At 40.6% G+C, this 121,182-nt stretch overlaps 1 protein-coding gene across 1 annotated transcript; it reads right to left on the minus strand.

Moving 5' to 3' along the window:
• Positions 1–24,357: 24,357 nt before the first annotated feature.
• C3H1orf94 (chromosome 3 C1orf94 homolog) lies at positions 24,358–102,866 on the minus strand. The gene is made up of 7 exons (XM_044671521.1): positions 102,553–102,866; positions 68,612–69,336; positions 62,690–62,956; positions 59,365–59,540; positions 38,577–38,651; positions 33,938–34,134; positions 24,358–24,433 (listed from the first exon to the last, which is right to left on the minus strand). The coding sequence occupies exons 1-7, from the start codon at positions 102,864–102,866 to the stop codon at positions 24,358–24,360; spliced, it is 1,830 nt and encodes a 609-aa protein (XP_044527456.1).
• Between the last annotated feature and the right edge of the window lie 18,316 nt (positions 102,867–121,182).

Here is a 121,182-nt window from a genome sequence, read left to right on the forward strand (position 1 = left end):
AAGGGGGAGAGAGAGAGAGGAAAAGAGAGGGGGAGGAAAGGAGAACAGGGAAGGGAGAGGAGGGAGAGAAGAGGGAGAAAGAGGAAGAAACAGACAAAGACAGAGAGGAAGAGAGGGAGGGAAGGATGGAGGGAGGAGAGAACTTTAACTAGTTGGGGGAATAAGGGGAAGTTTTAAAGAAGAGATGGCACATGAGCTGAGCCTTGAAAGACAAATATGCAAGAGCAAGAGTTGAAGGAATGTACTTTAGGCATGAGGTATAAATGTCCAGAGGTGGGAGGAATATTGTGTTTGGGGAATGGTCCAGAGCAGTGATGGACAAACTACGGCAGGTGGGCAAGATGCAGCCCCCTGAAATGTTCTATCTGGCCATGTGACATCATTCCTGATCTGATGAATTCAATGGGTAGGATACAATACAATGAAACTTCGAAAGAGTTGCCTTGGAGACAGACTGACAGATGAGCATTTCCTTTCCTTTGACCCCCTCTTTAAAAAGTTTGCCCAACACTGGTCCAGAGTACCCTTGGCCTGGTCTAGGGTTATGAAGTGGGATGGAATGAAATGAGACTGATAAGTTAGTTGGGAGCCAGATTGTGAAGGGCCTTAAAAGGCAACCTAAATAGTATTTTATCCCAGAAGAAACAGAGAGCCATTGAGGGTTTTTGAGTAAGGAAATGACATGGTTACTTTTAATTTTTTAGGAAGATTAATTTGGCAACTATGTGACAAATGATTCAGAGAGATGGAAAAGACTGTACATAGGGAGACTGATTTGGAGGGTATTACAATCCTCTGGACAAGGAGTGATGAGGGGCTAAATCAGGATGCTTTCTGTATGAATGGAAAGAAATGAATAGATAAAAGAGACTGTGGAAGTAGGATCCACAAGATTTGGTGACTTATGGAGATATGGAGAGATGGAGAGCATATGGAGACCACTGGAAGAGGAAGAAATGAGCACCTCTGTGAGGTTGGGTTCAAACCCAGGCAACTGGGAGGGTCATGATGGTTTCAGTAGAAATTGGAAGAAGCAGCAGATTATTTTTTAAAAGATGGAATGTCTATATTGTCTTTTCAGTGATATATGGGAGGAATAGCTCATCCTAGCCCAGAAAAGAAACTTGGAGTGAAGCATCATCAATGGAAATCCTGGAGTTGGTGTCTGACACCTTGAACTCTAGTTCTTTTCTCCCTTGCTAGCCAGGTATTCTCAGTTTATCTGTAAAATGAAGTTTAGGCTAGATGCCCTCTCCTCAAACTCTGGAATTCTACAAGTCCGTAACTGTATGAAGAGAAACAGAAAGTAGGCAATGGCGGGTCCTAGCCACTTCCTCAGGCTGGCGGACCCTATAAGTTTGTCCATGAAGCTAACCACTTAGCCCCATGGTTGCAGGGGCAGAAGGCTAGTGGCTGCAGAGAAGCAGCTGGGGAGGGGACAGGAAATGCCTCAACAGATAGGAGCCTTTCCTCCTTAAGTAGGTGACATCAATTCCATCCATACCTTCCTCTCTTCCTACCCTTCACTAATCCACAGTGACAGTCAACCTGGTGCCCCTGGCAGGGAGATGGATTTCAGGCAGCCTTCTGTGCATGGGGCCTTGCAGCAGGTACATGTCGAGATTGATAAACCCCTCCCCTCCTGGCAGTCTCCCCCCCAGCACCCGTCCATCACTGTGGGCTGACTGCTGCCAGCTCTCATAGCTCTGGAAAGCAAGCGGAGGTTAATGCAAAAAGCACCGGCTTCGGAGACTGGAGGAATTAAAGACAAGGGGAACAGGCTCCCGAATTATCAACATAAATAAATGAGCTGTTGGAGAGGAAGATGTATGGCCCTGTCTGAGGCAGCTGAGGCGACAGACAGGAGGCGATGGAAAAGTCAGCAACAGACACAGAAGGGATATGGTGATGGCAGCACCTGCCAAGACTTGCCCTCTCCGGGCACTGGCCCTCTGCCTGCAGAGGGAACCACTGAGGCATCTCACCTGGAGACAAAGCTCCTTATTCAGTTCAGTTCAATAAACTTTTATTAAATCCCACTGAATACATCAAATATGTAGTGCAATGAGCAGCCCTTCCCTTCCCCATTACCAGACAACTAGGTGAACCAAAGGTCCTAGTTTGTCCTTTGCAATTTCTTCAAACATTTTGAGTCATTTCCCTTCTTAAACTCAAGGACTCAGTGCCCTCATTCTTTATTTTTTTAAACCTTTACCTTCTGTCTTAGAATCAATACTGAGTATGGATTCCAAGGAACAAGAGTGATAAGAGCTAGGCAATGGGGGTTTAAGTGGCTTGCCTAACATCACACAGCTAGGCAGTTGTCTGGGGCAAGATTTGAACCTAGAACCTCCCATCTTCAGGCTTGGCTCTCCATCTAGCTGCCCCGGTACCCTCATCCTTCACAGTAGCTGACCATCTCTCCGCTTTGGGTTCCACCCTGGCCATGGACCCCAGCTGAAGAATTTCTCCTAACCCCACTCCAAATTTATCCCTTTTATCAGATCTTACTTAGATGATTGGCGGATGTGACAAATGCATTAATTCCAAAGTGATCACTGTGGGGAGAGCCGCTTAAATGGTTCTCACAATTCAATATATGCTTGTGATATTGCACCCAAAGAAGTTTGGAAACATCAGGCACTTTGGCAGGGATAGGGAAGAAAAAAAGTTGGAGAAACAGGCATTTTCCTGGCCACCTCACAGTCTAGCATGGAGATGTAAGCCTGGTGTAGATGATTTAAAAACGCCAATCATGTATACACTTCCATTTCTCTCTGACCTGCCATGAGCCTAATGGGATCATTCATTCACCAAATATTTATGGAGCACTTATATTGAATTGAGGCCTTGAGCACCATGGAGGATACCCAAATCAATAAGACCTGCTCTTTTAGGAGTTTAATCTTATAAGGAAGAAGAGACCTGAGCATACACTCAAGTTTTATATGTAGGTTTTAAAAGTCAGCTACACTAGTAAAAGTTGGGGAAGAGGTGGCTTGATGACAATTCATCTGGAAGAGAAAATCTAGAAGCTTAAATAGTTGACATTTATATAGCAGATTAAAGTTTGAGAGGCAGGTGCTATTTTCTCCATTTTACAGATAAGGAAATGGACTAGAAGACATTAAAACATTTGCCTTGAATCACATAACAAATAAGAGTCTGAGGGTCTGCTCACTCCACTCTGCATCAGTTTCTACAAGTCTTCTTAGGTTTCTCTGAAATAACCTCTTTCACCTTTTCTTATGACACAAAAATGTAAAAATAAACACACTTGGAAAAACGTAAGAAATCTGATCAATGAGATGAAATCCAATCCAAGAAACATTCATTAAGCACCTGCTGTGTGCCAGCCACTCTGCTAAGTGCTGAGTTGAGCATACAGTTAGTAAAAAGAAAGTCTCTGTGCTCAAGGAATTTATAGTTGAATGGCTGAAGACAACATACACAAGAACATGTCAGGATTAGGAGAAGCGAGGGAGAAACACCACCAGAGGATATCTTGTTCTAGGAGTTGAAACCAGGCAGAGCAGCAGATGCAATGTGGAGTGAGCTGGAAAAAGTTTTCTTCTTTGCCAATTCATCTTCCAGTTAAAGGAAAGAGTAGAGTGAGGGAGGTGGTGTCCATCAAGGTTTGAGTTAGTGGCAGGATGATGAGATTAGAAGAGAGGAACTTATCCTGGGAGGGGCATCTCCATGGCAGAACTTCAAATGCAAAGTGGAGCAAATGACCCAGCTATGAGTCCAGAGGACCTATGACGAATGGTACCTATCTTCTGACAAGAGAGGTGATGGATTAGATGTGCAGGATGAAACAGACATTATTCGACAGGGCCAATATGGGAATTTGTTTTGCTTGACTATGAATATTTATGAGAAGGATTTTCTCCTTTTTTCCACCGAGGGAGGGGGCAGATAAGGGAGAGAAAATAAGTGGCTGTTAATTGAAAAAAAATAAATTTAATTAAAAATTAATCAGAGGCAAGGTTCAAAGCTTGGTCTTCCTCACTCCAGGTCCAGCTTGCTAGCTCCTTCACAGCCCTTCCTCCCTCTTAGTGGGCTGAGAGCTCCACGTGAGTCAACAGTGTAACATGATAGCCCACCAAAAAGATAATTCGGGCTTAGGCCATATGAAAAGAGACAGTGCACAGTATGATCTGAACACTATTCACTGACCTGTACAGACCAAATCTTGGCTATTGTAAACGGCACTGAGAAGCTCATGTTGGGAAGGACATTGTTAAATTGGAGCATGCCCAGAAAAGTGTAATTAGCCACAATAGTGAGGGAAGTCCCAGTCATGCCATACAAGGATCAGCTGAAGAGATAAGAATGATTAATGTAGCGAAGACTTAGGATGGATTTGCTAGATAGTGCAGTGGCCAAGAGTGCTGGCCCTGGAGTCAAGAGGATCTGAGTTCAAATCCAGCCTCAGACACTTACTAGCTGTGTGGCTCTGGGCCAGTCACTTAATCCTATTTGCCTCAGTTTCCTCATCCGTAAAATGAGCCTGAGAAGAAAATGGCAAACCATTTCAGCAACTTTGCCCAGAAGACTCCTAAATAAGGGTCATCAAGAATTGAACTCAAATAATTGACTAAACAACAAGAAGAAGGATGGACATGGTAGCCTCATCCAAATAGTTGAAAGGTGGCCATACAGAAGAAGGATCAGAGTAGTTCTACTTGACTCTAGAGGGCATAATCCAGAGTTATGGAGGGCTCTTTCCTAGGGGAGATGCAGAGACACAGATTTAGGCACGGAATGACAAAAAGACCTGCCCTCTATAACAATTAGGACAATTCCAACAATTCAAAAGGTGTCTCTGCAGGTATTGGGTTCCCACCAATGAAGGAGTTCAGGTGGAGGCTGGATGATCATTTGTTGGGGATTTTGTAACCAGGAATTAAGGGTTTCTTACTGATGGGAAGTGGAATAGATGTCAGGTGTCTCCCTGGAGGATTCAATAGTCCAAGGTAGAATATGAAACCTTCCAAACAAGAAGTAAAAATAAGGTGATGTGGGAGTTCCAAGAAGCTCAATTTCTAGCCAGCAGGCAAAAAAACCCCACAAACCCATAGGTAGATAGATGGTGGAGAAAGGTATCTGTGATCCAGGTACAGGGAATCCCCCATTTTTCAATCTTCTGTGTCCCAGGAAACCACATCATAAAGCAGATGACTGTCCTCAGAAGTACAATATCATTGCTGAGCTGTATGCTCCAGGCCAAGGACTTAAGAGTCATATAAATCATAGATGTTCCCAGTGATGTATCATTATAGTGGAACACAGTGGCCATAAGCCACCCAAATCATTTAACGTTAGGGCTCACATCCTCAAAAACAGGTGGATATGCATTGATCTCACAAGGGGTTTTGATGCAATTTAGAGTAGACATAGATCAATAAATCAAACCCCCATAATTTCAGTGGTGTGGTCCACAGTTTATAGACTAATAGGAGAGATACCAAACACTCAGAGAGGTTAAGGAACTTCCTTATCACCACAGAGTTACTAAGTAACCGAGAAAGGATTAAAATCAAGGTTTTCCTGGACTCCAAAGCCAGTACCCTAACCACTTTGTGTCTGAGCTTCTGCATCTCAACTTAAGTTGTTTTGTCTACATCTATCTTACAGGATCAAATAGGATAATGGGGAAAAAAAGCACTCTATAAACCTGTGTGAACTCTGCCTTTTAAAGTGAACTCTGCCTTTTAAAGTATGGACGGCATCTTCTATGGCCAAATGACTCCCCCTGCCCCCAATCTACAGGGGCAGCAAGGTGGCACAATGGATAAGAGAGCTGGACCCAGAGTTGGGAAGATTCATTTACATTAATTCAAACCAGCCTTAGACACTTTCTACCTGCATGACCCTGGGCAGGCCCTGCAATCCTGTTGGCTTCAGTTTCCTCATCTGTAAAATGAGCTGGAGAAAGAAATGGCAAACTTCTAGAGTATCTTCACCAAGAAAACCCTAATGGGGTTTTGGAGAGTCAGATGCGACTGAAAAATGACTGAACAGCAACCCCCAATCTATACCCTACCCATAAGTCTCTCCTGAATTCCATTCCTATGTCAACAATTGCTCAATTAACATCTCCTTCTAGATGTCCCAGAGGCATCTCAAATTGTACATGTACAAAACAGAATTTATTATCTCTCCCTACACCCATCCTACTCCCTCTTTTGACTTTTCCTTCTTCTGTATCACCATCCTTGCAGCTATACAAGTTCAAAACCTCTGAATCTTCCTTGATTCTTCCCTTTCTCCAATTTGCTCACAACCACTCATTTGCCAAATTCATTCAGTTCTACTTCTACAACATTTCTTGTAGTTATCTCCTCTTCACTCACACAGCCACAATTCTTGAGTTCAGGTCCTCATCACCTCTTACTTTCCTAATTGGTCTCCCCATGTTCAGCTTCCACCAAACTGCCTTGATGAGATATTCTGAAATCACAGCCAAGACCATGTCACTCTTCTGCTCAAGAAGCTTCAGTGGCTCCCTATTGTCTCTAGGATAAAATACAAAGTCCTCTATCTGCCTTTTATAGTCATTTGCAAGGACAGCTAGCTGGCTCAGTGGATTGAGAGCCAAGCCTAGGGATGAGAAGTCCTGGGTTCAAATTTGGCCTTAGATACTTCCTAGCTGTGTGACCCTGGGCAAGTCCCTTAACTCCAATTGCCTAGTGCTTACCATTCTTCTGCCTTGGAACCAAAACTCAGTAATGATTCCAAAACAAAAGGTAAGGATTAAAAATAAATAAAGTAATTTGCCATCTGGATCTAACTTACCCTTTTCCTCCTTCATAACTTTGATCTTCCTATCATACTGGCCCATTTGTTGAGCCTCATTTTCAATGTCATCTCTCACCTCCCCACCTTTACACAGGTTTTTTTCTCCATCCCTGGGAGGCTCGTTTCCCTTTCTGACTTGAGAATTCCTAGTGGCAGCCAAAACACGGCTCAGGTTCCACTTCTTATAGGTGGACTTTCTTAGTCCCCCCCAATTGTTGGTACACTGCTCATTTTGAAATTATTTTGTAGACACTGTATGTGTTTTCAATGTAATTATTTGTACACTTAAGTTTTGTCTCCAAAGAGCTTAAGTCCCCTTGTGCCAAAGGGCAGAGACCACTTCATTTTTGCCTTTGTATCCCTAGGGCCTAGAGCCTTGTAGGTACCCAATAAATACTTGTTGAAATGAACTGAACTGAACTCTTACTCATATGTACACTTGGCATGCATTGCTAATGTTTGCAAATAGCTATGCCTGCCATCATAAATGTTGAATATGTGCTAAAGCAACAATTTTGTTTCCCTTCTTAGAATTTAAAAAGGGCTTTAGGGGAATGATTTGAATAGTCTAGATTTCTGTAAAAAAGAAACGGCCCAAGAAGTTTTGAGTCCAGTGCCTTCTCTTTTAGGACTATAGGTTAGGAAGGAACTTTAGACATCCCTTGTTCTAGACTCCTAGCAGAGATGCAGAGAGGTTAAGCAATTTACCTAAGAGCATGTCAAGAACAAGTCTCCAAGCCAGGATTTGAACTCCATTCTGACATCTTTTTCCCTAATGCACCAATTTTCTCTTAATAAATTTCCCTCTTGCAAGGACAGGTATTCAGAATCAATCAACTGACGTTCAAGCCACCTCAAAGTATTCTACCGGTTGCTCAAAGCATATTTCTTGATGATAGTAGCTGTGGTGGTGATTGTGGCACCATGATGGTGCTACATTATGGGCATCCTGGTGACACAGGGGCAGAGATGCTGGCCTATAATCAAAGAAGACCTGCCAAAATGGGAAGACCAGGTGAAAAAATGCTGTAAACAACTGCTTTAACACTGTGGCATTCAGAAACAAAGATAAGAATATTCCAGGAGTTGGAAAGGCAACTCCTAATTGCTGGTAGATAATTATTCTGGCTACAACCTTGTCCCTTATAGTTGGATTAGGTGGTTTATGAAGTGAAGGAAGATCTTTAAGATCGTGAGAAGGCTCTAGAGACATTTTACAGGTTTCTAGATGTTTCCTAGATAGATATGTCTTTGTGTATCTTTCCCCACTCCTAACATCCAGAAACAGTTGGGTCACAGAAATGATAACACTCAACACCAAATAATGGGTTTTTCATTGCTTTAGGAGGTTGGAGTTATCTTGTGGGTGTCAATTTGTTTAAATTATACCCATGTGGAGATGAAGGGATTCTGAAGTGGGTCTTAGAAAGATCAATTTACTAGGGGTCAGTAGCTGCTGCTGAAGCTTTAACCTTAGGATACTCTGTAGACCTACATCTCAAAGTGCTTCTGAGGACCCATTGTGTCTAACACTAGAAGGACCAATCTGGGAAGCTAGCCAAGGCCATCTGGTACTTCCCTTGCTTTGAATTCATTCCAGATTGTTGAAAGAATGTCTCCTTATACACCAGCAACATTGTTCTGAACCATTCCACAAAAAGGTGAGTTTTACCCTTCCTTTTTAAACAAAGGGGAAGGGTTAATGTTCTCATTGTACTGCTGGGGAGAGAGATTAGCACCAGAATTGCTCTCCTGAACCCTAGCCCTTCATTATCACTTCCTTGCTGGACAAGGATGTCCCATAGATATTTCAAATTCGATGTGCCCAGAACAGAACTGACATTTTCACCAAAGACCATCCCTTTTCCAAACTTTATTTCTTCTGGGGATACTGCCATACTCCTAATCATCCCAATTAATAACCATGGCACCTTTCTAGATTCCTCCCTCTTTTTCAGTTCCCATATCTTATCCATTACCAAGTCTTGTCATTTTTACCTAATTAACAATCTCTCTCATCCACTCCTTTCTTTGCACTCTGATAGCCTCTACCCTAGTGTAAGTCCTGTTCATCTCTCAACTGAACTATCAAAATAGCCTCTTAATTTCTATTCTAATGCACTCTCTACTCTTTCTCCTCCACTCCTATCCATGTTCTGATTCAGCTGCCAAATTATTATTCCTAAAACACACACACACACACACACACACACACACACATATATATATATCTCTGTCTCTGTCTTTCTTTTTCTCTTTCTCTCTCATCACACACACATACACACACACACACACACACTGTGTATACACAACACCCTCAAAAATACTTAACTACTCCATATTGCATCAAGAATTAAATACAAAATCTTTGTCTTGACACCTGCTATAATCTGGCACTCAGTTTCTATTCCTTTAAATTTCTTACTCCTCTTTACCCACTCTGTTCCAGGCAAAGTAGCCATCTGACTGTTCCCTATATAAGATATTCTATCTCCTACTTCCATGCCTTTGAGATTGGTTTCTCATGTCTAGAATGTACTCCTTCCTCATCTCTATCTTATCAAATCCCCAGCGTCCACCTCTTTCAGGAGGCCTTTTGTGGTTTCCCTTTCCCTTGCTCCTTTTCTTCTCATTAAAACTCCTGCCCTCTTGAAATTGCTTTTGTATTATTTTACATATATTTTTGTATTTCCTTAACTATGTGCCAATTTTATCCTTTAAGTATAATATAATCTCCTAGGAGGCAAGATTTCCTTTTTTAAAATATGTATCCCCAGACCCTAGTGCAGTGCCTTACATATAGTAGGTGATTAATGAATGTTTATTAAATTGAATTGAATGATAACCTGAAGTCAGTGGAGCAGTGAAGTGGTGGAAACTAAATTTACTGTCTTGTTACTCACGACCACACCTGATGTGACTAAAGGAATAGTTTACAGTTGCTACTATAATTGTATTAGTCTGATGAGAAATTGATATTAAAAAAACAACACCCCTAAACTCCCACCCAAATTCTTTCTTTTCCTTCCTTCACACTGTGCTAAGGTTCAGACACACACTTTCTGACCCAGAGTAATCACTCTGGATCAATGGCTTCTCTTTTGAATTAAAAAAAATCCAACATGTTCATTTTAATTTTAAAAATGCAATTTTAAATGGTAGGGAGCCTTTTAATTCTCCACTCTAGGTTATAAAAAAATAATAGATAGGCAGAAACATGTTATTAAAGCCATCTATTTTTCTTGGCGTCCTGGTAATTTAATAAACTGCTGAAGCTAGACTTCGGGACTTTATGATGCTGTAAGAAGAAAACTTGTCTGTTGATTCATCATCGTCCAACTCCCACCCTAATATCCCCTCCCTCCCAGAGTGATTTTTGAAGAACACTGGATTTCTGAAGAGACTGAAAAATATTGGGCAAATATTTGACAAAAACTTTAGATATGTGAAGATTCCAGAGGACAGAACTAGGATCAATGGATAGAAGTTATGGTAAGCCAGATTGCAGCTGAAACTAAGGAAGCTGTAAGCTTATAGTTATGACCATCTCAGACTAGGCTGCTTCATGAAGAAGTATTGAGTGTGAATACCTTATTGGCTTAGGAAGAAACAGGCTAGTCAATGAATATGTCCCCTAGACCGTAGTCTCATCTTTGACTTGGCCACTCTTCTATGTAAGATTTCTGGGGGAAAAGAGATACACGGGAAAGACTAGTACCTCTGGTGTGAGGGCTTGCAAGCCTCCTCCTTAGGTGTCCGCTGCCACCCAGTTCTCACCTGTGATTCCAAGAAGCTCTAGCATGCATAGTCACTGTCTGGGCAGGCAGGCTAAACCAGGGTGAAGATAATCAACATCAAATCCATCAGTGAGTTGGGGGGGGGTATCTACCCTATGTAGGTGAAGACTTCTCCCCACTGAAGGAAGGGGAGTATGAGAACAATTCATTCCAACAGCCAGAAAGGCAGTGGAAGCAGGTGCTGTGGAGTGCTTAGAGCTTGGACAGACATCGAAAAAGCCAAGGTCATCCACTTCATCCCAGCCCGTATCCTTTTATCGTGACTTTGTCTTGATACTGGACTTTGATGACTGTGGAAGGGTGAGGCTGAGGACTTTATACCACTCTGCCTCGTTTAAATCTAATTCACACACAAGTCAAGACATCACCCTTTGATGTCATTGGTCCTCTTTGAAAACAAAGGATGAACAACAAAAACAACAATTGGAGATGCTCAAGATCAGACTAGATGACCATCTGTCAGAAATGTAGGAAGTACTTTTGCTCAAATATGAGAAGGAAGAAGAATTCTGCCTAATTCTTTCCAGCTATAATTTTTAGAGATTTTCATGGTAGTATGGAAAGAACACTGGATTTGAAGGAAGAGGACCTGGGTTCAGATTTCATCTTAAAGAAAAGATAGAATGTCAGTAGGCTCAGGTGTGGAAGAAGAGGGTACTACAGACATTGGGAAGAAGGGGAAGCAAAGGTGCATGGGCCAAAAATGATGAGGCATGTAAGCAGGTAGTTTTCTGTTCTGGCCACAGCATGGAAGTACAAGGATTAGAAAATTACAAGATAATGTTAAAAAGTCAGAGGGACATGAGATTTTGAAGGGCACAGTTTAACCATTATTAGACAGGCCCCAGGAGGGTTTTGAGGAGTTACATAACCAGATATAAGCATAATCAAATCTGTTCAACAGGAGTGTAAAGGATATTACTAGATGGGGAAAAGAAATGAATAAAGGAAGACTAGTTCGAAGGCTATTATTGGGGAAGAAACACTACAGTTGGCTGTCTAGATTAGTGGCCTTCTAATCTAATCTCAAGAGCACATACTATAATAAACATATCTTGCACTTATATAATGCTTAAAGATTTACAAAGTACTTAACAAATATTATCTCATTTGATCTTCACAACAGTTATGGGACACAGATGTCATTATTATCCTTATTTTACAGATGAGGAAAATGAGGCACAAAGGTTAAGTGACTTACCTAGGATTACATAGTTAGTGTCAGAGGAGGAATATGAACTCAAATCTTCTTGGCTCCAGGTTCAATGCTCTATCCACTGCACCATCAACCTGCCTGAACTTGAAGGGTGTCATTGAAAATAATGAGTAGAAGACTCGATTTGAGAAATATGGGAGGAGAATTGGCAGAATTAAATCATCCAATTAGATGTTGGAGGTGAGAAAGAGACAAATATAATAATGAGATAAGGAACATGAGTGAATTATGGTGCTACTGACAGTAATGGAAAAATCATAAAGGGGAACAGGTTTTGAGGGAAAGATAATAAGTTCAGTTTCGGGACAGTGGGCAATTTATAAAGGGTCGAGGAGATGGCAGGTGGTAAGGAAGAACAAAAAACTCTTACCAAGAAGTTTCACAATGAAAGACAGGAGGCAGATGAAATGGATGGGGACTGATTATGTCAAGAGAACCCAGACCTTGACCCCTAATTCTTTAGGTTCCTGAGTATGTTTTTAGACAGAGAAGAGGTTTGAAGATGTCCAAGAGATGAGATGATGGCTTGAGCAAGGACCTGGAGAAGGTTGGAGGAGATGGACCCAGGATAGGTGGAGGGTTCCACCCTAGGGAGGAGGCCTTCTGAGATCTGAAGAAAGGAGAGAACAGTTGATGCTGCTACTGCTGCTGCTGCTGCTAAAGTCTGGAGATACAGAGTAGGGAAAATGAAGTAGCTCATGTTAATAGCCTTGATCTTTAGACACCTTCAAATGGGATTATTTTTTAGAAAAATATTTGAAGCACTCTGCTACCTTCACATAAGTACTTGAGGTAGCTTAGTGAGATTCATCTGATTTCTTTGATGGAATTGCTCAAGCTCTGAAAGTAGTTAGGTTGGAAGGCAACATGATTTTTGAATGCTTATCCTAGGAACATTTTCTTTGAAATTTCTCCAGGCCTCAGTTTGCTTAGTTGCAAAATACATGGGATAATTGATACACTTATAACAAAATAGGGTCATTCCTATATAAAGAGGGAGTTTATCACCTTCCTGTCATTAGAGTCTGCAGTTGGACCCCTTCTTCCAGGGGCAATGGAACAGCTCAACTGTGAGACCCCCTTTAGATAAAGGCAACCATACAGGTGGAGATGGACAATCAGTCAACCAGTGAGTATTTATTAAGCATCTATTAAGTGCCAGATACAGGCAATTCAAAGACAAAAAAGGAAATTATCTCCCCCCCAAAAAGTAAAAAATGCTCTCAGAGAATTTATGTTCTGTCAGAGGAACCCCTATAGAATACAAAATGCCTTTGACCCAGCAATACTACTATTAGATCTTATTCCCAAAGAGAAGTTTTTTATGATGGCAAAGAACTGGAAATTGAAGGGATGCCCATCAATTGGGGAATGTCTGAACAAATTGTGGTGTATGACTGTAATGGAATACTATTGAATCATAAGAAGTGACAGACAATATGGTCACAAAAAAATCTAGAAAGATTTATATGAAGTGATGCAAAGTGAAGTGAGCAGAACCAGTAGAATGTTGTACATAGAAACAGCAATATCGTACAATAATAAACTGTGAATGACTTAACTATTATCAGCAATGCAAGAATCCAGGACAACTCCAAAGGACTCGTGACAAAAAAGGCTATCCACTGCTATAGAAGGAACTGACCAAGTCTGAATATAGATTGAAGCATGTCATCCCTTGATTTCTTCCATGAATTTTTCTCTAGAGTAAGTAGTATATGTCTTCTTTCACAACATGATATGGAAGTATGTATTGTATGATAACACAAGTACAACTTATATCATATTTGCTGCCATCTTGGGGAAGGAGGAGAGGTGGGAGGGAGAGAGAACATGGATCACAAAATGTGAGAAAACAATTATTGAAAATTTACCAAGAAAATTTAAAACTTAAAAAATTCAAATAATTTTTTAAAAGAATAAACACAAAGTTAATAGGAAGTTATTATATAGAAGACAATTTGTTATGGAGGACTCTTGTAGTTGGGGAAGAGGATCAAAAAAGTAGAAAATATAGAAAGTAGTGCTTAAGCTGTATCTTGAAGAAAGATAGGAATTCTTCCTTCAAGAGGCAGAGCTAAGGAGGGAGTGTATTTTAGGCATGGGGGGGCAGGGAAGGGAATGAATGTTTAATGAAAGTTAGAATGTTCTACAGTGCTGTTCATTGTGTCCCCCACTCACTTCCAACTTGTCTCAGCCTTCTACCTTCCTTAGCCTGTGACTGAGGGGACCCATCTCTCCCTTCTTATTCAGCACTACAGCTGATCCCTTAGGAAATACAGCTTTGTAAAAGGAAGAGTGTGCTTCTCTCCTTAGCTGTTACTTTGGCAGTTTGGATACTTCTGATCCCCTTAATATCCCAAACCTTGATTCATGGCAATGGTTTGGGAGAGAGCTAGCAGCTTGTCTTCCCTCAACCCTTCCTAGTCCCCTATGCCTTGGCTGATGTCTAGTAAACATCCTGAGCTAGGCTGTTGAGGGAAAAAAAAACAAAAATAAAAACAAAAGACCAAGCTTAAAATGGCTTTAAAATCCAAATAAAGGAGTTAGCAGGTGGGGAAGAGTAGGAAAAAAAACAGTAGGGAGAGTGACAGATCTCAACAAAGAAGAGCCAGTCAAGGTCCAAAACTGGGAGGCAGAGAATGGAGGAACCACATAGATCAAAAGCAATTAGATTGATCTGATTTATATAGCCAGCAAAAGAAATTCAACCTACCTGAAAAGAAATTTAAAAAGTAACTTGGCAGAACAGAGTAGGCTTTGGAATCACTTTCAGCCCTTTTTGGAAAGAGAGAAGAGGGGAGGAAGAAGAGACTCTATCTCACAGTCAGATATCTATTATATATTATTATATCAAGTTACCAAATACTTCTCCTTTCTAGCCACTAGAAAAGGAGACAGCTGGGACACACTCTAGTTTCCATTCTATGACCTCCATACCTCGAAATAATCATAGCCACAACCAGCTGATCCTGTCCCTGTCCCAGAATTTAGTCCAAATCTCCCAACAAAGCGGAAGTCAATCCCACTGTTCATGCTTCTACAGTAGGAGCCCAGATCAGAGCCCTTGTTCTATTGTCTCTGTTGCTTCTAGGGCAGGAAGAAAACCATTGTCTGTCCAGGACTATGTCTCTCAGGAACTCACAGGGATAGGCTTCAAATACTTCTCCAAGCCTGCAGTCGGTCTCAAAAGCTGGTTAGGCACATCACCTTATTTGGTCCTCGCAATTAGCCTTTGAAAGAGGCAGGTCCAGGGGGCAGCTAGGTGGCTCAGTAGATTGACAGCTAGATTTAGAGACAGGAGATCATGGGTTCAAATCTGGTCTCAGATACTTCCTAGCTGTGTGATCCTGGGCAAGTCACTTGATCCCTTTTGCCTAGCCCTTACCACTCTTCTGTCTTGGAACCAATACACAGTATTGATTCTAAGATGGAAGGTGAGGGTTTAAAAAAAAATGGGACAAATTGGGAATCATTATGACTTCTTCAGAGACTCGCAGAATTTTAAGTCTGAAAGACACTTTTGAGGTTAAGTAGTCCAACACCTTTCAAAATGGAATTTTCTCCACAACCCAACTGATGAATGGTCATCCAGTCTTTCCTTGACGATCTTCCATTAGAGGAGAAAGAGACCCATCACCTCTTATAGGAAATAACTGAGATTCCAAGAGATTGACATCCAAGTTCCAATTTACATAATGACTTAATGTTTATAAAGCTTTTCCTAACAGTAGCCAAGTGAGTTAGGTAGGTAGTAAAGGAATCCTTATTTCAGAGATGAAGAAATTGAGGCCCAAGAAGACTCAGGGGCTTGTTTAAGATAAGTGGCAGAGCCAGATTTGAATTCATATTTCTTCATGATAAATCAACTCTCTTTCCACTATACAGTGCATTAGTGGTAGGGCTTGGATAGTAATATTGAATCTTCTCATTCCTATTTAATATATATATATACATATAGATATACACACATATAGGTATACACATATGCAGTATATACACACATATATCTATATATGATTTTTGTGGGGCAGCTGGCTGGACGTGAAGGTGGCTGGTGGTAATCCATAGCCAAGGAGCCCATGACTTTGGCTTTATTCATCGACGATTCTGAATAGAGGTGTGGAAGACACATGTGCTCTCATTTCTAAATGTTACGACCCTACTATGTTTCCAAGGGCTTGGGAATTCCCTGTGAGAGTCTCTCTGATCATGGTGAATGGCTTTTCTCTTTCTGGTGTCTCTCTCCTCGCTCCCTGCTTGGGTGCACAGCCTTAGCCCAAGGCCTGGGAGATGAGAATCCCAGACCAATGAGAACAGGCTTATCTTGCTACAGGAGGCTTGGCAGAGTAATCAGGGAGGGCAGGGAAGCTCAGGGCTGACATCCATTCCTTCCCAACTCTGGAATGATGATCCATCAGACCTGAAGGCTTTCCCGTGTATCTGAGCTAATGTCATTAGGAATGTGGGGAAAAGTCCAGGTGGTGAGAAAATCCAGAATGAGTCCACATTGTGATTAGAAACAAGCTAGAGGCCTTGTGGGGTGCTCAATGTGCATCATTTACTGGGGAGCTTCTAGTTAAGTGGGGAATGAGTGTGCTGAGTGGGGCTACTGAACCAGTAATCTGTGCCAGGGTCAGTGATGATAAATAAACTCCACCGACAAACCCCCAAGGAGGAATCACTTCCTATTGTGTCTGTTAACTAAGTTCTTGCATTAGTGCCTGATGATTTTTCTTGGAAAACGCTCTCGAGAGCCTTTTCTGATTCTGCCACCTGTGTCCTTGCCTTCTTCCTTCCCAACTAGCCTTTATTATGCCCTATAGGATTTCTTGCTACTAAATATTTACTGCTGCCCCAGTTATGCCCTCAGGTTACCCAGCATCAATGTCCATATCTCTCTTTTCCCACTGTTACCATCATTGTATAGATTCTCATTACCCTCTGCCAGGATAATTGCAATAATCTAAAAGGTCTTCACTCATCCAGTCTCCTTCTCTCCTAGTCATCCTTTATACCAGAGGCATCAGACATGGGGCCTGGGGACCACACTGCAGCCAGCAACAAAAGCAGATTAAAATGGAATTGGGAAATGTTTGGCAACCCAAGTAAAAATATTGTACAACATAGATAATGTTAATATGTGGTTTTCTAGGTCAATAGGCAACTCACAGGGATCCATAGATCACAGACATAGGAAATGTCTCCATTTCCATTTGGAGTTTGACACAGTACAATTGTGTCACAATTATACAATTGTCAGACTAATATTCATTTCTGACTACACCACTCATCTGCTCAACACCCTTCTGGGGCTACTTTTTTATCTACTTAGTTAATTCTTGCATTTGTGATTCAAAAAGAGGGATAATGACTAGACCTGTGATTTTGCTAATATAGGGAACTCCCAGATGAGGAAATATATTCATTATTGATGGTTGGCATCTTCTATGGGTAAATCTTAAAGCACCAAGACTTTAAATGACATCTCCTGGGATCACACAGCCAGTTCAGAGGTAGAATTTGAACTCAAGTCTTCCTGGCTCCAGAGCTAACTCTGTCCACTGTGCCATGAATCTGTCATTACCCCACATTTCCAGCCTTTCCTCCTATTATTCCCTTCAAACTACTCTCCATGCAAACTACTCTCTGTCCTTCAAAAATACAATGCCCTATCCCATCTCTACATCATGGCTCACCCTCTTCTCTAAACCTAGAGGGTCTTTCCTCTGCAATAAAGGGAGGAAATCTCATCCCTCTTTTAAAGCCTGCATCAAATGCCACTATTTTGTAAAGCTTCTCTGGATCTTCTCCCCTCTCAGGCTTCCCAAAGCCCTCTGCTTATGCATCTCCAATGGACTTATGTAACATTGTGATTTATATCTGTATATGTCTCATCCCCCTACCATAATTATAAGTTGCTTATAATTATCATAATCATTATAAGTCAGAATAACAAACTTTCTCATGATGGCAGGGTCTGTGTCTAATCTTACCTTTGCATATTAACCTGTCCCCTATCCCTGGGCTTTGCACATTTTCTTTAATATTTCAATGAATATGTGATCTCATATATGTAACCACTCCAACCCTGGTACATATCACGATCCAGCCATACCTCTTTAACTTATGCTATCTTTCCGCCAATCCTCCATGGAGGATTCACTCAAAACGACAGACACATCTTCTAATCCTTTTAACATTTTGCTGAGGCTTGTGAAACACTCAAACTGCCCATCTATTATCCCTCACTCCTGCTAGATGACCTTTTCTGTCATTCTTGTCCTTTCCTTGACGATGTCTTTTGCATCACTTCTTAAATATAATCCAGAGATAGTAATGTGCTTGGGCCCGCTCACGTACCATACATCTAGACACCATTGGCCTCTGGGGAAGCTGCCATTTTGTTCTTCTGAGATCGTGGCCTTCCATAATTTGCAGCCACATCTTGCCTTGGGAGAATCATTTGAAGAATACCAGAGTTAAAAAAGGCAGGTTCTTGTGGTAGGGAGCAGCTTGGGATCATCAAAAGTATTACACAATTCTCCAAATTCAATTAAACAATTTAATTCAACAAGCTTTTATTAAAGGCTTATTATATTCAAGACTGTTGGGCAATGGAATATATGAATGAATGGAATGTTTATCAGACACTTACTCTGTGCAAAGCATTGTGCTGGGATAGAAATAGTGCAAATAGAAAAGTAAGATAGTCCCTGATCTCTAGGGACTCACACATTGTAATGGAGGGAAACAAAACATATAGGAGATTTCAGCTGCAAGTCAGATGGACAAGTCCCATGTTACTTAGGGAGTAGCAACAAAGCTGATGATAGATGGGTATGTAGGCTTGGGAGTCATTTGCATGGAGATGAACATTGAAACTATGGCAGCAATATATACCTGTAATTGCTTGTTGTCTCCCTCATTAGAATGTAAACTTCTTGAAGGTAGAGGGACCTTATCTTCATCTTCCTCTGTAACTCCAATGCTTAGCACAGTGCCTGGCATATAGAAAGTGCTTAATAAACATGTTGTTTAGCAAGGAAATCATGTCGGCTCTGCTCTTAATCAGATCTGAACCCAGTTCATTGTCCATAAGTTGACTATCAAGGCTATGTTGACTAAGTCAATGGGTTTCCTGTATAATTGACTGTCATCATCTGGGCAATACATAATCTTCATCCAAGTGCTTTTTTTCCTGTGTGGTGGTGAGGCTTAACTTTTTTGAGTGACTGGATCTCATCAAGAAGATTTTGTAGTGTTTGGGGGCTTGTTCGGCACATCTGCTACAAACAAACATCTGAAGAAACATCTATACTTATCTCCTATAAATGGATTTCCTATAAGACATTCTCTGAGACAAAAAAAGACACTTTTTGATAGACAGGTCTTACTGATTGGTGCTTGTTTGGATGTCGATTATCAGGAAAGCACTAAAAAAAGTTCTCTCTCTAATTTCATCTATTGAATAATCTTATATGATTTTTTACATTTGCAAAGGAGACACCTACATTTTGTTCTAGCTGGTAATTTTTAAATAATCAATAAACAATAAACCCTGCTGGGTTGTTGAGTCCTCTTCACCTCTCAATCAACATAGTGACTGGAGATATGGTCAGTTATAAAAAAAAAATTACCTATGGAAGCCTTCGTATTCTTTTCTCATGTTCTCATTATGGCCTTAGAGTTTGAATGCCTGGCAGTTTGGCTTGAGAAAGGACTCAGGTGGATTGGCCATGTTGTTCGAATGCCAAAAGTGCATTTGCCTAAAAAACTACTTTATGGAGAACTCACACGAGGTACACAGAAGACAGAGGAATACCAGGACACTCGAAAGTTCTCTCTGAAGAACTTTGATATCTATTGTGAGGCATGGGAGACAATGGCACAGGACTGTCCAGCATGGTGTGCCAACCTCAAAGAAGGTACTGTGTTCTAGGAGCAAAGCAGAATTTTCAGTAGCTCAAAGGAATAGAAGATATGCAAATTTAGAGACATCACATTCCCAAATGTTCATATGGGTTTTTTTGTGCCCAACCTGTGTTAAAGCCTTCCAAGCTCATATTGTTCTGATCAGCCACTGTATATTGACACTGACATAGCAATGTCATTTTAGTCCTCTTCAAGTATGAAGGACATTCATTGACCAACATCGACTTTAAGTACATTTATTCTCATATTTTTAGAGATGAGAAAATAAACACAAGGGTCAGTCATTTCTGGTGCCTTTTGAAAAATAAACTTTTCAGACAATAATATATGGTCCACTGTTTTTTCTACTTGGGAAGAAATCTTTTTTTCTTTGAGATTTCAATTCTTTGATGCCTTTAAGATTGTGTTACCTCTAGCATGAATTTCTTCTTTATATATTTGTCAAGTGCTCTTTCCACTTCTACTTCTAATTCCTCAATTTCTCATTTCTTTTATCTTTCTTCCATAGTATATTACGAACTAAAGTAGTCAATCAAAATATGGTGGATGATTCCATTGCCATCAATAATAACAGAATACTATAGACATGTCAACAAATTTGATTTTATATGAATTTGTTGTATCTCTTCCTAAGAACTTAATCTATAAAGGCTGTCAAAATGACTTGTTTTAATGGGGTTCTATACCAAAATTTTTATAACCTCATTTTTTCTTTCCACTACTTTTTTTTTCAATTTTGGATGGCATTACTGCTTATAATCTTTCATAATCCTTCTGAATAATGTCTTACAAATTATTTTGAAAGTCGGTATTGCCCTTACATCTCTTGTATATATTCTCTTCCCTTCTCTCACATAGCCACCAAGATGGTGGCCCCTTACAGAGTCACACTTCAATAGCTTGTTAGTTCATCTTCCTGCCTCAAGTCCCTTTCCATTCCATTCCATCCTCCTCTCGGCTGCTGATGTATTCCTCTTAAAGTGCAGGACTGACTAGGCCATATCATTCAACAAACTCTAGTTGCTTCCCATTACCTCCAGGATAACATATAAAGTCCTCTGTTTAGCATGTCAAACTCATTCATAACCTGATCCATTCCTACCTTTCTAGTCTTCTTACATATGAATTCCTTCCATTCACTCAACAGTCCATTTATTCCAGTCCATCTGCTATTCCTGCACAAGAGATATCATCTTCCAACTCTTTATCTTTTCTTTGGGCTTCCCTCATGACTCCTTACTTCTGTCTCCTGGCATTCCTGCATTGGTGCACAACTTAGCTCAAATCTTTCTTTCTGCAGGAGGTCTTTCTTTCTCCATCCTACTACTAATGCTTTTCCTCTATGATTACCTTCCATTTACACTGCATTTATCATGCATGAATATAGTCATTTATATGTTTTCTCTCTCTTTAGAATTTAGCCTCCTTGAAGACAGGCACAATGTCTTCCTCTGTCTTTGTAATCCCAGGGTTTAACAGGGTGCCTAGCACATAAGAAGTACTCAATACTTATTGTTTAGCAAAGAGATAAAGTGTTTGCTGAGGTAGCCTCTGAGCTCTTTAAACTTCCTTTTTGTGTTGATTTTTTAAATCAATTCCACTCCAAGAAATAGTGGTAATTGAGTTGAAAATATTATCCATTTCTCTTTTTTTCCAGCAGCTTGTCTAAATAGAACAAGTTAGAGCTATTAAAATGATCCCTAGTATCTTTTCATCTTCATCCTTTCTTCTAACTTGGTATTTATTTTAACCTTTGCTGTAACTGATCAATGATTTCACTACATGCAAATAGATCATTCTTAAATGACTCCTTCAGGGATTTTCCGCCATTAAAATATTATTAGTTGTTTTTGTTTTTATTTTCTACAATGTTGTTTGGTCTTTGCCATATCCAGTGCCTTCCACCCTTTTTTTTCTTGAACATGTTGATGATGTATGAGGGAAGCTTTTGAATAAACTATAAGCCTTTGGCCTCTTTTATTTCTTAATCCAAACTTGTATTTTCCAACACTTTGCTATACCTTTCTTTTCTCACCTCCACATTAAATTTATCAAATGTCAAGGTTTACGTTGGCTTGATTTGGAAGATTTTGTCCAATCCTTTAACCTTTATAAGATCTGTTGGGGGCAGATCTGAAAGTGACTTCATAGTGACTCACCATGAACAACACAAGGCAAGATAACCAACTGTCTCTTGAAATGATGTTTCTTCTTGTCTTTGTATGCTGTTGAAAACAAAACTATTGACTCATTTATTCATTTTGCCATGAAACATTCTTCCATTTACTTCAGTGGATAGAATACTAGACTTGGAATCAGGAAGATCTGAGTTCAAATCTAGCTTAAGATAATATATGATCCTGGGTAAGTCAGTTAATTTTTGTGTGCCTCTGTTTCCCCATCCATAAAATGAGGATAAGGAAGGGAAAATATAAACATTTATTCAATACCTATTATGTGTCAGAAACCACGCTAAGTGCTTTACAAATAAATGATATCTCACTTGATATAACCATCATCCTGGAAGGTAGGGATTATGATTATTCCTCTTTCATAGTTGAATAAACTGAGGCAGAGATTAAATGACTTGCCCAGAGTCACACAGCTAGTAAGGATTTGGGGCTGGATTTGAACATAAGGCCAGAATACTCTCCTAGGGTCATGTAGTTGCTGTCAATAATAGTACCTATCTCCCAAGGTAGTTGTGGAGATTTCTCAAGTACTTTGTAAACTTTAAAGTGCTATCTAAATGCTAGCTACTATCATCATCAACAAAAACATTATTATTTATAGTGATAATGTCATTATGGATATGGTTGAGTTCATCTAGTAGTATCTCCTCAAATATTAATTAATCCGCAAAAAATTTAGTCAATACCTACTATGTATCCTCACTATGCTAAGCACTAGAGATACAAGAACAAGTATGAGATGGTCCCTACCTTCAGAGAGCTTACATTCTGGTAAAAGGTTTCAACATTCAAAGAGGAATGGTACTTAGGGAAGCCAGGTTTGGTCTAGGCAATGAGAGAGATTGTGAGCAAAATCATAGAACAGTCAGTGGATTTTCAATCCTTCTTCAGTCATGATAGTATTGATTCGAGTATTTTTCTCAGAACTAGAATAAAATGTAGGGTGGGGGAAAGCGAAAAGAGGCTGGATATGAATGATGCTGGAACAGTTGGAAATATGACTACAGTGCATAGACCTTGAAGTCCAGGCAGATGCCTGGGTTGTACATGAAGCATAGTCTAGAGCTAGATAGAAGGGTTAGGTGAGTTTTTAATTCCTTCACCTACCAATAATCAAAGAGATGACTTAGAAAATATACAGAGAAAAGAATATTTGTAAGCAGTCTATAGATTCTATTGTGCACTGTCGTCTTTTTCAAGGCTTACATTGTCTAAGAGTTTCTCAATTCATAGCCAACCTGTGGGGATGAGTCTTTCTGAACTTAGTGCCATTGAGCTGTTGAGCAATGGCCCTGCCCTGTTACAGAGCCCATATCCCATGATTTTCTAGCTGGGTAGAACCTGCCAGTGTTTGTGGGCAGCCGGTATAGCCTCCAAGAAACGAGAGTGCCCTTCATTCCATGATGAGACATAAGACTTTGTAGACTTCTCAAACAGTAGATGCCTAATACATGTTTGTTGAATTAAACTGAGTTAAAGTCTTTGAAGATCAATTAGTTCCCAGCTGCTCTGATAAACTTCTGTAGAACCCATCTTGGTCTTGGTTAAGAACTCAATTTCTTCTTTTGTCTTAGGAAGGGAATTAATGCTCATTGTTATCATGTCCTTATTAGGGCTTATTTTCTCATTTGAATTTGGTGATTGTCAAAGTCCTGTGGCAGGCATGGAGATGGGAAGTCCCATTCCTCAGATAGGTAGACTGAGGCAGTAAATGTTTGAACACTGGAAATTTACAACCAAAACCAGAGGAGTTCCATGACATTCGCTAGATCACACAATTGGTAAGTGACACAGACAGAATTGTAAATCAGGTCTTTCTCTAGATTCAACATGAACAAAGCCAGAGAGGAGACTGTGCCTCAGGATCATGATAACCGAGGGGCACCTAGGTTGATGTCCAGAAGGGTCTCCATCCTTTCTGCTCTCTCCCCACCCCCACCCCCAGTGCATGCCTTAAAATCAAGTGATTTTCATAAATGGAGAGAGAAGTGGGCAGGGAGTTGGGGCACTTCAAAACAAGCAGTCAGGAAGAGAGCAGAATCCCATTTCAAGCAGTTCAGAGTTTTATTATAAATACAAACTTTTTTCTTATTATACGCCTTACTCCTATTTTACCAACAACAACAACAAAAACCATTCATGTCAGCTAAATACAACTCTGTATGTGCATAGGTGTAGGTGGGTGTGTATGTGTGGTATGGGTGTGTATGTATGTGTATGTGTGTGTGCATGTGTGTGTGCATGTGTGTGGGTGTGTTTGCATGGGTCTGTGTGTATTGGGGAGAGGGCCTGCCTGGCCAGAACATTGGTTTTCCAAACCTGAAACCAGACGATCCCGGAGGCCAGGATTGCAGAACACTTAGCTCTGGCCCTATGGGAGGGGAGGTGACAGAGAAGAAAGGGAGAAGGACAGCTAAAAATTGATGCCATTCCCACTGGAAGAAAAGTAGGGGCTGTTCACCAGGGGTCCACTGGATGTTGAGCTAAACCTGCAAGAAAGAACAGTTGATCTAATGAGATTTGCTCCTGCCATCATCAGCCCAGCGCTTTTTAAGTTTCTCATTTGAATTGGGTGGTTGTCAAAATCCTGTGACAGGCATGGAGATGGGAATCCTCAGGAGAGGCCATATTTGAGCTCCAGCAAAAGCCCAGAATTTTATTCTGATCAAAGTAAAATAATTAAAAGGAGCCTAGTATTTCCTTTATTGGAGAGCCCCCACCTTCCCAACCAGGTCTTCCCATGTCCATTTTTGGGGGCCTGAGCCATTAGGAAATCATTAGCTTGGCCCACATAATAGAAGAGCTAGAAGGAACCTTGGATATCCTTTCATCCACCCCAATTTTTAACAATGAATAACCTGAGGTTTGGGGAGGCAAATGACTTGTCCAGAGGGACATGGAATGTTAGTGCTAGAATCTGGTTCTCTGGACTCTCAGCTCAGTGCTCTTTGCACTATCCTTCATGCTACCTCTCCATATAAAATATTTTATTAAATGAGTCTTGCCCTAATATTTAGGTAGGGTTTCTGGGCTAGCAAATATCATAGTTCTGGGCCAAGTTCCTGAACCTATGAACCTCCCACCATCCCCAGAAGGCAGCTTACTAGGCAGACCAGTAAAGTTCCTGGGCTACTGCTGTTTCTATAAACAGCAAACACCCTCACGGAATCCCAAATCAATGGGAGACTCAGTGCCAGATTTGGACAAAGGGATAGATGGGCATTTGAAGTCACATTCCCTAACATTTTTGCTTCCTTTCCTTTATCCCTAGAAAATGGAATCCCTTATTTCATTTCTAGGGCAATAAGTATGTAGCAAATATCTGCTCTGTGCTAAGCCTTAGGTGCTATGGAGATGACAAGAGAAGGAACGAATCAGTCCCTGCTCTCAAGGAGTTCCAAGTCTAGTAGGAGTGATGTGACTTAAGCATGGAAAACAATTAGGCAGTATGACAAGACTGGGTGGGATCTAATGTCAAATTTTCTATTAGAAGTGGTACAGGTGTAAAGCATTGAGGAGTCAGGGAGAAGAGAGAATGGAGTTGGCTGAAGTCACTAACAAAGGCTTCCTGGAAGAGGCAGGCACATCAAATAGGCCTTGATGGATGGTTGGATTTGAATAGAAGAAAAAGAGCATTCCAAGTAGAGTAGGACAGACATACAACAAATATTAGCAAAAGATTATAGTAACTGTATTGGATAAAAGCATAAATCCAGTTTTTGGGGATAAGAAATGGCTAATTGGTAAAAATGGTTGGGACAATTCGAAAGTAGTTTGGCAGAAACTAGATATCGAACAATCTTATACCATTCACTAAGATAAGATTCAAAATGGATAAATGATCGAGATGTAAAAGGAGATATAAGTAAATTAGAAGAACAGGAAACATGTATCAAATTTATGAAGAGGAAAGGAATTTGTGAGTCAATAAGAGTTGGAGAGCAATTGAAAAGGTTTTGTACAAATAAAACAAATGTTGCAAAGATTAGAAGGAAAGAAGAAAATTGCAGAAAAAATGTTATAGACAGCTTCTCAGGTAGACGTCTCATATCTAAAGTATATAGAGGACTCTGACAGCTTTATAAGAATATGAGCCATCCCCCAATTATAAGTAGGCCAAAGATATGAACAGACAATAGGTGAAGAAATCAAAGTAAAAATGCTCTAAATCATTACTAAAAATCAATTCTCTACTGATTAGAGAAATGCAAACCAAAACAATTCTTAGATATCATCTCATACCCATCAGATTGGCTAAAATGACAAAAGAGCAAAATGACTAATGTTCAAGGGGATGTGGAAAAATGGGGACACTAAGAGCAACTTGGAATTATAGCCAGAGAGCTTTAAAAACTATGTATACCCTTAGACTCTGCTGGGTCTGTTTTCCAAGGAGATGGGGAGAAAAGAAAAAGAACCTCAATGTTCCAAAATATTTATAGCCTCTCTCTTTTTGGTGGCAAATTGGAAAATTGAGGGGATGCCCATCAACTGCTGAATGGCTAAACAAATTGGGGTATGTGATTGTGATAGAATACAAAACAGAGAGCAGGATAATTTTAATAAAACCTGGAAAGAGCTATATGGGATAATGAATAGCAAAATGAGTAGAACCAAAAGAACAACATACACAGCTACAGATTTAATTCTTAAAGAATAAATTGTGAATGTTACCTCCAGAGAATGAACTGAAAGATGGAAACATGAAAGACATAATTTGCTTGAACATGTCTGTCTCCCAGATGATACCTTCTATGAGTCAGAGAGGTAGGAAGGGAGGGGTTAGGAAACTTGTGGATATATTCTATTGATTTTTTTTAAAATTCTAATCCAGGGAGGGAAAAATCTTAGGCAGATAAAGAATAAATTCACTAAGGTCACTTTCCACTTCCCAGAGAATGTTAAGACCTTTCTGGTCTAAGGTCCCTCAACTTCTTTCTTTTGCCTCCTCTACAATTTAACATATTTATTTGTTTTGCCCATTCTTTCCTCCTTATCTCTTGTCTCAGAGGAAGTAACAACCAGAAAAGAAGGCTTTCCTATCTCTTTCTGCTTCCTTAATCTCATTTCCACTCCTTTACCCTGAGACTTTTGTCTGGTAGTCCTTTCTCTCCCTTATCCCAGAATCACAAAATTGGGTGGGAGGAAACCTCTGAGGCTAGCCTATTCAACTCATTTTTTTTACCATATATGGTAAAAAACCAAATTTACCAGGTTTCCTTGGTATTGAAGCTTCCTCATGATGAGTAAATTCTCTCTATAATGCAGATCAGCATCTTCTCTGAAATGTATAGTCTTGAAGAGCTTCCTGGGACACTGAGAGGTTGTGACTTCCCCAGGATCACACAGCTGGGATGTGTTGGACATAAGACTTGAACCCAAGTCTTTCTAACTCGAAGGCCAGCCATACCACTACCCCTCTTTTCAACCTATATCAGAAGAAAAAACCTCTTTACAGCACACCCAACAAGCAGTTATTCAGTATTTGGTTAAAGTTGACCAATCACTCACTGAGACAGTCATTCTACCTTCAGCCACTACTTGAAATTTTTATTTCTGAAAGGCTTAATTTTGCCTCTTTGTCATTTTCTTCCATTGTAATTAGTTCTGCCCCCTGTGGCCAAGGAGAACAACTCTAATCCCATTCTTCTCTATCTAGTCAAATATTGGTATCACAGATATTTAGAGTTGGGAAGAGCATAAATAAGCCACTGAATCCAAGCCATATGTAAAAAAAGAAAAAAAAAGAAAAAAGAAAAAAAAGAATTCCCACAAGAAACCAGATAAATAGACATCCCATTGCTCTCTGCTTGAAGACCTCAAATAAAGGAAATCAAGGCAGCCCATTCTACTTTTAAATGTCTCTACTCAGTAGGAAGTTTCCCAACACTGTTTAAATTTTAAATCCTCCAAATTCTGCCCATTATTCCTAGTTCTTCTCCCTTTAGTCAAACAACAAAGCTAATCTACCAGACAGTTCTTCAGAACACTTGAAAATAGCTGTTATGTCTTCTTGAATCTTCTTTCCTCTAGGCCAGTGATGGGCAAACTTTTTAAAGAGGGGGCCAAAGGAAAGGAAATGCTCATTTGTCAGTCTATTTCTAAGGCAACTCTTTTGAAGTTTCATTGTATTGTATCCTACTCATTGTATTTGTCAGATTAGGAATAATGTTGCAGCCAGATAGAACATTTCAGGGGGCATAGTTTGCCCATCACTGCTCTAGGCTAAACATCCTCACTTCTTCCAACTAACTTCACATAGGATAAATTTGCAGTCCTTCACCATCCTGGTTGCCATTCTCTGCCAGTGATTCCCAAAGTGGGTGCCACTGCCCCCTGGTGGGTGCTGCAGCAATCCAGGGAGGTGGTGATGGCCATGGGTACATTTATCTTTCCTATTAATTGCTATTAAAATTTTAAAAAATTAATTTCCTGGGGGCTAAGTAATATTTTTTCTGGAAAGGGGGCGGTAGGCCAAAAAAGTTTGGGAACCACTGCTCTAGACATTCTCCATTATATCAATGTCCTTAAATTAAGCTTTACAAAACAGAATGCAATGTTCTACGTATGGTCTGAGGAGGACAGAGTAAAAAAGAACCATCATCTCCTTATTCTACCAAGCTATACCTCTTTTGATGAGGCTCAAGACTGAAATCAAACTTTTGGCTACCACATATTTTTCATGGCTGACATGCAGTGAGCTTGTAGTGTGCTAAAGCCATCAGACCCCTTTGTAGAAAAAAGAAAAAAAAAAACTGCTGCCTAACTTTGCCTTACCATTGCTGTATTTGTGAAGTTGATTTTTTGAACCCAAATGTCTGACTTTATATTTACTCATATTCAACTCTAGCATTGTAGTTTTAATTCAAAACTTTAAAAATCTTTTGGGATTCTGACCATCATCTATCTAAAATGTTGGCTATCCCTTTCAACTTTGTACCTGCTGATAATTTTCTAAATATGTCATCTAAACTATTATCCAAATCATTGTTACATCAATTAAATAGCACAAATCCCCAGGACACTCCACTAGAGGTTTCCTTCCAAGTTAACATGGAAAAATAATGGATACCCTTTGAGTTCAATCACTCAACCAGTTCTGAATGCAACTCCTTGTGCTATCACGAGCTCATACTTCTTCAGCTTTCCCATCATCAGAATAGCATGAGATACTTTATCAAACACTTTGCTAAAATCTAGGTTAATGATCCCTTTGCATTAGTCTGATCTATATGTTTAGCAACCCTGAAAAATAAAAGGAAATCGAAATGGTATGATATGTTCTTGATGAAGGCATACTGATTCTTTGGGTTTTCTCTCTTCATAGATATCCATGAACAACATTTTTAAGAGTGGACTCTGCAATTCTGTCAGAAAACAATCAGTCACATTAACTTACAGCTCACAGATTTTTTTCTTATTTTGAACACTGGAGCATTGACCCTTCTTCAGTTCTTCCATAAGGCCCCCATTCTCCATGATCTTCTAGATATCACTGAGACATTGACTCAGAAATCACAGTTACCCCTTCTTTCACTTCCCAGGAAAACACTTCATCTGGGTCAGGTGACTTGAATTAGCCATACATACCTAGATGCTCTCTCACTATTTCCATATTTGTCTTGGGTATTGACTCCCTATTTGTGATTTTTGTGCTGTCCTTTCTATCCAAAGGCCATTCTCCGTGGCAGAGAAAAAGGAAAGATAAGAATTAAGGAGACTTGCCTTCTTTCTGTTGCCAATTTTCATCCTATCTACCTCAAGCACAGCTCCTATCATTTCTTTCATCTTTCTTTTCCTCCAATAAAGCATCCCTCCTCCCATCCTCTTTTTGTTATAAGTTTTCCTTTCCAGCTTAAGTTTATTCTGAGTTTTACCACACCAGATACTCTTTTTTTTACAAAGCTGTGCCATGCTTTTGTATCCACATCTTCTGTTACTTGCCCTTGCTTCCATCTTCTGTACATTTCTTTGTAAAATCAAAATTGGTTGGTAAGTTCCCTGTTACATCCATACTGATTTCTTCAGACAACTTCTATTTTATCTCTTCATTGGAGTTGTTTCCCTTTGTGTCTTCAGGATTTCATTTTTAAATTTCCCTTCCCTCCTGTACTGATTTCCCCTAAAGAATTCTAATCCATGGGCTCTTACCTATTCATCCTCTGAGCTCTTTGAAATCTGCTCTCCTTAAGTCTACGGTGCATGTCATGATATACCCAGCTTTCCTTCCCGATACTACAAACTCTAAAAGGTAGGTTGAAATCACTCAGCCCCAAAGCTCCCATACAGTGCCCTCCTGTTAGAATCAAATCCAGAATAAAAATTTCCCTCATTAGCTCCTTCACCTTTTGAAAAACAAAATTTTCTTTGAAATAGGTCAAGAAATTATTAGCAGCCTTGCTTTTGGCAGAAGGAGCTCCAATAGATGTCTGGATAATTGAACTTCATTATTACTATATTATGCCTCTTTGCCAGGCTTATAATCTCTTTTCCAAATTCATATGTTTCTTCTTTCTGTACAGGTGGTCTGTAATATACCCTGATCACAAAATCATGTCAGTTTCTCCATTGATCTTCACCCAAGAGCTCTCCTCTAATTCCTGGATCTCCTCACACTTCTTAATAATGTTACCCTCCTGTTTTTATTGCTATTCTGTTGTTTTTTTTTTTAAACAATTTATGTCCATCCAACAACATATTGCAGTAGTGGGCTTCTTCCCAAGTTTCAGTGATACCTGTGAGATCAAATTTGCCTCTTTATATTAGGACCTCTAGCTCATTTTACTTGTTGCCTAAAGTCAGCAAATATGCCCTTATTTCATTTCCTCTTTTTCATCCTTCGATGCATATTTTATTTACTCCAGATAGTGCCTTCACCATTCTGATGACCCTCTTTGAACATTCTTGAGCTTATTAACGTCTTCCTGAAATTGTGGTGTTTGTAAATAAACACAATATTCCAGATGCTATATCATTTTCAAACTTCTTTGTTCCAATGTCTGCCATCTCATCATTAACAGGAGGAAAACTTTTTCCCAATCTGCTATTTTCTGTTCTAATTCTCTCTTTTCCTTCACTCCTCAATTGAAGAAAGAGTAGGCTCTATTCATTGCTTCCACTTCCTTGCCGTCCACTCACACATCAAACCCCTGCAGTGAGATTTCCATCTATACCACTCTCCTGAAACAGCCCTAAGATTAGTAATGATGTGCTATTGCTATATCCAATGTCACCTTTTTGTTCAACTTCCTTAATATCTTGGCAGCATTTGACACCATTAACCAAGTCCCATATATCCTTTCTGGTTTCTCTTTACTTCCCTGATTTCTGGGATACTACTACACTATTCTAACTCCATTCTTTCTCTTTATTTCTGTTTCTGACTCTTTTTTCCTCTTTTCCATTACTATATCTATTCCACAGCTTTCATCCTTGGCCGTCTTCTCTTTTTTTTACTCTTTCCCTTGGCAATTTCAACCATGGCCTTAGTCTCAGCTATCATCTCTATATAGATAACCGCCATATCTATATTACTAGCATGACTCATTTACCAAACTGAAGTCCTGTATTCCGAAATGCTTCAGCTGGACCTCAAATTCAGCATGTTCAAAAATGAATCCATCTTCCTGTGTACTTCTGCCCAAAAAACAAAGAAATACCTGCTCTTCCTCTGGATTTCTCTATTACTGAAGGAATGGGGCTATTATCTACTCAGTCTCCTAAGCTTAAAGCTGCAACCATTTTTGATTCTTATTCTGCTTCACCCCATCCTCTAATCTTCAATCTATCACTAAATACTATGGATTCTTCCCTCACACAATGCCTGTCAAATCTTTCCTTTCTCTGAAGTCATGATGTGACCCACCCTAATTTACTTCACTTCTTTACTAGATTTAATAATTTAATAAGCAGTCTGTTAACTAGTCCCCTGGTTATTTCCTTCCCAATCCTTCCTTGCTGAAATAATCTTCCTAAGGAAGAGATCAGACATATGACTGCCCTCCTGCTAGGTGCTAGGTGACACAGTGGATAGAATACAGCATGAAATCAGGAAGACCTGAGTCTGAATCTGGCCACAGACACTAGCTGTATTACCCTGGGGAAGTCATTTAACCCTGCTTTCCCTCAATTTCCTCATCTGTAAAATAAACTGGAGAAGAAAATGGTAAACCACTTTGAGTATCTTTGTTCCAAATGGGGTCATGGAGAGTCAGACACAACTGAAACAACTGAACAGCACTCGAAAATACTCTGTAATTGCTTTTAAGGCAGAATCTTAGCCTGGCATTCAAGACACTCAACATTCCTCTTGCTGAACCCTGCACTACAACCAAATTGGATTATTTGACACCCCTTGAACATACTTTGTATTTTCTGCCTTCTGTTGCTTTGTGATACCATTCTCTTCACCTCCAAAGCCCTTCTACCTCATCTCTATAGAAATCTTACCCATTCATCAAAGTCTAGCTTTAAATGCTGTTTCCTTCATGAGGTTTTCTCTGATCACTCTGATCAGAAGTGACCTCTCCCTCCTCTAAATCTCCTACAGCTTTTTGTTGGTACCTATCCACAGGAATTTTGCACATATTGCATTTGAGTTTTTTTCTTTATTTATCTCTCCTCTTAAAGTGCATGTTCTATTGGTATCCACACAGTATCAGGATTTTTAGGGGACAGCCCCAAAATGTTGGATGGAGCCCCTGTTGGGGATTGAAGGCACGATATGAAGAAGATTCAGGATGAGAGGACATGGATAGTTTCTGACATGTGTCACTGAAGGAAGTAGCTACATTGATGAGATCACAGATTCAATAAATAACCAAGCATTAAATTGTATAGGTTTTGAGGGCAAGGACTGTCCTATTCATAGTTTTATCCTTTGTAGAATCTAGCATGGTAGTGGACACAAAGTGCTTAAGAAATATCTTTTGAATGAATGAATTAAGATTAATGCTGCAATGGAGGATAAATTAGGAAAAAAAAGAAGAAAGGCGTAGACAGGTAATAATAATAGCTACCATTTATATACTGTCTTGAAGTTTGCAAAGGGCTTTACAAATGTCACTTCATTATTATCATCCCAATTTTAAGATGAAGAAACTGAGGCTGAGATTGTGACTTGCCTATGATCACATAGGTTGTAAGTATCTGAGGCTCAGGTCATCCCCCTGAGTCTCATAGCCTGAGACCTAAAATCAGTTCTTGCTGATTCCAGGTCCAGTATACTATCCACTATGTTAGTTGGCTGCCCCCAGGTAAGGGCAAGTTGTTTAAAAGCTAAGAATGTCAAGATAAGAAATTTGGACAAGATTCTATAAGCAAAGAGAGCTATTTCATTCTTGGGAGTAGGAGTAACACAAGCAAGAATATTCTAGAAACTATCTGTAGGGAAAAGTCAGATAGGGGAAGAGAATAGAGCTAACGAGACAACAAAGGATGCTGCTGTGCCAATCTAAGGATGGTTTGATAAAGTCCTAGCTCAAGTCACCTTTCCTCCTTGAAGTCTTTCTTGACCATCTATAAAATGTAGGGCTTGGGAGAATTGATGTTTATAGACTCTTCCAGCTCTAAAATTCTATGTTCCTCCTCCAGCTCATAGCACTCACAGTATGTACTCAGAATTTTGTACTTGGTTATATTCCGCCATATAATGTTCTGCATTATTGATTCTTTGTATTGCTTCTACAACTGGACTGGGAGCACCTAAGGGCATGGGCCATATCCCGTCCTTCTGTCTCTCCATAGCACCAGTAGGTACCTAATAAAGACCTTAACTTCAAACACCATTTAACTGCACTTATATCAACCACAAAAGTCCTCTAAGGAAGCTGGCCTGTGGACTAGCCATACCCTCTGGGATAATACTATTGGGTAATCTATCCAGAAATATCTAGGTCCAGAGAACCCCACTATTCTCATAGCATCCCCACTTCTACCCCCAATTTTTTCCAGATAATTGCCATGTTGGACCAGGATGGGGTTTGGGAACGTACCCATAAGCTTGGGGGAAGAGGTACTGTGGCCCATCTCCTGCCATGGGGGAAGGGTCACGGGGGCTGGTGGACAGCTTAGGAGGTGTCCTCTGTGGGTACGAATAGCCAGGCTGGACAAAAGGGATGTAACTCAGCAAGGGGGTATACGATGATCTGAAAATCTGCTGTCCCATCTGCTGCGGGTTGTAGGGCGTCACCTGTCATTCAGAGAGGAGAGAGGATCCCCACATTGGCAGGGAAGTTTCCATTCCCAACCCCCCCAGTTACCTTCCCTGAGTCCACACAGACCATATGCCCCATAGATTATATCTTGAAACCCACCAAAGACCCTAGTTCACTTTTCTTGTTTATGTCATCACCAAATCTCATAAACTTGACTGCTCAGCCTCAGTCATTCTATCATCTTCACATGGCATGGGCATGGTGAGTGCCAAATCAAACCAAAAATAGAAGCATACTATGTAAGTGTATTTATGATAATCTCATTCAATTTAGAATCCTGTCTCAAAATTGTAACTGTTCCTATGGACAAGGGCCATCAACTACCCAAGTAACACCTCTCATCATCGGGGAAGAAGTCTACCCCACACCCATGTTTCTTCAGGCACACAAGAGCTGGGATGTTTCAAAAAATAAGTTCCCAAATTAGTTTTTTTAAGACGAGTTTAGTTGGGGAGAGAAGGAGCAGAAATGCTAGAATACAGGACTCTATGAAGCTATTTATAGGGTAGGTCACCACTAGGGGCAAGTCAGAGAGGATGATGGGGCTACATGAAGGAGGAACTCACCTGGGATGAGAAGAGAAGGAAACATCTGGTAGAGAACTAATTTTTCTTGCTAACTAGATTCTATACTCAGATGTTTCTACCTGCTAAAAGAGCATAAGTACTGCTACCACTCTCTAAATGTTCATGCCCTAAGACAAAATCCTGATCATCTCACCCTAGTTATAGTTCTGAGCCAAACATCCTACTGCTGCTTCCTCCCACCCCACCCCACCCCAACAATCCCAAGGTTGTATTGGAAGGTGCCATGTCCTTAATGGGGAAGTGAATTCTGTACAGGGAGGAGGTTAATGAGTGAGAGGCTGAGTTAAAGTTCAAACTCCTCAGATGACATCCAAGGCATTCTTCAAGCTGAAACCACTTGCCTTGTTGGTCTTATCTCCTAATCCTCTATTCCATAGCCTTAAACATATCTGGCACTCTACTACCTCCTTGCTTTTGCTCAAGCTGTTTTCTATGACCAACTTGTCCTCCCACTGCCTCTTGGCCTGTGGAATCTTGTGATGTTTTAAGTTCCACCCAATATTACCTTCATGAGGCCTTTCTTGATTCCTCTCTTGGAATTAGCCTTCACCCTCAGGTCTCTGTAGCTCTCTAAATCCCATATTGGTGGCTTATCCCCCTACTAGATAATGAATCCCATGGGGACAGGGTTCACATTTTATCTCCATACCTAACATACTTCTCTTTGCATTTTTTACATAGATTTATTTACATAGCTACCTAAGACATATTTGTTATCAAAGGTGTAGAAGCACAGGAAGCATAGCTTCCTGGCTTTTGGAAGGGCTGTGGCTCATGTCCTAAATAGCCTAAATGCAAAAGATGCTCCAGTAGCTATGGAGGCCTATAAGGCCAAGCCTTCCTGGTGGAGAGACCAGATATTCTGACTTTAGCACACAAGAGCCCCAGAATCCCTTGTCCAATTCATCAGAGGGGGTCAGAGAGTCTGTCCTTGTCTGTCGCTGGTGTCCCAGGCTTTGCACCCACCACCAGGAATCTCCCTTTGGATGAGAATAGGGAGTGAACTCAGCTGGGATAGTCAGATCTACAAGTCTGGGCTGGCTCTTTATTTCATTTTCATAAAAAGATAGGAGTCAGGAACTCAAGCCAGAAGGGGCCCTAGAGGGCATCTAGATCTACATTTTTAATTTGTTATTTGAGGAAACTGAGGCCTGGGGTGATGAAGTGACTTCACTTGTTCAGATTGTAAGAGGCAGAGGCAGTGGCAGGATTTGAAGCCAAGTTCACAAAGTTTTCCCCCATACCAATTGGATAACATGTCTGGATTTTGGAGCAGCATAAGCTATGGTGCTGGACCCTGGTTGATACTGAAGGTATACCCCCACACCCATCATAAGGAAGATACAATTTGGGAGCCTCCACACCGTGGACTTTGCCACTGCGCCATTCCCTTTCTTACCTGGCCTCTCTGTTTACCTGCTTGACCCAACACACACCAACTTCAGTCCCTGTCAACTTCCTTTAAGTTCCCTTGACCTGAACTGTATGTTCAAGCAGAAGTGATGATGTATTTATTCTGCAATGCAACCCAGCTGTTGCTGGTGTCTTAGGATAATAGAGGCATCCTCAGAGGATGCTCTAGCATGGGTTGAATACACAGTCCTATCTGTCTTCTCCTCCACAGAATACTGTGTTTTCTAAAAACCAAGGATTTCATCATTCCCAAGGATTTCTGGGGCCCGTATCCCTTCTACCATCTTTGCTTATGTCTGCAGCAATGTGAACATGTTAGGAGATGATAGCCAAAATAATAATAATAATAATATAATTCACATTCTAGCACTTTACATTTACAAAATAACATGCTCACAGCAACCCTTTGAAATGAGCCGGTCAAGTATCATAATCTCTGTGTGACTGATGAGGGAAATGGGTGACAGTGACTTGCTGCAGATCATACAACTAATAATGACCAGAGGAGGGATTCAACCCAGGGATTCTGACTCCAAGCTTGGCCCTCTGGTTACTGTACTCTAGTTGACCAACCAATCCCTAACCTCCATCTGGGGCTAGAAGTTCATTGTTAAACAAAGCCATAAGATGTCAGGGGATAGATTCAGAGTGAGAGGAGTGAGGTAGAACTGGGCATCCCTGGCTCTGGCAGAGCTCATTTAACTGAAGTCACTTGTGAGCTCTCAGGGAGCCAATCCTTTCTGGATACCCTGGTGAGGACAGTACAGCCCTCACATGCCACATATTCTCACTACAGAGACCATCCAAAGGGCAGCCTGGCCTCCCTAGGGGCTGCCAAGTGACACTTCATGCTCTAGGAACCCTGCATGAGTCTCTGAACTATGGAATTCCCTTCGCATTCCATGAACACCTCAGATTCTTCCCTACCTTAGACCCATTAATAATCAGGGAAATAAAGAGGGAGAAGAAGTGGGATGGGGAAGGAGGAAAGGGAGGACATTGTCTGTATCTGTGACTATGTCAGTGTCAGTATTTATGTCTGGATGTCTGTAGTTCTGAGTGTATGTAACTGTTTCTGAGTGTGTCTAAGCTGTGTCTATGTCTATGTCTGTGTTGGTATTTATGTCTGAATGTCTATAGGTCTGGGTGTATGTGTCTGTGTCTGAGTCTGTGTGTCTCTCTATGACTGTGTTTATATTTATGTCTGGATGTCTATGGATCTACGTATATGTTTCTGGGTCTGTGTGTCTGAATATCTGGGCATACATATCTATGTCTCCAGGATAACCTAAGGACAATTGTGAAGTCAGTTGAGTTTTCTTTAGTGCCTTCTGCTTTTCTTTTCAGATACTTTCCCCCTATTTCTCTCCTCTACCTCAACACTTTGCCTTGTCTCAGAGAACTGCAATCCCATTCCCTATCCCACCCCCAACCAGGGACTAGGATTTTCTGATAAAGCAAATCCCTAAGGATAAGGCAGGTAATGTGCTTCAATTATTGGACATAGAAAGAAGGAAGAGAGAAGGAAAGGAAATTTTTAAAGAGGAACCTGGAAAAGCTAATGCCTTAACTCCAACATGGGAATCAAAAGTCATCGAACCATATATCAGAGCTGAAAGGACCCTTAGAACATAAACTATGGAATATTAGAGCTTGAAGAACCTTAAGCTATAGAATATATAATATTTTATCTGGGAGAGATTTTTAGAACATTTCATGTTATAACTGGGAGGATCTAGGAGATCAAGGAGTTCAATCCCTTCATTATATATAGAGAGAAACTGAGGTCCAGGGATTTGTACTGAACTAGGTCTTGACCCCAGGTTTTCTGGTTCCTAAGAGCATGACAGAAAGGAGGGAGCAATATACTTGGGGTCAAAAGACTTGTTTTCTAAACTCATTTTATTTACTCTGTGACCTGAGGCAAACCATCTCACTCCGTTAAATGTGTCCTCACCCATAAAATGAGGATAATGGTTCCTGACCTAATGATTTCATAGGGCTACAGTAAGAATCAAAAGAATTGGTGAATAGGAAATTGCTTTGGAAACCAGCTCTCCATCTGTGTAATTTATATTCCATAGCCCTCAGAAACAGATTTGTGATCAACATATTCTCAAGCCTCCCAAATCCCTCTACACTAGAGACTGTCTGCCCGGTCTTGGTATAATACTGGACCTGATTGTCTTTTCTAGCCTATCTGTATCTGAGGGTTTGTGACTGTCTTTCTGTCTGCCTGTCTGTGTTTGTATGTCAGTGTTTCTGAGGTTATTAATGTGACTGTCTGTAGGAATAAGGGGTAGGACAGGGGAGAGGATAAATAGAGAGATCAGGAGAAAAACAAGAGTAAAGATAGGACAGACACACAGATGGAAGATGGGGGTGGAGGGCTGCCTGGAAGCAGTGACTGAGCACACCTGTCTGGAGTAGCATCCCAGCTGGGGGTGCAGCGCCTGAGGGTAGGGCATCCGTGCTCTCTGCTGATACAGGCCCTGGGGGAGAGAGGGGAGAAGAGACTCAGCACTGGGTCTGCTGGGAGGGGGGTGGGAGAGGGGAGTGAAGTGGAGACACAGAGGCTGGGTCCGTACTGGCCAATGGCTGCAGTCATTGTATACACCAAGCCTCCAATATGGCATAAAGGTTCTGAACCTGGGACTCTGGCAACTACAAAGCCAATGATATTGCATCGCTTTCTTGTTCAAGTGCCTACTGTGGCTCCCCATTGTCTAAAGCATCAATGCAAAGTCTCTACACTGGCCCTGTAGTCCCAGCATCATTATGGGTCATCCCTTCTCTGCAGGCTTTAGCCTTCCAGCTCCATACATAGGATCTGGAGCCAGAAAAGCCATACGGACCATTTGGTTCAACCACTTAATTTTATGGTGGCAAAAACTGAGATTTGTATAGAAAAAACTTGAGGGCAACAGAGGTGGGATCTGAATCTAGGTCCCCTAACTCTAAATCAAATGCTCTTTCCTTATTGCCACACTACCTCATCTTCATAGTTATCCTTCTTCTCTCTCTTCTGCAGGTGGTCTACCACTAGCCCCATGATTCATTCTCGCCCTTTTTTCCAACCAGGTTACTTACTTCCTCTCTCTTTCCTCAGCCCCATCCCAAATACAAACCCAAGTCCCTACAGCCCAAGGCTTCAGACAGAGACCCTGAGGAAGAGAGGGATTGGTGATATGATCTAGCCCTCTTCCCAAGTACCTCCCTCCAGAGGCAACAGCCATCCCTCAGCCCTCTCTGGTCATCTTTCCTCATTCCCACTTCGCTGTCCAAGCTTATACTAATTCTTCTCCTACCCTCTCCATCTCTACCTATCTGAATTGTTGCTTCTATGCCTGGAATGCTCTCCCTTCTCACTCCCACCCATGGAATCCCTAGTTTCTAAGCACTAAGCTCAACTGTCACTTTCTGTAGCAGACCTTTCTTAATCACCTCTCTTACTAGTGCCTTTTCCTCTCAACCTTGTTTGATTTTGCATGTTTGTTATGTTCTTATATATGGGCAGTTATTCTCCTTTCACACCTATATACCATGAGCTCCTCGAGGGCAGGGATAGTTCACTTTTGTCTTTTTCTCTCCAGAGCCAAGCACAAGACCTGCCACCAAGTAGATTAACAAATGTTTATTGTATTGACTTCAAAAGCCCACCTCAAAAATTTCCCCTCCCAAGAAGCTTCCTTTCCTGATCTTACATCTACTCATGTAGCAGGGTGAATGCTATTCCAGAACATTTATTCACTGGTATCATTTGTCAAGGTCATCAAGTCATTGTAGGTTTGGCTCTTGTCTTCCCAATCCTCTCACAACTCTTGACTTTTTGGAACTTCATGTCTACTTCCCTGCACACCCTAGCTACTCACCCAAACCCAATGCCTGTGACTATCTATGTTTGTCTAGATATTCCTCTATAGGTCAGAGAACTAAAAGTGCAACAGGAGTCAGGGTGTATGTAAACCACTTCCTTCCAGAAGGTTAATTAGCATCTGTGTCATTTTTCTAAACTGAATAAAGAAATAGATTCTCAATTAATTGTGGTTAGTTGGTTGGTTTATCAATGAGAATTTATGGTGACTTTTCTCTCAGGAATACATTCACTTCGGTCATCTCATTTGTCTTCTAATAACCCCTCAGAACCAAGAAAGAGTCCAAAATCATTCTTTCATTCATTCAAGAAACATTCAGTGAGCTGCTTAAAATTTGGGCAAGAGCTTAGGCTAAGTTGAAGGAGATGCAAAGCTAAATAAGACAGAGCTCTGTTGCCAACGGATATTGCAGTCTAGTAACATATTAGTGCTCTAATTTTACACATAGAGAAACTAAGGCTCAGAGTATGTAGGTTGTCATATTCAAATTCTGGGAGTTGTGAGTCTCACCTTGATTGACAGGTGAAGACAGTTGGAGACGTTGGAATGTCCCCAGATGCCGTGAGGACAAGAGGAAAGGCAGTTGGCCAGAGGATATAAATACCCTGACAGCCATCTGACAAGGACCTTTGGCTTTGACCTTGGCCTGGAACCTTTTGGCCTTGGGCATTGATCTCTGATATTGGAGCATTGATCTGTGGATCTCTGACCATGGGTCCTCTGATTCTCTCTGAATTCCCCCTAGATATTTAGACATCTGAACCATCATTAGATATTTAGGTGTCCAAGCCTGGGTTGGGAACCAGGAAGAGGGAAGGAGAAGAAGTAGAGGGAGGTAAGGGAGGTATTTCCTGACAGCTGTGGGACTGACATAACAACTGGCAATAAGAAGCTGAAAGGGATCATCCATGTCTGTATCAACCAAGCAGATTGTTTTCTCTGCTTTGGCTGTGGCCAAGCTGAGCCAGAGGAGGTGAAGAACAAGAGCTCTTACTGAAACAGCCTACTATCCTGAGGGATTAGTGATCATAGCCATTAGTGACAGGGTCTCCTATCCCCAATCCATTCCTGATTGTTTGTTTCCCTTATTAACATCTATAGATAAAGTTTATTAAGTACCTTCCTGAGTGATTATTACTTCACAACCCTTGGGGAGGGAGCAACGCAGTCAGGCGAAAATGTTATCCAAGGCTAATAGAGCCCAATATTAATAATCAATCCAACCCCAGGTGGGACCTGAAAGGGTTACCCATCCACCTGACCTTTAGGGATCCTGCTTGGATGCTGTTATCGAGAAGGGGCAGTTATTATAACATCCAGCTGAGTGACAGGACTTGGGTCCTGCACCAGCTATCAAGGGAATCCAAGTCACAGCTTCCCTGACTAATATACCCTATAATAACTGTAATAGTAGACAAAGATAACTTTTTTATAACAAGGTCAGTAGCAGATCTCCTGATTCCCAGACCAGATTTCCACAGACCTGGACCTGCTTGGCTGTAGTGGCACTGGGAGTGGAACCTTTGGGATTTGAGGTCATTTCTAGGTCTAACATTGTAATTTCCATCATATTTTATGAGTGAGCTGCCATGAATATTAGGTCACAGAGCTCTGAAGAGTTGCATGGACCAACCACAAAACTCAAAGGCCCAAGTCTACTACCATGAATGCTAAGGAAGATAAAAGGCAAGAAGATGATCAGAAAGAGATAGGACCAATGGTCAGAAAGGATAGGAAAATAAAACAGAATGGAGAGGGGTTAGAACTTCCTACTTCTTGTTTTACTCTTATTTTCTCTGCCAAGAATAATGACCTGATATTAAAATAGGAAAATAAAGCAGGATGGAGAGGGGTTAGAACTTCCTACTTCTTGTTTTACTCTTATTTTCTCTGCCAAGAATAATGACCTGATATTAAACTATACTATAAAGCAGCAGTCATCAAAACGATATGGTACTGCCTAAGAGACAGAAGGGAGGATCAGTGGAATAGACTGGGGGTAAGTGACATCAGCAAGACAGTGTAAGATAAACCCAAAGAGCCCAACTTTTGGGACAAAAATCCACTATTTGGCAAAAACTATTGGGAAAATTGGAAAACAATATGGGAGAGATTAGGTTTAGATCAACATCTCACACCCTACACCAAGATAAATTCAGAATGGGTGAATGACTTGAATAGAAAAAAGGAAACTATAAGTAAATTAAGTCAACACAGAATAGTATATTTGTCAGATCTATGGGACAGGGAAAAATTTTTAAACCAAGAGTTAGAAAAAATTACAAAATGTAAAATAAATGATGTTGATTATATTAAATTAAAAAGGTTTTGTACAAACAAAAACAATGCAACCAAAATCAGAACGGAAACAACAAACTTGGAAAAAATGTTTATAACAAAAAACTCTGACAGAGGTCTAATTACTCAAATATTCAAGGAGGTAAATCTATTGTATAAAAAAATCAAGCCATTCTCCAGTTGATAAATGGGCAAGGGACGTGAATAGGCAATTTTCAGATAAAGAAATCAAAACTATCAGTAAGCACATGAGAAAGTGTTCTAAATCTATAATAAATAGAGAAATGCAAATCAAAACAACTCTGAGGTATCACCTCATACCTAGCAGATTGGCTAAAATGAAAGAAGGGGAGAGTAATGAATGCTGGAGGGGATGTGGCAAAATTGGGACATTAATGCATTGCTGGTGGAGTTGTGAACTGATCCAACCATTCTGGATGGCAATTTGGAATTATGCCCAAAGACCTCTAAAAGACTGCCTGCCCTTCAATCCAGCCATACCATTGCTGGGTTTGTACCCCAAAGAGATCATAGATAAAAAGACTTGTACAAAAATATTTATAGCTGCGCTTTTTGTGGTGGCAAAAAACTGGAAAATGAGGGTATGCCCTTCAATTGGGGAATGGCTGAACAAATTGTGGCATATGCTGGTGATGGAATACTATTGTGCTCAAAGGAATAATAAACTGGAGGAATTCCATGTGAATTGGAAAGACCTCCAGGAATTGATGCAGAGTGAAAGGAGCAGAGCCAGAAGAACATTGTACACAGAGACTGATACACTGTGGTAAAATCTAATGTAACAGACTTCTATACTAGCAACAATGTAATGATCCAGGACAATTCGGAGGGATTTATGGAAAAGAACACTACCCACGTTCAGAAGAAGAACTACAGAAATGGAAACACAGAAGAAAAACAACTGCTTGAACACATGGGTTGATGAGGACATGATTGGGGATGTAGGCTTGAAACAACCACACCAATGTAACTATCTATAATGTGGAAATAAGTCTTGATTGATGATGTTAAAACCAGTGGAAATGCGCGTTGGCTATGGGCGGGGGTGAAGGGGAAAGTAAAACATGATTCATGTAACCATGGAAAATTTTTCTAAAAAATAAAATATTTAAATCTAAAAAAACATGACCTCCTGATCAAGAAAGAAGAGTAGAAATAATTAACAGGAAGTTAAGTGATGAGATGATAGGAGAGCACTTAGTTGTCCTTGATGAGTTTGAATCACCATACCCCAATGAACAGCATCCTCAGGCAGAGAAATAGCTACTGAGATGATTGTGAAGTTTCTCTGAGGGATTGTTGAATGGCCATTCAGGATAGAGATGTTCCCATAGAATTAGAGAAGGGTACACTTTCAGATTTTCAAAAGGGAGAAAAGGATGGAGTTTGCCAACTATGGGAACTATGGGCAGGGTGATCTTGACTTTGATTCCTGATCAAATTCTAGAATTTACAAAGATGAAAAGCAAGAGAGTCCCTGCCCACAAAGAGCTTATAATCTATTAGGGAGATATGGGGGTAGTAACTAGGTGACACAGTAGATAGAGTATCAGGCCCAGAGCCAGGCAGAATTGGGTTTAAATCTGGCTTCAGATACTGCCTAGCTAGTGCTTGCCCTTCTGTTACTAAGACAGAAAGTAAGGTTTTAAAAACTGTTTTTTTTTTACACCCTTGTACTTCGGTGTATTGTCTCATAGGTGGAAGATTGGTAAGGGTGGGCAATGGGGGTCAAGTGACTTGCCCAGGGTCACACAGCTGGGAAGTGGCTGAGGCCGGGTTTGAACCTAGGACCTCCTGTCTCTAGGCCTGGCTCTCACTCCACTGAGCTACCCAGCTGCCCCAAAAACTGTTTTTTAAAAAGGGGGATATAACAGGTCTTTATATAAGTATGATACAAGGTAGAACATAATAGAAGCAAAAGAGAGACTGAGTCAAGAGTGCTTTAGGAAAATCTCTGGGCTCATGCAGTGTTATCATCTGAAAAGAATAAGTTTCAGTCTTTCCAGATAGAAAATGAATCAGAATTGATTGCCTTCCTTCCCTTGTCTATGGCTATTACCCAGCCAGATCAGGCCTTCATCACCTCTTGGCTTTACTAATAAAATGGGCTCCCAGCTGGTTCCCTTGCCTCCAATTTCTCCCCTCTTAAGTCAAAATCCACAGTGACCAATGTTGATCCATATTTCTAAGATCCAGCCCTACCCACTCCTGGGTCTGATCAAAATCTTCAGTGGTTCTTTGTTACCTAGAAAATGAAATATAAACTCACAGCAAGACACAAAGTATTTTTTAAATAATTTGGTTCTAATTCTCTGATACTTTCACATACTCTGTGTTCCAGTAAAATTAAAGATGAGGATTATTTGAGTGAGTGTGGGGGTGATTGTTCATTTGTATGCACGGGAGTTAAAAGGTATAGTTGAGGGAATGTAGACTTATAGATCTAAACAATTAGAAAAATATAAATTGCTCATGGATAGGCCAAGCCAATATAATAAAAATGGCAATTTTACCTAAATTAATTTACTTATTCAATTTCACACCAATCAAAGTACTTCAAAATTATTTTACAGAATTAGAAACAACAATAACAAAATTCATCTAGAAGAACAAAATGTCAAGAATATCAAGGGAGTTAAAGAAAATAAGCTGAGAAGGAAGGTGGTCTGGCTATATCAGGTCTCAAACTATAGTATAAACTGGTAATCATCAAAATAATCTGGTACTAGCTAAGAGATAAAGTAGTGAATTATTGGAAGAGTTTCAGAACTCAGCATACAGTAGGTAATCACTATAGTAATCTAATATTTGAAAAACACAAAGATTCAAGCTTTGGGGACAAGAATTCAGTATTTGACAAAATCTGCTGGGAAAACTGGAAAATTATATGACAGAAACTAGGTATAGACCAATATCTCACATCATGTATCAAGTCAAAGTAGGTTCCTGATTTAGACATAAAGGGTGACTACATAAATAAATTAGGGGAGCATGGAATAGTTTACCCTTCAGATCTATGGATAAAGCAGGAATTTATGACCAAATAAGAGATGGAAAGTACTATAGGATATAAATTGGATAATTTTTATCATATTAAATTTAAAAAGTCTTATACAAACAAAGCCAATACAACCAGGATTTGAAGGAAAGTAAAAAACTGGGGGGAAATTTTTACAGTAAGTATCTGATATATGCCTAATTTCTCAAATATATAGTCATATTTATTAGAATACAAGTCATTCCTTAATTAATAAATGGTCAAAGGATATGAACAGGCAGTTTTCAGATGAAGAAATCAAAGTTATCTAGAGTCATATGAAAACTGCTCTAAATTACTCTTGATTAGAGACAAATTAAAACAATGCTGAGGTGCTACTACTCCACACCTGTAAGATTAGCTAATATGACATAAAAGGAAAATTACAAAAAAAGGAAAATTGGGACAACTAATGAATTGTTGAGGAAGTTATGGAATGATCCAAACCATTCTGGAGAGTAATTTGGAACTATGCCCAAAGGACTTTAAAGTACTGTATATATCCTTTCATCTAGCAATCCACTACCAGGCCAGTATCCCAAAGAGGTTAAAAAAGTCGGGGGAGAGGATCTGTTTGTATGAAAATATTTATAGTAGATCTAATCAAAGAATTAGAAACTGAAGGGATATCCATCAGTTGGGGAATGGCTGAACAAGTTGTGGTATATGATTGTAATGGAATATTTCTGTGTTATAAGAAATAATATACATTATATTTTCAGAAAAAACCCAGAAAGACATGAACTGATGCAAAGTGAAGTGAGCAGAACCAGAACACCGTAGCTAGCAACAGCAATATTGTTTGTTTTACAATTGTGAATGACCTAGCTATGCTCAGCAATACAGTGATCCAAGAGAATCCAAAGGAGTAATGATGAAAATGTCATCCAACGCCCAGAGAAAGAACTGGTTGGAGTCTGAATGGAGATAGAAACATACTAGATTTCATCTTCTTTCTTAATATTTGTTGTTCTTTTTTTTTTTTTAAGTTTTCTTCCACAAAGTGACTAATATAGAAAAAAGGTATATGCCTGAATTAGGATGATAGCCAGGGCAGTTCAGAGAAGTAGGGTTGATCACACCTGGCAGTTGCTTGGATATAGAAGAATGGAGGATGATGCTGAGATGGTGAACCTGAATGCCTAGGAAAAGATATCAGTTTTTTTGAGAGAAGAGCCAAGTTAGGAAGGGAGGGAGGTTTTAAGGGGAAAGAGGATGAGCTCCATTTTGAACATCTTGCATTTGAACGTCTATGGGTACATATAGAGATGGAGTTGTCTTGTAGGCAATTGGTAATGCAGGACTAGAGCTTGGGAAAGAAATGAAAGCTGGATAGATATGGGAGTCATCTAAAGAAATAATCATTTGATCCTATGGAAGCTGATGAGATCCCCAAGAGATAAAGCACCAGGAGACAGGAGAAGAGGGCCTCCGGCAGAGCCCTGGGCTATAGCTACAGTTAATGGAAGTGGTGAGGATAGACATTCAGCAAAGGCAGCTGGCTGAGATCCATCAATCAGATAGGAAGGAGCAGAGGAAGGAGAGAGTCCTATCACAAAAACTTAGAGGAGAGAGAAAAGAATGTCTATGAGGCCAAATGCTCAAAACAGCAAATAATACAGAGGTCAAGAAGAATGAGAAAAGACTATTGGATTAGCAATTAAAATGACTCATTAGTGCTTGGAGACAGCAGCTTTAGACAAGTGTTGAGGTCAGAAGCAAATGATCAGGCGTTGAGAAGTGGGAGGCCAGTATGGAGAGTAGATGTTTGTTTTTATTTCTAGGAGTTTAACAGGGGAAGGGAAGAGAGATACAAGATGATAGTTTGAGAGGAGAGCAGGGTCCAATGAATACTTTTTTAAAAAACCTTTACCTTCCATCTTAGAATCAATGCTGTATTTTGGTTTCAAGGCAGAAGAGCGGTAAGGGCTAGGCACTTAAAAAAAGTGTTAGGTCACTTGCCCATGGACACACAGCTAAGAAATGTCTGAGGCCACATTAGAACCCAGGACTTCCTGTCTCTGGGCCTGGTTCTCAATCCATTGAGCCATCTGGCTGCCCCCCAAGATTTTCTTTTTAAGATGAGAGGTCCAGGCATGTTTGTAGGCAGCAGGGAAGGAACCACTTGTAACCTATGTACAAGTGTATCGTGAACCTTAAAGCACTTAGCAATATCACCTATGATTTAGATGATCATCACTATCCATCCTGCTATTGTAAGCTCCTTCAGGGCAGAGACTGTATCATGTTTTGTTTTTCTTTGGATGGCTTGTATCCAAAGGAAGGCCTTGAACACAGCAGGAGCTTAATAAAAGCCTATTGTTAAACTGGAATCCAAGATATTATCCAGACTACATTTCTGCATCCTTTGTAAATTGAATCTCTTGCATGTTGGTAGCTTTTCCCCTGGCATTAGTAAAGCCTTGCTAAAAACCCATTTATGGTTTGGGCTTATTAAGGGAAGAGGGCAATGACATGGTAAGGGCACTCTGGTGACAGCAGGATTTTAAGGGCTGAGTGAGCCAAACCCTGCATGCCACAAGATGCTGGCTGCGATGATTAAAATCAATGCATAAAGAGAGGAAACAGAGCTGCTGTCTCCAGAGTGTGATTTATGGAGTTGGCTAGTTCCCTATCCCGGGGCTCAGAGGTGGTGGCCACATTTTATCACACTCATCACAGCTAGGCCTGCTTTGACTGCATTGCAAGCAAATGGCCCCTGAAAAACTCCAGCAACCAAGACCTCCGAAATTCCTATCCCTCTGAAGTCACTGATTTAAGCAGCATGCTTATCAAAGGCTATAGGGCAGTGGTCCAGCTTGAGAGGAACAAGGACGGAATGGGAAAGAGATTCCAGCTGAAGAAGGAAGAGGAAGAGGCATCACTGAGAATATGGGCCGTGGGTCAGCACACCCACACTAGCTAGTCCACAGTCCACGTCTAGGACACCCAAAATTAGCAATCATTTCCAATGTGGCCAGTTGGCACGCATTCCGGAATATTCAGCCCAGGGAAGGAGCAGAAAAATCTGCAAAGGAACTGTGAGAAAAAGGTCATGGTGGCCATCAGTAAACAGGCAAGGGACCATCATGCCTCCAACAATGATTGAATATGATTGCTACAAAAATAACTCCAGAAATCACTGCAGTGTATAACTACCCAAACTCTAAGGGTACAAAACTCTAAATAACAGCAAGCAGAAATAAAATTAATATCCTACATCCTGGCTGACATGCAAACATAACCCCATCATCACCTGAACTTAAATAACCTTTTGCCCAGCGCGGAGGGGAGTGTTGGTTCCCTTTTTTTCAAGTTGCCTCTGTGTCTCACCTGCAGAAACAGAAATAATACAAGGCACCTCCACCTTACTAGTTGCAGTCATCAGGGAAGACTCGAGTCTACCTTCATTTTGTGCCTTATGGAGAATCCTCAGGAAGTGCCTCTGAAAGCCTGATGCTAGATAACCCTTAGAGAAGACACTTCTAAGCTCTTGTGGTCCTTCCACTCTGGGAAGAAAGCTTTTGTAATTGGTCAAGATGGGTACACCTCGTCAGCCCATCTCCTTTCTGGATTTCATACAACTCAAGCTCTGCGGTCTCAATTATAGTGACAGGAACCTTGGCCCAGGTCCATAATGCCCAGCTCTTATTAAAATAGATGAAGAGTGGATATGTATGGGATAATGTCCATAAGACCCTCTAACTGGAAGGCTCTAAAGCTTCCATGGAAGGAGGGGATCCAGCACAGTGTTCCCCCCATTCCTCACTAGCTGCTTTGCTTTGGGACTTCTATGGCATTCTCCTTCTTTCTGGGTACTTTCTTCTTCCTTCCCATTCTCACCTCCTCTTCCCAATACTTTTCACTCTCCTATTACATGTTGTCTTTCCCCATTAGACTATAAGTTTCTTGAAGGCAAGGGCAGCAATATTTTTTTAAAATTTGTATTTCTGTCCTTAGTGCACAGAACAGTGCCTGGCACATAGTAGGGGCATCCCAAGTGTTTAATGATTGTAACTATACCCATGACTAAGACTCTATGAATGAATGAACATTGCTGTTCATCTAGAGTAGGTACTCAGGTAAGTCTTGATGGTCAAGGCAAATCTTGAAATATTACCTAATCATTAATTTGACAAGATTGATGCCTGTTGTTGGACATAGAGTGATACATTTCATGATGAGAAACCTGTCAAGTCTTGGTGGTTAGTGCTCTCTCAAAATCTCTTTTAGGAAATTCTAAGTAATTTGGGCTATCTTTTAAGTCTAACAATTTGTTCAATTTGTTTGAAAGTTATCAGGCATGATAATGACAACTTTGATAAAATTCCTGTCCATGAATTCCTCAGAATTTGAGGTTAATGGAAACCCATTCTCTAAAATGATAACATCTGACAGTTCTTGAAGCTTAAGGTAGAAATAGGAGTATTTTCAGCCATTTTGAGAAGGAATTGACCACAATCAACAATTTTTTCTTTTGGAATGAGGCTAAAAAATCAAGATAGTATTTTTATTTTAAACCATTACCTTCTGTCTTAGAATCAATACTGTATATTGGTTCCAAGGCAGAAGAGTGGTAAGGGCTAGGCAGGGTCACACAAGTAGGAAATGTCAGAAGTCATATTTGAATCCAGGACCTCCTCTTTCTAAACGTAGCTCTCAAACCACTGAGCCACCTAGTTGCTCCCGATATAGTCTTAAGGTTTTCTGGTCACTTCCCAAAGTGAGACTTCTGTGCATTACATGGATTTATTTGGCATAATTAACTCATAATCTTTTTAATATAAAAAATCATGGCCATATTATATAGATGTAGTACTGTGCATTCATTCAAACTATTTCAGGATTGTTAATGTGGCCCAGATGGTGGGATGATAGCTTTCTGAAACCACAAAGTAATATGGCAAAAGGTGCCATAGTAGCATTCTGTAAGGGAGAATAATTCTTGTAAACAATTTGTGAATGGCAAAAAAGTTGTTCAGTTGTTGACCACTCTATCTGTGTCTAGTTCAACAAACATGTTAGAGAGATTCTCATTTTATATGTCTTGGAACATGAGTCCTGGAGCTCTTCTAACATCAAGATTTCCACTGGGGATGGAACAGTAAATTTGAGAGTTTGACATGGTGGATAGCTCAGGCTGTCATAAGACACTAAACAGTTAGACTTGTGTACATTCATCTAATAGTCAAAAGTGCTAAATAGCCATGTATAGGAAAGCATTATGGAGGCTATAAAATAATAATAGCTAGCATTTATATAGTGTTTTCAGGTTTGTAAAGGCTTCACATGTTAATTAATTTGATCTTCACAACCACCCTAGGAAACAGGTGCTATTATTATCCTCATCTTATAGATGGGGAAATGGAGGCTGAGAGGAGCTGAATGACTTCCCAGGGTCACACAGCTAATAAATATCAGACCTAGAGTTTGAATTCAGGTCTTCCTGACTCCAAGAGATCCATAGAGTCCCTTGACTGGTACAAATTGTCAAAGTAGAGCTATGGTTCTGAAACTTATTGACTCCTAGGACACCTGCTTGGGCTTCTTTATCCAAGAATTCTGATGTACTAAATAATCGGAGTCTTGGTATTACCTGGCACTTAGAGGTAGGGTATGGTCCATGACAGGAGGTGTGGTAAGAAGCAACAGCTCCTGCTTACTGTGATGCACCTGACCAGACTCATAAGTCAGTAATTGGCATTCTGGAAAGCATTCCATGCCACCGGTCAGGGAAGAAGTGACTGCACAATGGCTCCATTTTGTAGACAAAGAACACAGTAGAAGTTGAGTAACTCCAAGGAGGGATGACTTGGGAAGGTTTGGGGAAGGTGCATCTTGGCTCATACTCTGCCTTGTCTTGAGTGGTGTGAAGACCAGTAGCTCTGATGTAGTGACCACAAAGGTGATACTGGGCATTCCAAATGTAGTCAAACTCCCTTTCTGCCCCTGAATTACTGAAATAGGATAAGCCTTGATGGGGACTTTCTTCATTCACTGTACTGTTGTTCCCATGATCAAATGACTGAAATATAGTGTCACGTTTGGAATCCCGGAAAGCAAGGTTTCAAAGAAGCCTTGAAAAATTTCCAGGTAGTAGAAATTCCAGACTGAAGGAATTTAACTCAGAGAAGGAATGCTCCTCAGTGACTAGTGACTGCCTAGTAGTCTGCAGCTATGCCATCATCAATCAGCTATTAATAAATTTGGGCCAGTTCACGTTTTGTGAAGATCTTCCCTTCCATCAAGAACAGCAAGGAGCAAGCACTGAACATGGGAGCTGTTGGAGGACCTTGCTTACAGTCCACTTGTCATCTTCCCAAAGCTTTCAGGCTTAGGCGCCCATACAATTAGTTTAGCTCTTGGATGTGTGACTGTTCTTCAGTCTTCTCCAGGCTGTACTCCACACTCTCCAGACTTTTATCTGTCATGAATGCCACAGAAACCTCTCCACCCTGGAAGTTCACTGCACCCCTGACTTCTCACATTGGAAATACTCTCTGCCCTTTGGCCTTTTGCACTGATTGACCGATTTCTCCCTGAATTTCAGTATTAAGGAGATGTCCCAAGTTAGCCATCATTTCCACTTCAGGCTACACTCTTGTTTCTCTCGACATTCTCTAACATACCTTCATCCTTTTCAGTTTTCTTGTATATGCTGTCTCCTGCCATTAGAATTTAAACTCCTTGAGGGCACAAACTGCCTTTCTGCTTGTATTTGTACTTCTAGCATGGGGTATTTGTACACAGTGCCTGCAGTAATAAACTTGGTGCTTGGTGACCTGCCTTGGCTTTAAAGTGCCTTCCTGTGATGTACTGTAGGTGTCTGATAAAAGTTTGTGAAATTGAATTGAATTGGGACAAATTGAATTAAATGTTCTATATCACCTTCAATTTTTACCTTTAGGGCAAAGGGCAGATTTCCAGCTTTGAGGTGCATTGGTGGATTGGCTGAATCCAGATGGAATGACACTGACTCTGCCTTGGAAGCAAGATAGAAAATGTTGACAACATTGCTTTCATCAAATGCCTGTCTTGGTGTGGAAGAGTGCAAGCTGTTGGCCTCTGAACCAACCGGAAAAGCAAAAAATCAGTACTATATGTACATTCCACACGGGAGACCTAGAGTACATGACTTACATTTTATTTTTGTGCCTATGTTTCTGATTCCTACGGAAAGATGTTGGGGTATAATGCAAAGACCATGGGGTTCAGGAGAGTTAGGAGTCAGGAGACCTCAGTTCAAAGCCCAGCTCAACTACTTCCTATTTCCATGATCTGGGGCAAGATATTGAACCTTTCTGATCCCATCTCTTCTCCTATAAAATGAGGAGTTGTCTCAGAGACTCTCTGAAGTAACTTCTAACTCTAAATCTCCATGTTTTGTCTATTCCTTTTTTCAATTACGTGTAGAAACAATTTTTAACAAGTGTTCTCTGACCTTTTACAATCTAGATGGTAAACAAGCCGATACAGGTTTTTTTCCAGCGTTGTCTAGTTCTAAATCTATGATGCTATGAATCACCCACTCTTAGTTCCTGCTTCCTTTTTCCATCCCACTAAGCCTTTTTTTGTGCTAATGTTCCCTCCAAGGCCAACTTAGGGAGGCTTCCACCTGGAAACAGTGATAGAGTCCCTAACAGGGGCATAAACTTCAATGTACACCTCTACCCTATGGGAATGAGCTTTAATAGAAAAATCCAACTGTGTTAGTACTTTTCCACCTAGCTCTCAGAGGTATAAATCTTCTGCTCAGTGTTGTGGCGGTTAGCTGCCAATTGCCACATACAATTGCTATCAATGAGATCTGTGACATACTTCAGAATATAAGAATCTCGGGTTCGGGGCTGGTTATGCTAAATCAGGCTGCCACTCACTTCAGGGCTAATGGGAATGGTCCATGGAACATCTTGTTTCCACCTGCTCCTATCTATGTTTCTTTCAACAAACATCAGCATCCTTGCAACCATTCATGTCTCTCTAGTAGCTGGTTTTTGCATCTTAGAATTCAGACGCATGCTCTGATCAGCTGATCTGGTGAGATGAACACACTTGGGTTCTAGCTCCTGATGCTGGAACGCTGTTTTTTCCTAGAAGACTTCCCTGCTTCTTCTTTGGGGTGAACAATTGGAAACTTCTTGATGAAAAAAAAATCTCTCCCGGCTCATTCTCAATGCGGCAGCTTCCAGTGGGGTGACCTTGTCATTCTGAGTGCATGGTTGGCTTCAAGAACTTGGAGAACAGGTCAAATTGGGAAAAAAACGGAAGATTGCATCTATATCAATGATTAATGCAACCTACTACAATGGGAGTCAATTTCTATCTTGGACTCCTAGTCATTTGAAGTACTATGGCAAATAGTGCGGCATCTTGAAACAATGGAGTCTCAGAAAATGATCCTGGAAACTACCGAGCTTCGCTATCATGTGAATAATCAAGATTGGTGATATGAACTGCGATGGCAGTTCCTGGGCTTTCTTCTGATGGATTGCGAATGTGTTGCTTTCTCAAGGTGACCCTGTCTCTTACAGAATGTGTATTCTTGAATTTGCAAGCAGAGTGTCTTTGTAATGTTTTGCAGCCTGAAAAAGGGTTGCTATATCTGAATTGATTTGCAGATATTACGGAATGCATCTCTTCTGTGTTCTGTTAGCAAAATTTGCAAGAATTCAGTTGCCTAAATGTTATAGATAGCATTAAATTAGAAGATATAATTTTAATTTCCATGGCATATAGTGATTCAGTCTTACTAGCTAGGTCCTTGTCATATAGCCATTAGCACTTTAAAATTTAATTCAGAAGGGTTTTACTGAAGGTCTTTACTATGAGTTCTAAATTCAAGATGTCCGTGCAACCTGTGGGCATATAGTACAGGCAGTGGTGGACAGTATCGAATTTAGAGTTTAGAGGACTTGGGTTCGAATGCTGGCTTTTTCACTTACCGTGTGTGTGATTTTAAGCAAACTGCTTAACTTTGATGGGCTTTCATCTATTAAATAAAGGGTATGGACTAACCAACCTCCAAATCCCCTTATGGTTCTAAATCTCTGGTACTCTGTCATCTCAAGAATCCCTATAATTGCAGTATTAAGATCAATGGTATACCACCTTTTCAGTGTAAGCAATCATACTTTTACAGAGCAGTTTATTTCTGTTTATTACATTTTTAATCTTTGGACAATGACTAATGATAGGACTTTGGGTTTAAGGATCATCTGTTGATGTTAGTGAGATGTGAGCCTCAATAAGCCCATAATTTAATTGAATGGTTTTTGTCTTAAGAAGGGGCAGTGAGAGATTTTATAACAAAGCTTTATGGTCTTGTCAACTGTTAGAAACAAAAAATTCTCCTATTCAGGGTCCATTTTTTTTGTTTCCTCCAAGAAATAGGGACAGTCTCTCTTTATAGGAACCCTCAGAATCAGGATGACTGACATGAAACTCTTCAATATATTCTGGAAGTTATTTTAAGCACAGGTCACTTCAAGTTTCTGGGTGGCAACTACATGCAGTAGCTTATGAGGAACATATGAGAGTAGAGTTACTCTGCCTGCAGTTGTCCAATCCTCATTTCCAGAATATAGTTTGTACTCAATGTCAGTAAGCGAGTGAAAGACTAGCAGACCTTTTAAATGGCAGGTCACTTTATTGTTACAAAAATTCCTCAAAAAAAACCAGTAGCTCATAATTATGTGAATTCAGAAGATTAAAAAAAAAGACTCAAGAAACTCAAACAAAATAAAATTGTTGCATTACACTGGAGCATCCCTTAGTATGCACTCAGTATAAAAATTTTGTTCTAATATCCAGTAGAGTAAGATAAAACTAGCCTCCAAAGCCAATCTAAGAAGATACTCGAGATTTATAGGCTGTATTTCCTTGACCAATGGACTTTGTAATTTTGCCGACTTCTGCAGAGTCTTGATTCAGTTTGGGTCCCTATCCTCTTTGCTTATTCTTTCTCTTTCTCAACATTTTTATCTTTCACCTTGGCACTTGGAATTTCCAGTATGGGACTGGATGATTGTCAGGTTCAGAAAGATTTAGAGCTCAGGGAGGCACTGTGAAGGTACTTACTTATTTTATAAGCACAATATTGATAAAAAATAAAGATGGAGGAATCTCAGGGTAATACTTTGAGATAAAAATTGAATAAGCCTAGGCTATGGACAGTTCTCACTAAAGGTAGACAGATGTTCCTTATACTGACTGGTTTAGGTTGCTCTGTTGGTCCCTCCTGAAACCCAAAGAGAAATGTAGGCAAACAGTACCCCTACTAGGGACCCTTATTCTTACAAGAATAATACAGTTGAGACATTGCTCCCAAGACACAGATCCAAATGGACAAGTTCCAAGGGAGACAAACTACCCACATAATTGGACGAAAGAAGAGAGAATTTGAACTATGAACAAGAGGTCTTTGTTTCACATAGACCTATGGACATTATCATGATGAAGGCCAATGATCTATTCAAATAGAACTTGACTTGGACAGAGACAAATGGTGGCACCAAATCACCAGTGTCATAGTGATCCTTTTGTTGATACTTCTAGACTACCACCCTAATAAGGAGGGAGAAAAATAACCTATTAGGACTCATTTCAGTCGTATTCCTCCTCTGACTATTCTTTCCCATCCTGTGCCTTCTTGTTTGATAGCTCCCATTCCTATTTATCTCTGAATTTACTTTTGACAAATGCCCAGAACATGCCACCATCAAGATATTTCTTTTCCTCTTGCTTCTAAGCATCTTGACATCAGGAACAGTTTTATTTTTGTCTTTGTATCCCCAGTACTCAGCACAAAACCTGGCAAAAAGCAGACTCTTAATGTTTGTTGATTGATTCTTTGTCTCATCTGCTGCCTTTCCACCTTCTTCCCAACAGTTAAAAATGGATGTTCCTCAGGTTCTGCCCTTGGCCATCTTCTCTCTCTTTACTCTCACCTTTCACAATCTCATTCAACCCCTTGTCTTCTCCTATTGCCTCTACTTAGAGGACTATACCTCTACCTTCAACTTCTCTTCTGAGCTCTAAAGCCATATTTCCAACTCCCTACAAGACATCACCACAGCCGTGGCTCACTTGCCTTTCAAACTCAGCATGTCACAAGCCAAACATGATTTTGGTCCCAGATGAATGTATTATCTTTTTCCCAAAATCTGTTCTTCTTTCTGACTTTGCTATTTCTATCAGTTGGCGCAGTGTCCAGTGTTCAAACCTTTGAAATCATGGTTCTCATTAACTTAACCCCCCGTCATCCCAACCATCAACTTCCTCTACTCTTAGTCCCAGCTTGCTAACTACTGCAGAAGGAAGTCATAAAACTGCTGACCATACCCATTATGAATTCATGCTGCTGAATTTCAAATGATCTTTCACTTCCACATGGTAATATTATTTTTCCCTCTAATTCAAAAATCTCTGAGATGGAAGAGTCCTTCGAGGTCATTTGGTCTAACCTATCCCTGAAACAGAAATTTCCTCAACAGTATCCCCCAACGAATGATCATTCAGTCTTTTTCTTGAAACCTTCAGAGCAAGCCATCTTACTTTTGAGTAATTCCAAGTGTTAGCAAGCTTTTCCTTCTTTGAAATGAAAATTGCCTTACATTTCTAAATGACATCCTTTCACATTCCCCAAAGGGTCTGGTCTAAATCTCTCTCCTCAAGCTTCCTATTCCACCATCTACTATTTTTTTCAGTAGGTATTTTTTCCTCCTTCTTTTCTGAGAAGACTGGGATTATCTATTGTCCATTCTGCCACCTTCCCCCTGAATACCTCAAAACCTCTGTTGGTCCTCACTCATATTCCTTTCTTTGTTCTTATCAACCTTTTCTTACTTCTTTGCATATATTTAATATACTCCTTCCTATTCCTGCCTCCAGTTATTTTTTAAGGTCAGTGAGGGCAGGGACCATTTTATTTTTTCATCTTTAAATTTCTCATACATGGTACAGTGTCTTGTACCTAATAACTGCTTAATAAATATCTTTCTTTTTTTAGAAGCCTTACCTTCGATCTTAGAATCAATACTGAGTATCAGTTCCAAAACAGAAGAGCAGTAAAGACTAGGCAATTGGGGTTAAGTGAGTAGCTTTTTGCAGAGTCACACAGTTAGGAAGTGTTGATGGCAGATTTGAACCTAGGACCTCTCATCTCCAGGCTTAATTCTCTATCCACTAAGACACCTCATTCCACCAATAAGTAAGTGCCTTTCAAATTGAACTGAATAGTTTTGGTTACTTCAAACCCTTACTTAAAAGTCTTTGGTGGCTCTTCACTGCCTTCCATGTAAAATACTAAATCCTTTAGTTAGATTTCAAGGCTTTCCCCAAGCTGAATCTTTCTACCTTCCTAACCTTATTTCATGCTATTCCCCACCCTTCCATTCCCGACTTAAGCTTCCTGACTGCCATATAAGCCTATTCTTTCTCTTCACTGTGCCTGTGCTCATACCATGCCCCGTGGATGGAAAGGAAAACTTTCCTCCCCTTGAACTGCCCATTAAATTCCTACCAACTGCTTAAAATCAAGTTTAAATGTCATCTCTTCCAGGGACTCTTCTCTGATCCTCTCAGTCACTAAGAACCTTTCCCCCCTGAGATCTTAATGAGCACGTGGTTTTTTTAATGATCTTATTCACTTAGCAAATGGTGCATTATTCTTATTTGTGCATGTGTCACATCCCTCTATCAGACTGTAAGATCCAGGAAGGCAGGAACAAACTTACATTTGTATTTCCCCCAGCTACCTGCTCTATGGACAATATCTGTTTAATAAATGCTCATTGAATTAAATTGAATCAAAATGGCAGCATCCACATTGGACATGGAGAAAAACAAAGAGGTCATCCCTGGGACTGCTAGCTCCTTAGAACTTGCACAGAAAAGAGTCCGTGGGTGGCACTCTTGGAATGAATTGACATGGTGAGCCCAACTGACCAGGATCTTCAGCCATCGGTGCAAATGGAGGCTTCATTAGTCGCACTAGGAAAACCACATGACACAAGCCCAAGCCAGAGAACTGATATTTCTGAAGATAGGTGAACCTTGCTTTCAGAAAGCCTGATATCCCCAATTCAGAAATTAAAAACTAGACAAAATAGAAGTATGCATTCACGTTACAAAAGGGCCGTTCACTCTCCACCACAAAATTCCCTATAGCAGGTTCCTTGGGTGAATTTTGAGTCATATTGAGATTTACACAAACTCAATTCCATACTTCCACAGAATGAAGTACATTGGCAGAGCAAGGGATTTTGCTAGGTTTGCATTGAGTGGTTTCTTTTGGTTCCCAAGAAGCACATTTATCGGGAGAATTTCATTTTCTCTTTGTACAGAGTCCCCCTTCACACTTTTGGTCAATGGCCATTCTCTTTGTACCCCCTGAATTTCCTGTTCAATTCCTGCCAGAGACTTAAAATCAGATTTACAGGTCAACAATTCTGGGGACCCTTCTCTGATACTCCCAACAATAACAACCTTGTTACCAACCAAGTATGTGTGTCATTCCTCAAGTAGTTGGCATGACCTGGAAAACCAGGAGGATGCTGGAATGTGCTTTCAATGGACGTTTCAGCCAGGCCTCCTGGTACTCTGCCCTGAAACTAGAAAAGAGCCTGTTTGGAGGCACTAGCCCTACTCAAGGGAGCCCTGCCATGTCTAGACATCACAGTGTGAACTGGAAACCAGACAACAAAATACTTTATTACATCCAGGTAAGAAGGGCCAACCAGAGCATTTCTCAGTAGCACAGAGACCTACTCGGGGACCTGAATTGTTCAGCTCTTGGCCTCCCTTGGGTCCCTGTGTGCCATGTAGTCCTAGACCTAGATTCAGGAGGGTCGAGGTAGAGACCCAGGGGAACTAACACCCTTTCCCCATAGGGCCATCTATGAACAACTCGCCTAGCTATGGTCCAGTCTGCGGGGAATTCTATGGCTCAGGGCCCAGGGTGCAAGACACAATTACCTGGTATTGTGGGAAGGTTGAGTGGTTTGTAAAGACAGGAGGTGGAGGATAATTCAGGTTGAGCCAGAGCGGCTGGTTCAGTGCTGTTGAGGTCAAGGCTGTGGCAAAGCGTGGCGTGAACACGTTTCCAGTGTACTTGAGGTTGTTCTTGTCTGCAATTGTCATTGGTGCATTGACTGTAGGACAGAGGTCAAGGGCTTCACTCAATGAGAGGCCAGGAACCCCGCAACCCTTCAGCCCAGTGATTCCCAAAGTGGGCGCCACCGCCCCCTGGTGGGTGCTGCAGCCATTCAGAAAGTGGTGATGGCCACAGGTGCATTTATCTTTCCTATTAATTGCTATTAAAATTTTAAAAAAATTAATTTCCAGGGGGCCAAGTAATATTTTTTTCTGGAAAGGGGGCGGTAGGCCAAAAAAGTTTGCTTCAGCCCAACTCTGAGCACAGAGGTCACAGCTTTCAGAGGACTGCTTCCCTGAAGCCCAGGGGAATAGCCAAACCTCATTGGGGCATGAGAATTATGACCTGGATTGGACAGGATTGTGCTTCGAGCTGACAAAACAAAACAAAAACAAACAAAAACAAACAAAAATAAACCCACCTCTTCCCTCCCTCAAAAAACAAAAATGCAGAAGAGCTAAACAAGTTCATAACATCAATGAGTATAGCAGGGCAATGTTTGAACTCCTTTAAATAATCAAGAAGCACTTGTTTTTAATATTTTTATTAAGGTCAAGATAGTTGCCATTTTGATCTATTCATTAAAGCAGCCCCTCCCCTAGACTTCTATTAATTAATGATTAAATAATAAATAATTAATATTAAACACTTGATTCTATTACTGTTCTTTGGAACAAAGATCATCAAGCTAGATAGGCTGAAGGATTAACTTTAAGATCTGAGTTTGAAACCTTGTTCTACTTTTTATCTGGGTGACCAACAGTAGAGTAGACCATAAGCCCAAAGTGAGTCATCGGTGAGTGTTAATGGCAATCAAAAATCTTATGTAATCTCGAGCTACCTTAAGGGAGGGAGACACAATGTCTGGTGCAAGGATGGATAATTACTTTGCTGATTAAATCACATCTGGAGTATGTATGGGATTTCGTTCTGGTTGCCACATTTGAGGAAGGACATTGCTAAGCTGGAGAGCATCCGGTGGAGGAAACCAATGATTATAAAAAGGGTGATGAAGGAGATATCAATCGATAAACTTTCACTAAATATCTACTATGTGTCAGGCACTTTGCTAAGAACTGAGTCCGTAAGGTCTGAATTCAAATCCAGCCACAGATACTGTAGGACTCTGGGCAAGTCACTAAATTTTGTTTGCCTCACTTTCTTCAACTATAAAATGGGGATAATGGTCCCTCCCTCCTACAGTTGTTGTAAGGCTCAACTGACGTAATATTTGTAAAGTGGCACAATGCCTGGCCCATACTAGACCCTTAATAAATGCTTATTTTCTTTCTTCCCTCAAGACTGTGTTATGGGGATAAAATTAAGGAACTAGAGATGCTTAACCTGGAGAAGGGAAGACTTCGAGGGGCCATTGTCTGCAAGTATCTGAAGGATTGTCATGTGGTGGAGGGATTAAATTTATTCTACTTGGACCCAGAAGACAGGGTTAGGAGCACTGTTAAAAGGTGGAGAGAGGCACATTTAGGCTTCCATGTAAGTCAAAACTTCCCAAAAAAATGAGAGCTAACCGCAAATGGAATGGGTTGCCTTGGTAGAGTTTGTCTCTAGTAATAGAGACTTTCAAACAAAGGATGGATGACCATTCTCTGGGTATGTTGTAGAAGAGAAGTCCCCTTCTAACACTGAGATTCTTTGATTCTACAAAGTTGCTTAGCTTTTCTGGGCCTCAGTTTCCTCATCTGTTAAACAAAGAGATTGGACTAGATGACCTCTAAGGTTTCTCCCTTTTCTAAATGTTGATTCTGTGAACCTATGAATAGTTTTAAAGTCCTGTTAGAAAGTGTGGGATTTATTCCTCTTGGCAGTTCCACTTATAGAATGTTTGAGCAGGAAGGGGTCAGAAAACAGTGTTGTTTGTGCTTAAAAGTATCACAGCAGTTTCTTCTAAAATATTACAGAATGTAGCCTAGACTTGCCCTGAATTAACCTGATTCAGTGAGATTTTTATGGCACTATTTGTCTGAACCTCAGTACTAATTGGACTAATTGGAGGGTCTACTAGCTTCTTTGTTGGGAACAATGGCTGGTTTGCTGAAAGGAGTGGCTGATTGTCAGAGAAGATTAAAAATAATAATAACAATAATGGAGCCAGATCCTGACTAACTGTGCTAAGGGCAGGAAATGCTAAATTGCAGATTCAACAAATAAATGCAGTCCAACAAATAAAATTTAGCAAGAGCCTAGTATGTTCAAGGCTACATGGTTGACATTGGAGATGTAAGAAAAAGGTCCTCTCCTCAATTAGTTTACAATCTAATAGGAGAAAATATATTTGCATGCAGGAATAGGATATCCAAAGAGCCAGATGGGTGCAAAGGAAAGGTCCTGGAGATGTGTCATGAGAAACAGGAGTACAATACAATAATAAAGTTGTATTTTGTTATGTTTTGTTTTTTAAGTGGAAAAATCAAGGAAGTCTTCCAGGAAGATGCTCTGAGCTGGTCTCGAAGATAGATGGAGATTTTTAACAACCAGTGCATTTGAGAGAGGAGCTTATGTATTCCAGGCATGGTGGGACAATGCAAACAATGGCATAGAAATTGGAAAGGATAAAATGAGAACAAAGACTGGAGAATAATTCTGTTTGGTGGGAGCCTCGGGTATATGAAGGGGGAGTAGGAGAAGACAAGGCTGGAAGAGATGGTTGCAATCCAATTTTAGAGGACCTTGAACACTGGTATTGGTTACTCCAAAGCAGAGGGGAAACCCCCTTAGCATTTTAAATTTCTTTTTTGTGTAAAGCATCACAGCATCATACTGTTTTGAACTTAAGATTTGAGCCCCCATATGAGGTTGTCTTTTTTTTGAAAAGAAAAAAAATCTGCAAACACCTAGTGAAAATAATGATATAAAATGATCGTGTTGATTTTCTGACATCCATCACAATGCTCTTTTCACTGCATCCAACTGCCTACATTTTACAGATGTGAAAAAATGGGATTCCTATCAGTGAGGTGACTGACCCAGGGTCAAAGAGCTATTCCATTAAGAAAGTCTGGACTGGGATGGCTCTGGCGTCTCCAGACTCATACCTCTAGGAGCAGCTCCCTAAGTTCTTTCCCACAAGGATGCTCAATGCAGCCCTTCCTTAGTTCTCTCCACCACCTCCCCTACCCCACGGCTTACACTTCAGCTCCAGCCCTTCGACTTCTGTTTTGCTCCGTAATCTCAGCTGTCCATCGGGATTCTTTGCTGCCCCGAGGAACTCATAAAGCAGGTTCTTTTCCGTGGGCCATGGTGGCTTTTTGGAGGGCAGGGACACAAACATGCTGCTGGCCTTGCTGCTGCCAGTGCCCTCCTCACTGCACATGTCCTTCCGGCTCTGGGGCCACTGGCTGGGAACCAGGGCATCTCGGGGGGCCTTGACCAGTTCCTTGGAGCTTGGAGTCCTCTCTGCGGTGAGAGGGAAGATGAGTCAGGATCGCCTGGGGCTTGGGAGAGCTTCCTCCCGGACCCCATGGGTGGATGGCTCCTCACCAGGGTCTAGGACCCCCCAATGCTTACAAACACACGTGCACCCCGAGTTCTTTACTGACCTCTGAATTCTCTAGCCTTGACATCTGCTCAGCAGTTAAGCTTTCCTCTATATATCGTCCCCCCCTGTTAGAATATGAGCCCCTTCAAAGCAAGGATTTCTGTCCAAGCAAAGCAATTTCTACTCGTGTCCTCAGTGTGTAGTCCAATGCTTTGCCTATCATAAGCATTTAATAAACGTGTTTTCCTTCATTTCTTGGTTGAGGGGAGCTAGTAGGAGACAAAAGACCTCAGGACACTGAGGCTTCTGCTGGAGAAGCTACCGGAGGGAAAGCACCAAAGGCATGGGGGGGATCCACTGGAGGCTCTTTCTGAAAGCTATCAGTGTTTTATATATTTGGGAGCTCGAGACGAAGCCCCATTCGCCATGCCCTAATTATTAGTCCCGCTCCATTCTCTTTCCTTGCCTCCTCCATCCTAGGGTCCTACAAGACTCTCTTCTCCTTCTCCGAGCTCCTGACTCCTTCCGCCTCAGCTTAATACTCATCTTCTCTCTACAGCCTTCCCTGACTAACTTGGCTGATATTGATCTGTCCATCTTCTAATGCACTAATCGACTGTACCAGTGACTGATTGTGGGATTGATTTGCCCGTTGTATTCCTGGAGAGTAAATTGCCCCTTTGTGGCCCTGCCCCATCCTCTTCCCTCAGAGCAGTTAACTGAATTGCCCCTGGTCATGCAGCTCTTGGGACTGCTGGAAGCCCATGGTGCTAAGGAGGCACTGGACAGTGAGGAAGGGGAGGAGGAGCTGGGCTAAGGTAAGGATGAGATGTCTCAGCTCTGCCCCAACTCAGGACAAAACTGTTCCGATTGGAGCCAGTTTGAGGGGGCAGGGGAAGGCATTTTTAGCTAAACATGTCCCCAGAGTCTCTTCCAAATGATTCTGCATTTGCTGAGTTTTGCCCGGAGCCAGTGAGCTACAGTAACAATGCCCACTAATAATAGCAGCATCTCTCCTTCCATGCAGTGAGGGAGGGAGGGAGGAGGCAGGGGCTGACAGACAGAGGGACGACAAGGAGGGCAGACAGACTGGGACAGAAGCAACTAAGAAAATGCCTCTGCCATTGCAGCTCCCACCAGGATTCCAAGCTTCCTGCACTGAATAGCTGAACCCCAGGAGAACCCATCTGGGCAGTGTGGATTCACTCATTTATTCATTCAATAAACTTTAATTAACTAAAAGCACATTATACGAGGGCAGCCAGAGGTAAAATAGATAAGAGCACCAGGCCTTGAGTTCAGGAGAACCTGGGTTCAAATCAGACCTCAGACATTTCCTTAGTTGTGTGACCCTGGGTAGGTCACAACCTCATTTGCCTAGCCCTTGGTCTTCTGTCTTGGAATTATTGCTAAGGCAGAAAATGAGGGTTGGGTTTTTTTTTGTTGTTGTTTTTTTACAAAAATAACAAAAAGCACATTATACCCCTCTTATGGAGAATTTATGAGAGAGCATGGTCGAGAGAGACATGGGATGAAGAGGTACGAATCTGTGTCCTTGGAGGGAAATTTCATATCCATGGAATTAAAGATCCAATGGATTACTGAAGTATTAGAATATCACCTTTTACAATTTCTGTCATAGTCATCTGTATAGATCAGTGATGGGCAAACTTTTTAAAGAGGGGGGCCAAAGGAAATGCTCATCTATCAGTCTGTTTCTAAGGCAACTCTTTCGAAGTTTCATTGTATTGTATCCTACTCAGTGTATTCGTCAGATTAGGAATAATGTCATGTGGCTGGATAAAACATTTCAGGGGGCCACATCTGGCCCACAGGCCGTAGTTTGCCCATCATAGACTCTAGATGATTTACCTTCTCTCTTCCCTTATTGAATTGTCAAGCTCCTTGAGGGCAAGGGCTGGGTCTTGTTTATCTTTGCATCTCCCCAGTCTCTCTCATTGCACATAGTAGACCCTTAATGCATGATGAATGAATAAATGAGTAAATGAATGAATGAATGAAGAGCCCATTATTTACTAAACTCTTTGCTGGGCACTGGGACAGGACCCAGATTTCTGACATCACCCCATCCTGGTTACTAAACTCTAGCATACCCTGTCCACCCTTCCTTGGGAAATCTCTCCTTTTGCCTTCAGGTAGGAATAGATTTATGCCCACTGAGGTATAGTATAGAAACATTCATCATCCTCAGATATGACAAAGGAAAGTGAAGAACTATGCCAACATGTTTACCCAGCCTTTTAAGTTTTGCAAAGTACTTCACATACCCTTTCTTATCTAGTACAAAATCCTTTTGAGTTAGATAGGACAGATATTGTTATTATTAATGCCCATGCAAAGAGGCTAAGTCACTTACCCACAGTCACACAGTTAACAAATGTCAGAGTATGATTTGAGCCTAAATCTGTCCTAATTCCAATTCGGGGCTCCTTCCCCTCTGCCATCTTAATCCAGAATCTCAGATCACACCAGGGGATTTTTTTTACATTGAAATGCAATGTATGAGAAGCAGTCTTGCAGAGTGGAAGGAATCCCTGGCTGGGGGTCAAGAGTCTTGGACCTTAGTCTATAAGTCTATCACTGACTTGCTGTGGGATCTTGGTCAAGTCCTTTCCTCCTATGCCTGAGTTCTTCATCTGAAAAAAACCAAAAAATTGACTAGATAGTCTCTTGGGTCCCTTCCAGTTCACCTATCTAATATTTCTGGGTCTGTCTCCAAATCCTATAACCTCTAAGAAATGAATATTCAAGGGGAAGTACAGTGTGATGCACTTGAGGGCAAGAGACCTCGTGGCTCTGATGCCTTAACTTGATGCTTGAGCTCACTCAAGTCCCTTCCCCAGGTCTGAACCTCAGTTTTCCCACTGAAAATAGGTTGGAGAAAATAGTCTCTAAAATTCTTCCATTTCTAGATCCTAAGCAAAAATTTTTTTCTAGGGATAGTTGATGTAGGCCAATATGAAGATGAATCTGCCTTATTTAAGCCTGCACATATGTGCACTAGAGGGAGCTAGACTAGGAAGGAATATTCAAGATGGCTAGTCAAGAGTTGGCTCCATTGTTGCTCATGGGGCCACAGAAAGGATGTCAATGATGTTGTTTAGTTGTATCCAACTCTTTATGACCCCTGGGCCATAATGGTACACCAATGCTATCTATGAGTTTTCTTTGCAAAGATACACTTGAGTAGTTTTCCATTTCTTTCTCCAGGGCAAGGTAAACAGAGGTGAAGTGACCCACCAAGAATCACAAGATTGGTAAGTATCTGAGGTTGGATTTGAACTCAGGTCTTCCTGACTCTAGGCCCAGTGCTCTCTCCACTGAGCCACTTAGCTCACAGAGGGAGAACCAGGGACCAAATGCAGCCATGGTACCTTGGAAGGAAAAGAAGTAAATGGTCCATTTTGTCTGGAGTAGAAAGTGTGTTCCTTGAGGTCAGGAGTGTGTTTCATTTTGTGTCCCTCCCCTCGTACACACACACACACACACACACACACACACACACACACACACACGCAATCATATCCCAGCCCAGTGCCAGGCACTGAACAAATGAATCTGTAGATGCCAGAGAGAAGCAGAAACAAAGAGAAGGGAGGAGGGAATTTCCTAGGATGTTTAATGTAAAGGTAGTTGTCTAAGGCTTTCCTTATGTCACACAAAGAAGAGGAGATCTTAGGAAAGCCATTTGCTTTACAAGAAAGATATCAATAGGCTACTCAGTGGAAAGTCTAAGATTTCTTCTGCCTAGGAGAAAGCAGTGCATCTTCCTCCCTACTTTCGTCTCAGAGATATCTTCTTCTGGTGTCTGTCCTCCCACTCCCAGGGCCTCCCACCTTTTGCAAGGAGTCCCTCAACAGTCAGTCTACCACTCTGGTTCAGGGACCATTTTGGTGAACAATAGAATCTGCCTCTTTTCTCATAAAGCAGACAACTCTCTTTCAAAATGCCCTCGTCATGGTAGAACATTGGTAGATTTTAGGCTTTTCTATTAGATGGCTTGGGCAATTCACTTCCCCTTTTCTGTTTTTCTCTAGTTCCTAGGGATGGCAGAAAAAATGAAGGGGAAAATACTCAGAAACATGACATTTACAAAGGGCTGCTACAAGCAGGTGGATTGGGATGAATTTGGAAAATCTTTAACAATTTAACAAGCATTCAGTAAACATTTTCCATGGACCAGGTGTTCTGCTAAATCCTGGAAACACAAAGATATAGTCCATACCCTCAAGGAGTTTACATTCTGTTTGGGAAAGGTACACAGGTAAATCATTAAAAAATAAATACAAAGCCATTTGGGAAGGAGGCACTAACAATTTGGGGAATCATAAAAGGCATTTTATTGTGGGGGCTACTTCCAATGAGTAGGGGCTCCAAGAAGGAAAGGTGAGAAGGGAATTCATCCTAGATATGGAGGATGATCTGTGCAAACACATGAAGGTAGGAAGTAGAATGCCAGGCACAGGCAATGTTTGCCTACCAAGTAGGCTGGTTTGATTGGAGCATGGGGTTCATGAGTGAGTACTTGCTAGAGCCAAACTATGAAGGGCTTTAAGTGACAGAAGAGTTTGTATTTTTTCTAAGAGGCAACAGGGATCCATAAGAGCTTCTTGAGCAGGGGATTGATTGCATTGGACCTGTGTTTTATGTGAACATTCCTATTCGCACAGGTCCCTGGAGCAACCTTGAGGGTACTGGTGTCTCAGTAGGCTGGGCAGAGCCTAGAGAAATCATCTCTTCTATGCCCAGTCCAACCCTAATGGAGAAGACCTCAAAACTTGAAAGGCACAGCTCAGATCTTGGAAGAACCTCCTATCCAGAAAACTCTCCCTTTGATCAAGTTGGCTTGGTTCTTGGGTGACACTGAAGTTCTTCCCAGGTCCTTCTGGGGTGGCTACATAAGATCATAGCATCATAGATTTAAACTAAAAATGACCCAACTCCAGAACAAGAATCTGAGGTCAAGATTAGGTGACTTGCCCTAGAGGCAACTAGGCGGTATAGTGGATAGAATGTTGGAACTGAAGTCAGGAACACCTGAGTTTTAATCTCACCTTAGACAATGGCTTAGCCATATGATGCTGGGCAAGTTACCCATTGTCTCTCACCCCTAGTTTTTTTATCTATAAAATGGAGATAATTATTGTGCCTACCTCACAGGATTGGTGTAAGAATCAAATGAAATAATAGATATGAAATACTTCATAAACTTTAAACTGGGTATAAATTATAACTGTAATTATTGCCCGAGATCACATAGGTAGATGTCAGAGCTAAGATTTAAACCCAGGGCTCTGACTTCAAATCTAGTACTCTGTACAGTACAAATCTGCTCTGTTTTTTCACCTTTGTATCCTCAGCACTTAGCATGATTTCTAACGCATAAGCAAGCACTTGCTGATTGGTTGACTTTCTGTCATATTGGGGTCCGACAGAGTCAAAAAGGTCAGTCACTTACCGCCTCAGTCCACCATCTTCCCATAGGCAGCAGGTAGCCCTCCCAAACTCTTCCCCACCCAGCCATCTCTCTCTCTACCCCCAGCATCTCTCACCCATAGCAAGGAGCCCCTCAACTGAGGGGTCAGCCTCTGGTTTGGAGCAGATCTTGGCAAACACTGGGAGCTGTCTCTTCTGCCCCGGGAGCTCAGGGGCCTTCTCTGGCAGTGCTGGCAGTGGTGGTGGTGGCAGAGGAAGCAGGGGTGCAGACCCTGAAGGCTCTTTGGGGCCAGGGCCACTGAACATACTGTTCTGAAGGAAGTCCTTGATCACTCTGGTCTCCTCCAGCACCATTTTGTTGTCAGGGGCCTTGGATGACTCAATGTGCTTCAGGGGGAACTGGGCCAGGAGCTTGCTGATCTCTGAATTGGAGGCTGCAAGGCTGGCAATGCCCTCCTCCCCACCCTTGGTGCCCTTGCCCTTGGCCGAGCGCAGGATCCCTGTGACTGTTGACTTAACTGAGTCACAGTCAGGGCGGCCAGGTGGCTCCTTGTCCCCTGGCCCACTGAGCATGGGCTGGATGGCCTGCCCCACAGCCTTCTTCTGACCCAACAATTGGTCCCCCCCAAAGGCAAGAGATGGGGGAAGGCTCCCGGCCTGGGCCAGAACATGAGGAGGGAAAGGCGGAGTGACCGGCCTGCTCAGCTCAGGGGCGTCACCTGCGGTGTCCAGCTCCCCAGGGCTGTCTCTGGCCAGGCTCAAGTTTTCTTTTGTGAGGTTCAAGTACTCTTGCTCCACCAGGAGGGAGATCTCATCCTTGCTGCAGCTCTGCTCCAAAGCTCTGTGTGGGGACAGAGAAAGATGAGTTTATGGGCCATTTGTCCCAGGAGAGCTGCAGAGATACTCCAGAATGCTGGCTTGGAAATGAGTTTGGAAACAAACAGAAACAAACCAGCAAACCCTCCAAAATCCATGTTGCCCTTGAGGGTAGAGCATAAAGAGGATTCCCAACCCAATAAGCTTACCTGAGAGGCTCTGAGTACAGCTGAGATTGACCTGGACTGGGAACGAGGAAGCTTGGGTTCTAGCCCTGCCGCTGCCTCTAACTTATGATCTTAGACCAGTCACCTCCCTTCCTCTGAGGCTCAGCTTCCTCATCCAGATAAGAGAACCATTATGCATCCATGTGCTGCTCACTTTACTGTGAGTATCCCACGAGAGAATAATAATAGTGCTATATGTTTCTAAGGCATAAAAAAAGTGATTCCCTGGTGACAACAACTCTGCTCTAGGAAGTTGGTTTTATAACAGATTTAAAAAAAATAAATCCTTACCTTATGACTTAGAATTGATACTTATAGAAGTGATAAGTATTGATTCCCAGCCAGAAGTGTGATAAGGGCTAGGCAATGGGGGTTAAGTGACTTGCTCAGGGCCACACAGCTAAGAAGTGTCTGAGGTCATATTTGAACTCAGGATCTCCCTTCTCTGGGCCTGGCTCAGTCCACTGAGCCACCAAGATGCCCCCTTTACAACTGAATTTTGAAGAGGAAACTGAGGCTTCAAAAAGATAAACTACTTACCAAGGTCAGATAACTGCCACTTACTACCTGTATTATCTTGGGGCCAGTCACAAAAATCTCACTGGGTCTCAGTTTCCTCATCTGTAAAATGAGGGAATTGATCTAGATGAACTCGGAGGTCTCTTTCCATTCTAAATCTATGGTTCTGTCAGTTTAGCCCAGGGTCAGAGCTAGCACTCAAACCCACACCTCCTGACTCCAAGAACAGCCTTCTTTCGACTCAACCAGGCTTCCTTTCTCCCATATGAAGGTCCACATGCATAGAAATGATGATGCCTGTAGATAGAAATGCCAGGGTTGAGTCCTTTTTGTTCTGTAAACACAAGGGTTAGCATGGAGAGCTCCAGTCCTTTTGCTGAGCATCACAGTTTTCACTTTGGAGCTAGCAAGGCACCAAGAGGAGGCACAGTGACCCATGGAAGACAGAAGCTCTCTGGGGAATAGAGGAATGGATGGGAGACACAGGAAAGCCTAAGCCCAAACCTCTTGCCTTTTCTCTTTTCAGTGAGTCATCAATCAAGGACTGTTGTGTGTGATAAAATAAGACAATGGGCATGTAAACAGGAAGCTTGGTAGGAATGTTAGGGGTTAATCTTGGTCGTCATTCCTACATACATGCAAAGAGACAAAGAGTGACAAGTATTTATACACGAAGACATGTACTCCTCACACTCACCCTCAGATCTTAGCACGAAAGTGGGTTGGGTGCAGTATTGAATCCTACATTATGTACTCTGACACGGGGGTCCATCTACATACACGCACCCACCCAGAGGGCCAACCTTATACACACATGCATGACATACATAGATATTTATCCAGTTCCATGATGGCATGGATTAACCAACAAGGGACATTGCTAGCCAACTGCTTGCTTTACAGTGGGTTCTTCGCAGGAGTCAAAGATCCAAAGAAAGGCAGGATGAAGGCAATGAATTGTGAGTAGACCTCGGAGTCAGGAAGATCTGAATCCAAAGCCTTCCTCTGCCACATGCTGCCTCTCTGATCCTGGCTGATTCCACCTGTCGTCTGAGGCCAGATTTGAACCCAAGACCTTCCATCTCTGGACCTGGCTGAGCCACTTAGCTTCCCCTGCACCATCCCTTTCTATTCATGTCAGTGATAGCAAATAAGCTCATTATGCTATATCTATAGCTCACTGTCCACTCTGTGAAATGGTGAGGCAGAATCCTAGCTTGCAGCAGGGTCCTAGGGAGGCTGAGTTAAAAAAAAGGCAAAGATAGCACGTGAAGACATGGGAAGGATTTGAGAAACTTGGTCCTAGATGTGATTTTGTGAGGCTATGTAAACCATTATCTTCAACATTGCTTTCTGATTCTTATTGACAGCCATAAATATCACAAGTATTCAAAGTTTATAGAGCAATTATAGGTTTTACAAAATGGTCTCCTGTGGTATGTGGAAAGAGCACTGACTGGAGTCAGAGGACTGGAGTTCAAATCCTACCTCTGACAAATATTATGTTTAACCTTGGGCAAGCTACTTAACCTTCCTGGGTCTATTTCCTCATGTATAAAATGTTAGAGTAGGACTGGTTAAACTTTGAAGTTCCTCCCAGCTCTGAATCAATTATCTGATGACTTTGGGAAGGAGGCTATGGAAAGATATTTTTAACAGGGCAACCTAGGGCTGAAACCATGATCAGGGAGCTTGGTGGACACTAGAGAAATATTTTCTTGATTTTCCCATTATTGAGCCAGCACTCCCCCCTTTTTTACTAGGAGACCCTCAGGGTCTGGCTTGAGAAAGGGCCTATCCAAAATTTGATGAAGTCTGTGTGGATTTTTTTAGGATTGAACCTGAATTCACTCAACTCAGTTCAACAAATATTTATTGTGTTTACTTCATTGGGAGGGAATCTTGTTTTGGGTTCCCCCAAATACTGATTTATCGAAGTTTCTCAGATTTGAACCATCATGTGAATAAATCTTTTTGAGAAGTAAGGCTATTGAGGCTGTGAAAAAGAAGTCCAAAGAATCACAAAGGCTCCAAAGGTCACCTAATTTAGAACATTTCTTGAAAGGGAATACTCTCTAAAGCATCTCTATAAGAGTCTCCACTTGAAGACCTCTTGGGGGAACTTACTACCTCCTGAGGCAAACCATCCTATTTTGGGACAGCTCTAATTAATTGTTAAGCAGTTCATCCTTCTGTAGACTTGCAATCTGCCTTCCTATAAGTTACACCAACTTGTCCTAGTTCTGCCCTTCTGCATCTACACTGAAAAAGGCTAGTCTTTCTTCCATATGACAACCTTCAAATGCTTGAAGACAGCTATTGTGTCCCCCACCCCCATCTTTTTTTCCCTCCTGGGCAAATATTCCCAGTTCTTTACTCATATAACATGGTTTTGAGTCCCTCACTATCCTGACTGTTCTCATTAGGAGGAATTATATAGCTCATCAATGTCCTTTGCAATATGCAGCATCCAGAAGAATACATGATGTTGCAGACCAATAGAATAAAGAGATGTGAGCATGCCATTATGGAAAGGTTTGCAGGACACTGGCCGGTCAGGTAGAGATGAGGTCCTTCTGTAGGGTCACATCATGTTGGGATGTCATAGAATGGGGAGGGACCTGAGAAGAATAAAACCATATATCCTGTCTGAGAGATTCGAAATGGAAGAACAAGAATGGGAACTAGGGAATCTAGGCAAGAAGTTATTACAATGGGAGCAGTTAAGTGGCTCAGTAAGGAGAGAGCCAGGCCTGGAGACTAAAGGTCATGGGTTCAGATCTGGCCTTAGACATTTCCTAACTTTGTGACCCCAGACAAGTCACTTAACACCAATTGTCTAGCCCTTACCGCTCTTCTGCCTTGGAATCAATATTTAGTATTAATTCTAAGATGGAAGGTAAGGGTTTAAAGAAAAGAAGCTATCACAATGGAGAATAGGGTATATAGGACAGTGAGAGCAATGGGTCAGAGTCAAAAAGGCAAAGTAAAGGTGAGTCACTTCCAGGAGGATTCAGGACATAGTAGCCTAATTTTCATGCCCACTATTCCATGGAATATCCATTTCTAAATATCCATTCCTAAATTCTTGTCTAGATGTGTCACTCTCACAATCTGACACCTGTACACTCTTCCACATTTACTAGCCATAAGTTCAAATATAACAATCTGGATGTGGTTTGACCAGCTTCCTATTGCATCTCTCAACCAGCTAATCTGGACTCTAGTCCTTTATTAATGCAGTAAGATCAGTTGGCATTTTGTTTTTGTTTTAGCAGCTCTACCACCTTATTGGTATATATTGAGCTTATTGAGGGATTTACATTTATCACTATTCAATTCCATCTTGTTAGTTTTTACCTATTGTTTCAGTTTATCCAAATCATTTTGTATATTGATTCAGCCTTCTAAAATATGAACTATCCATTTCAGCACCATGACTTCTGACAAGAAGTTAGCATGTGTTACATTTATACCTAAGACTTATACACACACACACACACACACACACACACACACACACACACACACCAAATGGGATACAAATGAACAGCAACATTGAATGAGAAAATACTGAAGAAAACTTTGGAAAAACTCTAGGTTCAAACTCTGACTCTAAGAACTTTAAAATTAAAAAGGTTGAACCAAATGACTTTATAGGTCTCTTCTAACTCTAATTCTATGTTCCTATGATCCAAAGACCAAGGCCAGATCCCTAAATCCCATTAGAGACCTCTCTCACAGTTGAAATTCATACATTCAACCACTATTTCTAAGTATAATTATTTAAGAATCATGTAGCAATACTCCCATCATACCCATCTTCTATATCTTTGTTGTTCTTAAAGATATAAGCAATGCCTTGCTAAAATCAAGTTTGACTCTTCATTTCCCTAATCTACTATTACTTCCCTTCTCCCCACCCTGCCCCCCACATATGAAAAGATTAAAATTATTTTGCTATGGGGTCTGTTAAGAGTCAACTGATGCTAGTGCTTCATTATCATTGCATTCTTTTCTAAATACTCATAAGCTATCTCCTTAAAAATCCATTCTATACTTTTGCTAGAGTTCAGTACCAAGGTTATTGCTTTACTGTTTCCAGAATCCACCTTTCCACTGCTTGTTCAAAATTACAACACAGCCTGTTCCAAGTCTTCTGGAAACTTTTCCATTTTCCATGATTTCTTTTTTGAGTTAGCAAAAATTCAAAGGCTGTCAAAGAGAAAAATAATGAATCATTCAGAGAAGCTAAACCAAACTCCCTTGCTCTTGAGAGCAAGAGTGAATTAGGATTAGTGGTGTGGCCTCCTTTGGTCTCTTCTTTGTCTCTTTAGTGGCTTCACCCATTTCCAGAAATGATAGTTGTTCAGTGTCAGCTATTTGCTCAGACATTGTGCATTATTCCCGGATCTATGACATAAAGGACAATGTAAAAATAAAAGATATTGACTAGTTGGCATCCCCCTCCAGAATAATGACTAAGATAGTATGCTGTTCATTTCCCAAACAGCAGTTCAATGTACAGTATAGCACAGAAGAAAGATGAAAACTGCTATCTATCTGAAGCCAAAGGAGAAAAAAACAGGCAGAAATTAGTTAGTGTTGGAAGAGGATATCAAAATAAATATTTCCATCCAGCTCAGGCATTTCAAGTCTGCTGCACACACAATGTTAATAATCTCCTCCTATTTCTACATCCAAGTCTCATAGTACCACTGACACTGCAGTTGTACAATGAGGGAAAAGTGCTATGCATTTATATATTAGAATGTCAGGTGATGCAGATACTGATGACAGTGATGATAATGATATTGATCACGATTATGATAGTAGAAGTGGTAGTAGAGGGGATGGGGATGATGATGTGGTGGTGATGAAAATGGAAAAGGAGAAAGAAGATAAGTAGGAATACAAAAAGGGATGAAGAAATTTTGAATCTAAAAAGCTAAAAGCTAGAAATGGGCTCAGAATATGGGCCTTAAAAAACTTTCCACATTAATCTGCTTGCTTTACAGAGAAAGAATCTGAGGTCCATAGAAAGAAAACCACCTGGAGAGTGAAGCCAAGATGGCATAGTAAAGGCAGAGGCTTTCTTGAGGTCTTCCAAGTTTTTCTCCAAACAATCTTAAAATAATGCCAAAAAAATTCTGGAGTAGCACAACAACAAAAGGACAAGGTGGAACAATTTTTATCCAAAGACAATTTAAAAGGACTAGAGGAAAATTCTGTCTCACAGAGGTGAGATTGAATGTGCCAGCAGAGGTAACACCTCAGAAAATCAGTAGTAAGGTAGACCCCAGCAAGCCAACACAGGCTTTGGGAGTGAATTTTTGACAGTTACTTCCATAGCTCTCAGCCCACAGATAGTAAGGGGGTTAGACAACTGGTCAGAAGGAAATTATAGGGGACTCTTTTCTGGCACTGGATGCAAGATTTTGCTGCATTGCCCATATAGTGTCTGGGTCACAGTACTAGAATGAAGAGGAGGACTAGCCCACCAGAGCATATAGCAACAGGAATGGGACCTGGTCCCAACCTGGTCATAGGTCCAGGGCAGAAAAGAGTGCTTCTGGTCACTCACAGATAATAGTACAAGCCAGGAGGGCAGTGATCACTACTATCCTTAGATCATATCACCTTAAGAAAAAAATGAAAACTTAAAGACCTCCAGAACTATCTCTGAAAACAGATGCACAAAAAACTTGAAGCTTAGGATAGTGCCCCATTCAGGCTGGGAGCAGAGCCCACTTTACCATGAAGTTGAAAGTCAAAAAATTAGCTGTGGAAATGAACAAACAACAATAAAATAACACGACCATATAAAGTTACTATATAAAAGGGAAAATCAAGACACAAACTTAGAAGAGGACAATAATTCCAATATGGCTATATGCAAAGGCTCAAAGAAAAATGGGAATTGGTGTGAGGTCCAAAAAGAGTTCCTGGAAGAGGTCAAAAGGATTTTAAAAATCAAATAAGAGAGGGGAAAAAGTGGGAAAAGAAATGAGAGTGAGGCAAGCAAATCATGAAAAAGAACCAATAACTTGGTAAAGGAAGTACAAAAAAAAGGGGAAAGATGTTCAAAAACTCACTAAAGAAAACTTCTTAAAAAGTAGAATTAGCCAAATAGAAATAGAGCTACAAAAGATTGTTGCGTAAGAAAGTAATGCCTTAAAAATTAAAATAGGGCAACTGAAAGCTAATGACTCTATGAAACATCAAGAAACAATCAAATAAAATCAAAAGAATGATGAAAATGTGAAGTATTTCATTGGGAAAATAACTGACATGGAAAACAAATTCAGGGGAAATAATTTATGAATTCTTTGGACCACCTAGAAGTCATGACAAAATAAAATTATCCTAGACGTTATATTTCAAGAAACTGTTAAGGAAAACTGCCCTATCCCAGGACCAGAGGATAAAATAAAAATTGAAAGGATCCATTTAGTACATACTGAAAAAGATCACCAAATGAAAATTCACAAGAATATTATAGTCACATTCCAGAGCTCCTAGATCAAAGAGAAAATATTTCAAGCATCCAGAAAAAAAATCAAATATTGTAGAGACACAGAAGGATGAAACAGGATTTTACTGCATCCACATTAAAGAATTTGAGGGCTTGGAACATGATATTCCAGAGAGCAAAGGAACTAAGGTTACAACCAAGAATCATCTACCCAGCAAAGCTAAGGATAATCCTTTCAGGGGAAGTGGAAATGGAGATTTAATGAAAATCGAGGACTTTCAAGAATTCCTGATGAAAAGACCAAAGCTAAACAGAAAATATGATTTTCAAATACAAGTCCCAAGAGAACCATAAAAAGGTAAACAAGAAAGAGAAATCATAAGATATTAAAAAATGTTAAACTGTTTATATTCCTACACAGAAAGATGATACTTACAATTCCTAAAAACATTATCATTATTAGGGCAGTTAGTAGAAGTACATAAAGAGCACAGATGTGAATTTTGACTATGATGAGATGACATTTAAAAAAATTAAGAGATGAGAAAGAATAATGCACTGGGAGGAGAGAAAGGGAGAAGTGGGGAAATTGTCTTACATAAAGAAGTGCATAAAGGAAGGGCTTTTACAGTGGAAGGGAAGATGGACGGGGTCAGGTAACACTTGAATCTTACTTTCATCAGAATTAGCTCAAAGAGGAAATAAGATGCACACTCATTTGGGTATAGAACTATATCTCACCCTATACAAAGAAGCAATGTGAATGGGATGGACTTACCCATAAAACAGAAGCAGATAACAGAATGGATTTAAAAATCCAAAAATCTTACAATTTATTGTTTACAAGAAACATATCTGAAGCAAAGAGACATATACAGAGTAAAGGTGAGGGAGTGGAGCAGAATCTATTATCCATCAGCTGAAGTAAAAAACAAACAACAGGTAGCAACTGTAGTTTCAGACAAAACAAAAGCAAAATTAGATCTAATTAAAAGAGATAAGGAATGAAACTACATCTTACTAAAAGGGATCATAGACAATGAAGTTATATAAATATTAAATATATATTCATCAAAATAGTATAGCATTCAAACTCTTAAAGGAAAAGTTAAATGAGTTACAAGAGAAACGGACAGTAAAACTATACTAGTAGGAGGTCTCCAATTTCCCCTGTCAAAACTAGATAAATCTAATAAAAAATAAACAAGAAAGAAACTAAGGAGATGAATGGAATTTTAGGAAAAGTTGCATATGTTAACTAAATGGGAATAGAAAGGAATATATCTTTTTCTCAATCGTACCTAATATTTGCCCAAAAATTTACCATGTATTAGGGCATAAATATTTTACAATTAAATGCAGAAGTGAAAAGTTATTTCTATCCTTTTCAGAACATAATGCAATAAAAATTATTTTTAACAAAGGACTGCAGGACGAAATACTAAAAACTGATTGGAAACTAAATTATAAAATCCTACAGAATAAATAGGTAAAATAAAATTATAGAAAAATACAAAATTTATGGGATGCAGCCAAAACAGTACTTAGGGAAGGTTTTATATCTCTAAATGCTTATATCAATAAAATAGAGAAAGAGAAAATCAATGAATTGGGCATGCAACAAAAAAGAACTAGAAAAAGAACAAATTTAAAATCTCCAATTAAATAGTAAATTAGAAGTCCTGAAAATCAAAGGAGAGATGAATAAAATTGAAAGCAAGATAACCATTGAACTAATTGGACAAAAAGCTGATTTTTATGAATAAATAAAATAGGTAAACTTGGTTGATTTGACTTATGAAAAAGAAAGAAGAAAATAAAATTACCAGTATCAAAAAATGAAAAGGTTAAATTCACCACCATTGAAGAGAAATTTAAAGCAATTATTAGAAGCTAATTTTGCCCATTTATATTCCAGTAAAACTGAAAATCTAAGTGAAATGGTTAAATATTTACAAAAATATAAATTGTTCAGATTAACAGAAGAGAAAAGAGACTATTTAAATTACTTCCTCTTAGAAAAAGAACTTGGACAAGCTGTCAGTGAGCTCCCTAAGAAAGACCCAGACCAGTTGAATTCACAAGGGAATTCTACCAAACATTTAAAGAATAATTAATTCAAATACTATGTAAGCTATTTGAAAAATAGGCAAAAAAGGATTACAAATTCCTTTTACAACACAAATATGGTGCTGATACCTAAATCAGGAAAAGCAAAAAATGAGAAAGAAAACTATAGACCATTTTCCCCAATGAATATTGATGAAAAAAATTTAAATAAATATTAGTGAGATTATAGCACTATATCACAAAGATTATACACTATGAGCAAATGGAATTTGTATCAGGAATGCAAGACTGGTTTAATATTAGGAAAACTATCAGCAAAATTGACCATATCAATAACAAAACCAATAAAAGTTATATAATTATCTAAATAGATGCAGAAAAGGCTTTTTTTCCCCACAAAATAGCATTCAACCCCATTTTTAAAAACCACTAGAAAATATAGAAATGAATGGAGCTTTCCTAAGTAGTATTTATCTAAAACCATCAACAAGCATTATCCATAATGGGGATAAGCTAGAAAGCTTTCCAGTAAGATCAGGGTGAAGCAAGGATGCCAATTATCACCACTATTATTCAATATTGTACTAGAAATGCTATCTATTCGCAATAAGGGAAGAAAAAGAAATTGAAGGAATTAAGATAGGCAATGAGGAAACAAAACTACCACTCTTTGCAGATGACATGATGGTATACTTGGAGAGTCCTAGAGAAACCTCTAAAAACCTAGTGAAATGATTAACAATTTAGCAGAGTTGCAGGACACAAAATGAACCCATATAAATCATCAGCATTTCTATATGTTACTGACATCATCCAGCAGTGAGAAAGGAGAGAAATTTAACTTAAAATAACTGTTGACAATATAAAATACTTGGGCATCTACCTGCCAAGACAAACTTGGGAACTATGTGAACACAATTATAAAACACTTTTCACATGAATAAAGTCAAATCTGAACAATTGGAAAAATATTAATTGCTCATGGGTAGACTGAGCCAATATAAAAAGAATAACATTTACACCTAAATTAATTTACTTATTCAGTACCATACCAAACTTCTAAAAATCTATTTAATATTGCTACAAAAAATAGTAAAGAAATTCATCTAGATGAATGAAAGGTCAATAATATCAAGGGAATTAATTTTTTTAAATGAGAAGGAAAGTGACCTAGCTGCTGTATCATATTTCAAACTGTATTATAAAGTGATAGTTATAATTATAGGTAATGACCATAGTAATCTAATATTTGACAAACACAAAGATCCAAACTTCCAAGACAAAAACTCATTTTGACACAAACTGCTAGAAAAATTATAAAATAGTTTGGAAGAAAGTAGGTATAAACCAATATCTCACATCATATACCAAGATAAGGTCAAAATGGGTACATGATTAAGTGGTGATAACATAAGCAAATTAGGGGAGTATGGAAGAGTTTCTCTGTCAGATCTATGGATAAATAAAACAAGAATATAAGACCAAACAAAAGAGAGCAATATAGGACATAAAAAGGATAACTTTTAATATATTAAATTTAAAAGGTCTTGCATAAACAAAACTGATACAGCTAAGATTAGAAGGGAAACAGAAAAATGGGGCTAGAGGGAAAGATTTTACAAGTTGCTCTGATAAAGGTCTCATTTCTCAAACATATAGAGAATTGAGTCAAAGGTACAAGAATGCAAGTCATTCCCCAATTGATAATTGGTCAAAGGATATAGATAGGCTATTTTACAATGAAGAAATTAAAGCTATTTAGTTATATAAAAAAAAGATCCAAATCATTATTGATTAGAGAAATACAAATGAAAATAACTCTTAAGTTACCACCTCAGCTATTAGAGATTGGCTAATAGGACAGAAGAGAAAAAGGAAAAATATTGGAGGGGATGTGACAAAATTCGGACATTATTAATGCACTGTTGAGGGAGTTGTGAACCGATTCAACCGTTCTGGAGAACAATTTAGAACTATGCCTAAAGGGCATGCTTTTTGTATGCTTTTTGACTCAGCAATACAACTACTAGATCTATGTGCTAAAGAGGTTTTTGTTTTTGTTTTAGAAAGGAAAAGAATCTATGTGTACAAAAATATTTATATTAGCTCTTTACATAGTGGCAAAGAATTACAAGAGGAGATGCTGATCATATGGGGAATGGCTGAACAAGTTGTGGTATATGATTGTGAAGACATACTATTGTGTTATAAGAAATGATGAGCAGGATGCTTTCAAAAAAACCTGGAAAAACTTAAATGAACTGATTCAAAGTAAAATGAACAGAACCAGGAGAACACTTTGCACAGAAACAGCAATATTGTAAGATAATCAACTGTGAATGATTTAATTATTATTAGTTATACAAAGGTCCAGGACAATTCCAAAGAATTTATGATGGAAAATCGACAGAGAAAGAACTGATGGCATCTGAATGCAGATCAAAGCATAGTATTTTTTACTTTCATTATTTTTTGGAGAGAATCTGTGTTTTCTTTCATAATATGACTAATATGGAAATGTGTTGCATGACTGCACCTATATCAAATTATTTTCCTTCTCAGTGATGAGGGAGGCAAAGGAGAGAGAGAATTGAGAGCTCAGTTTTTTTTTTTCAAAAAAATTTTAAACAGGAGCAGAGCCAGAAGAACATTGTACACAGAGACTGATATACTGTGGTAAAATCGAATGTAATGGGCTTCTGTACCAGCAACAATGCAATGACCCAGGACAATTCTGAGGGATTTATGGTAGAGATGCTACCTACATTCAGAGGAAGAACTATAGCAGAGGAAACATATAAGAAAAGCAACTGCTTGAACGCATGGGTCGGGGTGGACATGATTGGGGATGTGGACTCGAAACTACCACACCAATGCAACCACCAACAATTTGGAAATAGGTCTTGATCAAGGACACATGACAAAACCAGTGGAAATGTGCGTCGGCCATGGGTGGGGAGAGTGCGGGAGGTGAAGGGGAAAGTAGGAGCATGAATCATGTAACCATGTTAAAAATGATTATTAATAAATGTTTAAATTTAAAAAAAAATTTAAACAATGTCAAAAACCATTTTTACATGTAAACTTGGAAAAAATAAAATATATTTAGAAAGGAAATCATTTGACCAAGGTCACAAAGAAAGTAAATGATGGAGCTAGAACTTAAACCCCAGTCTTTCAACTTCCAGGCCAGTGCCCTTTGAATTATTGATATATTTCACAGAAATTTCATAAAAACCTTGTATATTTTTTTCTATATGATGAAATCTTAGAACTGGAAGGGATCTCAGGGGTCATTCAGTCCAATCCATGCCTGAAGAAGAATGCTCTCTACATTGAACTCAATACATGATTACTCCACCCCTATATTAAGATCTCCAGTGGACACTAGGGCAATTTTTGGTGGAGCTGTGAACTAATTCAACCATTCTGGAGGGCAATTTGGAACTATGCCCAAAGGACTATAAAACAGTACATTCCCTTTGATCCATTAATAGCACTACTGGGTCTGTATCTCAAAGAGATAATAAAAAAAAGAAGAAAGAACCTACTTGTACAAAACAATTTATAGCAGCAATTTTTGTAGTGGCAAAGAATTGGAAATCAATTAGGGAATGGCTGAACAAATTGTGGTACATGTTGGTGATGGAACACTATAAGAAAAAAAAAAGCAAGATCATTTCAGAAAAAGTTGGAAAGACCTGCCAGAACTGATGCGAAGTGAAATAAGCAGAACTGGGAGAACATTGTACACAATAAAAGCAATATTGCACAATAATAATCTGTGAAAACTTGGCTACTCTCAGCAATGCAAAAATCTGGGACAATCCTGAAAGACTTTTGACCGAGAATACTATTCCCCTCCAGAAAAAGGATGGTTGGAGTCATCTTTCACGTCAGTGTGTTTATGGCTTTATTTTGGGATTTTGGTTATGTATATGTGTGCTCTTACAATGACAAATATTGATGTTTCACATAACAATAAATGTAATTTTTTAAAATGTTGTTCAGTACACTAAAAAAAGACCTCCAAAGAACAGAAACTGACTACCGTCAAAGGCCATGCACCTCACTTAGTGATGGTTATAATTATTAGGAAGGTTTTCCTCATATTGAAATTTGCCTCTTTGCAACTTTTCCTAATTGCTTCTAGTCCTGATGTCTGAAGGCTATCTAAATGATAGCTTTGGATACTTAAATATAACTGTTATCTTCTACCCCTAATTCTCTCATTTATGCTGAACATTCTCAATTCCTTTTGTCAGTCCACATAAAGCATTATTTATCTCAAATCCTGATTACTTTCCTCTAGATATTTTCCATTTTAACAATATTCTCCCTTCTTTACATGTGACTTGGCAACATATTCCAGATGTAGTCTGAACAGAGCAGAGTTCAGTAGTACTACTACTTCCTTAGCCCTGGACACTATACCTTTCAATAAATCCTAAAATTGGATTAGCGTTCTTGCTGCCAAATCACAATAGTGGATCATACGAAGTTTATGTTCTACTAAGTTTCCCCAAATTCTTTTTAGATAATGGCTCTAGGTCTAGGTATAAGTTACATATCTCCCATCTTTTACTTGTGAAGTTAATTTTTGAACCCTATATAAGAATTTACATTTATTCCTCTTCAATTAAATCTTATTGTATCCAGCCTAATGTTCCAGTCCATTGAGATCTTTTAGAATCTTTATTCTGCCACTCAGTGTATCACCTATTAGACCCAGCTTTATGTCATCTGCCAGTTTGATAAACAGGGCATCCCATACTTTTATTCAAGTCAAAAATAAACATGTTAACCATGTGGGGCCAAGCAGAGATTACTTGGGTTCCCAGATAGAAACTTCTTCCCAAACTAATATCAAACAACCAATGACTAATCTTTGGATTCAGGTCTTTGTCCAGTTCCAAATCCAACTAATTATACTATAATGTAAACTCTATCTCTATATTTTCCACAAGAATAACTGGAGAGATTCTATCAGATGCTTTACTAAAATTTGGGCACATTTGAACCTGGGTATAAAGATGTAAGTGAATGGATAGAAAAGATTTCACAGTTTTTCTGAAATACAACCCTCGAAAAAATTGGCCATGTTACCTGAAAGTGGTGATAAGAAGTCATTGACAGTTAAAGTATTGAGCATTTTTGTATGCTAGGCCTTAGTTTTTTCCATCTGCAAAATGGGAGAGGGGAGGAGCACATGAAATGATCTCAACAATCCTCTTTGTTGTGTTTCTCTTTTTCTCTCCTCTCTCCCTCCTTTCTTTCCTCCCTTTCTCTCTCTTTCTTTCTTCCTTTCTCTCTCTTTCTCTTTCTCTCTTTCCTTCTTTCTTTCTCTCTTTCTTTCCTTCTTAGAATCAATACTGTATATTGGTTCCAAGGCAGAATACTGATAAAGGCTTATTAAGGTAATCGGGGTTGAATGAGTTGCCCAGGGCACACAGCTAGGAATTGTCTGAGGTCAGATTTGAGCTCAGGACCTCCTGTCTCTAAGCTTGGCCCTCAATCCATTGAGCCACCTACCTGCTCCGTACAATCCCTTTTCAAGGCAAAGTCTATGAACCTTTGAATTTTTTTGTCCTTGGCAAAATTGCTTTAGGCAAATTCGGAGTCATCTTGGATTGTTCATATTTCAAAGTAAGGATGTGATTATAGAGAGAAGAATAACCAACCTGCCCAGTTTGACCCTGCTACTCCCTCCTGTTTGTGTGGATGATGCTGAAGGATGATCTCCCCAGGCAGACCTCCCCAGGAAGAGTTCTATACAAGTCATTTGGTTCTCTTGGCTTAGGTGAGGGCTTCCAGATACTCATTTCTGATGACAGCAGGGAGGAAATCCCACCTGGGGCTGGTCTTCTCATTAACTTGTCTCTCATTTTTTGATGGTTTACTTCATGAGGATAGGTTGTGTTCTAAGCAAAGTGTCCTTTAAAAAATGAGGTCTCTGTGAGAAGGAATATAATAGAACCTCTCTAATAGATCCTTAATCCTCTCTTTTAAAAGGGAAAGGTGAGAAAAAGACTTCATAGAATATAGGACCTGATAGAGGTCTATTTAAAGATTATCTAGACCAAACCACAAGTATCATAGAATCTAAGGACCTGAGAAGTTATTTAGTGAGCCTTCCTTATTTTTCACATGAAAGACTGAGTTCCAGAAAGATATCTTAAATGACATTCTCAAGGTCTCACAGATAGTAAGCCACAATTTGATCCCAAGCCACCAGACTTTAAAAACAGTGTTTTTCAGCTCTACTCTCCTGGACTTGTGGCTTTATGCCATGATCCAGAGGGGCAAGAGAGGCAATCCTGAGCAAGAGAAATGAGTAGTAGGAGCAGGAATTATCCAGGGGCCCCAAAATGGCCCAGACACTGGAAGAGATGATGAGTCAGGAAGCTTTGGGTTGGGGAAAGAGACAAAAAAAATGGCAAGAAATAAATACAGCAATAAATGGAGCTTCAGCTGGGAGTCAGAGTGATTCTTTTTGTTCAAATTATCTTTAAAACTTTTCATTTGAATCTGTTTAATAAGAAAAGGCTTACCCAAAGGAAGAAGTATTTTTTTTAATGTGACTGGGGAGTTGAATTGGAAAGAACATTGTAACAAAGATATTAAAAAGGGGATTAAATCAAACCACAAATGCAGCACTCAGTGGGCTCCTAGGAACCTAGGACAGAGGTACTTAAACCCTGTAATGTTCAATGAAAAAGGAGATGCCAAAAGTGGAACATAAATCCTGGTTGAGCTCCCCTCTTGATGTATTAGACACACTTCACTATCAAAGTCACCAAAGGAGATTGGGTGTATGTTATTTAGATCTGCGTCCTTTGAACAAAATGTACATTCACAAAGGGTCCCAGCTCAATAACCACTGGCCCAAGAAGACTTCCTGGATTGCAGTAAGAAGAGGATGCATCGGATTCATGGTGGGACTGGCCCCACATGTTCCAAGGGGGGCATCACAAAAGACAAACTTTCAATAGCAGTTCCCTATGGCATCTTTAAATCCAAGACAAGAAAGGAAGGGAGAGGATCCTCTTTAATAATACTCCCTTCTCCTCCATGGCTATATACTTGATCAATGGCCATACTCTGTCATCTCTTCCTTTGAAATGTCATGTGGGACTTTTTGCCCCATCCCCAAAGTTACCACTGATCTTGAGCCCTCAAAATTCCATATCTAAATGATCATAATAACCTCTATTGTTTTAAAAATCCTTACCTTCTGTCTTAGAATTGATACTCAGTTCCAAGGCAGAAGAGAGGTAAGGGTTCCCTCCTTGGTGAACCCTTTCTGAGTTCAAGTGCCCAGAAGGCAAATTCAAGCGGTCTGTGAGCTCCTGGATTAAAATGCTTGCTTTGGGCAGCTGGACAGAAGGGTGAGGCATGCAAAAAAAATGTCCCTGGGCACTGGGAAGAGAGGAAATCGAGCAACTCCCCCAGTACCAGCTCTGCATGCTTGCCATATCTTTGCCATCACTGGTAGGCAATTGGGGTTAAGTAAATTGTCCAGAGTAACATAGCTAGGAAGTGTTGGAGACCAGATTCAAGCCCAGGACCTCCTGTCTCCAGGCCTAGTGCTCTATCTACTAAGCCACCTAGCTGCCTTTGTAATAACCTCTTTTTTATAAAAAACTAATTTTATTGAAATATAATAAAAGAACAATTCCACAGGCCCACGCTTAACAATCTCTATTCTAAATCATGATGTTAATAATTGAATCAATTTATAGAATCACATCTATGAATGGATCTGCAGCTATGTACACATATTTATATGTATATGTAAGAGCTATGTTTTCCCATGAAATTTTCTATTCAGATAATTCTGTATTTTTAGATTTGACATCTCCAGAACAATCAATCAGGCAATCAAATGGACAAACATTTAAATACTCAGTGTAGTATGTTCTTTCCACTACCTAGAGCCTAGAATTTGTAGAATTTATATAGAAAGGCAGGGTGAATAAAGAGACTCTATAGCACTATTGGAAGATAGTGCAGTAAACCCTGAATCTAGCCAGTAAAAGACTATTGGTGTTGGATTGAACCCATTCGGTTAATTGAACCCATTTGTCTATAATTGTCTATTGAACTAAGTAACTCATTGGATAGTACACCCAAGGGAGATGTAAATAAAAGGCGGTCACTCTAATTAGGCCCTTTGAAACCCCTTTCCAGATCAAATCAATGGTTCCATAGAGTTCCTGTAGATGTCTTTAATTTAGATTTGGTTGGAGCTCCTCCACTAAATGTTTGATCTTCATCATCTTCAATAAAAGTCCTATTTAACTATCAAGTTATGGTTGTAATTGTCAAAGTGCTCTCAAGAGTTCAACCCGGGCTTTTCATAGGCTACACAGGTATAAAGATCAAAACAAAGCAATCCCTGTTTTCAAAGACAATACATTATACATGGCAGAAAAGCTAACCAAAATGGATAGAGATAGAGGGATGGATGGATGGATGGATGGATGGATAGATCTGAAGCTACAGAACCTTCCAGAAGACTAATGGTGACTGATTCCAGGAACAGTTTACTGAAACTCAACCCCATAATAACCTCTTGATCACAGGCAGAGACTGGGAATAAGAAGAGCTAGTTTCAATCTCCAGATGCAAAACTTGAACTATGTGGCCTTAAGAACATCTGTTGACTTTTCTGAATTTCAACTTCTGTTTCTCTCTAATAAGACTAGCACTAACTCCCTTACCATGTCATAGTGTGGAAGAAATAGAAGAGAAAAGGAAGATTCTTTGTAAAATTCTATATAACTATCAGCTATTATCCTGCTCCTCCTCCTTTATCATCATCATCTCATAATCCTATACACTACTGAAGAATTAATTTTCCTAAAACATCCCATTTTGTCACATCACTTTCTTACTCAACTTACAGTAGCTCCCTAGTGATCATACAATATCTAAACTTTTCTCAAAGCCCACCAGTCAACCATTTTGTACAGTGGGAAGAACTTAATGCATAATATGTCAGACAGACTCTCTCAGATAGAGAGCTCCCAGATAGGCATCAAGAAAGTGTCACCTATATTAGAGTCTGACTATATAGACTAGTGGGAGAACACAGATGTAGGAGAATTGATAGATCTCCTCTGAGTAGACTGAATGCCAGCCACAGTCACCAATGATTGAAAGAAGGAAAAAATAATGAAATAATAATCATTCATATTTCTATTAGTTTGTAAAGCACTTCATATATACATTATCTTATTTCACAAAAATTTTAATAGGCAAGTATTATTTTTATTTTACAAATGAAGATATTCAGAGGTTAAGTGATTTGCCAATATGCTTATGCAATTTTAAGTGTCTAGATTTCCTGAATCCAGTCCCAATTTGGACAAAAATATAAGATGGAATCATCAATACTAAAATTCAGGAAATCTGCAAGTTATGATGACAGATGTGAATATGAATGAATATAACTCTCCCACTCATATTCCACTCTAAACAGACCCATTGCATATTTACTACGCCTCTTCTGTGTACAAAATTTCTTCCAAACAAGTTAGGCCCCTTCTTACCTCTGTGCCTTTTTTTACACTGTTTCCCTAATCTTGACTTTTCTCTTCCTACTTCTCCTAATCCTACTTTTCCCCTTCAAAACCTCTCACCCATCTCCTCCATGAAGTGTTTTCTAACCATTCTGCCCCACTCAGATCTCCCCTGTCACAAGTCTCTATTAGATATCAGAATAAGAACTACCTGGTTTAGTACAGAATTCTTCTCATGGTGTTTCATGTGTGCTTGAATCTTGTAGCCACAATCATATTTCATGTTCTTTTCAACCAAAGATCAGGTCTTAGAAAGATAGAACAGTGGAATGTCAAAACTGGAAAGAACTTTAGAGATAAACACTGAAGGGAGAACTTTAATACTAATATTCCCACAATGTCAAACCCAGGGCTCAACACCTTGTAGGGATCTATAAATGCTTGCTATTTGACTGATTGACGGAAAAGTTTCTCCTTCACAAATTAGCTTCTGGTTATCCAAACCCACGGCAATGACAACACATGTTGGTTCCAGCTCCATGCCACTGCCAAGGTTGATGCAACACCTGCTAAGCAAGCAAAGTTTTATACATCATTCTAAGGCCAGATTTTGCCACATGACATTTACTTGTAAGCGAAAAGAATATATCAATCCATATCTGGACAAAATAATATATAGGGTTTCATTGTCTGACCAATTTTGACCATCTAAAGAGATCCATGTTGTATCTCCCCGTCTAAGGTTGGCGATTCTTGCACCAAGACTGCAGGCAATTGATCTATCCCTGTACCTCCTGTCTGGTTGCCTGCCCAATTCTCTGGGATTGGCTTCTTAATAGCCACCACGGGGAAAGTCCATGAATAAGGGGCATCAATAGCAGATGGTGACTAGTGCTTTTTGTTTCCTTCCATAGCCACAGGCTCCTAAGCCTCTTTCCCCAAGGTGGTTCATAGTCTAAATGTTGCAGAATACAGTGGAGAGAATTAACCCTCCTTGACCTGAGGTGACCATTGTGCTGATCACAGGACTGAACTAGGAGCTATGGGGAGAGAGGGAAGATGGAGAGGTGCCAAGAGGTAGATTTATACTACATATATGTCCCATTTGTTGAGCATTAGACCTGTCCAAAAGTCCAACTCCTCATCACTAGAAGTCTATAAGCAAAGGCTTGTATTCAATACAATCCAAGCCTTTGCTTATAGACTAGACAAACCCTGAGATTCTATCTGTGGGAAGACCCCTGATTTGTTGGAAATAGTCCAAAGGGAATTCTATATGAAATGTGGCAGATACTGTGATTTTTTTGTATTAGATTCCAGTTAATCTTGTGTTTGAGTCTGTCTTACTGTTACAGGGTCCTAGTCTATTCATTCATTTGACAAACACTGGTTAAGTAAGGCACCTTTGAAGCATTGGCCTGGGACCCGAAGCTTACAGGAAAGCTTCCAGTTCAGGGGCAGATTGGACAAGACGACTTCTGGGGTGCCTTCCCACTCTGAGAATCTGCAGTTCTGTGATATGCAAAGGATGCATACATACATCAATCCAGTGATAAGTACCATTGTAGCAGGGAGAAAAACATAATTGTTTTCATGACTGGGGTGGGGGGGAGGTAGTGGGGAGCATATATTTTGACTGTCAGATTAACAACTATGGTTGTAAGCAATCTGTGAAAAATGATAAGGGGTGGGAGGAGAATAGAGGAGGAAAGAATAGAAAGAGGTTACAATGGATCAACCCATTGATGAGGGAAGAGAGGCCCTTGATGGAAGGAAGCTCAGTCTTAAGGTGGGAATGCACCCAAATTGGGGAAGATTACCAGAAATCAGAAGACATCTCATTTGGCTCTGAGAGTCACATTTTTAAAGGAATCAATTGGCCAAAAAAGGGAGCAATCAGTTGGACTGGGTGAGGCAGTTGGGATGAGGAAGCAGTTAGACTGGGAAGGTAGTTGGGCCAAGAAGGCAGTTATAGACTGAGCAAGCCCAAGTTGAATTGGGCAGACAAATGGACTAGGGAAACAAGCTAAATAGGCATTTGGGCTGAGCAGACACTTGGACTGACTAGTCAGTTGTGCTGAGAAGATAGGCTAAATGGACAGGTGGGTTGAGAAGCAGTTGGTATGTGCAGGCAGTTGAACTGAGTGGACATTTGGGCTGAGGAAGCAGTTGGACTGACTAGACAGTTGGACTGAGCAGACAGTTAGACAGTTGGACTCAGGAGGCAGTTGAGTTGAGCCATCTCAACCCAGAGGATTCTGGGAAAGAGGCTTGTTCTTTCTTAGGGAAAATCACAAATCTAGCAGGGCTGGAGGTTCTCCTGCCCTAAGGCAGTGACACTCTGACCCTCTGCTATAGCCAGTGGAAAATAGGTTCAATCATCGTGCTTAAAGCTGGTCAGTCCTGTAGCAATGAGATAACTTTGCTTCCTGAGATTTTTGCATTACTCACAAGCTAGATCTTATTCTTGTAAATCATCAGTTCTCAAAATGGGGATCCCTGGGGGTATTTGAGACCCTTTTGGGGTTCTTAACTTTTAAGAATATAAAGGGGCCCTCAAATCAAAATTTGAGAACCATTGCTGTAAATAAATACAACCATTGTTGTAAAAAGAAATTAAGAGACTCCAGATTGGCAAATGGGAAAGAGAGAATAGATGTTGATGGATTTGGATCTAAGTAGGGTAGCAAAAGTGCTTCCTTGTTTTTTTGTGGGAACAGTGAGGAATTAGGAAGAACTGAATATAGAATAGACCTTTGTTCTGCATGTTATTAAGGGACTAAGGAAGAATAAAGTATCCCAGCTTGGAATAGAATTTTTTCTTGTCAGGATAATAGAAATGAGTTTCCCTCTGGGATTTTCTCCAAGGTCCTGATGGTGGGTGTCTTTTCATATACTAGGGGTGAAGCAGAACACAGATAAGAAGAATGGAACAACATTCTTGGCTAAAGGATGTAAGTTAAGTTTTGGAAGACTTCTTGGAAAGGGTGACAATTCACCTGGGCCTAAAAGGATGAGTATGATTTTAACAGGATGACACTGAGGGAAAAAGAACAGTCAAAAGAAACACCAAAAAGTTTAAGCAAAAGTTCAGGATAAAGAATGCTGAGTAGTCCAATTTGGGTGGAACATAAAGGATAGTTAGGGAAATTGGGTGTGATAAAGCTGGAAAAATGCATTGGGGTCAGATTGTAGAAGACCTTGAATTGCAGTCTGACATGTGACCACATCATTCAATTGAAACTGCTCTTCCAAGTTACCAGTTATCTGATTCCAAATTCTAATGACTTTTCCCCACTATTTCACCTACCTCACCTCCTACAGACTTCGGTCCTATTGACCCCCCTCATCATCTTGATAGTCTTTTTTTCTCTAGGCCTTCATTTCAATACTGTCTTGGTTCTTCTCCTTCCTGTCTGACAACTCCTCAGTTTCCATTATGGATCTTCATCCAGGTCAATACCTATTAAATGTGATGTCTTTCAGTGCTCTGTCTGTCCTGGGACTTCTTTTCTCCCTCTATACTGTTTTACCCAGTGATTTCAGTAGCTCCCATGAATTCAAATATCTCTATGAAGATCATTTTAAGAACTATTTTTCCACCCCTGACCTCCTATCTCACATCTCTAACTGGCTATTGGACATCTCAAAATGAACACCTCAAATTCTGTCCAAAACAAAACTAATTATCTTTTCTCCAAAACCTTTCCCTCTTCCTAAATTCTCTATTGCTATCCAAGGTACCTAGCTGTCATCCTCAATTTCTCACTCTTTATCACCTTCCATATCCAAACTGTTGCCAATGTCCATTGATTTTACCTTTATAACAGCTCTCACATATGCCCCCTTTTCTCCTCTGATACTGCCACCCTGGGTCCAGGCTCTCATAGTTTCTTAAGCCTTTTGCAATATCCTCTCTTCCTCTCTTCCCCCTTCCTCCCTCCCTCCCCCCCCCCCCCCCTTTTCTCTCTCACCTCCATTCCATTTTCAAATTGATCTTCTTTAAGCACAGGTTGGTTCAAATCACTCTCCAAATTCAGTAAACATTATTGGATCTTTATTCCCTTCAGGATCAAATATAAAAAATCCTCTGACTATTAAAGCCCTTCATAACTCCTACCTTTCTAGACTTTTTATACTTTACTTCCATGTACTCTGTAATCCAGTGACACTGACCCTCTTTGCTATTCCTTGAACATAACAATCTCCTGACACTGAACATTTTGACTGGCCGTCCCCATACCTTGAACTGTCTCTCTTCTCATTTCTACCTCTTGGCTTCCCCTTCAAGCCCCAGTTAAATTCCTTCCTTTTGCATGAAGCCTTTTTCATTTCTCCTTAATCTTAGCGCCTTCTTTCTGAGATTATGCCCAATTTACCCTGCATAGAATTTGTTTGTATTTAGTTATTTGCATGTAATCTTTTCTATTAGACTGAGAGCTCCCTAAAAGCAGGGGTTTTTTTACTTTTTTGTATTTCTCATACCCAGTATAATTTCTTACACATAGAAGGCACTAATAAATAACTGTTGTTCAGAAGGAACTATCTGAAGGCAACTGAGTGGATGGGGGGGGGGCGCTCATAGGTCAGTCAGAGATAACTGAGACTTCAAGCCTGAGTGATTAGGAGAAAAGTAGTATCATCAATAGACATAAGTCAAGAAGAGAAGCCAAATTTAGGCGAAGAAAATATGCTTAGGTTTTGACCTCAGCATCCAGTGGGATATACAGTAGATGTTGAATAAACAACTGAAAAATACAGACCTAGAGAGACGGTAGGGGCTAAAAGATGATAGAAGGAAGCAGAAAGAAGGGAAGAGAGAGAGGGAGGGAGAAAGAAGAGGAGAGAAAAAGAGAAAGGGAAAGAGACAAGAAAGAGGGAGAAGGAAGAGAGGAAAGGTGACCAAGACTCCCAAGGACCATGACCCGAGTTTTAGAGATGTACAACCTGAAAGTGATAAGAAACTGGACTAGGAGCAAGGGCAGGTGCTTATCTTTGGTCCTTCAGGTCCTAAACTTGAGAGTTGAGAGAAGGATCCAGATGACTGAGATACAAAGCAGCCTTGTCAGACAAATAATGGCTGAGAGAACATGAAACAATATATCACTGAGGACAGAGCCTTCGATGCCTCTTATTATAATGAAAGTCCTTGGAATACTTGGAAGAGAAGCAACAGTTACTCCTTCAGTCTTCTTTTCTCAAGATAAACATTCTCAGGTCCTTCAGATGATCCTCCTATGGCATAAACTTAAGGTCAACCATTGTGGTTGTCCTCTAACACTCTCCAACTTATTATTGTCTTTTCTAAAATATGGTATCCAGAACAGAACATGATCTGGATCACATCTTTCCTTCTAACCTACTCCTCTGCAATTTCTCTTGGTGGCAGTGCTAGTTCCTGTCTATAACCCTGAAATTAATCCTTCATTCTCTTATTCCATATCCACATAACTTTCCAAGAATATTGTGACATTGTTCTATTGGGGTTCTTTTCATCCCTGTCTAGCCAATCTTTCTTGGCCTTCTCTGATAAACTTATAATGAGATCCTGCCCACAAAGATTGAGGTCAGAGGCTTGGGATCCGAGGACCCTGGCCTCAGACCTTGCATTCTATATTCTCTCTTTTGTTGATCTCAATAGTTGTCAACTAATCACCTCTGGATTTAATTGTCATTGGTTCACCCCATTCTTATTTCTCTATCTTGAGTCTCACACCATCAGTTGCTTATTGGACAACTCAAACTCAACATATCTAAAAGAGAACTCATCTCCAACACACTGCTCTTAACTTCCCTATTTCTATTAATGGTATCACCCCCCCTTCCTCTAGTCATTCAGATTTGAAGTCTAGGAATCATCTGCAATCCCTCACTCTTCCTTTCCCTACATAGCCAATCATTGATGGATACTTTATCTATTCTTCTTCAAAGTCTCCTATCATCCTCATTCAGGACCTTATATCTTATTTGTATTTTACAATAGCCTCCAAATTAGTCTTCCAACATCCAGTCTCTCCGCTCTCTAGTCTATTCTCTTTTAACCCTTACTTTCTATCTTAGTAACCACTCTAAGGCAGAAGGTCAAAGGCTAAGCTAAATGGGTAAGTGACTTGGCCAAGATCACACAGATAGGAAGTATATGAGGTCAGATTTGAACCCAGGTCCTCCTGAATCCACACCTATATTGCCCAATTCTCTGGGCTACTTAGATACCCCTATCCAGCCCTTCCTTCATATAGCTGCTAAAGGACTATTCCTAAAGCTTAGGCCTAATACTGCTAATGGCACTCCAAGGGCTCCCTATTGCCTCTGGGACAAAATATAAATTCCTCTGACAGTTCAAATCCTTGACTATCAAGCTGCAACCTATCTTTCCAGATTGGTTGCATAGTATGTCTCTTTGAGGCAATCAGACTGGCAAACTGGTCTCCTCACTGACCTCATACAGACCTCCCCATTTCCTACTTCCACACTTGTACTCCTCCCCATTCATTACCTGATTGACTGTCTCTCAAATCTCCACTCCTTCAAAAAGTATTTTCTGACTTCATCAGTTGTTACTGCCCCATCCCCTGACGCCACTTTGTATGTGTTTTGTACATACCCTCTATTTATTTGTTTGTAAACATGTTTTATTCCCTCAGTAGAGAGTAAGCTCCCTGAGGGCAGAGACTATTTCATTTTATGTTCCTAGTATCTAACAAAGCCTAAAACATCAAAGTGTTTTTTGAAATAATTTTTGATTTTCTGACTCTCTGCAAACTTTTAAAAAATTTATCTTCTCTCTCTTCTCCTCATGAAGATAGGGATTATGTTATCTAAACTATAAAACTCTCTAAACCAAACACTCTGATCTGCATACAGCAAGTAAGTATTGAATGTTTGCTAAATCAATGAATGGACAGTTATCCTTGGCAACACAGAGGGCCAATTCATCCTCAAGGCAGGTAGGAAGAGAGGAGGCAAGGTCAAGACATAATTTTGGAATTCAGGGCTGGAGTAGAGAGAAATAGTCTTCAATCTTAGAAGAAGAAAAGGAAATTCCTTTGCAAAATGAGGAGGAAGGTCACTAGGCAAGGCTAGGGTTCAAGGAAATAGGAGGTTTGGAATAACTACTGGTTTCCTATTCCTTTTTCTTCTCCTATAGCTAATTTTAGACTTCTCCTCTTGGCTGAGGTCATAGTCTTGGTCTTGACTCTTGGTCATGCTCAGTGATCTTCCATTAGCTATATCCCATCCTGACTAACAAGGTTGGGAAACATGATGGATGGGGAATCACTTTCCCTATGTGAGCTATCAGGATCATGTGATTGAAAGAGATCTTAACATTTTCAGTCTAGGTTGGATAAAAATGAAGACTTTGGGTAGAAAATGAAGGGGGATTAATTTATAATAGTTATAACTCTTAGCAATGGGTCAACCTATCTCACTAGAATCTCTAGAAATGTTGAAGACTACATTGGATGATCACTACTAAGGATGCTATAAAGGGGCTCTTGGCACTGGAATGAATTGGATTAGATGTGGCCTCTATGATCTCTTTTAGTTTTCAGGTTCCATGTTTCATTTGTTCTTTCAATTAACATTTAGAATATTTCATCTGAATTTTCTGGGTTACCTAGAATTCAATTCACAATTGTTTAGAGAGATTTGAGAGTACATACAATATCCACAGACCAGAAAAGCCTTTGTAGGTAACAGATTATTTTTTGCTTCTAGAACAGGGATCATAGCTTTAGATCTTGAAGGGATCTCAGAGGTCATCCTCTTATCCCATATTTTGCAGATGAAGAAATTCAGAACAGCAAGATAAGTAACTTGCTCAAGATCCTGCTCTAAGTAAGTAATAATCAGGGTACAACATCTCAGTCTTTTGACTCCAAACCCAACACTCTTTCCATACATGCTGTCCTGGAACCCAAAGGATAGATACAAGAAGATCTTTGGAAGGAAAAGAGTCAAGATCTGTCAATTCTAGAGAATCAGGAGTAAAATATTGGAGTTGGGATTATTATGAAGATGGCAGGTTTTGGCCAGATGAGGGGAAGGGTGTGATTTGTTAGTAAAATTAATGAAACCACAAAGAATTCAACTGAATCAAACCTAATGATTATGAATAACAAAATAGGTACTCTCCATGACCTTAGGGACTCAGTTCTCCCATTTGTAAAATGACAGAGTCATACTAAATCTCTAAAGTCGTCAGCACCTAATATGCACTAGACCTCAAGTGGGTACACAGCCCCTGCTTTCACAGAACTCAAAGTCCTCAGTGTTGCAATTCTCTAGACACCATTCCTGCTTGCCAGCATCCCAACGAGCTCTCTTGTACCTATACACTAGTGGAATGAAGCATCTTGACATTCTATATCTGTGGGAGGAAGCTGGGTGTAGATATTCCCCAAGCCACGCCTAAGAGGAAGATCATTTATATTGTAACTTAAAAATATGAAACTCCATTTGCAAGGGTCACAAAACTTCAGCTTTACCTTTCTAATGGGTTTTGAAAGAAGATAACAATAATGTAAATGAAGTAGAAAGAGCCATGCTTAAGTTTGGATAAAGGCAAAGCTCCCAGAGGCTGAAGGGTTAGTGGTGCTGATTAAGGATAAAGCAAGCAGTTGCCACAGTGACAGAATCAGGGGAATTGTGGCTGGGGGATGGGTGCATCGGAGGCGTGCGGCTCCTAGGAGCAGAGAATACAGCACCCACCCTGACCAACACAGAGGCCCAACATCACTGCTGAGGACATATACCAAGAGGCAAAGAGGGAAGCAATGAACATTCGAGCAGGAGCTGCAAAATGCAGCCACCCAAATCAGAGCCCCCAATTTCAGACTACTGGCATGCCCCCCACATCAGGCTGCCCTGCCAATGTCACTTCGCAATCAGATTCTTAATAAATCATAACATACCCTCCTCCTATAAAGTGGAGAAATCTACAGTAATACTCTTTGATGGATGGTCCATTTACAAAATGGTTTCGATGGAATCAACTACCCCCATGATGGCATTTCACCTAAACGGCTTTCACAGACCCAATTAACAATGTTAGCTAAGATATAACCTGATATTTTTTAAACTGGCACATAAAATGTACTAGAGTAGAGCCATAATAACAGCCTGACCAATCCTGATCACATGAGCAAGATCAATGAACTTATCGATTCAGGTGCCCGACTTAAGAGAAACATTCCCAGGTGTGACACCAAGACAAAGCCTGTCCCTCGGTGGGAGATACTAAAGCTGTTAGTGACACAGGAATTTCAAGGTCAGTCCATGTTCCCAAGTGATCACCTGGGGAGAGTTGTTCCACCTATACAGACTAGAGAGCTCACAAAGTTGGGGAGTGATCAGAATTACACACACACACATGTTTGAGACAGCTCCCAGGGCTTACTCGGACCCCAGGGTTCCCTTAGACAATGGGGGTTGCTCCCACAGCTGGAGCTCATACACAAAGGCTGGAAAGCTTCCCCATACACATGCCAGACAGTACCTAGAGCCAGAAAGCTCATGTAATAACTGGCCCAATAGAGTAGGGTTCATTGAAGCACATGATCTGATTAGCTTATTGAATGAATATTCCTACATTTTTATAGTGCTTGCACTTCCCATACATCATCTCCTTTGATTCTTGTAAAACTCTTGTAATCTAGGCACTGCAAGCATTATCTCCATTTTATAAGTGAGGAAACTACAAAGAGGTGAAGTGCCTTCTTCAGGGTCAAACAACCAGACCCAAATGCAGAGCCAGGATTCAAACACAGGTGTCCCGACATTGCATTATGGGATAGCTCCCCAAACTGGGTTCCCCACCCACTATAGGTTCCCAGAATCCCTTGGGCATTGTCATAGGAATTGGCTTAAAAATCATCAGAGTAACTTATATTTATACTATGCCATCAAGGTCTATAAAACACTTTCCTTAAAGAAGAATAGAAGCTCCTTGATATAATGGATTGCTTCATTTTGTCTTTCTATGTTCAGCAATATGCAAACATAGGGCCAGGAATCAAAGAAAATATGTCCTCTATGGCAGGAGGAATTTTGGTGCATGTAAAAATCTTTTGATTAGAGGGGCCTTTACACATAGTAAGCACTTAAACATTGGTTGAACTGAATCACAGAATCTAAGGAAACAGGTCTCAGAGATGACCTAGTTCAATGTATATATGACCAGGGCTCCCTTGTACAACATCTCTGAAAAGTGGTCACCCAATCCTTGTTTGAAAATGAGTCATCCAGGGGATCCCATCTGTGGCCTCCTGAGGCACCCCATCCCTCTTCTGTTTGAACAGTGCTCACGGTTAGCCAGCTATTCCTGACATCAAGCCTAAATTTACCTCTGTTACTTCTACTCATTGTTTTTATTTTCCCCTTTGGGGCAGAACATGTCTAATCTAATGTGTGTCAGCGTTTAGAATACTTAAAGTTCATCTTCACTGTCTCCAAATCTTCTATTTTCCATAAACATTGCTATGTGTTCAATTGATGCTTTTGTTACATAGTCTCTAGTTCCCCAACCATATTGGTTGCTTATCAATGGAATTCTCCAGTTTAATCAATGTCCTTTCTAAAATGTTTTACCCAGACTCGAACATATTGCTCCAGATGAGGTCTAACTATGGAACAGTATGACAGCACTAACATCTCCTTCATTCTGGAGACTGCTTAATACTGAGTTCTAGACTCTCTGGCTGTTCTATCACACTGTTGGCTCATCATTTTTTTTTACCTCAGGTAGAAGACTATGTACTACCTCTCCTTGATAAATTCCATCTTGGTCTAATCTGTCAATGGCTCCAAGACCAGTAGTCATTTATAAAGGCAAGAGAGCTCTTGGATACAGCCTAGGAAATGTCCAGATAGGGAGCTGGATGACAAATACACATTGAATAAACAAATGAGGGAATCTCATTCTCACAGAGCAGACAACTCTCAAACCTGGACTCATACACACAGTTTATATAGGATAATGTTTAAAGGGTGGACAGCTCCCAGAAGGCATTTCCTTAAAACATACCTGATGAGTTCCTTGACTTGGAAGTTGGATGTTTGTTAAATGAATAAGTGATTGAATGAGTTTTATATACCACGGTCATAAAACTTATTCCCAGACCCAAATTATGCATATAGCCAGCATAACTTAAAGCCTGGGCTTTTCACTGAAACATATCTACCACTTGATCATCTAGATTTGTAGCCGAATAATACATGTCATTAAATGAATGAGTGAAGCTTGAGTATATGTCAGAGATCCCCAACCTTGAGGTCATACCCAATGGCAAGACAATTCACAAATTTGGAATCACGCACACAGCCAAACTTGCTCCTAAATCTGAAGAATGAATGAATGAGACTCATGCCCACAGACTAGACGTTTGCCAGGGTGAGTTTCCTGCCCTCGGCTTCATCTACTCCTAGACCTGGAGCTAGATAATATTTGTTGAATGAATGAATGAGGCTCATGAACATAAATCAGAAAGTTCCCAGGCTTGATCTTTATGGTTATATGATTCAGGCATTTCCCACACACAGGGCTCATATACATAGGCTATACAGCTAGTTCTCAGACTGGGGTTCATTGAAGTGAAATACTTTATTAGATCCTGCACCTGGGGCTAGATAATTTTTGTGGAATGAATGATGAAATGGATATATGTATGGATGAATGAATAGATGAGTGAATGAACTGACATACACAGACCAGACAGCTCCCTAACCAGGCTTCATGCACATGGACTACACACCTTCCAGCCCCAAGGTTCTTGGACAAGCCAGACAATTCACAAAGTAAAGTCTCACACACACAAGCCAGAAAGTTTCCTTAAGCGGAATTCATTCAAATCAACCACTCAATTCCTGTATAGAAACCAGTCTTCAACAGTGGGAGAATTTGTCATGGTTTCCACTAAGCTTCATAAGGTGAGGCTTCCACTTTAGAAGCAGATCCCTAATTGTCATAGTGAAGCAAGGTTCTTTGTTGTGGCTTATACGATCCATTATAATGAGATTGTATCAGATACATCTGGGCAATAAAAATCTAACTTGCATTTCATAGAGTTTTTTATTTAAAATTTCCAAAGTACTTTGATATCTAGCATGACTTATCACCCTCACCCACAACCATGAAGACAAACAGGATAGGGGTTGTCACTCAGTTTAAAGAAGGGAAAACAAGAGGTACAAATGGATTCATCAATTTGCCCCTGGTCACACAGGTAAAAGTGGCCTGCCCCAAATTAAAACAAAATGCCAGATTTCCTGACATCTTATACATTTCCACCACAGCCCAAGTTTCATGATCTACATACAAGCTGAGGATCAGAGAGAAGCCTGGGAGAGGCTAAGGCTATTTGGGAAAACCAAGTTCCATGTAAAAACTAGTCACAGCTAATCTACCCAGTGGATAAATCAGCAGCTTGACATTAATAGTTGTCTGCAGGTACTTTGGGATGATAAGTGGTGCAGTGGACAGAGAACTGGACCTGGAGGCAGGAAGACGAGTTAAAATCCAGCCTCAGATGCTAGCTGTGTGACCCTGGGCAAGTCACTTCACCCTGTTTGCTTCAGTTTTCTCATCTGTAAAATGAGCTGGAGAAGGAAATGGCAAACCACTCCAGTATCTTTGCCAAGAAAATCCCAAATGAGGTCATGAAGAATTGATTATGACTCAAAATCACTGAACAACAAGCATGTCCTTTACTGTCTATGACAAATGCCTTATCTGAAATGGAAAGACTTCATCCCTTAATCTTCCGGAAGCAGTGTAGTACAGTGGAAAGAGCCCTGAGTGGGAAGACTAGTTTGAATCTATGCTCTCTGCCACACACCTGTGTGGCCGTAGGCAAATCATTCATCCTCTCTACATCTCAGTTCCCATCTCTAAAATGAAGGAATTGGATCTGATCCCTGAGGCTCCCTTTGGCTCTCAGTCATTTGTTCCTATGATCTCTTGCTACCATCATGTCCTCTCTCTACTGCCCTTGATTATCTCCCATCCCAACCTTTGAGCCAGTCCCTTTTGGGAACTCTAGGGGTGGGCCAGACCCTGCAGATGCTCTGCTCAGGGACAAGTGCAGTGTTCAGCTGCACCAAACTCAGAATGCTTGTTTCTCTAATGCAGCTGAGGCAGACTGAGAACCTTTTAACTTCCTCCTCTCTGACAGAGACTGCAGAACAGGAGAGATGGGAAGAGACTCAGCTGAGGTGTTTGCATCTTCACTGCACTGACATGCTCAGGGCTTTATGCTGTCTCGGATCCAAAGGTAAGCTTTGCAATCACATACGAGCAGCAGCTAACATCTGATCATTGCCTGGGTGCTGCTTGGATTAGCAAGCAAAGACTCCACCAACTCCCCAATGCCATTCTCCACTGTGCAGAAGCATACACTGGGGCCTGCAACACTTAATTATCACTTAGCCTCTAATTAGCACTTAATTATTAACACTTAATCCATCTGTAAAATGGGGACAGCACTATCTGCCTGGCAGGGATGCTGTGAGGAGTAATTAATTCAGTTTTGCAACACCCTTTGAAGACAAAAAACTTATGGAAGGACTAAATAGGGGCATGAATCATTGCCTGTCATTTCCTCTGCTGCTTCTCCCTCCCCATCCCCCAGCTCTTGTTCCCTTGCTTCCTCCTGCCCCCCACCTCTGCCCTAGTATAGACACTTGGCACTCCCAGACACAGGGTTTCCCAGCAGGAAATAGGCATATTTACAGCCATCTTCTAGAATGTGTTAATTTTCTATTATGGTCTTTGACGATGTCAGGGCTTTCCCAGTAAATATTTTGATGTGTGCTTTTGGAGAGGTTTCTGTAGCGGCTGAATGGGACAGCTGCTTCCCAAGCTGGGGGATTCCAGATGTGGTTCCACACCAAGAACACTGGTTTGTGTGATGGGGATGGAGCGAAAGTGAATATCTCTGAAAAGTGTCTCCCAAGAAATCATCATCTCTAAACCATCTCTGAGGAGGAACCTGAGAACCCTGGAAGTAGGTAGGCTTCTGAGACTGACATATCATCCTAGTTCTGATTTAATGCAACTTTCTTGCCTGTCATATCCAAGACTTTGGATGAAGTGGTATCAGCAGGCAAGGAAGAAAAGTTGGCCCTTCATCCCAGGATAGACCCCAAAGGTGCCCCAACCATCACAGGACACCATTCTTGCAAGGGCTTTATTCCTTGCAGCCCCTGAAGCTTGTGAGCCTGATGCACTGATTTGGGGGTACTGGAAATCTTAGAGGGAAACACAAGGCATGTGGTAGGAAGGACACAAGACCAGCCCCCATGGAGAGACTGCAGATATGGAGCTCAGGGAGATATTCTCCACAAGCAACTGCCTCCCAGGAAATTAGATCTTTGATGCTCTATGAGTCCCCCAGCCCAAGTTTCTGTCATAGGAGGAAAACACTCACTCATCCTGGAAAGTGCTGTCGTGGTCTCTGAGGGCCCCAGGTGGGGCAGAAGTGGGCTGTGCTGGTATCATTGCCCCTGTCCTAGGCTGGAAGGCTTCTGGGAGGCCCTGGGCCCTCTTCCATATCTCATGGCAGGTCTTGTCCAGGCTGTCTTGTGGTGTATCCTGGTGGATCCAGATATGCCTGGGGAACGGGCCCAGGGGTGAGGGGCGCTTGGTGGCCACCGTGGGAGAAGGGAGCCCGTTCCCGCTGGCCATCATCCTCCTCTCTTTGCAGAAGGGCCCTTGCCTGCCCAGGGCTCGAAGACAGACCATCCACAACCCCTCATTCACCAGATTCGGGAGTTTAGGGGGTCAGATTTTTCTCTCTCTCCTCCAAGGACAATTGTTTTGTAGGCTGTGTGTGTTCGTGTGTGAGTGTGTGTGTTCTGGGGGAGGGGTTGTTTTGATTTTTTTTTATTTGCTCTTTCCTTTCTTTTGCCCCCCTCCCCCCTCCCCCAGAAGAAAATATTTTAAAATAAAAGACAACAAACCTAGTAGCTTAGTAACCGTGGAATCCCCGGAGCTCAGGATCCTGGCAACTGGGCCGGCAGAATAACAACTGGAGACAAGCTTGTGAGGGGGAGCCAGGGGCTGGTAGGGCCCCTTCTTCCCGCTCCTGCCACAGCAAGGAGATCGGGCAGTCGCGGCCCGGATAATCCGCCCTCAACTCCCTCACTCACCCACGCTAGTTCAGTAATGGAACACCACCCCTCTCCCCTTTCTCCGCTCCCCTTCTGGACAGAGGCGTTCACAACTAGGCAGTCCAGGCACGAGACCCCTTCAGGAAGGGGGTGGGGGTGGAAGAGAGGGCTCAGACCCTCCCCCCATCCTCATCTGCCTTTCCTGACCCTCTCGAGCCAACAGTCCTCCCGAGCCACCTATACCGCCCCAGGGCACAATACTCTTACTGCCCCCGCAGCCCAGGTCCTGGGCGTGAGGTAGGGGAACCCGGGACCGAGAGGGCAACGGGAAAGGTCCACGACTCAGGCTTCAAAGCTCCAAGGGGACTGGGAGATGGTCTAGTTGACCCCTTTTCATTTTACAGATAAGGAAAATGAGATCCAGGGAGAAGTGTCTAGCTAGCCCAAAGACACACAAGTAAGTAACGGGGCAGCACTTCGCACCCAGTGCAGTCCGACTCCCAAACCAGTGGTCTTTCTACCGCAGCGTATAGCCCTCTGGCTTTTGAGGTGGAGGCAATCGCACACCCGGCTCAATCTCTCCCGCCAAACCTGCCCTGCTGCAATATCCCTCCCCACCTGCCACAAATAAAAACCCGACAGTCTCGGCTGACCCTCTAACCCGCGCTCTTTTCCGCCCAAGTCCGGGGGGACCTCGCGTAGCTACGCGGTGGTTTCAGGGACTCCTGGGATCAAGAAAGAGAAGAGCAGCGCCCAGAGTTCTGCTCCCCTCCCGCGCTTCCGCGGGCGGCTCTCCCGGACGCCCTTCGGCGTCCACATCCCCAGACTCGCGGTCAGCTCTCCCTTAAGTTTTTTAAAACTCCCCAACACCTGGAGCCTGGGGCCTCTGCCTGCCAGCCCGGGGGTGGGTGGGGTGGAAGCTGGGCCGGTCTCCATCCAGCACCCGCCTCGGCCCTCCCCGGAGGTCAGACCCACGCCTGGAGGGGCAGCTGCTGGGAATTCAGTGCAGCTGCAGGGGAAGGGAGCGGAGCGGGCCGAGGCTCTCTTGGAACGCGGGACCGCGGGAAGAGCACGAGGCAACAGGCCTGTGATGTCCGCCCTTGCCAGACCAGTCAGTGTATGTTCCTCCTTCCCAACCCCAGCTGCAAGGCTCCTTCCCCACCCTCCCAATCTCGGAAGCATTGGCCCAGGTGATGGAATGAGGGAGATCCTCAGGGGTGCCAGCAACCTGCAGTTTTCTCCTGTCGCCTTTTCCCCAGGGCTGGGGTCCTCTGTGGTTATGCCCCCTCCCCCACCAAAAAAAGTCCCAAACTCATGTTCCCCGATCCACTGGTTTTCCCTCCACAGCCACTCGGGGACAGACAAAGTGGAGGGACCCTGACAGCAGGTCCCTTTGGGCCAACCTTCTTTTCTACTAGATTATTCTTGCTAAAGATGCGGGAGCCCAGGCAGCCCTGACAACCCTCAAAGGTCCTGTTTGGCTTGGCATCGCATTATGTGATGCAGGCCATCAGATTTATTGGCTTAATTCTGTTTGGCTCATTTTTATTTTAAAATGAGTTTGCATTCCCCCAGCAGGTCCTGACAGTAGCACAGTCATGCAGGGTGAAGAGTGAGCCAGCCTGGCTTTCAAACCTGGTTTCCGAGTCTTTCCCCTATTCCTTTCTGGGGCCCCAGCATCCTTTCAGTCACCCAGGTACCTATCCTCAAGCTCTACACCTCACTCTACCTCATTCCACTAAGCCAAATCAGTTGCCAAATTTTGCCATTTTTTACCTTCACAAGACGTCCCCTATTCTTTCTTTAGCTTCTTTCCACTCATACAGCCACTGCCTTAGCTCAGATAGGCCCTCATTTACTCTTTCCTGGACTGTTGCAATAATCTCCTACTTGGTCTCTCTGCTTCAAGTTTCTCCTTTCTGTCTACCTCCCACCTACCAAATCAGTTTTCCTAAAGAACAGGTTTGACCAGCCACACTCTTGCTCAAGAAATTTCAATGGTTCCCCATTGCCCTTAAGATCATATATAAGCTCCCATTTGCCATTTAAAGCTTCACAACTTGTTCTGGTCCTATACTCTCTTTCATGCATTGTACAGTTCAGCCATATTGGACTATTTACTGCTCCTCAGACACAACACTCCATCTCTTCTCCACACTGGCCTCCAAACCTGAAGTGTGCTCCCTCCTTTTGGAATCTCTGATTTTCTTCAGGGCTCAGGTCAAAGTGTTACCTTCTATCTCAAACTTTTCCAGATCCCTGCTTTGAATTTTTCCCCCTTTGCCAATTATCTTGAATTTACTCTGTGAGTATGTACATATCCATACATAAATGAACATATTGTCATTTCTAGCCAGATTGCAAGCTCTTTAAGGGCAGGAGTCCTTGTCACTTTTGTCTTTGTACCTTTAATACCAACCTGGATGCATGGTCAATGAATAATAGAAGCTCGCAAATGATTGAGAATAAAGTGTCATGGGCAACGCTCCAAGACCAGTGAGCACAGAAGCAAAGAGAGAGAGGAAAAGGCCTCGATGGGCCTTTGCTTCTTTGTGAACCATTGCCCATCTTGGTCTCTTCATCCTCCTCATTGAGCTATGCCCCTCCAAATTACTGAGGAAGCAAGGACCTCTTCCACCTCCCCCCCCTTCCTTCTGACAGGATCTAAATCAATCTCTTCTCTCCTGGGTTCTCCCAGTATTGGTCCTCACACTATTGCCAGAGTCATTAAAAATTGAAGTAGGGGAAAAAACAAAAGTTAGTTGCAAACAAAATGTCTCCGTGCTCATTAGATGCAGTATTTGTGTTGGCCTGGTTGTTTCTCAGGAGAAACTAGAGGAAACCTGAGATGGGAGGGGTGGGATGGCACAAAAGAGATGTTAAACTAAGAGTCCTTCCAGTTACAGAATAGGTATATTTCTGACAAAATTGTCTGGAAGATGGGGTTTTGTGTATCAAATCCCATTTTGACAGACTTTCATGATAAAGTCAGAGTTGGGGTGTTGGTTGTTTTTCTTTTTAATGATATTTGGTCTAGATTTGTGATTTTATAGGTACCGTGAATTCCTTCTATAGAAAATCCCTCTGTGAGGAAGATTAGCAACACATCTGGCTACAGCAGCAAGGTGCCTGGAGGAAGATGTGGCAGGCAACATGTGCCAGGAAAGTCAGACTAACACCACCACCTTGACTACTACCTCCCCTTAGATCTTGATCTAGATAGCCCAGGTCCTTGGGCCTCCGAGCTCTGAGAATAGTAGTGCCCCCCCCCAACCACTAGTCCTGCCTCCAACCCAGCCTCCAAATTGAGAGAAGTAATTGTGAAGAGAGGAGTCACCTTCCTCCTCATCACTGCTAGCTATAGTTGCTGACCAGTGACCACCAACAAACAGTTAGGTGTAGGGTACTGGGGAGTGGCAGTTCTTTCCAGACATCTAACTCTCCTTCTAGTCCAGCCTTCACAACCTTAATATGAGGGAGCAATTTCTGCGTAGAAGGGGCCAGTCATCTTCACCACCTACCAACCTACGCCCACTCACAGAACAGACAAGCTAGCTTGGCTAAAGCAGCAAGGCTTCAAGGGAGAGATGGGAGGCAGTATGTATCAATCCAGTCAGACTATCATCCCCTGCATCTTAACCCCTGAAACCCTTCAGATCTAGATGGAGACAGCCCAGGACCTTGAGTCCAGGTGCCTTGGGAATGATAAAGCGTCCAGCCCAGAACCCTCATCCTGGAAAGCAACCCCTGTGGAGATTCAGCCTGGTAACTACCCCTGCAGGTGCTACAATCATAGCTGCTTCAGACCAAGTAATTGCCAGAAAGGCCTTAACGTACCAAATGGTTCAACATCAGAAACTGACATTCCATCAGTTGAAATAACATTAAAGAAGAGGTATTACCATCAGTGTGGAGCAAATAGGTACCACAGTGCTGAGCCTGGAGTCAGGAAAGTCTTGAGTTGAAATCCAGCCTTAGGCACTACCTGTGTGATTCTGGGGGAGTCACTTAACCTTATTTGACTTAGTTCCTTATCTATAAAGTGAACTGGAGAGGGAAATGGCTAGCTTCTCCAGTATCTTTGCCAAGAAAACGCCAAATGAAATTAAAGGTCACCAGGAGTTGGACATGACTGAGCAACAACAGTTACCAGCCATCAGCTTTGTCCTTGCATCATAAATACCATGGGACTTTTCTGTCTAACTTGTAGCTGAAATCTTCCATCTATGTTGTATCTCACATTAGAATGTAAGCTCCTTGAGCTCGAGGATTGTCTTTTTTTTCTATTGTTATCTCCAGTACTTAATGCTTTGCATATAGTAAGTATATATATATATATATATACATAAGTAGTTTATTTTTTAATTTAAAGCTTATCAAATTAGATTGAGAAGTGAGCTACCCATTTCATACAATTCATGTGTCACAGACGTGAACCCAGGACTTAGTATCCCTTCTAGAGGCAGTTAGGTATAGTTGATACAGTTTTGACTCTGAAATCAGAAAGACCTGACTTCATTTCCAGCTTCACATATTTACTAGCTATGGAACCCTGAGAAAGTCACTTGATCTCTGCCTGCCTCAATTTCCTCATTTGTAAAATTTTTGAATTTTGAAATTTTTCACTTGATATACATATAACTTTTAAAATTACTTTTTACCACACATGTACTTTATTGCTTTAATAATAATTTGATATATTAAAAATTATGCTCAGTTTTACTGGATAGGATTTCTGATAGTTGAAATTATTACTCTTTTGCCTTCTGGAATATCATATCCCAAGCCCTCTCCTTCTTTAGTGTGGTAGCTGCTAAATCTTGAGTGTGGTCTTGACCTTGGCTCCATTTTTTTGTGAATGGTTCCTTTTTGGATGTTTGTAATATTCTCCCTTGACCCGGGAACTCTGGAATTTGGCTATAATTTTACTGGAAGTCTCCATTTTGAAATTTCTTGAAGGAGATAATCAGGGTATTCTCTCCATTGTATTTTACTTGCTCGTTATATCAGGGTTGTTTTCTTCTATAATTTCTTGAAATATGTCTTGGCTCTTTTAATAATCATGACTTTCAGGTAGTCAAGTAAAGTTTAAATGAACTCTTATTTAAAAAAAGGGAGGGGAGGGGAGAGCAATGTAAGGATCAGATGAGATATTCACAAGACTTATCCCAGACTCTAAAGTAGTATATGTTAGTAGGTATAATTTTTCTCCTCGATGCAGTTAGGCACAAGAGCCTGGGACAGCTTCAAGCCCAGCCCTCACAGTCATCATTTGGGGAAACAACCTTTGTTTGGGGGCAGGTGGAGAAGGAATAACCTAAAAATGGAGAGGTCATCACCAGCTGAGCCAGCCCCACCTCTGGATAACTCTTAATTGCTCAGGAAGTCTTTCCTTACAGGGAGCTGAAATTTGCCTCTGTAACTTCTACTCATTCCTATTTCTGCTCCTCGGGGTCAGACAGAACAAGTTTAATCCCTCTTCCATGTGAATCCTCTTCAAATACTTTATGATAGCAATCATGTCTCCCCTAAGACTACTATTTTCAAGTATTTCCAGTATCTTCAGAGAATCCATATATGGTGTGGTCTCTAGGCTTTCAACTACATACACACATTTATATATACATATATAAATATAAAATATATTATATAAAATATATAATACTATATATATTTCCTCCGGATATACTTCAGTTTGTCAATGTCCTTTTATTCGAATCTGACATCCAGAACTGGACAAAAGTTGTCTTGTGACCAGGGCATGTTGTAGTTCTTCCCTTATTGCAGCTAAAGATTGCATTAGCTCTGCAATGTCACATTGTCAGCTCACATTTGAACTTGTACTTCATTAAAATTCCAAGATCATATTTATGTGATGTTCCCTTTGCTTGTACATTTGATTCCTCCCCCCCCCCAAAATCTGTGTAGAATTTCCTTCTTAAATTTAATCCTACAAGACTTTGTCCATTATTCTAGCCCATCAAAATCTTTCTAGTTTATGATTCAGTCATCCAATATGGTAGCAGCTCTCCTGTCTAGCATTGTCTAACATTGCAAATTTGACAAGTATGCATGCTACCTATGTTTTCCTCCAAGTCACTGNATACTATATATATTTCCTCCGGATATACTTCAGCTTGTCAATGTCCTTTTATTCGAATCTGACATCCAGAACTGGACAAAAGTTGTCTTGTGACCAGGGCATGTTGTAGTTCTTCCCTTATTGCAGCTAAAGATTGCATTAGCTCTGCAATGTCACATTGTCAGCTCACATTTGAACTTGTACTTCATTAAAATTCCAAGATCATATTTATGTGATGTTCCCTTTGCTTGTACATTTGATTCCTCCCCCCCCCCAAAATCTGTGTAGAATTTCCTTCTTAAATTTAATCCTACAAGACTTTGTCCATTATTCTAGCCCATCAAAATCTTTCTAGTTTATGATTCAGTCATCCAATATGGTAGCAGCTCTCCTGTCTAGCATTGTCTAACATTGCAAATTTGACAAGTATGCATGCTACCTATGTTTTCCTCCAAGTCACTGATAAGAATATTGACAGGACCCTGGAAAATGACTGATTCCTAGGGTGAAGGGACTCACTCCCCAAAATGCTGCCTTCCAGATTGATATAAAAGAATAATAAATCATAGATTTAGAACTGGAAGGCTCATTAAAAATCATGTATAAAGTTGGAAAAAAAGGAAAAAAATCATATATTCATCCATTTAGATAAAGTGGAATTTTACCATCTACAATACATATAGCAGGCTTTCCTGCTTCTGGGGCTTTGCTCACAGTCTATATTCTAAAATGACTCCCCCTTTCCCTTGTTTCCCCTTTCCCACTTTTTTTCAAATCCTGCACTCTTTGGACTGAGTAATTCAGCCAGTTCTGAGTCTACTCTACTGTCATTTAGCTCACATAGAGTATTAATGGGGATATCATGCCATGTACACTATTACATATATATGTATATGTATATATATATATGTATTCCTAATCTACCAGTTTATGTCAATGCAAGAAGGATATGTATTATTGACAATATGCCAGGCCTCATGTGGAAGTTTCTACTATTAATGCAGATTGCAACTCATCCTGATAATTAAATGCTAAGGAATTGCTTAAAGATCATAGAGGCTAAAATATTTGTCAAAGATTTCATAACTAGTAAGTCTCAGAGGTAAGATTAAAACCCATGTTTTCATGACTCTCTGCCCAACACTCTATCCACTATACAATGCTGCTTCCCTCCCAATCTAATCTTATTTTAAAAAGAAAATAAGCCTAGGTATGAATTATGATTGATTATCTCAATGATAGCTCATAGTGACCACTATTTCCCTTTCTAAATACTTATAAACTACCCTTTAAATTCATCCTAATTTTTTTCAGGAACTTCTTAGCTCTTATTTTGCTTCTGTTCTCCATGCCTTCATACCAGAAAGAATAAAACAAAAATGTTTAACAGAATTAAAATCCAAGATGAGTGATGAATTGGTAATAGAGTACCTGGAAAACCTCAATGAGTCAGGCTTGGCTGAATTCTAGGGTATGAGGAAAAGTAGCAAATATAAATATTGAAATAATGTTGATAATCTTTGAAAAAGGATATATGAGGAAAGAGGTTCTGTACTCATAAAACTAGTTTAGTGAGGGAGGGGGTACAGAAATTATAATACAAAATGAGACATGTTAACTATATAAGAGATGTAAAAGTTTTATGTGAGATTTAAGAGAGGGAGATTATTACTAATTTGAAAGAATCAAGGAAGCTTTCCTAAGGCAGGTTGCATCTGAGCTAGGTTTTAAAGCATGAGCAGGATTTTTTAATGGGGGAGAAAAGGAGGCAAGGAGTTGGTGAATACAAATACATTTCAAGCATATAGAACAGTGTGAGCAGAGAGAGTCAGGGAAACCTGGATCATGTATTATGGATGGTAAAAACCAGTTCAGCTGGAAGGTAGGACACATGGAAGAGATTAGTAAGAGAAGTGGCTGAAAAAGTAAGTTAGAGAGCCACATTGTGGATGGCCTTAAATGCTAGACATAGGAGAATGAACCTTTTCCCCCTTGGCAAAATGGGACTCATGAGGGTTTTGAGCAGGAAAATGACTGCTGTGATGATATTTAACTATAAGAAATATTCTGGAAGTTGTATAAAGTACAGGTTGGTTGTAGGGAAAGTGAAAATGGGGAGACGAGATCCTAGTAATGAATGAGACTGTAGTAGGGTAGAGGTTCTAGGAATATAGAGGAAATGAGAAATGTGAAAAAGGTTTCCCAATGGAAGCTAACAGACTAATCTGATTTTATTAGAGCAGGTGTTCTTAACTTTTGTGGGTTGTGGACCCCTTTGGCAAAAACTTATGGATCTCCCTGCTTTCAAATGCATGAAATACATAGGATTGTAAAGGAAACAAACTTATGTGCAAATATAGTATAGCTCTTTTTGGAATGTCAAAAGAGTGGAAACCAAGGCAAGGATCATCAGTTGTGGAAGGACTGAACAAATTATGGTAAATGCGTGTGGTAGAATACTGTGCTATAAGAAATGAAGAATGACACTATTTCAAAGAAATTTAGGAGAAGTAAGAATCGACAAAGAGGGTGGTGAGTAGGACCAGGGAAATAATTTATATTGTAAGAACGATATTGTAAAGACAAATAACTTTGAAAAACTTGAGAACTCGGATCAATACACTGGTCAACCATGTTCCCAGAAGGCCATCGACGAAGAAGGCTACCTGCCTCTGACAGGGAAGCCCGGGACTAAACATGCAGAATGAGATGCATTTAGATACGGCCAATAAAAGAATGTGTTTCACTTGACTATATTTATTACAATAATGTTTTTTCTTTTTCTCCAGTAGTAGGGGCAGCAGCTGGGAGGTAGAAAAAAAGTGAGTGATAAATGGGAAGCTAGTTTATAAATTTTTTTTAAGTTCACAGACCCCAGGTAAAGAAACCCTGTATTAAAGATATGAAAATGAGATAACTTCAAGGTTCTGAATCTGGGAGACAGGATGAATGCTGATTAGTTTATTTGTGTTTTTATTTTGGGGCTTAGGGTATGCGTATAGGAGAGAATATGAGTATTCTCTCACAAAAATGACTAATATGGAAATGTGTTTTGCATGATCATAAAATCCAGATCAAGTTGCTTGCCACGGATGGGGGAAGAGGAAAGGGAGGCAATCTGGATGTCATGATTTGGGAGAGTATGTAACAAAAATTGTTATTTCATGAAATTGGAAAAATCAAATATATATTTTTAAGTTATCTAATCTAACTTGTCCTTCTAAAGATAGAGGAAACAGGCCCAGGAAACAGAAAAGACTTACATAAGGTCACATGGGTAGTGAGAGGTTGGGTTTTTCAAACTTCAGCTTTCAAGCATCCAGGGTCTCTCCTCTCTCCCTGGCCTACCCCCTGAAGATTATGAGCTCTTGGCAAGTCCCTTTCTGTCTATTCAGCCAAACACAAGGCTGGATATGGTGTTACAGGCCAAAGTGGAATAAAGCAAAGGGACAAATTCCAAAATAACAAATTTATAATGCTGTAAGGACCTTTTCCTGCTGTCTAATTCTGCCTCATTGGCTTCCAGATTCCTCCTCCTCATGCTAGCCCATGGAGAGAACACTGGACCTGGAGTCAGAAAGAATTGAGTTCAGATAAAACCTTACTGGCTGTGAAACTTTGAGAAAATCACAAGTTCTGTCTGCCTTAATTTCCTCAACTGTAAAAAAGACTTCATAATACCTACCTGCCAGGACGGTTGTGAGGATCAAATGAAATGCCATAGAACACTTAGCACAGTGCCTGGAATAGAGCAGGCAATACATGCTTGTTCCTTGGTTTCTTACTACTATCCCTCCTTCTCCCATCCCCTTAGTTAGAGATTTTGTTGGCTCTTCCTCGTAAAGAGTCGCTCTATTACCCCATCGCACCCAGGCAGGACAGCCAAAATCTGGCTTCTCCACAGGTCTTTATGAAAAGCCCAGAGTCATCCTTGTAATGCCACCCTCCCCAGTTCCCACCCTCCTTTATACTGGGCAGCAAGATCCCATTGCAGATAGTAACTTCCCTGGGACTCAGCTCTGTCCCAATTTCGGGACTGGTAAGACGGACACCTATGGGATCTAATTAACATTCAGCATGGCTTCACCTGCCTCCCTTTGTTTTCTAGGACCTGGGGCTGGTCACTTGCCTCAGTGAAATGCTAGTTCAGAGCCTGGCCTCACAATTTCTCCAAACCATATGTAGCAATTTGATAATATAGCCCATTTCTACTCAAAATAAGAGAAGGCTCATTTGTACCACAGACCTCTGCTTTATAAATTGTTTTAATAGAAGCATAGTCTCTAGAGAAGATCTCTATGTGCTCTGCCTGGGACAGACCCACTGGGAAATAATTTGCTCAGTACTAGGTGCCACCTTTCAAAAAGGATATTCACAAGTGTATGTCTAGAGGAGGGCAGCTGCCTAGAGAAGAGGACCAAAAATCTTGCCCTGAAAAGATCTGTTTAAAGGAACTGGAATGCGTCATTTGGAAAAGAGAAGACTAGGGGAGAGGGAAGGAATTTTATGTGGAAAATGGATTCAATTTGTACTGCTTGTATCATAAAGAGAAAAGAAAAGGAGAAAGGAGATAAATTATATGTATATGTATCTGTATCTGTATATATATATATATATACATATATATATATGTTCTGATTCTAAGAATGATTTTTTTCTTTCTTTTTCTCATCCTTACCTTCTGTCTTAGAATTCATACAAAGCATTGGTTCCAAGGTAGAAGAATAGTAAGGGCCAGGCAGTTGGGATTGTGACTTGCCCACAGGTAGGAAAGTGTCTGAAGTGAGATTTGAACCCAGGAGCACCCCATCTGTAGCCTTGGTGCTCTACCCACCTAGCTGCCCCACAAATAAAGGATTTAAAAATTTTTATTTAGAATATTTTCCCATGGATCCCCCTTTCTCCTCCCCCCCCTCCCAAAGCTGATAAGCAGTTCCACTGGATTATACATATATCAAATAATCATATTTTTTAAGATTGATATATATATATATATATTGATGATAGAGTATTTCTGAATATTGAAATATATGGTATATATATGTACATATATCAGTTCTTTTTATGGTAGCAAATAACTGGAAGTTGAGGGGATGTCACTTATTTGGGGAATGGCTGAACAAGTTGTTCATGGTTGTAATGGAATACTGTTGTGCTAGAAGAAATGATGGGCAGAATGGTTTCAGAGAAACCTAGGAAGACTTGTGAAACGAGTCAAAGTAAAGTGAGCAGAACCAAGAGAACATTGTACATAGTAACAACAATATCGTAAGAATGAGCAACTGTGAAGACTTGGCTATTCTAATCAAGACTGATCCAAGACAATTCCAAAGAACATCATTAAAATGCTGTCTCCTTCCAGAGGGAAAAATGAGGAACTCTGAGTGCAGATTGAAGTATGTTTTGTTCCACTTTATGTTTCTTGTATATGTATGTGTGTGTGTGTGTGTGTGTGTGTGTGTGTGTGTGTGTGTGACTAATGCGGAAATATATTTTGCATGACTTAACACATATAATTGATATACTGCTTGCCCTCTGGATGGGTGAAGGGGGTCCAACGGGGAGGGAGAGATTTTAAATGAATGTTTTATATTTTTTAATGGGGAATATTTAATGAAATAAAAATATATTTTTAAAAATATTTTTTAAAGATTTGAACTGCTTGGCCCCAGAAGGCAGAACCAAAAAGAAGCAGAGGGGCAGCTTGATATAAAAGCATTTTTAATCATTAGAGCTATCCATTAACTAAGGTGGTACTGGATGACTACTTCTCAGGGACATTGTAGACATTAGACTCTTACTCTGGAGGATGGTGTAGCCTAATATCACCCAGAAGTCATCTAGTCTAACCCCAGATTTGACTAATAAACTCAGAGAGGGGAGGCGATTCACCTGAGTTCTCATAGATAACTAACAGAGACAGGATTCAAACCCAGATGATTTGGTTACAAATTCAGTGTTCTCTCTACCATGCCACCTTAGAGATTTCTTCTGAGTCTAAGAATGATATTTTTCCCTAAAGGGAATTTGTGAATATTGAAATATATGATGTTTGGTGGATGAGAGCTAATAAAAGAAGAGGTAGGGGCCTTCTTCCAGGCGTTGATTCTGCAATAGATCATTTTAATCCAGCTCAATTCAATTTGACAAACAGAAGGAACACTGAACTGTTTGACCTTTTTATCTCTCTGAGCCTCAGTTTCTTGAGCAATAAAATGGGGGCAATATGATCTATTTTCAAGCTTCATGGCATAGTGGAGAGAGAGAGCAGACCCCAGAGACAGGAAGATCAAGATTCAGATCCCAACTTCTGACACATAGTAGCTGTGTGACCTTTGATAAATCATTTAATAAGTGTTCTGGGAAATTCTCTGAGACTATAGATGGAAGAGAAGGTGTTTAGGAAAGTTTCCACATGAATTCCACCGCCAATAAAATCATAGTTCCAATTCCTATCCCTGCCTATTGTATGGGACTGTTGAGAGAAAAGCATTTCAAAAAGCTTACAGTGGTCTAGAAATGCAAAGTGTTATTAAAATAGGTCCAAAAAATAAAATAAAATTTAAAAAAAATAGGCAATCTAGGCTCCACTTGGCAGAATTTTTAAATTGATTTGTTCCATCCCTGTTATTCTATTGGTATGGAGAGCAAAGGGTTTTCAGAACATTCTCTACTAAAGGCTATCTGTAATGGAAAATGGGACCTAGTCTTAGAGAATTGCCTATGAAGTAGCCTCTTAGGAGATTCATATTTGAAATGGGAAGGGACCTCAGAGGCCACTCCCATTTTATGGATGCAGAAACTGAATCCTAGGGAGGTTAGTATCCTGCCTAAAGCCCCCTGGTTAGTATCTGAAGTAAGACCTGAGCTCCAGTCCTCTCTCTGACTCTTGAATCCGTGCTCCTTCCATAGCACTGCACTACTCAGTATCAGGGACTAATGGATAGCAGAGGCATAACTTGAACCCAGATCTCCCAGATTTAAGATCTACAGGATCATAGAGCTAGGGCTAAAAGGAACCTCAGGGTCATTTAATCTAATCTTTTCATTTTACAGATGAGGAAACTGGTCCACAAAAAGTTTAAGTGACTTGTCTAAAGACACTTAGCAAATGTCAGAACTGGGATTTGAACCCAGTTCTTCTGACTCTGGACCCAATGCTCTAAATACTCTACCATGGCTTCTCATTAATCATCATCATTATTAGATTATTTTATGATCTAGGATAATGATGATCAAGATTGATTTCTCTTTTCTTTTATATTTTTGAAACCCTTTACCTTCTGTCTTAGAATTTATAAGTAACAGTTCCAAAGCAGAAGAGTGGCAAGGGATAGGCAATTGGGGTTAAGTGACTTAACCCCAGGGTCACACAGCTAGGAAGTATCTGAGGCCATTTTTGAACCCAAGACCTCCTATCTCCTGGCCTGGCATTCTATCCACTGAACCACCTAGCTGCCCCCAAGATTGGCCTTTTAATGAAATATTGTACATTTCACTAAGGTTTACTTCACTATTTTTCAGGCTTGTCCAGTGAGAGGAATCTGAATAATCCTTCTCTATTCACCTCCACCTGATAGACTGCTGTCTTCCCTTCCTCCTCTCTGCCTCCCTTCATCTTAGAGATACTGGGGAATCTGAACAGAGGAGAGGGGGAGATGAAGCCCTTACAAAGAGGTGGGTGGGAGAACAGGATCAATACAAATCTTAAGCAGACCGAATCTAGCTTCCTTGTAAACATTTCCTTAAATGATAAACCAGCAGAGCAGGAGGGAGATAAAACCACAGACATCTCTCTCAGGGAGAGCTTTTCCTGGAGGTATCATCATATCTATCAACCCTGAGATGAAGCTGTTTTGAACAGGTACTTCTAAGGGGCCATGGATCTTAGTTTCAACAGTTTTCAGTACTTTGAAAAGTTCCAGTGTTGAGCTTTTTTGGAGGGAGGTGTTGGGGGGGGGACAGAATATAGAGAGGGCAGATTTGTTTTTGTTTTCTAAAAACCCTTTGAATATCTGGCATGTCTCTCATCTGATGATAGCTATAATGATCCTTTGCATTTTTATGACATGTTTAACTTTTCAAAATGCTTTTATATCCATTATCTCCTATGATCCTCAAAACATCCCCTTGTCCACTCCCTCCAGGGAAGCAACTAGGGCAATGATTATTATCCCCATTTGGCAGATGGAAAACTGAAACTCAGCACTGGTGAGTGGTAGCCCTGAAACTAGAACCCATGACTTCTAATTCAGGGTTCATTTTCATTAGACCTCAATGAACTGTCAGGTTCTCTGAGATATTTGTGTCTGCAGCCAAAGAAGCTTATGTAGATAACATCTCTCTATGCCTTTTTAGGATTTATATAAGATGGACAATAACAATGTAGAATAAATTTGAATTTATCTTAAATTTGTCTCTCATTTACCTTGGAGAGAATTTTTTCAAATTATCAATTAAAGGTAGCATAGTATAAGGATTACGGTGCTGGGCTTGCAGCCCAGAAGACTGGGTTCAAATCCTACCTTGAAAATCATTAGCTGTGAGACCCAGAACAAGTCACTTAATCTTTCTGTGCCTCGGGCAATCCTAGGATTTATCTCATAAGTCATAGGTAGGTTACTTCATATACTTTGAAGGAGGGAGCTCCTGTATTTGAAATAGATGAAACCATAGCTCTTTCCAGTATTTGCAGAGGGATTAAAGCACAAGTACAAGATAAAACATTAAGAATGACACAGGACAGCATATATCAGAAGGGCTTGGAAGGGAGATGTCATAGAGTCACAGAGTCTAAGAGCTAAAAAGGCCCTCAAAGATGATCTAGAGTTCTAGACCAAGGTATATTTGAGCAAAAAGCTCCTATATCACCTAAACAATAAGTGGCTATCCATGTTTGTCCTGAAGACTTTCAAAGATGGGAAGCCCATCACCTCCAAGACATTTCATTCCACAGTGCCTGAAACATAGTATGTACGTAATAAAGGTTTATTTATTGATGGATTATTTTTTAAACCTTTACCTTCCATCTTGGAATCAATATGGTGTATTGGTTCCAAGGCAGAAGAGTGGTAAGCACTAGGCAATGGGGGTTAAGTGACTTGCCCAGGGTCACATAGCTAGGAAGAGTCTGAGGCCAGATTAGAACCTAGGACCTCCAGTCTCTAAGTCTGGCTCTCAATCCACTGAGCCACCGAGCCACCCAGCTGCCCCCTATTGATGGATTATTGAGACAACTGTCATTGTTGGAAAGTTTTTATCCTTTTCTAGACTCCCCCATTACTGTGAAGGGCACTGCCGCCCAGGCTGGTAACCTTGCTATAATCCTAGATTCCTGTTTCACACTCATTCCACATATCCAATCTGTTTTCAAGTCTTGATATTTTTACCTTGACAACATCTTTCCCCTCATGCAGTTGCTACCCTGGTGCTAGGTCTCATGACCTCACAACTGGATTATTGCAGTGGTGGGGTGGTTAGTTTCTGACTTGAGCAATATCACTCCAATCCCTCCTCTTCACTCAGCTCCCAAAGTGACTTTCCTAAAGTGTATGTCTCCTCATGTCTTCACATCCCCACCCCAAAGAAGTCAGTATACTTCTTTGACTTCCTATTACTTCCAAGATCAAATAAAAATCCTCCACTTGGCAATGAAAGTTCTTCATAATCTCTCCATTCTCTATATTTCCAGTCTCCTCTATTTTATTCTTCCCAACCTTATTTTCTTCTAGCATGACATTCCACTTTCCAATTGCCTGCTCTTTTTAACTCTCCACACCTGAGATGCACTCCCTCCTCACCTCTGTCTTCTTGCTTCCTTTTTTTCCTTCATGATTCATCTCAAATCCCACCTTCTCTAAGAGGCCTTTCTTGGTCCTTCCAGATGCTCAGAGTCCTCTAAGGTTACATCTTCTTTATAAGCTATAAAGCTTACATATATATATAGATGTAGTGGATAGAGCGCCTGGCCAAAGACTCATCTTCCTGAGTTCAAATCTGGCTTCAAACACTTGCTATCTGGGTGACCCTGGTCAAGTCACTTAACTCTGTTTGCCTCAATTTCCTCATCTGTGTAATGAGCTAGAGAAGGAAATGGCAAATCACTCTAGTGCAGTAGCTTTGTCAAGAAAATCCCAAATGGCATCACTCAGAGTTGGACTTGACCGAAATGTACAGACATAGTTGCTTGCTTATTATTGTTATCTCCCCTATTAAGCTGTGAGTTCCTTGAGGACAGGGTCTACATTTTAAAAAACTTTCCTGTATCTCCCATGCTTAGCTCAATACCTGGCATATAGTAGCTGTTTACTGACTGATTGGCTATAAGCCCAAATCTACTTCTTTGAAATGTTCCCCATTCCTTATCCCCCTGCTCCTAGCATTTTCTTCTGGGGAATAGCACAATAAGTTGAGCGCTTCCAATATTTTCAGCTCTCCAGGCTCAAAATTCCCAAAGTGGCTAGTCTCCTTTACGAACCTGGTCAGCCTTCCCCGAATTTACTCAAGCTTGTTAATGTCATCTTTAGAATGTGATACACAGAACTGAGTTTCTGGTGTGGCCTGAGCAAGTTAGAGGGAAAGCAGGACTCTTACATCCCTCATTCTGGAGTCTATGTCACTCTCAATTCAACCCAGGGTATCATTCATTATTTTATTTGCTTTTTACTGTCAAAGCACACTGCTGACATGCTAAGGTTACTGTCCATTAAAACCCCTGGATCTTTCCCCTATAAACTGTTATCTTGCCATGTCTCCTAACATGAAACAACAGCATATGAGTAATAAATCTAGTCATAAGTTTGCTCATTGCTGAGGCAAAAAGATTTTTGTTTTGCTTTTTCTTAATGTGAAATGTAAATTATTTAGCTTTTTCTTTTCTGACAACAGTAAAGTACACAACTTCTTCATAGACAATTTTTTTTTCTTGGAACTTAACTCAAGCAGGATTATATGCCATCAGTTTTTCTAAAAAGGACATTGAGTGGCATAATGGACGATCTATTCAACCCTGGCTTTTATAAGAGATATAGAACATTGTTCAAATGAGGGGTTGTTTTTATCAGCCAGCCCTATTTCTCTGAAGACTGAAGGCATCATAGTCAATCCCACCTCAGTGAAAAAATTTCTTTGAGTGCCAGAGATAAAGAGGCTCAGATACTTTGCTTTCCAGTGCTTCAGTCTGGGAATGAGTAGCTAGGTTTTGAGGGCAACAGATCAACCCCAGTACCCTTGGCCATGGTCCTGGGGGAATTGATGGAAAAAGGATAAAACTCCACTGGTTAGAAGAAGGAATAGCTACATAACCTGGCATCTCTTTGGACCCTGAAACAGCCCTGCATCATTTTCGTGAAAGTCTTTCCTTCACAGCAGGGGATGAGGCATTTCCCCCCCACGAATATGAGTTTGCTGGCAGATTCCTGCCCATTGGCAGCACTTTAGAACTCAGGAGGGCTACAGGATGTTCAGCATGAGGGGAAGGGGAGCCCAGTTTGCCAAGACTCCCAGGGAGGCCTATGCATCTCCCTCTATGGTTTGCTCCTGACCTCCTCATTAATGCCCTCTTCCATCTTTCCTGGAGTCACTGCTGTGACAGCCCCTCCCTTGGGAAATCCAGGCTACTGTCTGATCATTCTGACAGCTGAACAACTTCTCTCCCCAATTCCCAGCCCAGTCAGACTTCCTTTTCTGAGTCTCTATCCTTTTGTTTTGTGACCTCCCAACTCAACAGGCCCTGGCTACCTTTCTCTTTCTTTCCTTTTCTCCTTCCTTCTTTCCTTCTTTCCTTCCATTCTTTTTTCTCCTTCCTTCCTTCCTTCCTTCCTTCCTTCCTTCCTTCCTTCCTTCCTTCCTTCCTTCCTTCTTTCTT

Source organism: Gracilinanus agilis, chromosome 3 (assembly GCF_016433145.1).
Source record: "Gracilinanus agilis isolate LMUSP501 chromosome 3, AgileGrace, whole genome shotgun sequence".
Taxonomy (NCBI): domain Eukaryota; kingdom Metazoa; phylum Chordata; class Mammalia; order Didelphimorphia; family Didelphidae; genus Gracilinanus; species Gracilinanus agilis.

Bases quoted from the DNA above. Each gene is read 5' to 3' on its own strand.
- C3H1orf94 (XM_044671521.1), bottom strand. From the start codon at position 102,866: ATGGTCTGTCTTCGAGCCCTGGGCAGGCAAGGGCCCTTCTGCAAAGAG. The intron at 69,337-102,552 runs GTGAGTGTTTTC...GTCCCCACACAG, and splicing joins GACAGCACTTTCCAGGATGA to AGCTTTGGAGCAGAGCTGCA. The intron at 24,434-33,937 runs GTACGTTCCCAA...TCTTTCTTGCAG, and splicing joins CTCTTCCCCCAAGCTTATGG to GTTTAGCTCAACATCCAGTG.